Raw genomic sequence first — 131,840 nt, forward strand, 5'->3', positions numbered from 1 at the left:
TGCAGTCCGAGAACGACGTTACAAGCACCATCATAGGCATCTCTGTGCATTCAGCTGTGGGGTTCGGTGCAGCCACTCATCCATGGTAAGCCTTCGCATGCAGTTTCCTACAGATGGATCTGGCGCTAATGGATGTTCCAATAGCCTGTGGGATCTCCTGAGCAATAGTTTTAGCAGTCGATGAGCATGCTGCCTTCACAGCTTATACAAAGCTTCATTGTCCATGTTCTGTCAGTTCATGAGGTCTCCCTGAACGTGGCTGCACCACACACACCAGGTGGTTTCCATTTCCGAATAACATGGCGAACAGTGGAAGGTACAAAAGTTCTGCGATTGCCCCCACTGATTGGTTGCTCAGGTGACATCCCACCACTAGACCTCATTGTCAGCTCTACACCTCGTGGCATCCCACCACCAGACCCCATTGTCAGCTCTACACCTGGTGACATCCCACCACCAGACCCCATTGTCAGCTCTACACCAGGTGACATCTCACCACCAGACCCCCATTGTCAGCTCTACACCTGGTGGTAGTGGTGGTGGTGGTGGTGGGGGTGGGGCATAACCAACTCTTACTGCATGCATCACTCAGTATCCCTCTTGTATGAAATCATTCTATATTTCAGTGTTTCACCTCCTTCGGATATGTGTGCATTACACTGTAATCTGACCTAGGTGTGTCTGGGAAGTCAAACAAAAGTATGCCAAATACTCAATGAATATTCAGTGACTTGGGGCGTGCCGTTGCTTACTGATGCCAGTCCGCTTCTCTACTGCCCATTAAACCTCTTTTCTTTTGATGAGCAAAATTAGTGCCAATTTTAATAAAAAGGAACAAAGAAAGCTCTCTCTGCTACATTAGAGATCAATAAGAGCGACTCTGCAAAGGGGCACAGCGCCAACTCTACATCTAGGCCACCCTTCAAGTTTTGACTTTGCATAACTCCCATGTAATTACATTATTCAGTGTTAGCACTTTTGGCACGGCCCAATGATAGGGCACAAACATTTGTAGGAACATGTGAAGAGGCGGTGTGCTGCTGACAAGTCTATGGAGGGGTGAACAATCTATGAACAGTTATTCACCCTTCGTTCAGCTGGCATGTAAAGACCATTTAAATGAGCATTGATCTTGTGGATTTGTAGTGAACCATAACGGTCATCATGTGAAGGGGGTGCAGCATCACAATGCTGTCCCTCCATTGTTGTTCCTACTATTACCATTTTATTGATTTGTGTATAATGTGGGTTGCTAGTGACCTCTAGTGGTAGCATTGCTACATTACTGCTCACTTCTATATAAGATAAAAACAGTAATGGACTAGTATGGTCACATGGTCTGGAGGAAGGTCATTGGATAATACTTAAATGACATTCGGACTGCAGTAAACCACCATATATTACTATGGTTGATATCACCTGTTCTATGGATACAGTGTAGTATGGGACTTACAAAAAGATTGTCCTATCACTCCATTAACATGAAAGCTATTCTAACTTTTAGTTAGAACCGGTTGTCTAATGCTTCCGTAGTAACCGCCCAACTTTTTACAGGAGACAAAATCTTCTATCGCCATTTCATTCTACATTTGTTATAATCTATATATATAAAGACGAAAGGACTGACTGACTACTAATTCTCCAACTTTCCGCTGTCATAGAAACATGAAATTTAGTACAAGCATAGAGTATATCTGAAATAGGAAAAGTTAATGGGTCCCAACTCGATTATTCAATTCTAGCGCAAAAGAATTAGTGTTCAAATTATACGTACGTAATCTAATTTTCTCACTTCTCGATGTCATAGAAACTTGAAATTTGGTATGAGCATTAATTGTGTCATAAATAGGAAAAGCTAATGGGTCCCAACTCGATTATTCAATTCTAAGCACAAAAGAATTAGCGTCCAAATTTTACGTACGGAATATAATTCTCTCACTTCCTGATGTCGTAGAAACATGAAATTTGGCACAAGCATTGATTATGTCATAAATAGGAAAAGCTAATAGGTCCCAACTCAATTATTCAATTCTAAGCGCAAAAGAATTAGCGTCCAAATTTTACATACGGAATATAATTCTCTCACTTCCTGATGTCGTAGAAACATGAAATTTGGCACGAGCATTGATTATGTCATAAATAGGAAAAGCTAATAGGTCCCAAACTCGATTATTCAATTCTAAGCACAAAAGAATTAGCGTCCAAATTTTACGTATGGAATCTAATTCTCTCACTTCCCGGTGGCATAGAAACTTAAAATTTGGCACGGGCATTGATTATGTCATAAATATGAAAAGCTAATGGGTCCCAACTCGATTATTCAATTCTAAATGCAAAAGAATTAACGTCCAAATTTTATGTACGTAATCTAATTCTCTCACTTCCCGATGTTATCGAAATTTGAAATTTGGCACGGGCATTGGTTACGTCACAAATAGGAAAAGTTACTGGGTCCCAACTCGATTGTTCAATTCTAAGCGCAAAAGAATTAGCGTCCAAATTTTACGTACGGAATCTAATTCTCTCACTTCCTGGTGTCATAGAAACTTGAAATTTGGCACAGGCATTGATTATGTCATAAATAGGAAAAGTTAATGCTTCCCAACTCGATTATTCAATTCTAAGCGCAAAAGAATTAGCATCCAAATTTTACGTACGGAATGTAATTTTCTCGCTTCCCAATGTCATTTTATGTAAAGGAAACGTCGCATGGTTACCTCCACGTGGTGTTTCCTGGGCAACACAAAGAACCATGCAAAATGGTGAACATATTTTTTTCCTCGGTATCTCTAAAGTAACCACGACTTCATAAGATTTTCCGTGTGAACACCAGATAAACAGCAGTACCAAATTAACTTGGGTGAAGCCGGATATATCAGCTAGTAAATATATATTTGTAAGCCCGGTGTCCACATCGTACCCCGGTTCCTGTGTCACCTGCCCCTACCGGGACATCTACATAATGTTAATCTTGTTCTGGGAAAATAGGGAATGTGTACCTTAATTATGTTCTATATTGCAATTCCTAGTACTGTATACCATCATGGTTTCATTTGATCTCGTTATATAGCCTGCAATAATGTCTAGACCTGAAGGTGGTGGTTGGAAGAAGGGAGAGTTTAGTTGAGAGAAATGGAACAACCACAGCGACTCAGTTCTTTTCAAGTCTCCTATCTCTCAGCTAATCAGCTCTAAATTGAGGTATTTCAGCTAGAATACGCCAGACTATTCCAGAAGGGAAGGACCAAAAGTTTTAGAAGTTGCTGCAAAGTTTCGGAAGTTGAAGACGAGAGAGAGCAGGTGTAGTGACAAGTGAGCAGACAAATGATTTAGGGGACAGATCTACCAAACTTATGCTTGGAGAAGAAAGGTGCTTAGTACAGGTTGCATGATTATCTCGGGGCCCCCAGATAAGCAGTAGGGGATCTGATAGAAGGGCAGCAGCACTTCAAGCCACTACCTTCCAATGCGGTTTAAGGGATTACATTGCATGGATGGAGTAGGAGCTACCAGTGATAATTACATTGACATGAGACTGCAAGATCAGCTTTGGCCACAAGGAACTGACATCTATGGCCTGCATTGTTTGTATTAGAGACTGCAGATTCTGTGTAGAAACTTACATAGGAAGTGGGTGGAGCTTCAGCAGCACCACTTTAGGACATTTTTGGCACCCAGAGAGGACTGGAGCTCTTGAGGTGAGCAGTAGAAGTTTCACCCTAGGGTGTTGGATGCTTGAAGGTAGCCTCTGGGGGAAACCACAGGAGAGCATAACTACAGTCTGAGGAAAGCATCAGAGTATTCCCACCAGGATACAAGATACCAGCTGGTGTCGTTTCTTCACCGGACTGATACCAGAGACTAGCGTTAGTGACATCAGTGGGCGCTGCACATGTGGTTATATCAGTCACAAGGGACAGACACCAGGCTGCATCTGGAGTATAGGTTGTGGGTCTGCTTCATCAACCTAAATACAGTCATAGAGACTTATTTATACTGGCTTTAAGTACTACCGTGTTTCCCCAAAAATAAGACCTTGTCTTATGTTAATTTTTGCCCCTAAAGAGGCACAGGGTCTTATTTTCGGGGGATGTCTTATCATACTTACCGAGCAGGCGATCGAGTGGCTGCGATTCATTAATCAAGCAGTGGTTGCTTCTCGTGTGTCGCGGCTCAGCCAATCAGACCAATCACTTGCTGGAGGCGGAGTTTACAAACCTCATTAAAAAATATATTACTTAGCACCTCATTAAAATTAAGAGGCAATGTGAGCACACCAAGACCCAGGGGTGTAGCTGTGTGGCAGAGGGGGGCGCCAACAACTCGGCCTAAGCCACAGTATTTTAGATACAAAGCATTGAAGTGGATCTTTCTCCTAGCTGAAGGTAAGCCTAGCCACCTCTCTGCCAAGTCCTCCAATGGCTCCTCATGCTGTCCAATAGAGTGGGATCATACATGAGAGGATACCCCTTAGTTAGGGATGTGCAGATGCCCAATGGTGTCCTGATGGGTTAGTCAAGAACAGTTTCTTGCTACTTTTTCTTTAATGATAGCGGTTTGGCCTCCATTGGGGCACAGATTACTGACTCACCCGTTTAGCGCTCATTAGCACAGATTTTGACTCTAAGTCGGCTACGGATCCGCAGCCGATTTCAGCCTGGGCAGCGCTCCTCTCACCGCCCGATACTTCAGGCTGCTTGTACAGAGTGCAGCACACGCTGGCAGCGGATACTGAGCGCCACCGCTGCCCATCATGGGATTAAGAAGTGACATTGCATGACGGGCGCATCAAATGAAGGCAAGTGGTGGCGCTCAGTAGCAGTTGCCGGTATGCGGTAAGCCCCTAAAATCCCTGATGCGGTTTATGGGACAGTTCTATGCAAATTGTGACTATTGTCGGGCATTACCTCGCTCCTTACACCAAAACTGAATCATGTAGCTGGTGCTTGCCCATCATACCCATCATTTAGTCTACCCTCCTAAAAATAAGACAGATGTAGGCAACAGGATGTGTTAAAAATATAATAACCTGCTGGACTGGTCGGCTTCATGATATTTACATGTCATTCCATTAAAAGTGATCATGACCATAAAGAATAGTGTTAGTGTCCCTTTAAGCCTCTTCCCGATTCTCAGGAGTCCGGTATTAATGCCTAAATAATAATTACATGAGAAAGGAACAGAATGGAGGGTAAAGATCTGGGAAAATGTCAACTCATTAGCTTAGACTATAAATATGATCTCTACATCATAATCATAAGACATCTTCCAGCGTCTGGCCGGCTGCCTGGACCGTGAAGGTGGCTATGGAAATCTGTCGCTTGACTTCGTCCCATGCTGAACGTTGGTCACTTTTGCTCTCGATGTCGAAGAGGGCATCATAGATCCCAGGGAAGGATTCCCCCACGTACTTATTATGACTGCTCGGAGCAAAGATGATGTGTCTGGGGAGAGAAAAACAGACAGACATTCTGTTAAGGTGCTGTGTCTTTAAGGGGGGCGGCCACCTTATATATAATTAGGACTGTAGATCTTGTGTATCTTGGCATAAATTAGAAAGTCTTCACCACTCTCTTGTTTTATGACGGTCCAACCCATCACTATGGAAGTCTTCTTCCTGCCGGTGCCGCCACTCCATCCTAAAAATGGCTGCTGATGAAGGGACATGTCCTGCAAACTGGTCCTGGCACTTAGAGTTGGCATCCAGCCAGTAAAGCGCCGGCCTGGCTGGTAATTTACTCTAGAGGCTGTGCTGGTATTTATTTTTTACTGGCCATATTAATGGCGATTACAAAATAATTACCTGGCATAAGCACCTCCCGCCGGGCAGCCACCATGTTAGCAAGCGCTTCTCATCAGGACAGCGCTGCAGTGCTCACACAAGATCTTCACTCTCATTACTGGGACCACTAAAGGGAGTTCTATTATTACCGGGGCCACTAAAGGGGGTTCTATTATTACTGGGGCCACTAAAGGGGGTTCTATTATTACTGGGGCCACTAAAGGGAGTTCTATTATTACCGGGGCCACTAAAGGGGGTTCTATCATTACTGGGGCCACTAAAGGGGGTTCTATTATTACTGGGGCCACTAAAGAGGGCACTAATATTAAGGCAACGAAAAGCGGGGGCTAATACTACTAGGATGACTAAAAGCAACACTTAGAATCCCCTTTAATGGCCCCAGTAGTATTAGCACCCCCTTTGGTGGCCTCAATAATAATAGTGTCCTCGTTAGTGGCCACAGTAATAATAGAACCCCCTTTAGTTGCCCCAGTAGTAGTATATTATTACTGTGGCCACTAAAGAGGGCAGTATTATTATTGAGGCCACTAAAAGGGGTGCCAATACTGCTAGGGCCACTAAAATCAGCACTTATACTGCTGGGGCCACTATCAGCATGGGGAATACTGAGAGGGGACATTACGTTTTTACCTCCTTTTCTTCATTAGTGGTACAGTGTGATAAGCCACACTGCTAAACCACGCCCATTTTATTTTTTGGTGACGATGGTGGCAAGCCTAGTGGCAGCCCTGTTGGGCAGACTTCTGTGGCAGGTGGTGTGGCTTTGTAAAACAAGAGAATGGAGGAGACCTACTAAGTACATTATCCTCGTACAGTAAATCTCCAGCATACACAATATCTACGGCCCTGTACAGTACCTTATGTATAACTTGGCCAACCCCTTTAATCATGCGATACCTAATATAGCATTCTTTTGCAGAATGTATACTTAAAGAAGTTGCCCTACCAAAAGAAGTTATCCCCTATCCACAACAAAGGGGATAACCGAATAATGTGAGCCTGACCGCTGGGACCCCCACTGATTATAAGAACAGAGGTCCCCAAGGTCACTGAATGAATGGACTGGTGGTCATGCATGCGCATTACTGCTCCATTCATTTCAATGGGACTGCCGGAGATAGCGTAGTACAATGAATTGAGTGGTTGGGGAATGCATTATCACCCCTTCATTCATTCGCGGGGCCTTCTGGACCCCGATTCTTATGATCATTGCGGTCACAGCAGTCAAACCTCCACTGATCATATAGTTACCGTGATGGAGGATAACTTATTTTAGTGGGACAACTCCAAGGCTACAGATGAACAAACGTTAACTTGGTATTTACCGCGTCATGATAACTCAGCTATGATGTACTACAAGGCTGGAAAGGAAGTTATCATCAGTCATGTTCAGGATTGCTACACTAGACATCTACGATTGTTTTTAGTACCTGAATGCATCAAACAATAAAAAATGAAGCAAGTTTCCAGATAGGTTCGATTAAAAGTCTTCTCCCGTTTTGTGTATACAGCTCCTAGACAAGCTATGTGTCACCATGGTTATAGACCAGAAATTAACCCTGTGGAGTTTGATCATATAGTCATGCACCCTGCCATTTTTTTCTTACTCCTTGCTAATCTACCATGTAGACACACCGTTTAATTCTCTTATTGGCACTTGACTTGACTGGATGGGTGACTAGTAGAGATGAGCGAGTATACTCGCTAAGGCACATTACTCGAGCGAGTAGTGCCTTAGCCGATTATCTCCCCGCTCGTCTCTAAAGATTCGGGGGCCGGCGGGGGAGAGTGGGGAGCGTTGGGGGAGAGCGGGGAGGAACTGAGGGGAGATCTCTCTCTCCCCCTGCTCCCCGCCGCAACTCACCTGTCACCCGTGCTGGCCCCCGAATCTTTAGAGATGAGCGGGGAGATATTCGGCTAAGGCACTACTCGCTGGAGTAATGTGCCTTAGCGAGTATATGCGCTCATCTCTAGTGACTACCATTTGGGTACATGTTGGTTTACACACTCATGGCCGGCCTTAGCTATGTGTGACTCATGTGGTTGTAAAGGGCATCAGTCAGCTGGTAGGGAGGCACCTAGGGGATGTACCCTGGGCGTGATTGCCACCCTCTTAGGTAGTGTTGAGCGATTATTGAAATAATCAGGTCGAGAGTGACCGACCCAATATTAAAAAATAACTGTGAATTGGGACTCCTGATTCCGACTTCTATTAAAGTCCAAAAGGAGTAATTTAACCTCCTTGCACAGTGAGGGTGGCAGTAGCCCAATTGTTAGCACTGCTGTCCTACACTGGTGATGTCCCGGGCGCCAATCCTCATCAAGGTCAGATTCAAACCCAGAACTCCAGCGTTGCAAGGCAGCAGCACCGCCCGAACACACCCGTCCCCTCTGCTCCAAGCAGAGACACAATATTTGGGCAATTTTAGCTAAAATTCCTATCAGTATTTAGCAAAAATCAACCCAATTTTTTTTATCGCCTGTCTGATCAAAACAAGCAACACTACTCTTAGGTTCACTTGGTCGGATGGTCAAAATGCTCCTGGCTGTGTCTACTCCCCATCTGGTGTTCTCAGCTCATTTCTGCCCCCCTCCCCCCCAAAGACAATCATTAAGTCATCTACTCCATGTTATGAACTTTGTTCTGGCATTGTATGCTTATGTACTGAGCTTGGTTCTGGTACAGTATTTATTCGGTGCTGTTCTGGTGCTGTATGTGTTATGAGCTTGGTTCTGGCACAGTATTTATTCAGAGCTGTTCTGGTGCTGTATGTGTTATGAGCTTGGTTCTGGCACAGTATTTATTTAGAGCTGTTCTGGTGCTGTATGTGTTATGAGCTTGGTTCTGGTACAGTATTTATTCTGAGCTGTTCTGGTGCTGTATGTGTTATGAGCTTGGTTCTGGCACAGTATTTATTCAGAGCTGTTCTGGTGCTGTATGTGTAATGAGCTTGGTTCTGGTACAATATTCACTGAGCTGTTCTGGCACAGGTGTGCTGCTATCTTGCTGCTTACTGCACAAGCAGGAATACAGGCACACTGCCCTTCAGTACAAATATATACTATTTTGTCTATGTAAATAATATATGTATACATTTATTTTTTTAAGATGGGGGCACCAAAAAACATTTCGCACGGGGTGCCATCTAAACCAAGGTCAGCTCTGTGCACACTGACCTGGTGATGGGAATCTATATAGACTTTATTTAGGTCCCTCGCATCAAGGGAATATGAGAAGACTGCTTAAGAAATCATGAAGCTTCAGGGTGTGCCATGATGGAAATATAGGAAGAAGAAAGCCTTAGAGCGCCACCTATTGTGGGAGACACATAGTTCTACTAGATGCTTTTGAGTGCCAATATAAAATGTAACCCTGAGCCCTTTATACTAGTGGTATATTATTATACGTCCTGTGGACCCTTCCATATAATAGGGTCTGGGTGTGACTGCATGCTATATAGATACTCCCCTGGGAGGCACCATTATTACTTTCTTACCTGTAGAAGGGACGTCCGGGTAATCCCAAAGGGTCAATGAACGCCCTCTCTAAGTACATAAGCTGATCATTCACGGACCGCACTTCTAGTGGGCTGTAATAATAAAGTAGATGGGATTGGGTTTATAAGAACATCCTGAAACAATCATTCAGCAAGGTCTTCAGAAGACTGCCAAAATTGGCCATCATGGTGGCCATGACAAGACTTTTAGTAAGCTATGGACTATAGAGGATGGACTAGTCGATGGCAGCAAGCGCTATTTAAAGGAGTCATATATTAAAGAGGTTTTCCAGAACCTTAGAAAAAGTTAGACTTAAAATAGTGCAAAATACAGAAAAACGGATCCTCTGCTACTCCAGCAGCTTCCCGTTCAGTATTGGAGCACCTGTTTCGGGCATTCGTAACCCAAAAAAGGTTGGTGGTCAGTCACGTGCCCTTCATTGTGCACATGATCACTCAGTCAGTTACAGGCTTCAGCGGTGATTATGCCATGGTTGCCGAAGCCTGTTATTGGCTAGCAGTCATGTGCACACTGTATGGCACATGACCTCTTCTGGGTTTTGAGGGCTGGGACCGGGGGCCTCAGTACTGGATGGGCAGCCACTGGAGGGGGTATCAAATTTTTCTGCTTTATTTACAACATTTTGCCGACCCAACACTTTTTTTTAAGTGGATGGGGCATGTCATGAGGGGGCACAGCCACCAGGACTGACAACATTATGTATATTTTGGTATATTGTACCAAAAACACTTGCCAGGCCTAACCTGGCATACAATTGTGAGAAGGCATACAGAGCTGGACTTCTATTTAGTCCCTCAGGGGACTGGAACTTGTGATTATATGATCATTCGTACTATATACTGCAATATTTCAGTATTGCAGTATAAAGGGATTTTTTTTAATGTTGCCTATCAAGCCACAGGCAGGGCTTGATGGACATTGATGCATGGCAGCCTTCAGTAGGCTCCGGCCTGTCATGTGGACCTATCAACATCCCCTGATCATGTGCCAATCGAGTGCAGGAAGCGGAGCTCCCCTTGCTCACTGTTTAGATGAGTGGTCAGCTTAACTGCTGAGATTAGACTTAGCTCCAACCCTTTAACACATTTGTCTAAAATAGATGTGAAAAACAGACTTTGTTCAAGGAGGTTTTCTAGGCAAATACTATTGGTGACCTTATCCTGGAGTCCGCCGCTCGGGATCCCAACCGTTCAGCTGAGCAGGCGCCCGCTGTGAGCGCCGCTACACACAGGAGTCAGAGCGGAAGCTACTGCTCCGACCCATCTGTAGTGGTCTGTGCTTCTAACTGCAGGTGCAGTTCCCATTGATTTCAGCGAGAACCTGGCCTGCAGTTACAAGGGCCGACCACTACACAGGGGTCGGGGCAACATACAAAGCGAAAACAGGCAACAAAAATAATGGGCTAGGCACACTGTCCTCTCATAGTAGACGGTAACAACAGTAGGAAGTACTCCAAAAGACAAGGTAAAAGCAAAACAAGGAGCCAAAAATATATTTAGAAATTGCAAAAACTACCCAAACAACAGAAAACACAGGAGGTCATACAAAGTACTGCATACTAAAGGGCAATAGCCATATTATATCAACATAGCAAACAGGTCCGTGGTCAGTAACAGTGATGTAACTATATGCATAACCATGTCTATAGGGAATACCAAATCTGGGCCAAACCGAACATCAGAGCCCCACACCCATAAACAGCATCGCACTACACCCCAAACCGAACATCAGAGCCCCACACCCATAAACAGCATCGCACTACACCCCAAACCGAACATCAGAGCCCCACACCCATACACAGCATCACACTACACCCCAACATAGGTTTTAGGTTTTTCTTCCTCAGTATTCCCCTTGTGTATTGTAACTCTTTTGTAATTAAATATATGTATTTTCATGATGGTATCATGCTCCTCGGTGCATCACCTTTCCTTCCAACCCTTGTGTGTAGTGGCGCTGACAGTGGGTGCCGCTCATCTGATTACCCGAGATCCGGAGTGGTGGACCTGGCCGATCAACTGTTGATGACCTGTCCTGAGGATAGGTCATCAATATGGCCAGAAAACCCCATTATCTCTGACTTTCTTTGAGGCAACATTGGAAAAATGAGTCTATACAGTAAAAGATCCCTCTACGCATCATGTATCAACTCACTGCAGCTGCGCACAATTCACAGCTATAGAGCAGTACAAATATTGGGAACAATCTGTTACTCACTTTTTCACATCAAGGTCTTTCAATCTGGAATGAAAAGATGTAGCAGATTTTGTGAAATTTTCAATAGCAGAATAAAGGGCGTCTGGAAGGAAGAGAAGGAGCAAATTAAAAAAACGTTGAAATCTACAGTACAGCAAATTGGAACAAGACTGTCACGTGCAGTACTACTCTTCCACCACAAAAATCAGTGATTATTGTCATAAGCCACAATGCAACAGCGCCCCCACATAGAAGTAACGTTCTCAATACTCCAGCCTTGCGAAGCACAATAGCTTTGGAATGAAGCATAACTCACAAATGGCAGACCTCGCATTTTAATCAGCACGTCTGCATTGACCTTAAAGGAACATCTAGAAAGTCACATCATACCAAGTAACAGTTACTGTGTATATACTTACAAAAAGAGACATTATAAGTGTCCAGTTGTGATTTGTGTTTCTGTCCCATGTTGTTCACAATGTCGGCGTAATTCTTTAGTTCACTGGCATAGTCTTGGGCATTGAAGGGGATTATCACTTCATTAGCCAGGTCAAAGACAAGCCCACCTCGTACCTTGGCCACCACAAGGTGATTTTTATAAAGTGGGTCGTAGAATTTATCCACAATCTCGGAGGTCTCATAGATGCTGTGGTACACGGGGTAGCCATTGTATCGGTGTTCTTTCTGAGAATTTAGCAAGAAAGATACATTTGTCATTGGGATTCAGTTTACCACAAACAGAAGATAAAACCCTCATGGCAGCACCAGGACTTACCGTATATATACGAGTATTAGCCAACCCGAGTATAAGCCGAGTCAATAGGTTTTACCACAAAAAACTGATAAAATTTATTGACTCGAGTATAAGCCTAGCTATACTTGAGTATATACTAGGTAAAGAAAAAATGCAATACTCACCTCCCAGCCGGGGCCTGTGTCCCCGGCGCAATGGTCTCCCTGGCGGCGCGGCAAGCTGCTTGAGAATTCTCCCCGCTGTCATCTCCCTGCTTGGCTTTGAATTCCCCCTCCGTCAGCGCTGTGTAAGTAAGCGCTGTGATTGGATCGAGCGCCAGCCAATCACAGCCGGCGCTCGATAAACCAATTACAGCCATTCAGTGATGTCTTCCACTGATTGGCTGTGAATGATCGAGTGCCGGCTGGGAGGTGAGTATTGCAGGTTTTTCGTTGTTGTTTTGTTTATTTCACTCGAGTATAAACTAGGCTTATACTCGAGTATATACGGTATATCTAATTTAGAGGGTTACATATAATTCCCTCACATTATATAACAGCAGACGACCAGTTCCAGCACTAACAGAAAGACGAGACCCCAAGGGGCAAAAAAAGCGCAAAAATTGTATCATTGAAGACAGATGGATCCAGATTTCTGTTGCCTCGTGCTGATAGGAGTCAGAATTTGGCACAAGCAGCATGAATTGCTGACCCCTTCCTGTCAGCTGGTCAGGAAAATCACACCTCCATGTAATCTGCAGCAACTACAAGAAGCTTCCTGTCCGCAGGGGACGATATTCCTGCAGAATGATTTTATTACCTAGTGGAATCTACTCATGTGAAAGTCGCATGCTGCAGAGGTGTGATGCACTCGCAGCAGAGATTACAGGATTGCAAGTGCGGTATCTGTCCGAGTTTCACTAGCCCGTGTGAAATAAGCTTCCTGTCCGCAGGGGCCAATATTCCTGCTGAAGAATTTTATCACATAGTGGAATCTACGCTATGGAGAATTGCTGCAGTTCTGAAGGCCAAAAGAAGAAGTCCAACAAGCTACTAGATGGTGTCTCCTTCAGTGTATATGGGGAGAGTTTTTCTGCGATGCCTTCATATATCTCTCGCCAAAGGGGGTACACAGAAGGGGACTATATGAAAACTTAGAAAGGGCCCAATTCCCCATTCAGAGCTCCACTTTTATTAAATACCGTTTAGTTCGATTTTCTTCAGAGTGGAGCGCATTGGTGTCCAGATCCCTCCAGTACAAGTATGACGGTATACCTATTAGGGAATTGTGATTTAATAGAGGAGCCCCCATACACGGCTCTCATCTATTAGCTGGAGCAGGAGGCAGCTAAAAAGAGCATCTTTTATTCAAAAAATCCAGAACCCAGCACATCCATGCATTACACAGAAAGTTGACTAATTTCAATACAAACTGTGTAATGCTTCATTTCTCCTGCGGAGGAGCTGTTGGGAAATTAAACACTTACAGTTTAACACAACTAATCTTCAGGGCATCACATCATCAACCCCTTTGATTTATCTTATGATCAGGTGATCCTTCTAACAAAGTAGACAACCCCTTTAAGCCATTACAAAATTGTACAAGTGTTCGTTTTTTAACCAGTTCTGACGTGAGATGAAACAGGTGATGTTTCGAGCAGCATTTTTTAACTTATTTTTGTTCTTGGACCTGTTTTTATTTTGTCATGTTTGCCAGTTCCAGGCTTATATAATTACAACATTTAAGTCTTCAGTGTGGCATTTCAGTTTGGGAACAGATATTTAACTTGTCACTTGATGGAACCGCGGGATGAATCAATACATTGATACATACGAACCCTTCCTCCCACTTACCAGGTGCTGGGATACAAAGCACTCACCGAGCTTTTAGTGTAGCGAGCTCTTCCAGAAGCGATGCCAAGACGCTGAAAAAATACTTCAAAGTCGTTTCCTGACCCCAGCTTGTTTATCCTTGTGGGGAAAAGGATGAGTTAGAGAGATCCTTAATATGGCAGACATATCGGCACATGTATCAGTGTAGGCTCACGGAATGTCCGCGTTACTGGCGCAATGAATTGATGAAGCTGGACCGAGTTTTCATAAATTGGTACATATTGCTAACATTTGTTAGTGTTCTGTCCTGCCCGATTGTGTTTGCGAATTCGTGAGTTACAATTTTCCCACCACCATTTCTGGAGTGGTCTCCAACTTTGACTAAACACCATCGGGGAGGGGGGGGGGGGGGGGTTCACAAGAGGCAGCACTTTTGACTTCTGTTGCCAAGGTAGGAAGACTGTGTAAGTTAAATGGGCTGTCTAAGACTTTAAAGGGGTATTCCCATCTCAGCTTTTCATAGCCAAGATGGAAAATTGCTGCCATGGCTACTAGTCACCCAGCCGGAGCCTAAACTGTTTCCATAACTCTAATTGAAGTGACTGGGAGCTACGGAAACAGTGCCGATTCCTTAACTTTCCGAGTTATGGAAACATTGTAGCATGTTGCACTACACTGTTTCAGTGCTCACAGTCTACAGAAACAGTGATGCACTAAATTCTCGGCTCTTTCCGACAGGTAGTCAGAACACAGCTTCTGGGCTTTCCCATGTCAGCTATGAAAAGCCGAGATGGGAATATCCCTTTAACTACTGATGACCTATCCTCGGGGTAGGACATCAATAGTTGATCATCAGGGGTCCGCTGCTCAGCATCCTCACCAATCAGCCGATCCTCAGGTCTGCTGTTAGTGTGGACCGCGCTAGAAGCAGACAGCACTGTCCATATTAGTGGTCCAGTTTGGTACTGCAAGTGCAACTCCCATTAAGTTCAATGGGAGCAGTGTCTTTAGTACCAAACTGGGCCACCTCAATGTTGGCAACACGATCTGCTTCCAGTGCTGTCCAAACTGACAGCAGGCCCGTGGATCAGCTGATTGGTGGGAGACTGTGCTAGAGTTGCGCCTGCTCATGGCATATAATCCCTCCTTCTGTGTGCCCCTCGCTATATGTTAGCAGACAGTGATGTTGAAGCCGGAGGCTTTCTGTCAGTGGATAGGAAATCCAGGAAAGGCACTGCTGTGACTACTGGGGAAAGCACAACTCTTTACCAGGGAGTGCGGTAAGTTTCCATTATTATTGGTGGAGGAAGGGGAAGGCAAGACTGTGTATTTAAAGGAATTATACACAACAGACTTATCCTCTATCCATAGGACAGGTGATAGGTCTGTTCAGCAAGGGTCTCATCACCAATCCCAAGGGTGGAGGTCCCATAACCCCCTCTTCTCATCACTGTGGGCTGACTATACAAACCTGCAGTGACGTCAGATAAAATAGAGTCTATCGTGAGGAGGAGAGGGGGACACAGGACCCTCGTTCTAGGGATCAGTAGTGGTCTAAGCACTGAGACTCCCACCATCACCTACCCTATGGATAGGTGATAAAAGTCTTTTGTGATATAACCCCTTTAATTGGGAAAGGGAAGTGAGAACCCTGCTGTGACTACAAGGGAAAGGGGAGGGACTGGGGGGACTCCCCACCTCATACCCCCGCTCCCATTGATAAAAAACACGGGACCACTTCTTATTAATAAAACTTCTTTATTAAAACAACCATATTACTTTATGCTGGCATAACTATGTGGGAAGGCCACAGCTTATTTATTTATTAATATATAACCTTAACTTATTTACTTCTTTCCATGCCTATCGACTATTCTTAACTCCTAACTCTCAAAACCTTTCGAGGCGTGAGAAAGCCTGTTACGGCCTGTACGCACCCTCAATTTTCCAGCTAGCATGGAAATACCGCTATAACCGCCTACTGCTGTGACAACTTAACAACGACACTTCAACTGGGAACCCCTTCCCTTACCCCCCTCAGCTCAGAGGGCGGGCAGGTGGGCGTCTTCACTCTTCTCTTGCTCCACGTGGAATGGCAAACTTCCCCTCTTCCTCTCTCTTCTTCCTGTTCTAACTCCTCCCACCTACTCCGGTCGCTTAACCCTTTCCTGTCCTAACCTCCCGCCCCCCAGTCCCTCGCTCCTACGCTACTTGCTTTGCAGCTATCTAGGACAGATGTAACTACTACCGAAAGAAGGGGTGCTGCTGTAAATACTGGGGAGAAAAGGGGAAGGCATTGCTGTAACATTTGGGGAAAGGGCACTGCTGCGAGCCTGTGATTACTGGGGAAGGAGGGTGTACTACTGCTAATACAGAGACCACTGAAATAACTGTTGGACATGGACAGACACCATGCTGTCCATGGGATAGGAGGTAAGTATCTGATCAGTGGTGGTCCAACTGCTGGGACCCCAACAATCATGAGAATGGCCACTCATGTACTCCCGCTACAACCATTTCAATCGGAATAAGTACTACATATAGGGATCACATGACATCCTTGCAAACTTTACCCCCAATACTGTAAGCCTGTTTAGTTGCAATCCCTATCACTATGATTCACTTTACCTTGGGGCATCCTTATAATCCGTCCAGTTATACTTTTCGTGCCAGCTTTCATAGAGGGATTTACCTTCAAAACCTTCATCTGGGCTCGGGATCTAAGGAAGACGGAAGGAGCAAAATGAGCTTATTGGCCATGAAGGCAATGCTAGAAGATGCGACTGGTCACAGTAGCCCATATGCCTTATAGATGTAAGTTGACAGAAGCTCTTGGTGTGCATGGTGATTTTCATCTCCACTTTTCCAAAGCCATGACTTTTCTATTTTTCATTTGACATGGCCGTATGAGGGCTTGTTTTTTGTGTGGTGAACTGTAGGTTTTATTAGTACATATATTTTATTCATTTTTTTGGAGGGCAGAGGGGCAAAAAACCCCATCAAATACACCATTTAAAAATTTTTTTTACAGGCATAAATGATGTGATACATTTTTTCTTCTAGCTGGTACAGTAATAATACTGTTGTGACATCACCGCCTACGACACTCTTGTTGTCTCCTCCTTTCTTTGTGATGCTGCCTGTTCTTTGGCCAGTGACATCCTGTTTATTGGTTACCTGGTTTATGTGCAGCTCAGTCGCATTCAAGTGAGTGGGACTGAGCCGTAATATGGGGTACTGTCAAAATGTACAGTGCTGTGCCTGAAGGGGCCCAACGTTCATCTGTATGCACAGGTCACTTCAAGCAGTTGATCATTAATTAACTGATGTTAATGACCTATATTCTATTCTGAGGATAGGACATTAATATCTTAGTCTCAGAAAAACACTTTAACCCTTTCCAATCTACTGTCTGATGTCTTCCTACATTCTGATTGAAGCTTGTACAGCTCCAATGTCAGAAGATGTCCGACAGGGTATTCTTACTGGCTATTGCCAGCCACTTCGCTGTCGGAGCCTCTCTGGCGCACACACTGGCTTTAGCCAGCAGATGGCACTGTTGTATAACAGCAAAAAGAGAAAGCCTTTTAGGAAACCATGAATCCAAAATTGGATTGGAAAGGGTTAATAAAACAGAAGTGGGAGTATCAAATAGTAAGACTGCAGGGAGTTCAAATCCCTACCCTTACGCAATCATCAGCAGGGAAGAACCGGCTACACCTGGGCCATCACCTAGGACATCCCAGGTCATCACATATACAATGGCATCACAACATACAGATTTCTATACGTTATCAACCACTTTGAACCCCTTTTTAATAGTTCGTTGAGTGCCTAATAGTTACCTCTTTTGTTAAACTGTAGACCAGCTGATATAGTAAAGGGCTGCAATCAATTCTTAAAGTATAATTCCCTGGAAAATAAAATATTGATTAAAATCATTGAAAAGGTACTTAAAGAAGGGGACTAAAGGATGGGGTTAAAACGGGACAATTGGGTTACATATGTATTCACATCTACCTTCTACTGAGGAATCCGCATTGATGTAAGCGACCGCCCTGTGCTCCAGTAGTTTAACATTCTCCTACAGACAAAAATCAGGACACACATTTAATCGTTCCGTGTAAAAGGGCCTTAAGTGCGACCTCTAGTGGTCTTGTAATGAAACAGTTTTAAGTCTTCCCAAAGACTAACAGTCTGGGCTGTGATTGGCTGCAGCGAGTCACATGGGGGCTTAGGACGTCTCGAGCACAAAGGCACCAATGATAGATGTACTGGCTCTAGGTGTGACGTAGTTCACACCAAAAGTTGTTGCAGCGGGAATGTGGCTTCCAGTTGGGTGCTGAAACATCTGGCATGGCCTATAACTGTTTGGCCTGTAAGGAGAAGAGTAGCCAAACCGTTGGAAATAATGGCGATTCAGCCCCAGATGTCCGTGACTACTCTCAGTCCCTACCGCCCTCATGGTGAGCATGTGTCTCCTAGCTGATACTGAGGACTCGATACAAGGACTGCCAATTGTGACCTCAGTTGCTCACAATAGTTGAGAGTCAAAGTTGTCCACATCGTTACTATAAAACGGTGACCTCAATTCGGAGAATGTTAGGCGGGTTCTGACTACTCACCGGAGTAAGTGGATAACAAAAGACTTGATTCCTCCCTGCTTGTTTGTGAGACTATTTGTTCATGCCCAAGTGCCTCCAATGATTGTTGCAAACGTAAGAGTCTGTCCTCGTGATCGAGGGTGAGTGGAACGACTACACTTGTTGTTAGGTAAAGAACTTTGTATTACCCGTATTTCCCCCGAAAATAAGACCCTGTCTTATATTAAATTTTGCCCCAAAAGAGGCACTGGGTCTTATTTTGGGGGGAGGTCCTATTATACTTATCTAGCAGGCTTTGTCTAGCTCCCCCCGCTGTTCTCCACAGTTCCGATGTGCTTCCTTCAGCAGTCGGCCACTTATACAACATCACTTCCTGATTATGGGATTCATAAATCTCGCCTCCAGGAAGCGATGGCTGTGATTGGTTCTTCCCCAGTTGCTCAGCCAATCAATGCAGCGCTGGATGAACTAATGTGATGGCTGTGATTGGTTTATTCAGCGTTGCATTGGTTGGTTCTTCCACCGCTGCTCAGCCAATCAACAGCCATCGGGAGGCTGGATTTATTAATTGGCTGAGCTGTGGCCAATCATAGCAATCCTATTGGTTCATCCGGCACTAGACTGATTGGTTGAGCAGCGGTCAAAAAACCAATCACAGCCATCTATTTCTGGAGGTGGAATTTATGAATCCCGTAACCAGGAAGTAATGATGTACGAGTGGCTGAGGACTGCGGAAACCACGCCAAACCTCTAGAGAGCAGCGGGAGGAACTGGGACCGAGCCTGTGAGGTAATGTATTCTTTTTTTTTTTTTTTTGTTTAACTGTAATGCAACAAGGCTTATTTTTAGGGTAGGGCTTATATTTCAAGACTCCCCAAAAATTAGGCTAGGGCTTATCTTGGGGTAGGTCGTATTTTGGGGAAACAGTTTTATGTTTGCAACGTTTAAGAGATAACCCACAAAAACTTGGAAGTGGTTTGCCATTTTTGTTGCAATAAAACCTTTAGCAGCATCACAGGCGGCTCATTTGCCATGTCTCGCCATAAGCTACATTCCCTTATGATGCGACAGTGGGACTGTAGAGACTTTAAAATGTACAAGCCCATGGCAGAGCTTTGAGTCCTCATATCCCAGCAGAAGATAGGTCCCTCACTGGCGGTATCCGCGCAGCAGCACAGAGTTTGTTTAGGAATCAGGTGAGCCCCTATCCCTGAATCTACTGGAAGGCCCCAATACCACCCAGGGGCCCCTCCTTTCACATATTGTTAGTATTACTTCCAAATATCTATAATCTGTGCTGATAATGAACAGGAAGCTTCATGCTAAAAATTCTGATTGCTTGTACTCAACACTAGGTGGAGCCTACTGCAGACATCTATACATTTAAAGGGAGATGAGAGGAAATAAACCATCTGTATACCAGAACCACTGGTGTCTGGAAATATGGAAACCGTTTAATTGGCAGTTTTAAGATGGTTCCACAACTTGAGAGTTACTAGGGAACCTGTACCCTGGAAAGTAGGGGGGTAAACCCGGGTAGTGTGGATTTAGCTGGTGGGTTCCTGTTGTCATCTCGGTTACCAACCCGCAGAAGACGTTTGTCATTTCACAGGAGGCAGTGTCAGTTTGCTGAGATGGTTGTCAGGGAGCCCTGCACTGATATTACGAGGGATGTTAGCCGTGAGAGCGTTGTGCCAAGGCCCCTATGAAGAGGAGAATGAAAACGTTCTTCAATGTCAGAATTTTTGCAGTCTGCAATGGAGCGTAGAGTGTGAGGTGTAGTGTATGAGACACAACCTAGCACAAGTGGTCAGGACCCAACCAGTGAGGATGTGTAGGCCTGGGCAGCTGCCATAGAAATGTTACAGTGGGCTGGGGGAAGCAATGGAGCCTCGAGAAGAGAAACACATAATTTAGCTGCCACGTGGAAGAAAAGGCCAGGGCTACAGTATATGAGTTGTGGGCCGGGCAGTTGGTGGGCAGAAACTGTATAAGGTGTGAGATCAAGACATCAAATACGTCCAGAGGGATAAATATTTGCAGAGGTATAACTTGATGCTGGTGGACCCCAATGCAACATCTGTAGTAGGGCCTCCAACTATAAAGCTTCATTCATAATTGGGATCTCCTCATATGGAGAGACTGTATGGGTCTCCTAAGGCCCCAGAGCCTGACTATATCGTCTATACCCATTACAGTTATGACTATGAATACTTAAAGCAGACCAAGCCAACCTAAGGAAAAGAGTGATAAATATCTTTACTGGCCACACGTGGGTTTGGGAACTGCATTCCAAACTTTACATTGGTGGCGTCCCTGGTCCTGCAGAGGCTTGTGCTGCAGTTCTTAGCCCTCTGGTCATCCAGAAGATAAAGCAACATTCCAGTTTCGGGACAAAATTCTGTCCTGGGACAAGAGGGGGCAAGGAGATATATTACCTGCAGTTCTTCTCTTCTGCCACGCCAACTGCTACTTTCAGGCCCCATTTTTGGCTATCCAGGATGGCCTCAGCAATTTTCCAGATACCTACTGCATACTGTGTGTTGCTCTCTGATTGGCAAGTGCTGATCACATGACCAGCTCTGGTCAGTCAGAGAGCAGGTATAGTGTATTGTAGTCGAACACTACCAATGCACTATGGGGATTAGGTAGTTGGAGGATTGTGTCAGCCATCTAGGACAGCTGGAAATGGGGCTTTGAATCAGTGAATCAGAGGGACAGCAGAGAACAGCAGCTGCATGTAATATACTCTTCAACCCCTCCAGTCAAGAGGCAGAAGAGATGTCCCATATTGTCCGTGACATTTTGAATGGGGCCCAAATCACCTACCCCACATCACACAGGCATGTTGTAAACGTGTCATCTCCCTTCTTACGTGACATTTAAAACTAAAGTTTACTTTATGGATTAGATGTTAACATTCCTCAGTTCAATCTAAAGGTCAATACAGTTTTGTACGTAGTCCAAGAGATTATGGACCCATTACCTCTGCCCACTCTGTAGAGCCCATAAGCCCAAACTCTTCTGCATCCCAACTGGCAAAAATCATCGTTCTCCTTGGCCTCCAACCTGAAAGGAATAATATGTACAGAGTGCTGACAGTAAACAGGATGTCCAGTTACCTTCACTCACAGTACTGATATTGTTCTCTACAGTTATCAGTATCTAATATAAATAAGCCTACATGCTTTTTCATGCACCACAGTTTGACCAGTCTGCCTCACCTTAGGAGGATGATTTTGGTGTGATTCAATTCCTTAGATGCTGACCACAGCCATAAAATCAAAAAAATTTGAGGCAGGTACATTCAGTGACCCGTTTGGCCCCGTCAAAGTTCCCCATGGTAAGTATAGCAGCGCTTCAGTCAGCAGCGCCGTTATGCAGATTCAAGTGTTGCTAATCGACGTTCATAGTCTGGCGACGTCTCTCTCTAAGGAGACTATGAATGTTCCTGCTGGCTGGAGCGCTGCTATGAAAGAAGTGACAGACGCACACACGCAGACACAGATACACGCAGACTACCCCGTCTTCTGTACCGGAGCACAGCCCAGAGATGACAGGGCTGTATAATAGTTACTTAGCGACGATCATAGTCGCACAAAGTCTCACTCTTTCACCGTCGCATAACTATGAACATCGTTGCTGGCTGAAATGCCGGAGAGAAAGAAGCCCCGGTGAGACATACAGACACACGCAACACAGGGGTTGGAGAAAGAAGCGGCATGGAGGGATTAGCAGAGAGACAAGTGACAAGTGGCATGAAGAAGTGGGGTGAGAGAGAGAAGCGCCATGAAGAAGTGGGGGAGAGAGAGAAGTAGCATGAAGAAGTGGGGTGAGAGAGAAGCGGCATGAAGAAGTGGGGTGAGAGAGAGAAGCGGCATGAAGAAGTGGGGGAGAGAGAGAAGCGGGATGAAGAAGTGGAGGAGAGAGAGAAGCGGCATGAAGAAGGGGGGGAGAGAGAAAAGGGCCTGAAGAAGGGGGGGAGAGAGATAGAAGTGGCATGAGGAAGGTGGGGGGAGAGAGAGAGTGAAGCGGCATGAAGAAGGGGGCGAGAGAGAGAGAAGTGGCATGAAGAAGGGGGGAGAGAGAGAGAAGTGGCATGAAGAAGGGGGGGAGAGAGAGAGAAGCGGCATGAAGAAGGGTGGAAAGAGAAGTGGCATGAAGAAGGGGGGAAGAGAGAGAGAAGCGGCATAAAAAAGGGGGGAGAGAGAAGTGGCATGAAGAAGGGGGGAAGAGAGAGAGAAGCGGCATGAAGAAGGGGGAGAGAGAGAAGCGGCATTAAGAAGGGGGGGGAGGGAGAAGCGGCAATAAGAAGGGGGGAGAGAGAGAAGCGGCATTAAGAAGGGGGGAGAGAGAGAAGCGGCATGAAGATGGGGGGGAGAGAGAGAAGCGGCATGAAGAAGGGGGGAGAGAGAGAAGCAGCATGAAGAAGGTGTGAAAGAGAGAGAAGCAGCATGAAGAAGGGGGGAGAGAGAGAATCATTATGAATGGGGGGAGAGAGAAGCGGCATGAAGGGGGCGAGAGAGGAAGAGAGGAGCAGCCGGAAGTGAGGGCAGAGAGAAGTGGCATTAAAAGGAGGGCAGAGAGCAAGAGAAGCGGCATTAGGAGGGGGCAGAGATAGAGAGAAGCGGCATGAAAAAGTGGGCAAGAGAGAGAAGCGGCATGAAGAAGTGGAGGAGAGAGAGAGATCGACATGAAGAAGTGGGGGAGAGAGAAAACGGCATTAAGAGGGGGGCAGAGAGAGAGAGAGAGAGAACCGGCATGAAGAGGGGGGAGAGAGAGAGAATCATTATGAATGGGGGGAGAGAGAAGCGGCATGAAGGGGGGAGAGAGGAAGAGAGGAGCAGCACAAAGTGGGGGCAGAGAGAGAAGTGGCATTAAAAGGAGGGCAGAGAGCAAGAGAAGCGGCATTAAGAGAGGGCAGAGAGAGAAGCGGCATGAAGAAGTGGGGTGAGAGAGAGAAGTGGCATGAACAACTGGGGGAGAGAGAGAAGCGGCATAAAGAAGTAGGGGAGAGAGATACGCGGCATGAAGAAGTGGGGGAGAGAGAGAATCGGCATGTAGAAGGGGGGGGGATAGAGAGAAGTGGCATGAAGAAGGGGGAGAGAGAGAGAGAAGTGGCATGAAGAAGGGGGAGAGAGAGAAGTGGCATGAAGAAGGGGGGGAGAGAGAGAGAAGTGGCATGAAGAAGGGGGGGAGAGAGAGAAGCGGCATGAAGAAGGGGGGAGAGAGAGAGAGAAGCGGCATGAAGAAGGGGGGGAGAGAGAGAAGCGGCATGAAGAAGGGGGGGGGAGAGAGAGAAGCGGCATGAAGAAGGGGGGAGAGAGAGAAGCGGCATGAAGAAGGGGGGGAGAGAAGCGGCATGAAGAAGGGGGGAGAGCGAGAAGCGGCATGAAGAAGGGGGGAGAGAGAGAGAAGCGGCATGAAGAAGGGGGGAGAGAGAAAAGCAGCATGAAGATGGTGTGAGAGAGAGAAGCAGCATGAAGAAGGTGTGTGAGAGAGAGAAGCAGCATGAAGAATGGGGGAGAGAGAGAATCGTTATGAATAGGGGGAGAGAGAAACAGCATGAAGGGGGGGAGAGAGGAAGAGAGGAGGAGCATGAAATGGGGGCAGAGAGAGAAGTGGCATTAAAAGGAGGGCAGAGAGCAAGAGAAGCGGCATTAGGAGGGGGCAGAGAGAGAGAGAAGCGGCATGAAAAAGTGGTCGAGAGAGTGAAGCGGCATGAAGAAGTGGGGGAGAGAGAAAAGCGGCATTAAAAGGGGGGCAGAGAGAGAAGCGGCATAAAGAGGGGGGGAGAGAGAGAATCATTATGAATGGGGGGAGAGAGAAGCGGCATGAAGGGGGGAGAGAGGAAGAGAGGAGCAGCATGAAGTGGGGCAGAGAGAGAAGTGGCATTGAAAGGAGGGCAGAGAGCAAGAGAAGCGGCATTAGGAGAGGGCAGAGAGAGTGAGAAGCGGCATGAAGAAGTGGGGAAGAGAAAGAGAAGCGGCATGAAGAAGGGGGGAAGAGAAGCGGCATGAAGAAGGGGGGAAGAGAAAGAGAAGTGGCATGAAGAAGGGGGGGGAGAAGTGGCATGAAGAAGGGGGGGAGAGAGAAGTGGCATGAAGAAGGGGGGGGGGAGAGAGAAGAGGCATGAAGAAGGGGGGAGAGAGAGAAGCGGCATGAAGAAGGGGGGAGAGAGAGAAGCGGCATGAAGAAGGGGGGAGAGAGATAGAAGGCTCATGAAGAAGGGGTGGAGAGAGAGAGAAGCAGCATGAAGAAGGGGTGAGAGAGAAGCAGCATGGAGAAGGGTGAGAGAGAGTAGCAGCATGAAGGAGGGGGGGAAGAGAATCGTTATGAATGGGGGCGAGAGAGTAGCGGTATGAAGGGGGGGAGAGAGGAAGAGAGTAGCAGCATGATGTGGGGGCGGAGAGAGAAGTGGCATTAAAAGGAAGGCAGAGAGCAAGAGAAGCGGCATTAGGAGGGGGCAGAGAGAGAGAGAGAGAGAAGCGGCATGAAAAAGTGGGCAAAAGAAAGAAGCAGCATGAAGAAGTGGGGGAGAGAGAGAGCGACATGAAGAAGTGGGGGAGAGAGAGAAGTGGCATTAAGAGGGGGCAGAGAGAAAGAAGCAGCATGAAGAGGGGGCAGAGAGAGAGAAGCGGCATGAAGAGAGGGCAGAGAGAGAGAAGTGGCATGAAAAGGGGGGCAGAGAGTGAAAGAAGCGGCATGAAAAGGGGGGCAGAGAGAGAAGCGGCATGAAGAAGTGGGGGGAAAGAGGGGGGCAGAGAGAAAGAGAAGTGGCATGAAGAGGGGGTCAGAGAGAGAGAGAGATCCGGCATGAAGAGGGGGCAGAGAGAGAAGCGGCATGAAGAGGGGGGCAGAGAGAGAGAAGCGGCATGAAGAGGGGGGCAGAGAGAGAAAAGCGGCAGGAAGAGGGGGCAGAGAGAGAAGCGGCAGGAACAGAGGGGCAGAGAGAGAGAAGCAGCATGAAGAGGGGGCAGAGAGAGAGAAGCGGCATGAAGAGGGGGGCAGAGAGAGAGAAGCGGCATGAAGAGGGGGGCAGAGAGAGAGAACCGGCATGAAGAGGGGGCAGAGAGAGAGAGAGAGAAGCGGCATGAAAAGGGGGGCAGAGAGAGAGAGAGAAGCAGCAGGAAGAGGGGTGGAGAGAAAAGCGGCATAAAGAGGGGGAGAGAAAAGCGGCATAAAGAGGGGGAGAGAAAAGCAGCATAAAGAGGGGGAGAGAAAAGCGGCATAAAGAGGGGAGAAAAAAGCGGCATAAAGAGGGGGGAGAGAACAGCGGCATAAAGAGGGGGGAGAGAAAAGCGGCATAAAGAGGGGGGAGAGAAAAGCGGGATGAAGAGGGTGGGCGGAAGAGAGAGAGAGGGGTAGCAGAACACAAGCGGCATGGAAAGCGAGAGGGAGAGATTCACAATAACCTCTTTTCCAAACATTTTATGTTCACATAGCGAACATCGGGTAAGTCTATTTATAGTAGTTACAGTACAATACATTCTTGTACATATGGGGCAGTATTATAGTAGTTATATTCTTGTACATAGGGAGCAGTATTATAGCAGTTATATTCTTGTACACAGGGACAGTATTACAGTAGCTATATTCTTGTACATAGGAGCAGTATTATAGTAGTTATATACTTGTACATAGGAGGCAGTATTATAGTAGGTATATTCTTGTACATAAGGGACAGTATTAGGCGTTAGTCAGACGGGCGTTTTTTCGCGTGATTTGCGCATGCGCATGCATCCGGCGATTTTATAAAACCATTGCTTTGCAATGGTATCGGACACATGAGCGCTTTTTATGCACTCGTCTGATAAATTATAGAACAGAAATCGCAGAACGCACCTATCTGCGATCTGTGATTCCTGTTCTCTTCTCTATATGCGCTCAATGGGGCCGGCGGCAGCAGCGCCGACCCCATTGAGAACATATAGAAGACAAATCATTCTTCTCTGCCACAGCTGTAACAGCTGTGGCAGAGAAGAACGATGTTTGCCCATTGAATTCATGAATTCATGAATGGGTGTGAGTCAGACCTGCCTCTGATTGGCTCAGCGCTGAGCCAATCAGGGGGCAGGTCTTACTCACACCCCCTTCACACCCACTGCAGGCCGGCCGCGCTGAACTCCAGCTACCGGGAGCAGGTGAGTATATATATTTTTTTTATTTTAACACTTCTCTGGATGAATTGCAGGGAAGGGCTTATATATTTAAGCCCTTCCTCACAATTCATCCCACACTCGCCCGCAGCGCATTGCTTTCAATGGAGCCGGCTGTATTGCCGGCTCCATTGAATGCAATGCGCTGGACAGCTCCGGCCTGTTTCTAATGAAACGCGGCTAGGAGCAGATTTTCGGGCACCGGTCACGCGATTTGCGGATGCGCATCCGTCATGCGATCTGCAAATCGCGCGAAAAAACGCCCGTCTGACTAAGGTCTTATAGTAGTTTAATACACCCCCTATGTACAAGAATAGAACTACTATAATACTGCCCCTATGTACAAAAATATTAGTAATTATATTCTTGTAAATAGGGGGCAGTATTATAGTAGTTATATTCTTGTACATAGGGAGCAGTATTATAATAGCTATATTCTTGTACATAGGGACAGTATTATAGTAGTTATATTCTTGTATATAGGGGGCAGTATTATAGTAGTTATATTCTTGTACAGAGGAGGCAGTTTTATAGTAGTTATATTCTTGTACATAGGAGCAGTATTATAGTAGTTATATTCTTGTACATAAGAGGCAGTATTATAGTAGTTATATTCTTGTACATAGGGGGCAGTATTATAGTAGTTATATTCTTGTACATAGGGGGCAGTATTATAGTAGTTATATTCTTGTACAATAGGGGGCAATATTATAGTAGTTATATTCTTGTACAATAGGGGGCAGTATTATAGTAGTTATATTCTTGTACAATAGGGGGCAGTATTATAGTAGTTATATTCTTGTACAATAGGGGGCAGTATTATAGTAGTTATATTGTTGTACATAGGGGGCAGTATTATAGTAGTTATATTCTTGTACATAGTGGGCAGTATTATAGTAGTTATATTCTTGTACATAGGAGGCAGTATTATAGTAGTTATATTCTTGTACATAGGAGGCAGTATTATAGTAGATATATTCTTGTACATAGGCGGCAGTATTATAGTAGTTATATTCTTGTACATTGGAGGCAGTATTATAGTAGTTATATTCTTGTACATAGGAGGCAGTATTATAGTAGTTATATTCTTGTACATTGGGAGCAGTATTATAGTAGTTGTATTCTTGTACATAGGGGGCAGTATTATAGTAGTTATATTCTTGTACATAGGAGGCAGTTTTATAGTAGTTATATTCTTGTACATAGGAGCAGTATTATAGTAGTTATATTCTTGTACATAGGGGGCAGTATTATAGTAGTTATATTCTTGTACATAGGGGGCAGCATTATAATAGTTATATTCTTGTACATTGGAAGCAGTATTATAGTAGTCATATTCTTGTACATAGGAGGCAGTCTTATAGTAGTTATATTCTTGTACATTGGAAGCAGTATTATAGTAGTTATATTCTTGTACATAGGGGGCAGTATTATAGTAGCTATATTCTTGTACATAGGGGCAGTATTATAGTAGTTACATTCTTGTACATAGGAGGCAGTATTATAGTAGTTACATTCTTGTACATAGGAGGCAGTATTATAGTAGTTACATTCCTGTACATAGGAGGCAGTATTATAGTAGTTATATTCTTGTACATAGGGGGCAGTATTATAGTAGTTACATTCCAGTACATAGGAGGCAGTATTATAGTAGTTATATTCTTGTATATAGGAGGCAGTATTATAGTAGTTATATTCTTGTACATAGGGGCAGTATTATAGTAGTTACATTCTTGTACATAGGAGGCAGTATTATAGTAGTTATATTCTTGTACATAGGGGGCAGTATTATAGTGGTCATATTCTTGTACATAGGAGGCAGTATTATAGTAGTTACATTTTTGTACATAGGAGGCAGTATTATAGTAGTTACATTCCTGTATATAGGAGGCAGTATTATAGTAGGTATATTCTTGTACATAGGGGCAGTATTATAGTAGTTATATTCTTGTACATAGGGGCAGTATTATAGTAGTTATATTCTTGTACATAGGAGGCAGTATTATAGTAGTTCTATTCTCGTACATAGGGGGCAGTATTATAGTAGTTATATTCTTGTACATAGTTGACAGTATTATAGTAGTTATATTCTTGTACATAGGGGGCAGTATTATAGTAGTTATATTCTTGTACATAGGGGGCAGTATTATAGTAGTTATATTCTTGTACATAGGGGGCAGTATTATAGTAGTTATATTCTTGTACATAGGGGGCAGTATTATAGTAGTTATATTCTTGTACATAGGGGGCAGTATTATAGTAGTTATATTCTTGCAGTTATCACACAAGTTATATTATTGCCCATGGAAGACGGTCAGTGTTAATAGTAAAATTTTAAAACCGGAAAATAAAATCTCTGTGGCACAGCCCTATCCTCTCCAGTGGGCATGATATGAGCATTTAGTTTGATTTTGTTGAATAGAATTTAATGTCTTTCGTCCTTTTGTAGTGAGAACATACCGTATAACTAAAGAATTGGCTGTTGTTTCGGAGAAACAATCAGGATTAGGAAATACTCAAAGTTCTTACCTCGTCCTTTCAGTTTCCCAGCACTTCTGACAATTTCAGTCACCACAGCTGCTCCACTTTGTGGGTCAATCCCTCCAAACACCCAGGAATCCCTGTGACCCCCAAGGATGACATATCTGTCTAAGAAGGACATTGGCTTGTTTAATAACATTGCATGGCACATTGTAGCAGTCCTGCTCCTGTCTGTACAAGATTGCAGAGAAACTACAAGGGGAGTTATAGAAAAGTCCGATTACTATGCATAAGGAAGAATCCGCAACTGCGAGCACGTTTGTGTATATTTGTTATGTGTGTGCAATCGTTTATTCGCACGAGTGAATGCTTTCGCTCTAGAATGAAGCTCCGTCCCTGGAACATGCGATCTAAGGGAGGAGAAGCAAGGACTTTCATGCAAGACTGGGCAGTGACTTGGATCCTGACGCGAGTCGGATGTATGGTACAACTCACTTACGGAGGCCCATCTTCTCACACTCAACACTGGTTCCATACTGAGGGATCGGTAGATTTATTTACACCCCAGCTCCTGCCTTTGTCTAAATTGTGAAGAAATCCAGAAATCAGAGAACGAGAGAGGTTCTAAATACCCGCACAGACTCTCGCCCCATGTCTGGAGTTGAACTTTTTCCAGCTGAGCATTTCATGCTTGTGCCCATGCTGTACCACCTCCTCCTCGGGTGTGAAGTCTGGGTAGAGGTTACCCAATAGTGTCCAGACCCAGGCTTATTCCATCTGGGGCTACTGCCTCAGAGCCCTCATTGCCAACACTTGGCCAAAGTTTGTGGCCGGCTGGGGCTGGTGACAGAGCACCCGCTTCAGATTGAACCACCATGCACCTCGGGTTCACTATGCTGGGAAAAATGTTGCATAACGCTAAACTCTTCCTGGTTAATAGGGCATCCTGGAGGTTATAGACCCGACATCTCCAGATTCTCTACCTTCCCAGGCAAATTGTTTGTAGTGATATTGTACAGACCTATGATAAACCCCTGGCCCCATCCACATCAGCGTCCACATACTAACTGGTTTGAATAGAGATAGTTATACATTGTGGGGGAGATTTATTCTTTTCTTGGCGTAAAACATTTGCTGAAGTACTGCTTGAGGCCTTAGTCAGACGGGCGTTTTTAGCCGCGATTTGCGCATGCGTCCGGCGATTTTATAAAACCATTGCTTTGCAATGGTATCGGACACATGAGCGCTTTTTATGCGCTCGTCCGATAAATTATAGAACAGAAATCGCAGATCGCACCTATGTGCGATCTGCGATTCCTGTTCTCTTCTCTATATGCGCTCAATGGGGCCGGCGGCAGCAGCGCCGACCCCATTGAGAACATATAGAAGACAAATCATTCTTCTCTGCCACAGCTGTAACAGCTGTGACAGAGAAGAACGATGTTTGCCCATTGAATTCAATGGAGCCGGCAATACAGCTGCTCCATTGAAAGCAATGGGCTGCCGGCATGCGCGGGATGAATTGTCGGGAAGGGCTTAAATATATAAGCCCTTCCCTGCAATTCATCCTAAAATGTGTTAAAATAAAAAAAAATTGTATACTCACCTTTCCGCTGCAGCCGGAGTCCAGCCGCGGCCGCTGTCAGTTCTCCTGAACTGCTTCTCGGCACTATTCAGCCAGCGGGGCTTTAAAATCCCCGCCTGCTGAATGATCTGCCTCTGATTGGTCACAGCCCTGACCAATCAGAGGCAGGTTTCACTCACACACCCATTCATGAATTCATGAATGGGTGAGTGACTGCTGCCTCTCAGCGCTGAGCCAATCAGGGGCAGGTCTGACTCACATCCATTCATGAATTCATGAATGGGTGTGAGTGAGGCATGCCTCTGATTGGCTCAGCGCTGAGCCAATCAGGGGGCAGGTCTGACTCACACCCCCTTCACACCCACTGCAGGACGGCCGCACGGAGCTCCGGCTGCCGGGAGAAGGTGAGTACATATATATTTTTTATTTTTACACATTTTAGGATGAATTGCAGGGAAGGGCTTATATATTTAAGCCCTTCCCGACAATTCATCCCGGGCTCGCCCGCAGCGCATTGCTTTAAATGGAGCCGGCTCTATTGCCGTCTCCATTGAATGCAATGCGCTGGACAGCTCCGGCCCGTTTCTAATGAAACGCGGCTAGGAGCAGATTTTCGGGCGATTTGCGCGCGACTTGCGCGCACCGGTCACGCGATTTGCGGATGCGCATCCGTCATGCGATCCGCAAATCGCGTGAAAAAACGCCCGTGTGACTAAGGCCTGAGCAAAAGTCTTGCAATGTTTTAAGAGGTACGCCACTTAAATATTGAAGGCAACACCAGAAACTGACATAAATTATACCAGAAATCGTCGCCCGCTCCTAGCTGGCATAGATTTCTGTGTGGGCACACAGGGCAGTAGAAATGAGCCTAACATATAAAGAGCTGTGTGCCCCATCATACATTAGGCACATTAAGGGAAAATTTAGGAAGACCGGCATTCACAATGATGGTGTTAGTATAATTTCCGCTGTCACATGACTCTTCATATATTAGGCGCATCTTCACTCCTCCATGTGCCAACACAGAGTGCGGATATCATTTATGTCAACTTCTAGTGTAAATTGTACATAAATATATCCATCCAAAATGGCCATGCCCCCTCCCAGCAAGCTTCGACAATTTTTGCAAAAAAGTCAGAAGATTTTTGCACAAGTGGGACTTGTGCCAAATTTTGCCCGTTCCCTTGCCAGAATTCTGGCGTATAGTCTTTAGTAAATGTCCTTGATCATTGATGCGGATGGCGATTTTAGGTTGAATATGGATGAACCCATTGGAGGACAGAATATTAAAGAAATTGTACAGGATTATAGAAATAAGTCTGCTTTCTTCTAGAAATAGTGCCACACCTATTCGTGGTTGTGTTGGGTATTGCAGCTCATTTTCATTTTAGTAAATGAGGCTGAGCTGTAATATTGCAAACCACCTGAGGAGAGTTGTGGCGGTTCTCTTCGGGTAGACCAGTGTCAATGGTTATATACCACAGAAGACGGATGTCTGCAGGTTGCCAGTTCACAGATAAGGGTGCAATCTCTGACAGCTAACTATACCACACAATGTTGTATTCACAAATTTATCGCAATTCTCTACTGTCACCTGGTTCCACTGCGCCTTTGATGGATCCTATAACATTATAGACTCTCCTTATCTCCTTGTAGGAATGGATGTTCATCCTGACCTTCCTGGAAAAAGAAAAAAAATGTGTATCATAAGAAAAAAAAATAGTTCTGTAGCCCCACTGGTGAGTAAAGAGAAATGGATAATCTGCAAGCCCTGAAGATGTTCCTCCCAAACTTTTAGAGGTCTGTCACCCTGCAATATAGTCCCCAACTGAGGCAATACAATATCATGGGCTGTTCCTGTGTATACAATGGAGAACCCCTTTAAATATTGAAGGCATACCCAGTATGGGCTTAACCCCAAACATTATGAAAGCAAAGAAGGTGTGGTGCAGACATAGTGTTGCTCTCGTCTATGGGCCAAATGGTGGTTTTGCAACTCAATCTTGATCACATGTATTGCGCCACTGAGCTATAGAGGGTTAATGTCCCCTCCCCCTTCCCTTCCGAACAGTAAATGGAACTCAGGAGCGGGATTGGTTAAAGTGTCAGAGAGAGGCGGGCAAAAAGTTGGATAAAAGGCCTTGTATTGTTGGCTTCATGTTCTTGATCACATGGGGTTAGCGCCATTTGTTTTTTTCCTTGACAGATGTCAAAGCTGGCGGTATTGGCCACGGAGGGCAATTTAACCTACATGCACGCTGTCCAATGAGCAGCAGGTGATCATAGTAGGTGATCATAGTATTGTGTACAGAACTTTCCAAGACGTTTCTGAATGATCTATGTCTGTCTTGTGCCTAGTTGTTTTCAGTGTCTTCTATGTGAGTGAATATGATGTGTATTGCATAGCTGCAGCACTAAATGGATTACCGTGTGGGTTATGTCTGGAAATGTATCTTTTTGTATGTCAAGTGACCTTGTTTTATATATATGTTTGCAAGGTGCATGAGTAAGGTCTTTTCCATCAGCCATCTGCTTCGGATACTCAAGTCAGGAGCCTGTCTGTACATAGACACCTATAGTCCGTGTGTGGGGAAGAAGGAGGAAGCTGAGATAATGGCATATGTGTGTCTTGGGTCCCTTCTACCCAAACCCTGTCTCTAAAGAGTGAGAGACGAGCCGCAAGTCAGCGAGACCCCACCCTGCAGTGCTGAGTGCATGTTCTCCCACGTGAGTGTGAACCAGTAGAGAGTTGGACAGTGCAAGATGAAGAGTGGCCGGGAACAGAGATCCACAGATAACTGGGCCTGTGAAATCCCTCTTTTCTCCCGTGATTCCTCCCTGTCATACCACGAGTCCTCCTGCACCAGTGTCTTGGCGAGGAATGTAAATTGTATGGACTGTTTTCCAAGTTTATTCAAGTTATTTTGCAAGTAAACGGCTCTACCACCCATTCCCAGTTCTTCCTTTAAGGATCAATTCTGTGTGCGTGGACTCTTTATTACATCATCTGGAATTCACTGCAGAGGAGGGAACGGTGGCGTCACCCGTGACAAGAAACTAAGGTAAACTACAGTTGGGTTAACCTCCCTTTTAATAGCCTGCCCTCGGTCCCTTGGACGTGTCCTTGGTTATCCTCCCGGTGGGAGACGGTAGAGCCATCATGACAAGGCCCAAACTCTACCCCGCTGTTTCCTAGGCTGGGGCCTGCTGCTTTAGACGTTGCAATAGTTTAAGGGCGTTACTCTGGTTGATACCCCCTCAGGGCATGTGTTATCATCATGCTGGTTATTATTGACAGTTTATATGTTGAAGAAAAAGCTGTGGCCACCCTCTTTCTATTCACATATGGTGCCTGGAGTATTTATTTCATTGGATTCTGGTGATTCATCTGCAGAAAAAAACATCAATGGTAGATTGGCGAGGGGGTGCTGTCTGGGATTCCTGCTGATCTGCTGTTTGCCAGTCTGATTCACTAGGCTGATATCTGCAGGAAGCAGACAGCTCTGTTCCCACTGCAGTGGCCAGGGCTGGTATTGCAGGCAAAGTTACCATTGAAGTGAATAGGTACTTGGCGTGCAATACCAAGTCTAATCACTACGTTGGGAATGGAGCTGTCTGTTTTCTCTAGAAATTAGCTTAGTGCACAAACCCATAAGCCCAGCATACTGCTCATCAGATGGAAAGCCAGACGTTGGAACTCTAAAGGCTCATTAAGACACAACGATTATCGCTCAAAATTTGCTTAAAATAATCAATGTGTCTAAACGTGCCCATCTTTCAGTTTTTTGCCGAACGATGATTTTCAGTTCTGCTTGAAAACCATCATTCAGCAGAACAGCTGAGAAGCAGGACCACACGCTGTGCTCTGCCCGCGGAGAGCTGATTACAGCTGATAACATTGTTTCAGCTGTTCTCAGCTGTCAGCCCCGCTGGCAGATCAAGGTGAAAGTAATCAGGAAACAGCAAGAGGTCCGTTTCCTGATTACAACTCCTGGCGGCTCAAAAGCTGCTACTTGGTACTAGTGATCATCTTTGCAGTGTAAATGCACCTTAAGTCTATCCTAAGAATAGGCCATCTATAGTTTACTAACTGGACAACTTTTTTAAAGGGATCTTTGAATCTGTGCAGTCTAGAATAAAACTGAAATATCAGACCCAACCCATTACCAGGCCAGTTGTAAAAGAGTAGAGGTGTGTGAATGTGTCTGGCATTAATAAATGCTGCATATGTCTGTGTGTGTGCGCCCCTTGAAGAGTTTATCCAGGGAAGGGGAAATACTCGACCCAGTCTGGTCCAATGTTGCTGAATCTCCTTTTCAGGCCCAATTCCAACCCTGGGTCACATGGTATAGAGCTCCCTCCACCTTCCCAGGATGACGAGGTTATTGCAGGGGGGTTAGTTTAATTATTGAACTGAGCTAAATAACTTCTCTGTTATGGCTGATGCACAGATCGATAAAGGGGCTGGTTAAGTTATTGAAATGAGCCTAAGAGTCAGTCCCCTGTGGTGACATCACCGACACTTGGACAGTGGAGGAAGCTCTATTCCATGTGATCTGCTGTCAGAATGTAAGAGGGGTGAGCAGTGCACCGCTATCCCTTGTACCATAGTGGCTCACAGCCGCTCCATTAATTGGCTGTTTCAGCCAAACTAAGCTCTGCCCCCCTGTCAGACAAGGTAAGGGAAAGCAAAGAGACAGTGTCGTATACTAGATTCAAATGCGTGGCAGTAGATTTTGGCGCATGGAAGCACCAAACGTGGTCAGTGATAAAGGAATAAAAAGCCTCACCCAGCGATCCCGAAGACTTGGGAACTTTCTCAGTGCACCCTATAAAAAGGACAATTAGTGCTGCGTCACAGATTGAAACAGAGTGACACAGCACAAAGAGCAGAGAGCAGAAATAGTGCAGAGACTTAGTGAAGGAATTACTTGGAGAGAGTAGTGATCACTGTATAGAGATACTGGAGACTGCCTGCTGCAAGATGATGGCGAGAGAGCCAAGCTGAGCTAAGGAAGGAGGATCATATGGCCCTGTCCCAGGTCAGGCTGATAAACAAGGACAAGGAGACTCAGAAAGGAATGGTGAGAAACATTCCTGATAGATCGTAAGTGAGGGTGGCCTCAATAAAATAAGTGTGCACAACAATCAAATGGTATTATTGTATCTTGATGCCACCAAGAAGCTAGGGGTGCGACAGGGCTTGGATGCAGGAATGCCCCTGTCACACCCCTAGCTCCCGATAGGCTGACTTCTCAAAAGGTCCAATGCAGCACAGTTGCATTAATTGTTGCCTGCCGTGGACGGTAAGGGATGTATTTTCTGTTAGCCTTACATTATTACATGTAAAAACTTCCATGTTACTAACATGGAAGTATTTACATGTAATAAAATAAGCCTAACAGGAAAAACATCCCTAACCATCCACGGCAGCTAAAATCAATGCACAGGAAGCAGCAGTGCCGTGGATCTACTGCTGAAACTGCGCAGGACAGAATGGAGAGGGTCAGTGGGGACCAGAAACAGCAGCAACGAAGGGCCGCGGAACACAACGCAGCAGCGGGAAGCACACGTAAGGCCCGAGTAGAGTAGACACTACTGAAGATTTCAAGTGGGCTGACAGTGGAGATCACGAGCAGCAGCGCCGAAGCCACGGTGAGCAAACAGCAGCAGCGGAGAGCACAGGGACGGCCATAAGACACCACGAGCGGGGAACACAGCGGCTGGGATGAAAGAGCAGGAGCGGGGATTACAGGGCTATCGTGGAGCATGGGAGCCGGGACAGGATAATGATACTGGCCTGCCAGGACCTGCAGCCGGGCCTTCTCTCCAGCCAATCAGGTTCAGGGGGTGTCACCAGCCAGTCAGTCTAGTCTCCGCCAGTACTTCTTGGTGGCGTCACGATACAATAATATCCAATCAGACTAGAGGGTAGATAGTCAATAAGCCTACTGTGGGTAATGGAGGGTATCCTAGTGACATTAAACTGCTCATGGACAGACAAAAGTCGCCTGAGGTATCAGGAGAGCTCTAAGGAGAGGTTGCAAAGGTATATAATAAATCTGCCTTCCTGTTAGCCTATATTGAACTGTTAACCTCAAAAAGGGAGGTTGAGCATTCTATTTTGTAAGCTGTATTTCTCTGAGATGGCAGCATTGTTAGTTAAGTGCTATTGATATCTTTCACTAGGTACTACTGCTCATAAAGTGTTATTTTTCATATGTTTTAGCTAACGATTAAATTCAGACCTTTGAAAGTTCAATCGCAAACTCCTTGTTGCATTATTGTTCAATTTTATTGTTGTCTTTTAAATAAATATTGTGAATTTTGGTTACTCCATCTGCTGCATCGTATCCTGAATCCACCTGCGACAAGAAGCAGGCCACAAGTGAGGTTGCCTAAACCAGTGGACCAGACTGCTTTGGGTAATTATTTTGCCTCGTTAGCTTAGTTATTAAACTCGCACATTGTCACCAGAGCTGAGTGGGGCACTTGCCCAATTTGTTTTGTGGAGGGGTTTAATAATCACTTGTTGTATCCCTTATGTAAACTGGTTTACACAAGTGAATGATAAGTTCTCATATCATCAAATAGTAACAATCTGTTTTCTCAAAGCCATGACGGTTTGTTCACACTTTGGTACACCGCCTTACATGTATTAGCAAATTACCCCAACTTCATCTATATTCAGCAACTGGTGGTCAAACACATTGATAACAAGACAGTGAGATAAGTGGTAAAAAAAAACTAACTTACTGAGTCATTTGACTTCCAGAGTAGCCAGGTCCAATGTTATATGACACATTCAGATCTCCTTTCCAAGTGTTGTTCGGGGCTGGAGCGCCCCCCATGTTACTGCAAATTATAACACAGTCATGCTATAACTTCTATCCAGTGGTCCGTTATAAAAAGCAATACAAGCCCAATCCAACAAGGAGGCACCTAGGAGCCAACATGACCTCTCCTAACCCTCCAGCTAACCAAGGTGCAATCACTGACTTATCTATATTTGGCTTCTAATGAAGGCCTTGAAATTAAAGGCTCCGATTGTTGATATGGTCACTACAGGTAGTATACATTTTTGTCGATGAACTCTGGCTAAGAGGAAGATTTAACCCTTTCCGATCCACTGTGACGTCTAGACATTCTGATTGAAGGCTGTACAGCTTCCGATGTCAGAAGACGTCCAGCAGGATATTCTTACTGTATATTACTGGCTGCTCTGTTGTTGGGGGCCTCTCCAACATGTCTAATACCACAGTACTGGCTCTAGCCAGCAGGTGGCGCCATTGTATAATGTCAGAAAGAGAAAACCCCCTAGGAAAACCTGAATTAAAAATTGGATTGTAAAGGGTTAATAAAGATTGACAATCTTTAACCAGCCCTTAGCCACAGAGGATTAAGGAAAGATAAGCCAAATTTATTAAGAGATGCATGCCTTTCAATAAGTTTATGCAAATAAGCTCTTGTGTAGGAGACAAAATCTGCTTTCTAACCACCCTTATGTCAATGCCTGAACCTTTAAGAGGCCTTACAACAGGACTGGGGATATGAGCAAAACCTGAATCTTCTCCATAAGGAAAAGTTGCTTACCAATAGGTGGCACCACAGAGACAGCCTCCTGGATGAAAGTTTATGTGCATACCCTTTTCCCAGGGAGCATCGCCTGACCTATAGGATTCTCTATTCCAAGCTGGCTCCTGTCTCCACTAGGAGAAACGTTATTCCCCTAGACTCTTAAGAGACTTTTACATGGAATGCTAGTCGGGCGCATCAGCATCTCATGGGCTACTATCGCTCCTGTGCTTTATATTTCAATGAATGGCGGCGGACCAGGATCGTTCCGGCCTGCCTGTCTCCATTCACAGTAAATAGGAGTTGCTGAAACATGGAGTGGCTCCTGTTTACACGGCCTGATAGTCACTTGGCTTTTAGTTTTGCTAAAAGCCAAGTGATTTAGGTAGATGAGCGATTTCTTGCATAGTGACCCATTGGTGGGTTCATGTACATGGGATGATCATCGCCCGAATTCGCTGTTTCCAGTAGTTTAGTAAGTTTGTACATTTTTGGCTGTCTGGGAGCCAGAAATGCAAATCTTTGTCAGGTACAGTATGAGAGCGGGTGTAGATTTGCTCTATTGTATACACTAGTTTCAGGTGCAAAGGCATAGATAGGCTAGGCGACTGCCAACAATAAGCCCGAAGACCACAATGGATCTCCGTAGACTCTACGACCATAGTAGACAAAAGGCGGATTCACCACTTGGGCTGCACAAGTGATTGTGCTATTAACGGCTTGTCTCATGGAACTAATAGGGATGGCATTACGGCACTCACCATAGTAGTTAGAGCCACTCACCGTAGTAAAATTTCCGCATCCTTATAGCCAATAGGGTGGACTGGGATTTTTGGAAGCCCTACGCCATCTTTTACATCCAACCTGAAGGTGTATTCTGTCGAAAAATCAACAATATTCTTTAATATTTCAATTCAATGATTTGGAAATCTCAAATAACAATATTTTATTCACAATAGAACATATCAGAAGGTAAAGGGAGACTGTTAGGCCTCATGTCCACGGGGAAAATCAGGCCCGCTACGGATTCTCCATGGAGAATCCGTAGCGGGTCCCTCCTGCCCCGCGGACATGAGCGCTGAAAATCAGAATTAACTCACCTCTCGCCCGCTCCGGATTTTCCCTTAGTCGCGGCTACATCTTCTTTCCGTTGCATCCGGATCTTCTTTCTTCGGCCCGGCGGATGTGCACGGCACGACGGTTGCGTGCCGCGCTTGCGCCGGCCCGAAGAAAAAAGATCCGGCCGCGACAGAGAGAAGATGAAGCCGCGAAGAAGGGAAGATCCGGAGCAGGTGAGTATATTCCGATTTTGGTCTCCCGCGGATCCGGACGGCTTCCATAGGCTTCAATAGAAACCTGCGGGAGCCATCCCCGCGGGAGAGCCGCACCTAAATGGAGCATGGTCCGGATTTTTTCATGCTCCATTTTTTTTAATTTCACTTTTATTGACCATCCGCGGGTATTTATCTACCCACGGGTGGTCAATGCATCCCTATGGGGTGCGGATCTGCATGCGGGTGATCTGCTGCGGATTTTAATTCTTATTTTGCCCGTGGACATGAGGCCTTAGGGAAAAACTCCCGTTAGTATGTCGTTCGGCGTCCAAATTAAAAATAAGTATGTCTGCAGACATGAAAAAGTCAGTATATACTCATATGTCAATTGACAGGGAGAATGAGCACACCTTCAGCCTGTGTGTACAGAAATCATCTCCGAATTGTATTGCGGACAGGAGCCCCATATATTTAAAGTGACGTGGATTCTGAGCCAAACATTACATACTTGTCATCATCATTCAGTAATTTGCCACATATTTGATCAAAGTCCATTCATAATGCCTAATATTTTCCATTCTTCAGCGGTTTTGCTATTTTATCGTAAGTGCCTACACATTTAACATATCCTAATGATTCAGCATAGTTAGTTATCAATACATTGGTCATTATTATTCTATTTAGAGACCATTTAATAGCTCTATCTCCTGACTACCCACAAGGTGCGGTTTATTATCTTGCTAATTAATTCTAAGTTATTGCAATGTCTAAAGGTCATATCTGTTAGTTGTGTATGTGACACAGACTGAATATCTTTAAAGGTAATATCACACAATACTGGGGTCCTGGATAATTTCCCCCACAGAGACATTTGTCCATTTAAAAACATAATTCATTTAGAAATTGATGGAGCCAACTAGAGATGAGCGAATATACTCGTTTCGAGTAATTACTCGATCGAGCACCGCGATTTTCAAGTACTTCCGTACTCGGTTAAAAAGATTTGGGGGGCGGGGGGGAGGCGTGACGGAGCAGGGGGTAGCAGCGGGGAACAGGGGGGAGCTCTCTCTCCCCCCCACTCCCTGCTGCAACCCCCCACTCACCCACGGCGCCCCCCGAATCTTTTCACCCAAGTGCGGAAGTACTCGAAAATCGCGGCGCTCGGGTGAAAAAGGGGCGTGTCCGAGTAGGTTCACTCATCTCTAGAGCCAACACATCTCACAAAAGTAAGGACAGGGGTAAAAAAGGTGATTTTAATGAAAAACAGCTGGATGGCCAATTTTCTACTAAGTAACATGACTGTGTATAAAAAGAGCATGTTAGAGAGGCCGAGTCTCTCAGAAGCAAAGAAGGTCAGAGGCTCGCCAATCTGTAAAAAACTGCATCTAAAAACTGGGGAACAATTTCAGAAATATGTTCAACATAAAAACCCTTTTCCCAGTCGTAGCATCAAAAAAAAATAATAATGATAATATTATTAAATATATTAATATTAAATTGGTATTGCTGAATCTGTAAAGGTCCAAGGTTTGAAAATATTGCATTATTAATACCACATGATAAATTCAAATCAGGAAAAAAAAAAAACAATCCCAGCGCTGCGCTTTTTTTGGTCACCCTGTTTCCAAGTAAAAGTTAAATATAAAGCGATGAAAGTCATATGTACCCCTAAATGCTACCAATAAAAAACTAAAGGTCACAACACAAAAAATGAGCTCTCACACAGCCCTATGGATGGAAAAATAAAGTATTGGGTCAAAAGATGGTGACAGAAAGCAGTTTTTGTTTTTTTAACAAAAAAAACAAAAAAACAACTTTTTTTTTTAAGTACATGAAGAACGGAAAAATGTTATTGCCGTTATCACACTGATCCAGAGAATAAAGGTAGCATGGCATTTTGCAGCACTGTTAGTGTAGTTAAAACACCGCCCTCCTGCAAAAAAAAAAAAAAGATGTAATCATGTTTTTTCACCACTGCGCCTCACTTAGAATAAAAAAAACTTTAAAAAAAGTTTTCTAATACATTATAGGATCCGATAAATGATACTACTTAAAAATAAGCCCTTTTTTGAAAGTGCGAATACCAGAATTGCAGAATGTGACTTGGACACAGGCACATCAATGAACCTAGGTCATGAAAGGGTTAAAGTAATGTAGGGCAATCATATGGGAGCGTTTGTCTAAATGTTCTTATGCCCCTACGATAATAGATGAAGTTGAAAGTCATGTTAAGCCAAGCTCTCAGCAATAAAGGACACCAAGGATCACCAAAGTAAGCACTACTGCATGGATAACGAGCAATGGACATCTTGATATGCCTCAAGTAGAGGTCACTAGATTCTTAACAGTCAAGGACCCAATGAGGGATTCAGAATCTGACAACGCATTATCGATAAATTTAAGATGATGGATCTGGAATACACGAAGGCGACCATGTTCTGTTACAAGGGGATGCCAATGACTAGTTGAGTATGGAGGATCATGCTTCTGGACACCTACCACGTTTTCCTAAAAATAAGACACCGTCCTAAATAATTTTTGCCCCCCAAAAAGGCACGGTGTCTTATTTTTTGGGGTGGGGTGGGGTGGGGACTTATACTCATTTGGTCCGCGGAGTCCCGATGCCTCACACTGCTGGTCTCCGGCGGTGATCCGGAAGTCTGCAGTGTCCTCCGCGTTGAGATATCCTCTTCTTTGTGGTGATGGGGCTTTGAATACCCCGCCTCCAGCAAAGCGAGCGCTGTGATTGGATTGAGCGCCAGCCAAACACAGCCAGCGCTCGATGAGCCAATCATAGCCAGTGATGTCATTCACCGAATGGCTGTGAATGATCGAGCGCTGGGTCTGATTGGCTGGCACTCCATCCAATCACAGGACTCACTTTGCTGGAGGTGAGGTATTCAAGGCCCCATCACCAGAAAGAAGAGGATATCTCAGTGCAGAGGATATGGCAGCTTGCCGCAGTGCCTGGGACCATCGCGAGGAACTCAGACGCCACGGGCCAGGTGAGTATTGATTTATTTATTTTTTTAACGTACTTCAGCTAGGGCTTATTTTCAGGAGAGGGCTTATATTTCAAGCCTCCTCCGAAAACCAGGGTAGGGCTTACTTTCAGCGTAGATCTTACTTTTGGGGAAAAACAGTAGCAGTAGAAGCATCTGTTATTTCCTGGAGGAGCAGCAGAGAAGTACTTGTAGGAAAAATATCTGCCTTAGCAGCTCCATTCAGAGTCTTTGATGTAAATCCATCCAATTCTTGGATGAAATAGCGCTATTTCATTCGGGAATGTGCCAGGCAGCATACTGGAAGCTCAACAGACCCTATTAGAGTCAATGGAGTCCATTCAGAACCATTCAGTCTCATCACAGGACGGATCCATTTCCGTCAGGAAATTCCATTTTCCTGCTCTTACGACGGAACAGGAAAACAGAATCCATAATTGCATGCGTGAGCCTAAATGCGCCACACGCTCTCCAGACATGCTCCTCGGTAAAGAAATAAGAAGTTAACTTATGAAAACATCTACCGAAAGCTTCACAAACGGTACATAGACACAGCTAAGAAAATAAAAAGAGCCATATCTTCAAATTTTGTCTCTCAAGATTCAGAAGTCTTTTAGGACAACCTTGAGTCTATGGGTGCAATAATGGACCTTGACGATGTTATCATAAATGTTCTACCACAGGTTCATTGGTTCATAACCTCCAGTAGACATGACCCAAGCAAAATAAAGAGGATGGATTTATCCAATTGCAAAAAGACTTCACCTAAACTGAAGAACACTTCATAGGACTTAGAATGTACCTTTTGCAGGATAACCAGGTGTCAGGGGATCTCCGGCGCCATTAAGGTTCAGGACATTACCACGTTGGACACCACCAGCTGGCAGGTTCCATCCATCAGGATAGGGCTCCACTCCCGGAGCACAGTAATCAGCCGGATCGGTATACAGGATAATCCCCTTGGCTCCTGCTTGTTCGGCATTGGAAACCTTAAAGACCAAGAATAGATTGAATTGTAGGCGGAATTTTACAGCATCTAAAGAACATGTGTCAAACGAATCTGGCCAGCGATGTCATTTTATGTGGCCCACAACAAGGTCCGGACGCAGAAGGACGGGCTCTCCAATTTACCAAGAGGACACAGCCAGAACTTGGCAGATGGTGCAGCGCCAGCACAGGGAGTGGGTGCCATCTTTCATTCTGGGCTTGGATGCAAACCTCCACACCGCTCCGCAACTCAAAGGTGATAGCACAGCTCGGACAGCCCAATCCGGGCATCCTAGCCACCCTCCAAGGTAGGAAGCTCAGTGCAGGGGGAGAAACCCCATCATAGTGCGTAGAGCTCCAAAGCCATGTTAAGGAGTGCTTACATTTAGGGTTCATACACACCGGTTTTGGTTCATGAATTACGTGGGGTTTTCATGGACCAAAACTGCATGCATTCACTGTGTATTTGGACCTTCTTGCACTTTTTTTGCACGTGTATTCACTGCATTTATATGAAGGTCCTATAGATTTCTCCTGCCTTCATGCATAAATATGCAGGGAGTGCGTATGTATCATGCCATGTATCATGCATATTTACAGCGTATTGACTACTTTTTGAATAAGTGGGAGGGTTAGGTATAAAACTCTGAAAAGTTGCAGTTTTAGTGTTTCTGGCACACAGGAGTATACATGTGCCTGTAAAATACCTCCAATGATATAACAGTGCTCATGAGGGCAGTTATCTCCTTATGGTGCTGCCTCCTTATGACTTGTGTCCAATATCACAGCTGGACTGCATACTAGGAACCCAAGACTTCCCAACTGGACACCTGCTTGGCATCATGGGGTTGGGTACTGAGAAGCCAAACCAAATAGCCTATTCCATTATTGGGGCGTCAAATGTTGGTAAGAATATTGCAAATTGCATCAGCGCTTTAGCCACTTAATGCCACAGGATGTACGTTTATGTCCTGGCAGGGTGGTAGTTAATGCAACATGATGTAAACTCTGGCTCAGGCTCAATTCTGAGTGCCCGCAATCCTACATTGGTAGCCAACTGTGATGAATAGTCGGTCTCCTGCTGCAACAGGGGGGACCGCTCTTTCTGTTACAATGTAAAAGATTACGAATGATAATGCATTGCAGTACTCAAGTTCTGCAATACATTATCATAGGGATTGTAGCTGTTATGGCTCAAGTCCTCACAGGGACATGAAAAATGTGGAAACAAAAAAATAGTCTAAAAACATGTAATAAAAAAGGCTTTTTTGCGCAGTTTTCCATAAGTACACGAAAAATTAAAAAAAAATTCAAAAACTCCTTGTCTGTTATCATCGTATCCGTAACAACCTGTACAATGCATTGAACACGCTATTTAACCTGCATGGCAAAAACTGTAAAACAAAAAAAAAAAGCTTGAACACAGAGGCAAAATGCATATTGTCTAAATTTTGCCTCCTAAAAAAACAAGTGATCCAGAAGTATATGTACATACCCCCGAATGGTACCTATAAAAACTACAGCGCGTCAAGCCAAAAAACAAGCCCTCACAGAGCTCGGTCATAAATAGTTATGTGACTATAAATGCAACAATGCAAAGAAAAAACAAAAAAAATGTAATAAAAGTTTTACAATACATTATATGTACCCAAAAATGGTGCCAAAAAAATAAAATACAGTTTACCACAAAAAAACAAGCCCTCATACGGCCGGGTCAATGGGTAAATAAAAAAAGTTATGGCTTTTGAAAAGTGGAGATGAAAATCTCCCCAAAATTGCTGCATCCTTATGTCTAAAATATGATGTGTCATTAAGGGGTTAAAGGGAGAGGGATTGTAGCGACCTTTTCGGCCCGGTATGTACATGTAGCATAGTGTTAGAGAAAGTGGAAGCCAGACATCCCATAAACGGTTTCACACTCACCTTATTGCCTCTGAAGATTCTTCCATATCTGGCGATTGCAATCTTTCCCTTAACGCTAATATTTAAAACCCGGTCAAGATAGAAAAAGTCTTCGGTGCGGGCGTAATTTACATAAATTAGGTCTCCCTGTAATATAAAACAGAAGTCATGAGACCCAGCAAACGATTGAGATCCTGATAATACCGTCCACCACTCCTGTCGATGATGTAATGGTCCGTTATTTGGTGTATATTGGTACTGTAGTGGCCCAGAGTTAATGGGGTCCCCCCCAGAATGTTCTAGGTTTGTCTCATGTCACTGTCATGTCAGTGTCTTGTTTGTAGAATGCATCAGCTATGTGTGTATTGGATGGTTGCAGGACTGAAAGGGTTAATGCCTGGTATGTCCCGTCTGGTCTGGAAAATGTATCATTTAGTGTGTATCGTTTGTGGTCATGTGATGGTGAGATATATGGGTTTGCAGAATGCAATGAAAAGGAGTAGAGGGTAGAGAGTGGAGAAGAGGTAATAGTAGTAGTGGAATCAGGAGTTGCAGAGAGAAGGAACATGGAGGAGACAGAGAGGTGGTCCGTTGTTCCCGCCTGGGCCTGGCCTTAGTCGCCATCTCCAACGAAGCGAGCGCACCCGGACTAAGAGAGACACGTCAAATCCACATGAGTCTGGAGATGGGGAAAGGTACCGCTAACCAGCGACAAGTGTGAGAGACTGGCAGGAAAGAGTGCTGCAGGGAGAGTTAAATGCCTACAGATAACCGAGACTGTAGAGATCCAAGTACCCCATGAATCCTCCCTGCATCACTATTGTTTGGACTGTGAACCTTAATATGTGTTCAGTTAATGAGCAGAACCGAACGATCCCGGTTCCTGTTCCGAAAAGTGGACTTTGTGCGTGGACTACTTTATTTCCCTGGAATTTACATTTCCTAAGATCCACCGCTGATGATGGAACGCTGGCGTCACGGGTGCCAAATTGGACTTCAGGTGACAATGGTTACTACCCCTGTGATCTCACCCAGCAGTAAAGCTGAGCCCCATAACAAGGTTATCTCTCTACCCCGCTGTCTCCTCAGCTGAGGGCCTGCTCCTCAGACACTGCAGTACCCTATAGGTGGCGCAGTTTTCTCATGGTGTTATGTCATATGGCAGGACAGTTGAGTTCACTCTTAAGACCAGGCTCACATGATTGGGTTTAGATTCTGCACGCAGGAGTCCTGCATTGGCTTTGGCTGTGAGCCCGGCCTGTGACACTGCGCAGTACAGGGTTTTTTGCTTGTTTGTTTGTTTTTTGTTGCAGTCACTTAGCGATGGCGTGGGCTCCCACAGCCCATCCGCGGAATCTGCGGTGAAATAGAACATTCTGCGATTTTTCTTCGACTTACAGAATATGAAATTGATACCCGCAGGAGGGAAGGAAAATTCAAAACTACATGCCTTTCAATGTCCACGGGCCGGTTGGATTCTGCATGCAGGAGCTCGCAGCAGAATCAGACCCTGCCCGAGGCCGAGGACCCCGCTTACCTGTTCGGGTCTTGTTTTTTCTGTACTGTGGATGTGTGCAGAAGCGCCGGCCAGCGCACATGTGCAGTAGAGTTTTTTAGTTTTTCTATATTCAAACGCCTGCTATCTCGCAGAATCTCGTCCGCAGTGGCAATTGCAGATGGGGCGGCGGATCGGACGGCTTCCATTGACTTCAAGGGAAGCTGTCCATGCGAGAACTGCACTGAAATGGAGCATTCTGCACCCAAAGATCCGCAAATCAAATCAGCATGCTTTAATGCAGTTGCGGACGCCCATGTTTCCCTATGGGCAGCTTAAACTGTGGAACATCCGTGTGGATTCCACAATTCAAATGCGCCCGTGGACTTTGCGCCTCAGTAAATCCACAGCATTTCAATTAGCGGCAGCAAATTGGCAGATAGACTCCACCTCTTCCAGCGAGGCGGTGAATCACACACCAAATCCCACAAGGAATGTTGCGGACTCTGACATGGATTTTGTGCTGTGCAGATTTTGACACTCCATAGCAAATTCTGTCCTGTGTGGACATACCCGAAGGTGGTTAGGGTAACAGTATCACCCAGAACCTGTGCCTGAGGAGCCCCAAAAGTCTTCTGCAACATTGGAAGTGTCACATTACCTCTCTGATCAGTCACTTGTCAAAGGAAAGTTCTACTCAGTAAGATTTCATTTTAGATAGTGGCTTACCTCAGGTGTCCCGGGTGCGGAGTATGCATTGTATGGGGGGACAACATCCGTAACATTCTCATATCCTGGTGGAATTGGCTCATATAAAGAGGTGTTGTATATCTAGAAAAGAGTCAAGTAGATACGTTACCACACTTACATGACTTATCCTGTACTGCTCCTGAGTTACATCCTGTATTATACTCCAGAGCTGCACTCACTATACTGCTGGTGGAGTCACTGTGTACATACATTACTTATCCTGTACTGATCCTAAGTTACATCCTGTATTATACTCCAGAGCTGCACTCACTATACTGCTGGTGGAGTCACTGTGTACATACATTACTTATCCTGTACTGATCCTAAGTTACATCCTGTATTATACTCCAGAGCTGCACTCACTATTCTGCTGGTGGAGTCACTGTGTACATACATTACTTATCCTGTACTGATCCTGAGTTATATCCTGTATTATACTCCAGAGCTGCACTCACTATTCTGCTGATGGAGTCACTGTGTACATATATTACTTATCCTGTACTGATCCTGAGTTACATCCTGTAGATCTTTTTATTATAAAAGTGAAAAACATAACAATAAACAGAACATAAATATCGCTCACTTGGCATAAAAGACATAAACATAAAACAAAACCAAATTATCACTTATATTATCCGTACTTTGCCTTACTTCAGGACAAAGGAACAAAAGCAAAAGGTCCATCTGGTCCAAACAATACACACCGCACACTACACCAACCTGCACTCCAAACTACACTCACTCATCCTCACCAATACATATACATTACATATAACAATAAACCGACACGTAAGAAAGCATATCCCTAACTCACAGGATCCAGCCTGAAATCCCAAAAAATTGACTAATAACCGAAGCAATGATATAATAACAATAATGCAAACATTAACAAAAGTAATAATAACAATAATAAGAACAACCCAATACCTTATTTTATTTTTTATTTTTTTTTTGTAATTTTTTTTATTTTTTTAATTTTTTGTTTTTTTTGCCAATTTTTTTTTTTTTTTTTTTATATATTTTTTTTTTTCTTTATTTTTTAATGCCCACCACCTCAAGAATAAAACCTTACATAATCCTAAACTAACCCTATACCCAGACCAAACCACCACACACCCCAAACAACCCCCTACGGTGCAGCCTGGGAGCCACGCCTGCATCCCAAGTCCGTGCTCAATGTCTATGTCCAGGACGAGCCGAGCTGCACCGCATACACACACCCTGCCCGCCGCAGCCTGAGGGCCACGCCCGCACCAACAGTCCGTGCCCAGTGTTCATTGTCCGGGACGTGTCAAGCTACGGCTGAGGCATAAATCCCCCCCCCCCTCCCCCCAATAAACCCCCACCCAACCTATCTATAACCCCTAGCCCTATATACAAAACAAAACATAACATAACATATAACATCTCTTATACTACACAACTACAAACCAACACTACATATTAGTACCCGAAAGCCTAAGGTTCAGTTACCTGCAGCCGTACATACTTTATCTTTGACCGAAAACAAAAACTCTACTAGTGTCACACACAGCCCTCCACCAGGACTGGATATGATAAGCCGGGCACCGACCAAATAGAGAAAAACTATCCCTATAGTTAATCTGTCCCTACAATGTCCCTACTCCTTCCCTAAAACTTACCCTCAGAGAAACTGTCCCTACCTCTCCCTATTCTGTCCCTACAAAGACCCTATCAATAAGAAGACTGTCCCTAACGAAATACAAACCCTCTCCATAGGAGAGAGGCCTTAGTCGTGCCCAACCTCTCATAATCCAGAGAGCGCACCTTCACCAGGTCACCCAGGATGTTCCTATTCACCTCATCCACGGGGAGGATTTTCTCTTCCGTCGAAACTAGACACCGTGCGTTCCAAATGTGAAACCTAACCACTAGGCTGACTAAGAATAAAGTGCACCGGTCCCTGCCACCAAGGTCCCCGAATGCCCCATAGACCCATTCCGCATACGAGAGGCGTGCCAACCTGGGCCAACCAATGGAGGCTCCCACCCGTTTGTACACCTCTGTATTAAAGGGACACTGAAGCAGGAAATGCTCCATGCTTTCCAGTACGTTGCTGCACTCCTGGCGGGGGCAACCCCTATCCACCAGTGGCCTGCTCTTCAAGTTGCCCCTTACATACAGTCTCCCGTGGAAACAGCGCCAAGTCAAGTCCCAAAACTTCAAGGGGATCCTGTCAGAATTCAATAAACGTAACCCTCCCTCCAGGTCCCGACTTGGGCAGTCCTTGAGCGCCAGGGGCTTCTGGAAATGGGTCAACAGAACCCTCTTATCGAGGAGTTTCCTCGACAGAGTTCTGATCTCCCACATCCCCAGACCCCACCGACGTATCATCTTCAGAACCACAGTAGCGTAAGCCGGAAGATGCCCGTGCGGCGTGCGAAGGTCCTTCACTCGCCCTCCTGTCTCCCATTCCTGGAAGAAAGGCCGAAGCCATCCCCGGCAGGAGTAGACCCACGGAGGAGCCCTCTCTTGCCAGAGGTTGCCTATATTGATCTTAACAAAGGTGTTTACGAGAAACACCACGGGGTTGACCATAGATAACCCCCCTAGTCTCCTCGTGCGATATGTGACATCTCTCCTAATTAGGTTCAACCTGTTCCCCCACAACATTAGGAAGAACAGGTTGTAGACCCGGGTCCAGAGAGGTTCTGGCAAAATGCATACGCTGCCCAGGTAGATGAATAAAGGGAGCAGGTATGTTTTGATCAGGTTAACCCTTTCCCGAAGGGTCAAAGACCAACCCTTCCACTGGGCCACCTTCTGAGTGGCACCATCGAGCCTGACCACCCAATTTTGCATGGGGTAATCTCCCCGGCCAAATTTGATGCCGAGAACTTTAGCCGAGTCCTGGGGCACTGGAAGGGTGTCCGGGAGACCAAATGTAGGATCTCCCCTTCCTAACCAGAGACTTTCGCACTTATCCCAGTTGATGCCGGACCCGGATGCTTCCGAGTAGCGATCCACCTCTGCCATCACGTACTCTGCCTCCCCCCTCGAGGACACAAAGACGGTGACGTCATCAGCGTACGCTGCCACCCTGAGGGCGGCTTCCGGCACCGCCCGATCCATCCCGACCCCCGCCATAGGCCCACCATCAATCATCCTAAGGAAAGGATCAATGGCAAACACATACAGCAAGGGGCTCAGAGGACAACCCTGACGGACGCCAGACCCAACCTCAAATGGGTGGCCGACCCAACCGTTCACTAGCGGGAAAGTCTCAGCCCCCACGTACAATGTCTTGAGCCAATTGACAAACCCCACTGGCAGGCCATATCTCAGAAGAACAGACCAGAGGTACTCGTGATTAACCCGATCAAACGCTTTGGCCTGATCCAAGGACAGCAGGTACCCCTCCCAGTGACCAGCCCTACCCTGCTCCACTGCCTCCCGGACACCTAGAACAGCACTAAAGGTGCTACGGCCTGGAACAGAGCAATGCTGGGCGCCTGAGAGGAGCCGGGGTGCAAACTTGACCAGCCGATTAAACAGCACTTTTGCCAGAACCTTCCTGTCCGTATTGAGAAGCGCTATGGGACGCCAGTTCTCAATACGGCTCGAGTCTTTACCCTTTGACAGAAGGATCAAAGCCGACCTCCTCATTGACTTTGGGAGAGTGTCCGAGGAAAGACACTCATTGAAAACCTCAGTCAAGAGGGGACTCAAGAGGTCCTTAAAGGTCTTATAGTACTCAGATGTTAAGCCATCCGGTCCTGGCGATTTTTTGAGCGCAAGCCCATCAATCGCCAGTTTAACTTCCTCTATGTTGATCTCCTCTGTCAAAACATTAAGGGAGATGTCATCCCCTGGCTCAGGAACAGCTTCAGCCAGGAAAGCCGACATCACATCTCGATCTAGATCCCTCTTTCTCAAAAGGTGCGAGTAGAAGGATCTGATGACTTCCAGAATCCCTGATCTGGACCTGTTCAGAGATCCCATACCGTCGATCAGTCCAGTGACAACTTTACGATTCACTGACATCTTGCAGTTTCTGTAAGGGTCAGGTGAGTGGTACTTCCCGAAGTCCCTCTCAAAAACCAAAGATGCGTGCCTATTATACTGGCACCCTTTGAGCAAAGACTTCACTCTGGAGATCTCCTCGCGGCTACCTCCAGTCGAGACGAGATGTTCGAGTTTCCTCCTCAGGCCCTGATAAAGACGATACTTACTCAGGCTCCTGAGGCTAGAGAGCTGGCGGAAGAACCTCGCAGCCCTGATCTTGAACATCTCCCACCACTCTGACTTACTGCTACAAAGATCCAGTAATGGTACCTGGCTCTGCAGAAAATCCTCAAAGGACTGTCTTATCTCTGCTTCCTCCAGGAGTGATGAATTCAGCCTCCATAAGCCTCTACCCATCCGGGGGGTCTCTGCAACATTCAGGGAAAACAAAATCAGACAGTGGTCGGAGAATTCCACCTCAACAACAGAAACTGGTGAAGAGATGGCTTCCTCCTTCAAATAAAACCTATCTATTCTAGACCTGCACTCGCCTCTATAATAGGTGAAACCCGCGTGGCCTGGGGTGTGCCGGATGTGGACATCCACCAGGCGAGCTTCGCTAGCTATGCTATTAAGCGCGACGCTATCATAAGTCAGCTTGCCTAGGGAGCCTCCCCTGTCACGGGTCCTCGTGACTGCGTTAAAGTCACCCCCAAAGATCACCTGCCGACTAGTAAAAAGGTACGGCTTGATCCTCATAAAGAGATCCTTGCGGTCCCGCTTGGTTTGGGGACCATAGATGTTGATTAGCCGAAGCTCTTGTCCCTTCATGAGAACATCCAGGATCAGGCACCTCCCTATTTCTAACTCAATAACCCGTCGGCATTCAACTGCTGCGGTAAAAAGTACCGCCACTCCGCTATATGGCTCGGCCGCAAGAGACCAATAAGATGGACCAGACCTCCATTCCCTCCTTGCCTTGTGCACAGCTGCCAAATTTGGCAGCCTGGTCTCTTGCAAAAACAAAATGTCGGCTTCAACGCGGCCGAGAAAATCAAAGGCCGCAAATCTAGCCATATCAGACTTAATGCTGGCAACATTAATGGATGCCAGCGTCAACGGAGCGGGTGCCGCCATCATTGGTGATTGAGTTAGATGGCTTTCTTCTTCCCACCCCCCTTCTCATCAGGGTCTGAGGATGACCCCTTGCCACGTTTCTTGGACACTGAAAGGTCCATGGCAAGGGGCTCCTCAACCTCGTCCTCCTTGCCACTGGGCTCTGGGCCAGCCCTCCCCCTGGATGTCACCAAACCCCCACAAGAGGAAGGCTCAGCACCCCCTGTAGGCCTCACGCTTGTCCTAGGCACCTCTCCCTCCGAGGACGAGAGAGCTTGGTACCTGTTGGAGAGCCCAACAAGAGGAGAGTTTGGATTGCCTTCCTGCACCTGGCCCGTTGCAGGGGAAGATTTCCCTTCCCTTTTTTTCATTTTCTTGGAGCCCTGCTTGCGCTTTTTCTTTTGCCACTCATCCTTGCCCTCACCCACACTTTCATAGTGGGAAGAATCTGAGTAAGTGGCATCCTCTTCCCTTTGGATCCTCCTGACCTCCTCATCCAGCTCCCTGTCCCCTGGAGCCTCAGCCACATGATTTGCGTCCGGAGCAGGGGCCAGCATTGACCCACCTGCCACCTGGGTTTCTACCAGCTCCCTGCCCCTTCCGCGCTTCTCTTGGCGCCTTAGCTTGGCTGCCCCAGCATGTTTGTTCTTCCTTGGCTCCTGGGCTCCATCGACTCTGCTGGTCCCCTCCCCCGCAGAAGCAACCTCACGGCTCTCCTCCGCTGGGGCCATGACCGCATTGGCGAAAGAGCGCGGACAGCGACTGAATGGGTGACCGAGGTCACCACACAGGTGACACCTAATCTCTGCACAAGATGCCGCAAGATGGCGCACTTGATGACGTTACAGGCTGCACTCAAATGTGTGGGGTCGCCGCACTTGTGACAGAGCTTCGGCTGCCCCTGGTAGAAGGCCAAGATACGATCCCTGCCAAGGAAGGCCGCGGATGGTATGTGGGCCACCGAATTCCCTGAACGCTTAAGTTTTACCATAAACGTCCAGGCTCCGGACCAGATGCCGTGTTCGTCCCGGTTCTTATTGGGCATATCCACCACCTCTCCGTACCGACTTATCCAAGTCATGATATCATAACAAGAGAGGGACTCGTTACGAGTCAAAACGGTCACTCTCTTGACTCCAGTCTGGCGGGTTACCACTTGTGCAGCGAAACCGCGCCAGCCGGGCTCGTCCTTCATCAGCTCATAATTCCCCCAGAAGAGCTCCAGGCCCTCCGGGCGAGCAAAGCTGATGTCGAACTCAGACGTGCCATGAGGATGGATCAGGGCATAGATGTCATTTGCCCTGAAACCCATCTTCAGCAGAAGCTCCACCACCTTACTCCTGGATGGGCACGCGTCATTGCCTCTCCACTGAAGACGAGCCACATTCCTACGGCCAATGTCCTGCCCGGTTGTCGGCAGGGACCAGACAGTCTCCCCCCTTTGTTCTCGGAAGGCACCAAGACCATGTCTCTCCACCCAGAGAGACAAATCCACAACTCTGCCCCCTACATTCATCGAGCTCTCCCCCCTCCTCAAGGCCTCCAGGAGGCGCTGTTGCAAAACGCCGTCCCCAGAGCCCAAAGACAAGGAGGACGCCTCTCCCCTCCCTCCAGCGGCGACACTGGCATAACTTCTACCAGATGTTGTCGCCGCTGGAGGGGCGACTGGATCCTGACCCACGCCCTGACTACCCTCCGAAGCCCCACCCACCCGTACACAAGGTGGCATACTTGCCGGGGAACCGGGGACAGCTGTTCCTGCAGGAACAGGGGCAGCAGGAACAGGGGCAGCAGGGGTACCAACAGCCGCATCCATTACCGCACTCACTTCTCCATTCGCTGCTGGACCAGGACCCATGTAATCTTTACCATTAACTTTCCCTTTATGCCCTGAGGGAAAGTCCATGGCACTTCCGGTGGGTGGCTGAAGATGCACTTCAACATTTCTCTGGACATTGGTGGCTGTAGCTCCGCCCACCTTAGCCACTCTAGGAGTTGTAGTTCCTCCAACTTTCCTTGCAGGATCTTTAGCATGTGTGGGAGGATCGGCAGACCCAGCCACCACCCCCTGCGCACCCTCCGCACCGGAAAGGCGCTTTAGGGACACAGGGGGGACAGCTAAGCCACCACCGGTGGGACCTGGTGCCGGATCACGCCCCCCTCCCACTGGGACGTGACCAACAGCGCCAGCACCTCTGGACTGGCCGCGACTCTTCGCTTTCCCAATGCTCTTCTCCACCTCCTTTACTCCTCCATTCCCACTACTAGCACAAGCGGGCTTGGAGTTTTGGGCCGCATTAACCCTCTCTTCCCCAGTCCCCTGCACCGGACCCACCACAGAGCCCGGGACTAGGAGCTCAGGGTTACCACCCTGGTTTGACTTTGCAGCCAAACCAGAGTGCTTGGTGACATAAACAAACTTTTCTTCAATATACGTTTTTTCCTTTTTCCTCCTCTTTTTGCTTGAGGTCTCCGGGGGTAAATCATTCCCGAAATAGCAAGACTGCAGCCTCTCTGGGGACTCTTGCAGCTGTATCTGCCGCATTATCAGCGCCCCCTCTCCACTACTGCTGCAGCTGTCATCTGTGTCCTCTGAATCTGACTCGCCCGACGTGGAGGGCAGGCTGACCTGTTCAGCTGGGATGCTGGGCCCTGTAGTCCCACCTGGCAGTGCTGATTGCTGCTCTCCAGAGCACCCAGCTCGACCATCCTGAGCAGCATCGGATTCCACCGAGCTGCTGCTGCTGGAGTGCCTGGCAGAGCGCTCTTTAATAGCACCGCTGCTCACAGACGCCATTTTGCTAAACCTCTCATCATTTAGCAGTTTCTCTTTGAAAGGCCCACTTCTTTCCAGGATCCTTTCCCTCTCCTCCGCATAAAACTCAATGGCCTCCTCACAAGCTTCAATCTGCCGTGATATGGCCAGTTTCCTGGTACGGGATCTGGCCCGCTTCGCATCATGTCGGGCAGCGTGCAGCTCCTGCGTATATTTATTCAGCTGCCTCCCGACATGTCCATAGTCCTTCATATATTTGGCGATACGGGTTGCCACATCCGTTACTGACTCGCCCTCCCTGCGATCAGCCCAACTTGCCTGCGTACGTTGTTTTTCAGCATGGTCCTCCACTCTCTTCCTCTGGCTCCGAGTCATCTTGGGCTCCTCCAGGGGAGTCAGGGTGACATTGCTGCCACTCTGACCTGATCTTCTCCCCTCCTGGGGTGCAGTCCTCCCTCCCCCTGACCGAAGCCAGAGGGAGGAGGTCCGGGACTCCATGGCTGGAGCAAGCCCAGCACCTGTAACCTTGGCTGGGTAAGATTCCTCTCACTGGTGACCACACCCTGGATCCTGCAGAGCTCTCACACACCCAACCTTCTCCAGAGATGCACTCACTATTCTGCTGGTGGAGTCACTGAGTACATACATTACTTATCCTGTACTGCTCCTGAGTTACATCCCTATTATATAGTACTCTGCTTGGTGACCTCTATGCTTTGTACAGTTTGTGATTGGTGGGATGGATGCACTCACTCTGCACAAAAGCTCAAATTTCTTGCCCATGTAAGATTGCGCCCCTGGGTCACTTTTGGGGCTCCATCAGGTTTGTGGGATAGGGGCTTGACCTATATCCGTCTTTTAATCAGAGGCTTTGGTGGGCATCACCAAGGAGGTGATGGGTACTACAACCTCCCCCCTGGGCCTGTCGAAGACCAGGAACAATGCTGAAAGCATACTGTAGTCCGGTGTACGGTGCTTAACGCTTCATGAACAAACTTGCATCCACAATTGCCGGGGTCCTTCACTTCTAAACAAAAATTGCAAAACTAAGTCTTGGGCGGCCCTCAGCCCGAAGGCGATGCTAGTAGCACAGGCAAACCTTGTATTACAGGTCGTCCTCCTTTTATTATCAATGACCTCTGTGTGCGAACTACCACTGTCGGCGTTATTTATTCCGTAGTAGCAGGGAGGCAGATGAGGAGCGAGAATACACAGCAGAAGCCTGACCGTTGGCCAACAGCCAGTGGGGATACCCCAATTACTCCAGTGTCTTGTAGTCACAAGTATAGCCGAGCCAAGGTACACTCAAGATGGAAGAGCCGGAGGTGCGTGTGCACCGAGCATCCCAACGCCTTTTAGGTCACCCCGGTATTAAACAATTACCCAATATCAGATATACCTGGCCATTACTGACATCACACAGCAAGAGAAGGTCGTTGCCTCATGCGACCTGTTGCACCCATAAAGTCACTTTAAGACTCTAGACCAGTGTTTCTCAACTCCAGTCCTCAGGGACCCCCAACAGGTCATGTTTTCAGGATATCCTATAGTAAGAACACCTGTGGCAATGTCTGAGGCACCGACCATAATAACATCACCTGTGCAACACTGAGGAAATCCTGAAAACATGACCTGTTGGGGGTCCTGAGGACTGGAGTTGAGAACCACTGCTCTAGACAGTCTTGTGCATTTCTTCAAAGCCCAGGACCAATTTGCCTGCACGCTGGTTGCAATGAGAGGCGTTTGTGCAGCGTTGTATACCGCTCCTCTATAACAGGAATCTTAATAAGACACAAAGCCGCTGTCTGCATTTGTATAACAGAATCGGTTGGGGGGGGGGGGGGGGGGGTTATAAAGTGTTTTAGATCATGGCCAGACACAATTTATCACCACGACTGAACGTATCTGCTGCTCTCATCTCCTAAGTGATTAATTGCAAAAGTCACATTTAAGAAGGTCAAGAGAGAAAAAAATGACATCAGTTGAAGAAATTAACATAGAAAGGTTAACCATTTACATCCCAGTGCTGAGCGGCTGCAACATGCAATGATCTCAACGCCTCGGGTTGAGGAACAAGTACAAGGCCCTACTGAGCCGGAAAAGGATGACGACACCTGCTCGGAGTACCACAAATGGAGGCTCCATAAACCCTGGGATTCCACTCAACCTAACGAGATATCCAGAAGCAGTGGCATATGTAAGAGGGGTGAGCAGTGCCTTGCTCCCCTTTTATGGAATACAGCGACTCTGTTGCCCTTTACTGTGCTCTGATGTGAAGACATGGCTGAATGAAGGACCGTCTGGATTACCGGGGTGAACGGTGCTGCAGACCATGTGAGGAGAGGGAGTCTGCCTCTCCTTGAAGTTCAGGAGTGACCGGACTGTGAGATGCCGGTACTCACAAAAAGGTGTTTCTAATGTAGATGTGGCATGAAGACATATATATGTGATATGTAAAGACGCAGCAAGGCTCGTGTTATAGAGGGCCATAAGCGATGTTAGAACCGGATGTTACACGGAAGTAAAGCCAGTTGTAATGTGACAGAGGCCTGCGGGTGTAGATGGCGCCAACGACCCCTGGCGTATCGCATGTAGATGAGCAGCTCCAACAGGGCTGGTAAAACTAACATCATTTTCTAATCTGGATCAGCACAATTGCCAAGTTTATAGAGATTTTATATTTTTTACTACTTTTGCACAATAAAAACTTGTTTTTAAAGAATCAATTGAGGCCTCATGTCTGCGGGCACGCATGGTTTCCCAGTGCAGATCCCGCAGCAGATTCCAGCCGTGTCCGCAGCCATAAGGCAAAAAAAATGGCATTTACTCTGCTCCGTCGCGGCCGGATCTTCTTTCTTCTGCACGGCGGATGCGCTCAGGACGCCGGCGACATGCTTCCTTTTATTTTTTTAAACTCCCGCTTTCCCGCAGGACAGCCACAGTATCATCCGCCGCTGTGTCACCGATCGGAAGCAGTCTGTGCGGGAAAACCGCAGAAAATGGAGCATGCAGTGGTTGTTTCCCGCAAGCGCAATCTGCATGCCGTGGAAAAATGACATCCGCAGGTATTTAACTACTTGCAGGTGCCCACTGACTCCCTATGGGCGCGGGAGACCCGCACAGATTTTTTATACCCATTTTGCCCATGGACAAGATGCCTGAATCTGCATCATCGTATTTTAAGATCCATAACACTTTTATTATTGCGGCAACAGAGCTGGGGGAGAAGGTTTTTTGTAGTTCTTATTGGTACCATTTTGGGGTACATATGACTTTTGTATTTTTTTTTTTAGGAGGCAAACAAAAGAATTAGCAATTCTTGCATTAGGCCTCCTTCCCACGGACGGATTTCCGCTGCGTTGCCCGCAGCTATTAGGTTCTATTAAACCTAATAGCTCAATGCTCACGGTGCGGAATTCCATTGCGGAATTCCGCATCGTGAAATCTCCCGTCCTCACCCGCGGCATGCTCTATTTGCTGCGGGTGTATGACATTTCTGGAGGGGACCAGGATGATGGGCTGGGCCACTTCAACATGAGAGCAGGTCACTGGTTCTGACAAGAACAGCACACTCCTCTCCTGCTGCTGCTGTCATTATGCCCATCTTATAATTTTCTATACCTTGATCTATCCTCGTTCACTGAATCGGACTGCTCCTATTACACGTAGACTTGTCATAACTTAATCACATACATGGACAGGTTACTGCCTCTAACAAGATCATCACACTCCTCTCTTGCTGCTGTCATTATTCCCATCTTACAATGGTCTATACATTCTTTTAGCCTTGCTCACTGAACCAGTCTGCCTGTGTAGTGGCCCAGAGTTAATGGGGCCCCTCCATAATGTTTAGGGTTTGTCTTGTGTAATTGTATTGTCGGTGTCTTCTATATTGTATGCATTTGATGTGTATTGCACCTCTGCAGCACTGAATGGGTTAAAGTCTGGGTTATGTCTGAGAAATGTATCATGTTGTGTGTCATGTGACCTTGTGATATAAATGTGTTTGCAAGATGGATGTAAGAGAGAATGAGAATGGGAATAGAGTCAGCAAGAGTAGTTAGCAAAATTCAGTCTGTTTCTAGTCAGTGAGTAAGCCGCACAGACACCCATCGGTCTGTGTGTGTGCGTGAAGAATGGAGGAAGCTGAGCGATTTTCTACTACTTGGCCTGGGACTATGCTAACAGGGATGTGCCACATCTACCACTAAGAACTGAGTGAGGAAGGAGTCGTTGCTTGGTGAAGGAAGGTACAGGAAGCGAGTGTGGACTGGTTGAGAGTTGGTGAGAGTGAAGGAGAGTCAGTCACGGGGAGCGGGATCACACAAATAATTGTGACTGCGGATCATCCAGATTGCCACGAGTATCCTCCCTGTCACACCAACTTCTCTTCTTGTATCTGTGCCAAAATCTACTGTTCAACCATTATCAAGTAACAGCAAACAGACATTACTGACTATTCCCGGTTTTTCCTGTGTGTGGACCAAGTTATTTCCTACAGCGAGTTTCACTGCAGAGGAAGGAATAGTGGCGTCACGAGTGACAAGAAGATTCTAGGTAACCGCTAGTTACCCTTTCCCTCCCCCAGCAGTGACTTGGATGGGTCCCGAGCTACCCTCAGGGAAGGATGTGGTGGCTCCATGACAGAAATCCCTTATCTACCCTGCTATCTCCTCGGCCATGGGCCCGCTCCTCGGACGCTGCATCTGGATTACATATAGGCCTGTCATTACGTGAATGGACAAGTCCCTCTCTTCCACAAGATCAGCACACCCTTCTTCTGCTGCTATCATTGTTCCCATCATACAATGGTCTATACATTCTATCCTCAATCACGGAATCGGACTGCCTCCATCGTGTGTAGACTGGTCACAACTTACCTAATCGCATGAATGGACAAGACACTGTCTTCCACTAAATCAGCACACTCTTCTCCTGCTGTCATCATTCCTATGATCTCACTGGGTAAATGGTGTTTAAAAAAACAGTGCCACCATTCAGCCTATATGACCATTATATGTAGGATCATCTCTGGCTTGCTTCTCGAGTGTCAGAACACTAAAGCTTTGTAATGGCCCAGCTGGATACAGTCGTCTAGTATGTGTAACCCAGTAGTAGTGTAAATGGGGCCTTCAGTTTCTGATACATAGAGTATAATTAATATGGTGCTCAAATATTAACGCCTTCCCATCGCTAACACTTATGGTGGTTTGTTTTTCACCCCCACCGGGCTTGTTTTTTTGCCGGACAAGTTGTATTTTTTGAATGGCACTAGTTAATGTAAAATGTATTGTATTAAAATATTTTTCCATGAACCCTTCTGTACAGTCAGGTGCACTTTGTTCCTCCTGTGGCTAAATGGTGGTCACATTTAAAAGACATTTAGCCCTAAGGGTTCCCATACACCTTCAATACCTTTGTTGGGCCGCCATACACATGAATGTTCAGTTTGGATGAGCGTTTGTGTTTTACATGGAGAGAGGGAGGTAAGCCACCATTGGACAGCTCCGGTGGCAGCTTATCTCCTGAGGCACAGACAGATTTAACATGGATATTCAACATTCCTGATCGTCCTTTGCCTCATCATCTCTCAGGGGAAAGGAGAGAGACCCCATACATATTCAGCAGTTTGGTCTCACCAAGATTGGCAGGTTCGGATGACTATGTGTCTATGGGGGCCTTAGGTCAGACTGAGGACCATCATAGGCAGTGGTGCACAACCGATCCTGGTGAGAAGGCCACATTGTCATATTGTACCTCTCCCATGGGCTGCAAAAATATTTAAAGTGCTATTACTATCTGAAACATTTATGGCATTTAGCAAAAGTATATCCCATAAATGTTTGATAGGTAAAGTTTTAACTTCCAGGACTCCTGCTTATCAGGAACATGGGGGTTCCCTTCTTCTCTAATCAGCACTCCAGGGAAACTGTGGATTAGGGGTATTATGGTCCCATAAATTTACAGCCAGCCCTGGACTCAAAGATGGCTACATATGCACCATTCAGGCAACAGGAGGGACACTCTTGCTATAGATTGCCTCAAGACTGTCCCAATATCCTTGAAGAGAAGCATTATGGTGGTGGTGGAGTCATGGTTTGGAGGGGCATAAGCTTTCTTCACTGCTCTAGCCCTGTGTCTATAAGCCCTTGACTTGTTGACACCCTCTGGTACCCAGGACATGTACCCTGCCAAGCGGAGGCCATATTTCTTATTCATGGATGATAACATACACCACCATAGAACTACCGTAGAGTATGAAAACATAGAAACGGAGGATATCAGGTGCAGAACATCAGCCACCTCCTAGGGCACATCAGGAAAACTGAACGGCAAAAAGGAGAGCTCTGTACTTCAAGCACCCCTAGACAGTCTTGTGCCTACCGTAGTATGCCAACCAACTGCACTTCATATGCCACTGCAATTTTTGAGCACTGATGTATTTTTGCGCCATTCATAGGGCATTACAGTTGAAATTACTACAAGTTCAAGATTCTTTAAAGTGACCCTCCGGCCCAGACGAACAAAGATGCATCGTGTAGGCATTTATTGTATTTCAGCCGCACTTCAGTAGCGGTGAGCGATTCCAGAACCTCATTGGTTGTTGGGTACACCCCCCCTTTGGACCCTCCTACGGGACTGCTAGCGGTTAGGTCACGGGTCATGGGGCTCGTTAGGTAGCACTCGTGCACTGCCCACGGGTCTCGTGAACTAGCACGCATGCACATCTCCAAAGTGGGGGGGGGGGTCCCCAACAACCAATGAGGTTGCTGGAATCGCTCACCGCTACTGAAGTGCGGCTGAAATACAATATATTCATCAGGTAGTCATAGAAGTGGTTCGGCCATCTTTGTTTGTCCAGTAGCGGAGGGTCGCTTTAAGTCATTTTTTTGCCATGTAACAAGTTATAATCCTGAATGTTCGGTATTCCCCGGTTTACCTCTTGTCCTTTCTCGTCTACAATGGAGATGTAGTTGGGATGTGACTGATTGGGGTAGGACAGCAGAATGTCATAGTGAGTGAGCTCCACTTGGTCCAATCCGTATTCCTTCCACTGGGTTTGGATTTGTTTGGCAAGAAGAAAATTCTCCTCTGTTCCGGCTAAATGAGGAACCCGACTAAAATTGCTGAAATAAAAAAACAAAAAAAGAATACATGTTACCCTGCTGAGCGCTGCAAACCGCTAACCCGATTAACCGGAGCTTAAAGCACTAGGAGTACAGAATTAGAAAAAAACATGGCTGCTTTATTCCAAAATCGGCGCCTTACTTGTCCACAGGTTGTGTGTGGTATTGCTGTTCAGCTCCACTGAAGTGAAAGGGACTGAGCTGCAATACCACACACGAGCCGTGGACAGGTGTGGCGCTGATTGTCGAGGAAAGCAGCCATGTTTTTCTAATCCTGTAAAACCTCACATCATTTTCCTCCAATGCAAAGGGGTTATTAAGAGTTTAGGAAAAAGGGTCTGCCTTTTTTCCCCACTCCCTGGTCTCTAGGTTGTGTCTGCCTTATTCTTTTGGCTGACCAATGATATTTGATGGCATGTTGAATTAGACTTCCTCTGATCCCACAAAGGGGTATGGGAATGAGGCTGAGCAGTTGTATTAGGCACTGCATCATGGCACCCCCTAGTACCCAGCACACATATCCTGCCAACCAGAGACCATATATATCATGGCACCCGGCACAGCATCGTATACAGACATGCCACTGTGTCTAGAAGACCATTGAAGTGGCCTCATTCCCCTGTGAGTGCCATAGCATCTTCTTTCTGTGATTCGGATATCCAAAATCACAAATTGGTACTAAAAAACTGTCTGGTTTAAAGGATTTGTCCAGTTGTAAATTATGATCAGTGCACTGAGCCGATTCTACACAAAGCAGGCGGCTCCATTCCCACTGGTGCCGCCTATTTTGTCCCGCGTGAAAGGTCTCTTGGAGGGTTAAGGAAAGCAGGCATGTTTTGTGTTTTTTAATCGTGGACATCTCATTGGCGGACAATGGACACGTCACCTGAATATTCGGACAAGTCAGGCAGTTCTTTGGTTAACGATGATGACAATATTCAGCCGCCAATTCTCATCGGTTTTATTGTCAAACCTAATAAACAAATGTTCTTTGTCCAAAGAAACAAACAATACGCACAAAATGTTCCTTGTTCTGGGTCTTCAATACACAGTAATTACACACTACTTCTAATTATAGACAAAATGACCCTCTGAAGCGGTGATCACACCATTAACCCTTTAATACCCACAATATTTTCGGCTTTAAATCTAAGAATTTCCACAACATTGTGCCTGTGCTGGTTAGATGGCTTTTTTTTCCACTTCTTGATTTTCCTATCAATTGTTTTTTCTTTTTTTTTACTTGTTATGCATAAAATGTATCCACTGAATTAAAAAAATAAAAATAAAAATGTTATTTTTCACTTACAACTACAACTTTGTAAAAAAAAAAAGTGCCCCTAGAAGAAGTTGTCATTTTGCTGTCCTGCAGTCCCATCTCAGGCAGATGTACAAATGATGAGAGTTGTGGTAATTAGATGGATCTTCTGGTCACCAGAGGCCCTAGAAGTGGTTCCCCCTTGGCCTATAAAAGGCTCTCGGAGGCTCCTTGTGTGTAGTGACCTCTTCTTCCGCTTGTGTGGAGCTTGTTAGCAGAGTCTGAGAGGGGGCGCATTATTGGGATGTGAGAAGCTGGATGGTCATATCGAAGAATTGTCCCCCACTGGCCGTTCTGACCAGACTGTTAGGGGGTGTTGGGACCAGTGGATATGTGAGGGCACACAAGGTGACCGGGCTCGGGACCCCCGACAGACCACCAGTAGAGAGGAGCGTCTGACCAGACTGTTTGGAGGTGTTGGGACCAGTGGATGTGTGTTGGCACACAAGGTGACCGGGCACGGGACCCCCGAAAGACCACCAATAGAGAGGAGCATCTGACCAGACTGTTAGGAGGTGTTGGGACCAGTGGATGTGTGAGGGCACACAAGGTGATCAGGCTCAGGATGCCCCCTACAGACCACCAGTAGAGAGGAGCGTCTGACCAGACTGTTAGGAGGTGTTGGGACCAGTGGATGTGTGTTGGCAAACAAGGTGACCGGGCACGGGACCCCCAAAAGACCACCAATAGAGAGGAGCATCAGACCAGACTGTTAGGAGGTGTTGGGACCAGTGGATGTGTGAGGGCACACAAGGTGATCAGGCTCAGGATGCCCCCTACAGACCACCAGTAGAGAGGAGCATCTGACCAGACTGTTAGGACCAGTGGATGTGTGAGGACACACAAGGTGACTGGGCTTAGGACCCCCAACAGACCACCACTAGAGAGGAGCATCTGTTCGTCCAACAAGCACAAGCCGCTCCAACCGTTTCATTGTCCACTATCCAGAGACAGGTGGCACTATTGTTACACCACTGTGTCTGTCAGAACCATTTCCATGTGCTTGGCTGAAGGACATTTGGTCTCGCAGCCCCCATTACATGTATGGCCTCTTACACCCACCATTGCCTCTGTTTGCAGTGATGTCCTGAACAGCGAAACTGGACGCTACGGAGTGGAACTGGGTTGTCTTCAGCGACCAATCGATATTTACTTTGGGCATTGACCATGTTCATGTCTGGAGACCTCAATCCTGCCTTTGCTGTGGAGCGGCACACTGCCCGCTGCTGGTGATATGGTCTGGGGGGGCCATCCAATATGACAGTCGGTCACCCCTAGTAGTGGTACGAGGGACAATGACAGCTCAGCGATATGTTTAGGACATCCTGCAGCCACATGTGTTCCTGTCATGGCAACTCCAGGTAGGATAATGCTCGAAACGCACACACAGGGGGGTCACAGGAGCCCCCACAACATTGTCACACTTCTGTGGCTGCCCGAATGCCAGATTCAATCACCAATAGAACATGTATGGGACCATCTGGGGCGCTAATGAGTTTTTACGATCTAGAAGCTCACTTACAGCAAATCTGGAGCCAGGGGCATAAGTATAGGGGGTTTGGTCACACCTGGACCCAGGAGCTTTAGGGGGCCCATAAAGTCTCTCTTCCCCATATTGCAAACCAATACTATCATTGTAACTTTATAGTTGGGGGCCCAGTTCCAGATTTTGCATTGGGGCCCAGCAGCTTCAAGTTATGCCTCTGTCTGGAGTGATATTCTGCAGGATACCATATGAAATCTGTATGCCTACATGCCTGCCCGCATCACATCTTGTATCAAAGGTAGAGGGGGTGCAACGGCATGCTAGAGCCTCCGTGGCTTCCCCCGTATCACATCTTGTATCCAAGCTAAAGGCGGTACAACAGGGTACTAGAGCCTCCATACCCCCCACCCCCGTTTTCTTGTATCCAAGCCAAAGGCGGTACAACAAAGTAATAGAGCCTCCATACCCCCCCGTATCACATCTTGTACCCAAGCTAGTGGTGGAATCATAAGGGGTGTATTCGCTGACAGTTTTCTGCAGCAGAAACTCAGCAATAACTATGCAGCAGCCAAATCCACAGTTTTTAGTGCAGAATTATCCCGTCTTTCAAGCTTTCCATTACAAAGGTTGCATTCCACTGTCAAAATCCGCAGCATAAACTGATAAAGGTGTCAGGGTCCCCGTGGGTAGATTAACCTCCCAGCACAGGTAGCCACTTCATTATGCTTAATCTATTGGGGCTCGGAACGTTCCTTGGATTTTCTAATGTGAAGTTTGTTGGAATTTCAAAAAAGTATTGTAATTGTGTACTAATGCAACAAAGTACAGCATGAGGGTCTGCATGTGTGACGTAGGCATGGCTGGTGTACCTTGTGGAGTGCCTTAAAGAAGGGTTTTCCTGTGCAGTTATTGGGTTCCGGATGTGGAAGAACTGCTGATCTGTACTCCCATGACAACACTTGTAGTCGCTTCAGAGCGCTTGTGACAATATAGCTGTTGGCTTCATCCCTGCAGAGCACCAAGCCCTCCACCTGTGTTCAAGGCCGAGTACAAGAGGTCTGTTTCAGTCACGTAGACCGATTTGTTAAGCAAATCAGCAGCACCAGACAACAGTGGTCGAAGCGGAAACCGCTGCTCCAACCCCTTGTGTTATGGCCGCAATCAAAATTGCAGACTGGGGTCCCATGAGAGCTGCACCTGCAATTACTAGCACCAACCACTAGCTTGCCAAGTCTGGTGGAATAATCCAGCCATCAATGATTGCCTGCTGAATTACGGAAGTAATACTGGAGTTATGTAGCGGAAAAAGCTTCCACTTAGTAGAATGGTGCAAATAAGGGAGCTGGAACAATACCTCTGCAGCGCCACCTATTGGAAGGCAGCATTCCTGGAAATCAATGTCTGACCCTTTATACAGGTCTTTATAACAATGACTGGGAATTGAAAACCAAGCCAGAAAACCATACACAGATAGCTGTTTCAGGGTTTTTGCTCCTCACACACTTTCTAGGTGCTTTCCTTTAGGAGTGAGGATACCCCTTTCCAACTCATGTCTATAGGCCTCTTACTAGCCAAGCCAGAAACCTACTGCATACTGATGAGGGGCAAAACTCCCGAAACAGCTGTCTGTACATGGATTCTGGCTTTTGTTTTTCAATTCCCAATCATGGTTATAAAGACATGTATAAAGAGTCTGACGTTGATTTGGACATTGGGTGGCACATCTGATATTTCTGCAACAATGTGCTTAAGGGGACCAACTGACTCAGCAGTCCAACAGCAGGGTTGTTAGACACATTTCCACAATGATCATGGGGTGGGGTCCCATAACTAAAGACTGACAAGGTTGTCCCTGATGACCTTACGTCGTGGCCAATAATGCTTCGCTTGGCCCCAGGAATGATGTCACTGAACCTTGGACACATGGCAGAAGGTTGTCTGGAGTAAAGAGTCCTATTTCCTGTTGAACCGTATGGAAGTCCCGGTCTGCATCCGGCATAAACATCTTGAAGTCTTATCCCATGGGTACACCATTGGGTTTCAGCAGGCTGGTGGTGGCGGTGTCATGATCTGGGGGGCATCTTCCTGGCATGGTCTAGGACAGTTGGTCATCATACAACAATCGTTGCATGTTTAACCCTACAGGGACCTATTAGCTGACCATCTGCACTTATCCTTAGGTTCCTACGTCTTCCCTGACCCCAGCGCCGAAAAAACAAACCCCAATTCATATGCAATTATGCTCCATAGTGGTGAGCATAGCTGCGCTCAATCCCATCTGTTTAAGCTCTGAAAGTCAGCGATAATGAACTGCTAATTAAAGGAGATGTCCCGAGGCAGCAAGTGGGGTTATACACTTCTGTATGGCCATAATAATGCACTTTGTAATGTACATTGTGCATTAATTATGAGCCATACAGAAGTTATAAAAAGTTTTTTACTTACCTGCTCCGTTGCTAGCGTCCTGGTCTCCATGGTGCCGACTAATTTTTGGCCTCCGATGGCCAAATTAGCCGCGCTTGCGCAGTCCGGGTCTTCTGCTGTTCTCTATGGGGCTCCGTGTAGCTCCGTGTAGCTCCGCCCCGTCACGTGCCGATTCCAGCCAATCAGGAGGCTGGAATCGGCAGTGGACCGCACAGAAGAGCTGCGGTCCACGGAGGAAGAGGCCATCTTCAGCGGTGAGTAGAGAAGTCACCGGAGCGCCGGGATTCAGGTAAGCGCTGTGCGGGTGGTTTTTTTAACCCCTGCATCGGGGTTGTCTCGCGCCGAACGGGGGGGGGGTTTAAAAAAAAAAAAACCCGTTTCGGCGCGGGACATCTCCTTTAATAGTGAGCGTTTTTTTGCATTCACACTGCCCAATTATCTCTTAAATTCGTTAGTTTGAATGAATTTTGAGCGATAATTTGGGCAGTTTGGGTTGCAGTTTGGGCACTCGGTCTCTAAAAGCTTCCCCATGCCTGTACTATATGGTGCATTCGGCACGGCGGTACTCGGTGCTGCCTAATTTACAGCATAGGAACAGCTGATTGCAGCGGCTGCCTCAGTGATTCTGTCACCTGTCCTCCTTTATTCCTTACAGTACATGTAATTTCCAGAAGGTAGGAGGTAAAATCCAGTCATTAGAACAAAAGACAAGAAGTTCCCAGAATGCATCATGTGACATTTCATTTAGCAGCGTTATCTGAATGTATTATACGTATTCTGACCTCAGATAACCGCACTGATAAAAAAAAAATGCCTTCACTTAACTCGCCAGAATTAATTGCAAGCTCGGTGCAGTTAGTCATCAACAATCTGGAGGTTAATAATTACAAACAGGGCGGCTTGACACAAGTTAAATGGGATCGTTACTGTTCAGCGCTAAATCCTTGTTATTACTCCACACCACAGATGCTCGCGGGCTAAAAGGTCACAAAAACACTAAAAAAATTAAAAAGCCTAAAAAGACAAATATTGTTAATTACAGGTAGACGGCCTGCAGGAACAGTGGTTTTCTTTTAACACTCTGTGGTACAGACTGGACTAAGGGTCCTTGACCACAGGGTGATTCTCGGCCCGCTGTAGCGAATAACTGGTTATCAGTTCCTTTTTACGCAATTCGAGATCCACTGCTCTAAAGCTGATTGATCGTCAGTATGACCGTAGACTGGCGGTATATTTCCATGGTCACACGGGGAGATGTACAACCAATGAGAGAGCATTTGCTGGAAGTCAATGGCTGATCGTTGTCCCTTATAGGGACCCTTCACAATAATTCTGCACCATAATCTGCGTGTATTTGGGTTATGCAACGTTAATCCCCAGATTGTGGAGATATTCCGCTCATGTGAAAGGCCCCTCACATTGCCTGATACTTGGATAGACAAGTGTTTGGGTGAATCTTCATGAACGATAATTGACCCGAGTAAAAGGGCCTCAAGAACGGCTCCGTCCACATTGTTGTCCATCTCCAATTCCATCATGAATGCCAGAACAAATAATGCTATGTTTTATGGTAGAACGACCGACACCATTATGGAAACCAACGGACTCAATGGAGTCCATCGGATGACGTGGGTCTCTATTATCTGACAGATCTGTCTCTGACTTGAACTCCGCTTTTCTGTTTCAGTGTAGGAAGAGGAAAACAGGGATCCTAACGAAGCTGTGAATCCAGTCTAAAGTAAATCAAATGATTCCCAAACTTTATCTGCATGAAATAGATTTCCATGGACAAACGTCCCAAGGTCTCCACCAACATTTAGGAGCCTCCACTGGGCACGGTTATTAGACTCCACAAGGTTCTCTTGTTTGTGGCAATTTTTGAAAGACCTAAAGACCTTTTTCTGTTTGGCGACAGTTGGTAGTATTGTAATATATTGTAGCTGTGAGTTTATATCGGTCATAAAGGCTTTTACATGGAATGGTTTGTGTCTCCTGTTTATAGATGCAGATAAAACGCTCACTAGCTAAATTGTTCACATTCACTGTAGCAGAGACTGAAAACGACTGAATGATTGGTAATAGAGATGAGCGAACGTAGTCGTCTGAGCTTGATACTCGTTCGAGTATTAGCGTGTTCGAGATGCTCGTTACTCGTGACGAGTACCACGCGATGTTCGGGTTACTTTCACTTTCATTTTCTTCCCTGAGAAATTTGCGCGCTTTTCTGGCCAATAGAAAGACAGGGAAGGCATTACAACTTCCCCCTGCAACGTTCAAGCCCTATACCACCCCCCTGCAGTGAGTGGCTGGGGAGATCAGGTGTCACCCGAGTATTAAAATCTGCCCTTCTCTATATGCGCTCAATGGGGCCGGCGGCAGCAGCGCCGACCCCATTGAGAACATATAGAAGACAAATCATTCTTCTCTGCCACAGCTGTAACAGCTGTGGCAGAGAAGAACGATGTTTGCCCATTGAATTCAATGGAGCCGGCAATACAGCAGGTTCCACTGAAAGCAATGGGCTGCCGGCGATCGCAGGATGAATTGTCGGGAAGGGCTTAAATATATATGCTGACAGTGCGGGGGGGGGGGGGGGGGGCAGTCTTGCCGCTATTGTGGCTTAATAGTGGGACCTGGGAACTTGAGATGCAGCCCAACATGTAGCCCCTCGCCTGCCCTATCCGTTGCTGTGTCGTTCCCATCACTTTCTTGAATTGCCCCGATTTTCACAAACGAAAACCTTAGCGAGCATCGGCGATATACAGAAATGCTCGGGTCGCCCATTGACTTCAATGGGGTTCGTTACTCGAAATGAACCCTCGAGCATCGCGAAAAGGTCGTCCCGAGTAACGAGCACCCGAGCATTTTGGTGCTCGCTCATCTCTAATTGGTAATAAAACCGAACGATTAGCGAACGAGACGATGACCATTTTCACGCCTGCACGCAATGAACGAGAAGCAAACAAACTATCGTTCGCTCGTTGGCTGCGTTTACACTGAATGATTATGGTTTACATTCAAACGATAATCATTCCGCCTAAACGCACCTTTACGCTTTCTTCTGCACACACTTTTTTGTGGCATTTTTTGGCTTTGTAGAAATTGCCATAATTTGATGCGCTTTCTAGATGTTGATTTTGTTCAGTTTTTGTCATTTGGTTTTCTCTTCCTATGGAGAAGCCTATGGGAAAAGACTTAAAGAAGTAACACTGTAAGCAGAGCGCGCTGCATTTGGAAAAAAATACAAATGCCTAAAACTACTGACCATGTGACAAAAAAAAACGCAACAAAAAAAGGTGTCGGAAAACGTCAAGATCAACGCTATAAGCTGCACGTGGAAAGCCACCTTTATGGCCCACTTTCACAGGATGATTATCGTTTAGATTTATAATCGTCCCGTGTAAACGCGTGCAGCGAATGTACGTGAATCGTTCCGTTTTCTGCATGCAGTAACTGAACGGCGCCTCACTTTTGAACGACTGTCTGCTTACTGTGAATGGAGGCGGCTGGGGAAAGAGAACACTCTGCGGACCGCTCCGCCTTTACTCCAGCAGCGCTGTGAGCTGTGGCAGTTAAACTCGCTCCTGTGTAACAACACCAGAGCGAGCATCACTGGGAGGCGCTGTTGAGCTGATCCGGCCTTACTCAAAGTCTAACAATCAGAATATATAGAAAACATTAAAAGGTTTTTCTGTGACCACATCTCAGGATAGGTTATCGATAGTTGATTGGGTCCACTATCCAGGAGCCCCATGATCAGCTGATTAACCCTTAACCCCTTGGATGGTGGACCCTGTCTGATTGGGTCCACCATCCAAGATCCCCACTGATCAGCTGATTGAAGAGGCTGCGGTGCTCTGTGGGCTCTTTTCAGGCTTGTGATGTCACATACACCAGTCACATGGCCTGAGAGTATCCTAGTTCTGTTCAAGTGAATGGGACAGAGCTGCCATACCAGGCACTGCTACTATACAGTGTACAGCAGTGTGCCCAGTACTGTCATTCCAATCAGCTCATCGGCAGGGATCCCAATGGGTAGACCCCCAATGATCAACTATTGATAACCTATTCTGAGGGTAGAATAGTACAATGCTGGAAAACCTATTTAAAGGGGTATTCCTATTACATAGTGTTATGGTAAATGGCTAGGATATGCTACAACTTTAAGATCAGTGGTGGACCCCGACCAAAGTCAAGTAGCCCCTTTAAAAACTTTTTTTCCCTGTGAAATGGTGCTCTCAGCTACACACTGTGTAGACACCCCAAACACCGCTCCGTTCGAGTGCTTCAATTCCCTGCATAGTGGGTATCTGCTGTACAGGGTACCGGTAAGGTTTCTGGCATTTGGATCCCAATAATCAAGAAGTGAGGGCATATCCCATTCATATGCCATCATTTGCATTTTTGAAAACCCCTTTAAAGTCTGTTTTGAGGGGCGCCAGGTTCTGTAAGTCAGGACAACTTCCATATGAAGCAATGATCAACCAGAAGGAACAGTAAAGGTCCATATATGCATTAGAGCTTAGTCGTCCAAAGCTGCCGTTAATGCCAGAGTTGGGCAACTTTCTAATGTGTATCAGGTTGGCTCAACTTTCCACCAACAGATGATTTTGGGGGCAAGATGGATCAAGGACCTCAAATTGCAATGCCTGATCCTTTTGTCTGCTGGGAGATAAGCTGGCGCCAGACTTGTCTGGTTTAACTCTGTAAACACATGGAGGTTCACTTAAGCTAAAAGATCATGTCCATGGGGAAGCCAGGGGGAATAGTTGTCGGACGAACAGTGATTTGTCTGACAATTGTTGAAGGTGTATGGGAGCCTTAAGAGAAATATGCTTGGGGCAAAATTATCATGAGTGAATCCACCATTACACATTTGGCAGAAGATCTACAATTCCTAGGCATGTTCTCACCATATTGTGGTTTCTTCACTTACTAGAGGTAATGTTTGATATTTTCAGCCTTCAGTTCATCCCAAAATTCTTTTCTCATACTTTGAGACACTTGAGAAGGATTTGAGCTTCCACTGGATTTTGCAAACCATCCTAGAAGGAAACACATTATGTAATATAGCAGGAATAGGAATTTACAAAAAAAAAATACTGTTGTGGCCGCTGGTCATAACTGGTGGTGTCCCCTATCTTCTGCTGCCATGTGCCCTGTGTTGTCTATAACAGCCGTCACATCTCCTGTCATTTTTCTGTTCCTTTTGGGTGTGCATACCCATTCCACCTCTTAAATTACCTTGTGAGCACCCAGCATTTCAGTCCCCAACCATTCCTGACAAGTCCTGAGCTATTTGGAGCTACTCCATCCATCAGCAGGGGCCACAGCAATCAGTCTGCGTACTGTGGGAAGGTGCAAATGTATTTCCATTATTTGATTCCTGCCTAAACTACCCAGCTTTCCAGACCTCTTCAATCCTGACCTCTGATCGTTATTCGACTACGCTTTTCTTGTTTGCTGCCTTGACCTGATCTACCTTGTGAAAGTATTCCATCTGCCCTGACTCTGTTCCAAGTGTAAATTCATATCCCATTGGGCTTAGACTTCCTACCATATTATGATTCCATCTGCCTACTAAGAGGTTGAATAGTCTCTCATTGAGTTCAACTCAAATGGCACGAGGATGGGATCTCCACAGCTGCTACAGTAAGGAAGTGGAAAGTGTAATGTACTTGGAAAGAGGACGGGGCACCCAATGTCCTGTCATAGGCAGTTAGGAATGTGGTGGTGTCAAGCTGGACCTAAAAGTCAAAGCTCCAGGGCCTCCCTCCTATATGCAAGCCACTGATAGGCAACTAACCAACCAGTGGACACTTTGGACAAGGACACCGTTTATACTGGCCAATAATGACTAGGATTTTCTAGTTTCATGTCTTGAGGCCAGTTAGACACAATAATTATCGCTCAAAAGTCATCTTTTGAGTGATAAACGTTACGTCTAAACTCGTAGCCATCGTGCACTATTCATTCATCGGTGATTTCTAGCAAGCTAGAAGGAAATCACCCATGACTCTTATCAGTGCCCGACACTGATAGCATTCTTTTAGCTGGTTTCCCGCTGGCACTTCTCAGCGGGACACTAGCTGAAAGCTTTGAGAACAATGCAGCTGTTTGCATATACAAAATAGCTGCTTTGTTCTCGGAGCTATCGTGGCTGTATCCCTCTCCGTCTGCATAAACTCTTAAGTAGCTAATTAGCTACTTAGAGCTTTGCAAAGATGATCGCTCAAAACTGTCACTCAAACTGCCATTTGAGCGATTATCTTTCAGTGTAATTGGGCCTTTACAGTTTGTCCTGATGGGAATGTCCACCAGATCTCGCAATCTTTCCATGCATATTGCGCATGCAATAGACTAGGCAGTAAAACCACTAGATAAACACGTGGGAAATTGTCTCACATGGTGTGGAAGGAGTCAGTTTGAGGCTTAGCTTTGGGCTCCATAAGACTTTGTTCCATACTTGATGAAAAGATTGGGTGGGATCATCATTTGATCAACCTACATTATAAACCTTTGACCTCAAATGTGTGGATCTCCAGCTGTGGCAAAACCACTACTAGCACATAACTTACAACGATCCCATTTTCTAAGGTATGGTTGCATGAAATGGGTCATATAGTAGGCGGAGCTTATGGAAATTTTCGTTCTCCTTCTGGTTCTGTCTCCTTCTCTCTAGTGTTCCAAGGCACCACTGTCAGCACATTTGTGCCTCCGCAACACAATCACTTAGTATTGCTACTGTATTTATGTTATAAGTTTGGTTCTGGTGTTGTATTTACGTTGCAAGCTTGATTCTAGTAATGTATTTATGTAGTGAGATTGGTCCTGGTGCTGTATTTATGTACTGAAGTTGGTTTGTACTGCATTTATGTACAGAGCTTGGTTCTGGTTTCCCATCTATGCTATGAGCTTGGTCCTGGTGCTGTATTATGCACTGATCTCGGTTCTGTTCCAAGACCCAGATCCCACTGGCCCATCCAAAGAACAGACTTAGGCCTCAGTTACATGGGCGCATTGGAACCCGTACACCAGCGCCGATGCGCCCGTGTGACTGACAGTTAGACGGCCGTACCTGAAGACGGCCGTCTCTCTCCAGCGCTGATCATAGAGCACATGACCGGCAATGAAGCCGATCACATTTTCTTCCTCCCGGCGCTGCAGAGAGACGGCCGTCTTCGGGTACGTCCGTCTGCTGGTGTCAGTCACACAGGCACATCGGCGCCGGTGTCCGGGTGCCGATGCACCCATGTGACTGAGGCCTAAGGCAATTTCATATGCTCAACTCGACTGAAAGTACATTGGAGTCAGGAAGGAATTTTTTCCCCTAAATTAAAAAAATTAGCTTCTAACTCAGTAAGGTTTTTTCCTTCCTCTGGATCAACATCATCTATATATACAGGATTTAGCTGAGTGCCCTAGCCCTTTGGGCAAATGCCCTAGCCAAGTCAGGATGGTTTGTTAGCACCCCCTCCCTGATACCCTGCACCTGTGACACAAGAAGCCTCCTGCCACCCCAAGTCTTGCTCCGTCCTAGACAGTCTCATGAATGCAGTTTTATAGTACTGATACAGAAAACAGCCCACTGAAGGCGTACGTGACCTAATGGTCCCCCCCCCCCCCCCCCCCGCCTGAATATCAGCACAATGTTATTCTTTCCACTCTAATTAATGCAGGTCTGTTTTAACTCTCTCATTCTCAGATGCCCAGAGGGCTGGGAAACGTGTCCAAAGCTCCGTACCACTTGGGCCCGGGAGTCCGAGATCGTAAAACAGAAGGGTGTGAACACTTCTGCAACCAGTTTTTTATTGTTTCAAGTTGTTCCCTGACCACAGTTTTATGATCAATGGGGGTCTTACCCCCACCGATCTCTAAAACAGGGTCCTGAAGCTGCAGTTTTACATGTGCACTGCCGCTCCAATCATTTTAATGGGAGTGCCAGAAATTGCCAAGTATAAGCGCTCGGTAGTTTTTGGCATTGTAATTGAAATTAATGGAGCCATGCGTGACCACTACTTTTTTCAGGCAGGGACTTTCAGGACCCCTGTCCTCAGGATCAGTGATCGGACGCCCTCTAGTCATAAAGTTGTTCCCTATTGTGTGGCCAGGGAATAACATTATGGCTAGACAAAACCCTTTAACTCCTCCATGCCCCGAGACATACAGTTACGTCCTGGGTGCATGGGTTTTGTATGGAACAGGACTGTAAGACGATCCCACGCCATACACGGTCTGGGGCCATCTGAAAGCACTTAGGGCTGCAGTGACTGATTGACCATCAAGACATGCCTATGGTATTGTATTATACTGTATGAGCGATCAAACGATCACAAGTTCTAGTCCCCTATGGGACAAAAAGAAAAAGTTTTCTATTTGAAAAAATAAGAAGGTAATAAATGTTAAAAAAAACCCAAACATTTTTATATATTTCTAATAAAAAAATCAAAACAAAAACATGTTTGGCATCACTGCGTCCGTAAAAGTCCGATTTATCAAAGTAACGCATTATTTATCCCGCATTGTGAACGTCATCACAAAATAAAATACAGAATAACAGAATTGCACTTTTTTGATCACTCTGCCCCCATAAAAATTAACATAAAGTGATCAAAAGGTCATTTGAACTTCCAAATGGTACCACTAGAAACTACAGGGTGTCCTGCAAGAAATGACCATACTACCGTTTTGTGTATGCAGCTCTCATGCAGACCTATGGCTTTACGGTAACAGATTACAAGTATTCTAATCTAGCAGTCATGAGTTACTCCACTTTTTCGCCAACTCTTTTTGCTACATACTTGATAAACTATTGGTCCAATACCGCTGCCCCCTACTTGCGGCTCTATAGCTATTGCAAAACTACAACTCTCATCCTGCAGTGTGAGAGCATATTGGGAGCTTTAGCCTTGTAGGAGCTGGACAGCTACTCTGTGAAGGTCACTGCTGTAATACAAGACCATACTGGCATCTATTTGCATACACAGAGGTGGTTCCTGACTTTTTACTTCTGCACCTACAGATGTAGCAAATGTTAATTTGACATTTAAAGGGGTGGTAGAGCTATTGCCAGTTATCTCCCATCCACAGCATTGGGGATAACTTGCTGATCAGTGGGGGTCTCCCGCTGATATCCCCGCCAATCTCGAGGGTCTTGTTCGTTTGTCACTGTGGGATCGCTTCACCCCTGCAGTGATGTCACAGTAAATGGAGCCGAGCACATACAGTTGGTGCTCCATTAATTTCAATGGGGCTGATGGAAATAGCTGAGTGTCATCCGCTCAGGTATCTCAGCAGTCCCACTGAAAGTGAATGAACCGACCACCGCGACCGGCTCTCCATCCAGGCTCCTCCTCCCTGGCGAGGGGTGCAGTAACCCTGCAGTGAGGAAAACGGGGAACACAGAAACCCCGTTCTTGAGACCCCCACAGTCAACAAGTTATCCCCTATCCTGTAGATCTCCTGTGGAAAGGCGATAACTTTTACAACCCCTTTAACGTGTTATGGTAACTCAACTACAATGTATTACAATGCTGTAAGTTAAGTTATGACAATGAGCAGTCATGTTAATGATTGCTACGTCTGTACATCTGACAAACTCAGCTCTTCTACATGTGAATGCATACACATCACAGTCACTGTTTGAGTAGTTAGTGCGACAGTAAGCTCTACTTTACCTATGATGAAGCCTAAGAGAAGAAATCCGACCGCACCCAAGGCGAGGGTTAAGATGGCACGGGCGGTGATGCCTTTGATCCTGGTGCCCACCTCATAGTCGTCAGTGCCCAGCAGTCTTAGCATTTTGTGGGATGGTGTGGAGGTTGTTGACACATAGAGGCCAGGAGTCGGGAGTCACTGGAACTCCTGCCCAGAAGACTGAACTCCTGCCAGAACTTGTGAAGTTAACAGCTTCCAGAGGAACGTCATCTAATTCATGCTGGACCCTCCCTTCTCCAATGTCCGCCCGGCTGCCTACCAGGACAAAGTTCCCAGCTCATTCCTATACGCAGCGGGGGAAGTACAAGTATAGGATCCAACTTAGTAACTAACTATTAACGAGGATTCCAGATGCTACCAGTCACTGGGATCAGGAAGAATCCCCCTCACTCTGGGGACTAGGGGTGATCAGGATTTTGCCGTGAGAAAATCATGGCAAAATCGCATCTTTGTTCGCGCAGTTTTTAAGCATCTTGAGAATAATCTCATATATCGCATCGCTGCCGCCCGCGATATAATCACGCGTTTCTCCGCGGTCCTCTGCGGTCAGCCTATCTATTAGATAAGGGTGACAGTGGAGATCCATCTGCCGGCTCCTGCTCCCGTGGTATACCGCAACGCCCGTGGACAGGCAGCCTAACATGTTTGACCTCCTTTGGCCTTCAGAATTCCAGCAGTTCATTGTAGTGTAGATTCCACTGCTGGAACATCGGCCCCTGCGGACAGGAGTCTTCTTGTAGTTGTCACATATTAGATGGAGGTGCTGACATGTTCTGACCAGCTGACAGGAAGGGGTCATCAATTCATGTATATTCTACCCATTACTGTACGAGAAAACCCTCGCGGTTGGCAGCGAGACCCCCGCTAGTCCAGCACCCATGAGCCGGCCTCGTTGGAAGTCACTCAGATCACTGGATTTCTCCATCTAATGGGGATTCAGACTGAAACTGATCCACGAAAAACTTGTCATGTGACTTTATGCCGCACTCCGGGGTCACGGAGAGAATTACCATACAGGGAAGCCCCAATCATGAGAGGACCCGGGGGTCTAATAAAGTGGCCATTCAGTTAGCTTTATGTATTAATTCATCACCTGTTTTTCCAAGAAAAACGCAAATCGCATCTGTAGAGAACATGGCATGATTTCGTATTCCCGCAATGTAGCAGCCTACAAACATCGCTCATGTGGAAGAACCATAGGAAAGCACGAGCTCTACCTACATGTGATTTGTCACACTGTTAACAGCTGTATGTACATGGGGTCTGGCTTTGCTTTTAATTCCCGGTCATTGTTACAAGGCTTGTATAAAAAGTCTGACTTTGGCTTGAAGGAATGCTGCCTTTCAATAGGTGGCGCTGTGGAGGATTTATTCCATCTCCCTTATTTGCATTTGTCACACTCTCACACTCTCACAAGCGCCCCTGTGGAAGCGGCCTAAATGCTTCTTTTCAGAGGCTCAAGCCTTGCACAGACCTAATACTTTCACAGCTGAGCGTTTGCTACAATTGTATCCAGTCTAGACAAGCCTTACACGCTAAATAAAGCAGCACAAATCTCCCCATTCCAGTAGCTTGTTACAATGTATCAGTCTGCAGTTGGCACAAAGGATTGACTAGACTGAACACAATTGTATCAGCTGTGAGCAGGATAGAAACACTGAAGAGACTTATTTCAGGCAGTGCTTCATGGGAAAAAAGTATGTAAATTAGCGCAGAAAACTATCTCAAAGCATTGAAAACCTGAGACTCCTCCACAAGGAAGAGACGTTCATCTGTAGAGCGGCATTGTGTCCGCACCCTACAATAACCCCAAACCACTGTCTGCGGACGGGGAGCCCTTCCTCAGGGAGGAGTCTCTGGTTTAGTTGGTAACTTTGATGCAACTTTCTTCTTGTTTGCAAAAAAGCTAGTGGATGCATACATTCATTTACAGCAAGCAGTGATCTTAAACAATCAGGCATTGAACCCCAGAGCATATTAGAGAATTGTAGAATTTTCCATTTTACAATGATAAAAGTGAAACTTTGGATGGCTTTGGACCAGATTAATTAGTAACATGGAGCTACTCGGGGCAGTAACATACCAGGGCCGTTAACCCCTTAAGGACACCACCTAGTTTGGTATTACAGACACAACAGTCTCTTGGGATTCTCAACTTCACTTTTCAAAAACCATTATTTATTTATTTAAATCTTCTTGTCGCCACGGCCGTATGAGGCTCGTTAGTTGTGTGATGAGCTTTAGTTTTTATTGGTACCATTTTTGGATACATATAATGTATTGTATGCATTTTAATCTTTCTGGCGGGTGGGGGCAGGGTGAAAGAACACATCAATCCATTGTTTTCTGAGGTGTCTTTTAGGTGCTTACTATGTGGCATTAATGATATGACATTTTCTCTGCCTCCTCTCCACCCCCCTGCACTATTTTCAATGAGGAGAGGCGGGGCGGGGGTGGGGCTAATTTCTGGAACTTAGCCCCGCCCCCATTCCGCCTCCTCTCAATGCATATTCACACAAGCGTATATCGGCCACAATTTTCACGGCCGGCCGATCTACGCTACCATCTGATGCATTGGATTCCCATGCATCAGACCACACAGGTGTACTCCTGTGGTGTAAAAGATAGCCCTGGAACTATCTTCCTGGCCAGACTATGGCCGCTGCCATAGACTCCTATGGGAGACAATGACAGCAGTTGGAGAAGGGAGGTGGGAGGGAGTTTAGCAGCGTGACTGCTAAACTCCCTCCTCCTTCTTTCCTCCTCCCCTCCGGCTGTTTGCAATGGGAGTGGGCAGGACAGTGGGCAGAACTAAGCTCCGCCCCATCGTGCCCCTTCTCATTGCTGGCTGTGGGGAGGGGTCAGGATTTTTAATGTTATAAATGGGATAAAGGTTTTGTAAAATTATTTAAAATCTTTAATTTTAGTCCTCTTGGGGTACTTGACTAATGGTGATTTGATCACTTATACAATATACTGTAAGACTTCAGTATTGCAGTATATTGTACTTTTGCAGATGTGCCACAGGCAAGGCTTAATAGACAGGAATTCATGGCAGCCCTGGGGGGCTTCACCCAAACGGCACCCAGCAATCTAATTGTGGAGAACTCACCACCTCCCGTGGTAACCTGATCCACTCATTGATCACCCTTACTAATATCTAATCTGTGTCTCTTCCCTTTCAGTTTAATTGCTTCTAGTCTTTCCTTGTACTTCTTCTGCCATGGATTGTGAAGCATATGACAGCCAATAGAGAGACACCTCAAAAAGAAAGAGTGACTCATCTGCAGACAGATCTGTTTTAGGGTTCTTATCCCTCATCAGTGCAGAGCTGAATATTGATTGGTTGAATTAAATGCCTTAAAAGCAGAGGTGTAACTTGAAGCTCCCGGGCCCCGATGCAAAACCTGTAACAGGGCCCAGGAGTAATGCTTATTCATAGTACTGGGCTCCCTATATGGAGAAGAGAGGCCTTATGGGCCCCCTAAGGCTCCTGGGCTTGGGTGCAACCGCATCCCCTGCACCCTCTATAGTTACACCCCTGCCTAAAAGTGCTGACCGGGACTGTAGAGGGCATCTGAGTGATTCGTCAGTTTCAGGCTCAGTTTTCAAGTGTCCAAGATGGCCACTACAGTTTTCTAGCTAGCTAATTCACACTGCTGTCCAAGATGTCTGATTGGCAAGTGCTAATCACACCAGCAGCTCTGGCCAATCAAGGAGCATGGATTAGGTAGTCTGAAGACTGTGTTGGCCATCTTGGACGGACAAAATCTGTACCTGAAGCCGCTGGATTGGTTGGATGGCAGAGAAGAACAACTGCAGGTAATATGATTATTGCCCCCTCCAGTCCCCGACAGACATTTTTTTCCCCAAAACTAGCGGGTTGCTTTAAATGCAGTTGAGCAGGGCACTGGTTCTCATTGAAGAGACTCAACAGGTGCATGGAGACTGAGGTAGGATAGAGCATAACGCAATATTATATGCAAATAGGGAAGATGGAACAATACTTCTGCAGCGCCACCTATTGAGGGGCAGCATTCCTGCAGGTCAGTGTCAGAATCTTTAGGCAAGCCTTATATCAATGATTGCAAATTGAAAACCAAGCTAGAATACCAAGGTAGAATACCTTACACAAACAGCTGTTTGGGTTTTTTTTTTCCCTCTTGTCAATATATACAGTAGGTTTTTAGCTTGGCTAGTGAGTGGCCTATAGATGTGGGTCAGGAAGAGTATTGTTTCTCCTTAAGGAGAGCACCGAGAAGGTTAGTGAGGAGATTTAAAAGGCCATTTATGCTACAAGCTTTGTTCAAAGAGTCTGACATTGATTTGTAGGAATGCTGCCTTCCAATAGGTGGTGCTGTAGAGATATTGTTCCATCTTCCCTATTTGCATATTTCCCAGAGGAGTGTGCATGGCCTTATAAGTCTCCTCAATAACCTTCTAGATGCTCTCCTTAAGGAGAAATGATACCCTTTCTGATCTAAAATATTATATGTGAGCGTAGGCAATTAGTCGCGACTCAGGATCGCCATCTTTTCCACTCAAGATGGTGGCGACACTTGCAGGAAAACACTTTACAACTTGAACTTCTATAAAATCTGGCAGTTTTGTTGCATCGATTCATAGGACGTCCCGCTGTACATTAACCTGTAAGGACAAATCCTTGCTGTCTGGCCATTAGGGCTTATTCACACGTCCGTATATCAGCCGGTTTTTCACGCATTTTGGCCGCACACAAAAAAAATGCAGCGTGCTCCATTTTCCTGTGGTCCCCATAAAAGTCAATGGGGGTGCGCAAATGTGCAAGAAATACGCAAGAAGATGCACAATTCCACGGGAAAAGGAACACATCTGAAACTCATTGGACTAATTAGGCATTTCAATCCGTACAGCTTTGTTTGCCGTGCGCAAATGAACATGCCTCGCGGGCGCAAAGCGTACAGTAAAATACGTCAATAAGGTCTTACTCAGACGGGCGTATATCAGTTGGGTTTTCACGCCGATATACGCTGCCCTCTCTGCAAGGCGGGACAGGATGGGAACTAGTGTGCTGAGCTCCTGCCCCATCTCCGCCCCTCACCACTGTTTGCAATGGGAAGGAATGAAGGGGGGGGGGGGGATAGCTCCGCTTCTGTCCCTCCCATTGCAAAAAGTGGCGAGGGGGCGGGGGATCAGTGCACTAGTTCCTGTCCGGTGCCGCCTCCTTCCCTTGCAGAGAGGGGCAGCGTATATCGGCGTGAAAACCCAACTGCTATACAACCCGTCTGAATAAGCCCTAAATTTGGTATTGCTATAATCGTACTACCCCACAGAATAACAATAACACATCATTTACACTGCATCATGAATGCCGTAAAAACAACCCCCCCCCGCCCATAAGATGGCACAGTTTTGTTCAGAAACGTCTTTCAGTTTTGCAATACATTTCATGGTACGTTAGATGGTAATACAACTCGTCCCGCAACAAACAAGTCCGACTGTAGCCGGAAAAATAAAATAAAAAAAATCAGATTTTTTTGAAAGTAGGGGAAAAAAACTGAAAGTGACAAAAACAAAAAGGGCAGCAGCAGGAAGGGGTTAAATCATGTAATAGCAAGAAGCATTCATCGTCCAAAGCAGAAAGCGGCAGTGGGAACTGCAGACCTCATTGGCATGTAACTCTCATTTACCTCCCTCCTCCGAAAGTTAATAGAATTCTGTTTTATATTCAACCAGGGCAAAGGACAATCATTTATCAGCGAGTCAGGATAATAAAGATGGCCGAGTGGTGACACAGCAGACGCGGCGGGCTCAGAGGACGTCAGCTGCGGAAAGTGCAGTGCTGTTATATAAGAGCAATGTCACTGCATGCAATACTCTGAGCCAGCAGAATACGGTCAGCAGCGATGCGCCCTACAGCCTAAAGTCACCGGCGATCCATGAGTCGTCCTCTTCTGTCAGGGTGTTACAAGTTCTGAGCAGCTTCCCTCTTACACCTACTCCTGGGTGACAACCAATATGGCTGCCATTAGGGCTTCCACATGGGTTTGTCAGCTCACGATGGGCATGTTGCTGGATTATACACTCAGTGGGCACTTTATTAGAGCCCTCTTACGATTGGGGCTTCCCAGTATGGACATTCTCCCCTTGACCCCAGAGTGCGGCATAAAATCATGTGACCATTTCTCAGTGGATCAGTTTTTACTGTGAATCCACATTAAATGAGAAAATCCAGCAATCTGAGTGACTTCCAACGAGGTCGGGTCATCGGTAGTAGACTTGCCCAGGGGCCGGGATGTCACTGCCAATCTTGTATGGTTTCCTCATGCAGCGGTGTGAAGAGTATACAGAGAATGGTGTGATCGAGGTAAACATCCAGCAAAAGGGGATCTTGTAGATAGAAACAACTTATCGCCGAAAGGGGTCAGAGGAGGATGTCAGGAATTGTTCTCATGAAGAGACGCTGCACAGTCAAGGAAACTCCAGCTGAATATAACACTGGAGCTCCAATGAGTGTATCTGAACACACAACTCGTCGTTCATTAGAACAGTTGGGTTATAAGAGCAGACAACCAGTTAGGCAAACAAAAAAAACAGACTCCAGGGGACAAAAGAGCGCAAAAATTGTATCACTGAGCAGCGGAAAAACATCTCCTGGTCAGATGGATCCAGATTTCTGTTGCTGATGGGAGTCAGAATTTGGCACAAGCAGCATGAACCGATGACCCCTTCCTATTAGGTGATCAGAACATGTCAGAAACTGCATCTAATTTGCTGCAACTACAAGAAGCTTCCTGTCCACAGGGGCCGATATTCCTGCAGAATGATTTTCTCACCTAATGGAATCCATGCATGTGAAAAGCACATGTTGCAGAGATGTGATGCAATGCATTTTTTTCTTGCAAACCGCATAACATTTGCAGCAGAAATGACAAGATTGCAAGTGTGATATCAGTCCGAGTTTCTCAGACCAATATCACACTCAGCGGCATGAATACACACTGAAGAAACCCATGTGAATACACCGAGACGAACCAATGGCTGCTGTGCCTTTCTGAGTTTCAGACCGCTTTTTCAGACAAAAAAAAAAACGTGTGCATGTAGCCTTAAATTGTTTTCCTCTGTGCTGCCGTCCGTCTGTTAGCGCCCCTCCTTCTATTTGTTGTAGTGTCATAAAATGTACAAATATCCGCACTACACACGCAAGAATCCGCTCTTTTCTCACTGTAGACACGCTAAAACGCTTACTGTTGCCCTCATCCACTCCCGACTTGACTACTGCAATTCCCTGCTCATCGGTCTCCCCTGCACCAGACTCTACCCTCTCCAATCCATCCTGAATGCGGCAGCCCGGCTCATCTTCCAGGTCCAGCCGCTACTCGGACGCCTCTGCCCTGTGCCGGTCACTGCACTGGCTGCCCGTTAAATACAGAATTCAATTTAAACGCACTACCTTCATCCGCAAAGCCCTCCACAGTGCAGCGCCCCCCTACATCGCCTCCCTCATCTCTGTCCACTACCCAGCCCGGACTCTCCGCTAATGAAATCAGATTAAGTGCCCCTTTTAATTCAAACCTCTCATTCCCGCCTCTAAGACTTCTCCAGAGCAGCACCGGTCCTCTAAAATGTGCTATCCAGGCAATCCCCGACACACTATACTTTAGGCACGCCCTAAAAACGCACCTCTTCAGGGAGGCATACCGCATGCCCTAAACAAACCCCTCTGTACTCCGCCTGATAACATGCTCCCTGACCTACTGACTGCAATCCCTGCTAGCCGTTATCAACCACCCCCGGCAGTCACACTGATTCGGCCATCACTTGGCTTATGTCTGACCATTGTCTATGAGTATATCACCCCTCACTCTCCACCTCGCCATACCGTGCACATGTCCAGCCCCTTTACCTTCTGCATCACCCCATTACTTGTAGTATGTAAGCTCGTTGGAGCAGGACCCGCACCCCTATTGTTTCCATCAGCTGATTACTATGTAACCCTGGTTCTGTCATGTTTGTCCTTTTGTCTTTCTGTATTCCTCCTGTCTATGTAAGCGCTGCGGAATATGTTGGCGCTATACAAATAAAGATTATTATTATGCACATGTATGATCCCAATACAGTACAATGACAAGAAAAAGTGGAGCTTTCCTTCAAGTAAGTGTCATTTCTCTGCTGGCCACTAGATGGCAGAGTTTATCAGTCCCCTAACTGTCATCAATACTGGTAGATTCCTGCGAGGACAATACGGCGCAATGTTCTCAATGGCAGTCAGAGCTCTATTGTCGGCGCATACAATACGGCTTCTGTTCTAGGAATATTAACATAACTGTCGTACAATAACATAAGAAAAGCCGTGCTTAGTAAACAAGAGAATTCTGCAATTTACTGTCAAAATTAATAAAAAATCCACAAAATGGAACAAAACGGAGTCTCATCAGGTGATAATTAACTGACAGCTAAATAATATCTTAAAAACACAGAGAGAAAAAAAAGTCTAATGATAAGTAAAGTCAGCGCTGGTAGTAGCAGCACCCCAGAAGACACCCCCGAATCGGAAACAATCGCCCTCAGATGTCATGCCCTCTGACCTTTTTAGTATGCTTGAAACCAAAGCAATTCCTTCAGACATATATAGTATATGAATCCCTTATTGTTTTGTTGATCTCTGCTTGCTGTCAATGAATGAAAAGTTGTCAATGACTTCTGTTGCGCCGGCAAATGTTACAGGGGTTTTACAGTACTATAAAAGCAAGTTGCACATGCGGATCACTACAGGCGGCCATGCTTAGTGATATACTGATAGTGATACAAGCTGCACATGTGCACCATCACTCCATTCATTCTATGGGACCGCCAGATATACCCCAGTTCAAGTGCATGGCACCCCCACTCCATTCATTCAGTGATGAGTTGGACCTCCATATTTGGGGGTCCCATTGGCTAGGCCCTCCAATGATTTGCAAGTTTAGGCTTATCTTGTGGATTGGAGATAACTTGTTTTCCTGGGACAGCCCCTTCAGACTATTCAGAATCCTAAATTGCAACTTGACTCCTGAATACCATAACTAGTGATGAGTGAAGTTTTGAAAAGTTCAGCCAATTCGAACTCATTCAGCAAAAAGTTTGGTTCGGTTAGAATGAGTTTGAACTGAACTGGAATTTCACCAAAATCCCTAAAACTGGTGTATAACACTGTCTAGGCGCCATGAAAGCCCCGTGTAACACTCTTAGGACTGTTTGTAAGGCATTATGGGCTATTCTGAAGTCGTGTGTGTTACGTGTGCTGCTGAGATATGTTATTCTATTGTGTTTCCAGCAGCACAGCACTCTCAGGGTTAATGATTGAGCTGGCTGGGTGTGGTACTTTCTGCTAGCCAATCCCCTGGATCTGTGCTCACATATAAACCCAGCTCCTGGTCAGTCACTGCATGGCCCCTCAGGTGAGTAGTCATGAATGCTTGTCTGGTGAGGTTTGCAGTGTGACTTGGTTCCTGTCCGTTTGTACGTTTATATTCTGTCAGTTTTGTGTTAGTTTGCTGTGTGACCTGCTATCTGTGTCCTGTCCTGTTGCAGTGTGCGGTGTGAACGGTGTTCTGCTGGACTCCTGGTTAGTGTAGGGACTAGCAGTATAACCAGGAGCCGTGAAGTGGCCTGCTAGCTTTCAACATCTTGTACAACATGTCAACTAATACCTGGTATTTATATTCAGCTTCCAATCTGTTACTAGTGGTTGCATGTTGTATGCAGTGTATTCTGGGTCTGTCATGTGGCATGTGAATGCATCCTGTTCTGGTGCGTGGCTCCTAGGATCAGGTAGGGCCCAGATCCGAGGACCGCTGGGCTGCCCTTATTGGGGCAATGTCCCCGCTTAGGTAGAGCCATCTCATTCCTCCTTGTAGCACAGGGTCAGTTGCTTGAATCCCGTGTGTGTCCCCCTTTGGTCACGATCGTGTGGGTTCCGTGCTTTGCCTGCCCACACGATCGTAACATAATGCACCTCCTTTTTGTAAGTGGGGTTCATGTGCTATGTTCAGGTGTGGAGTATGTTGTATGTTATATGTTGCGTGTGAACAGTGACTAGTCCAGTGTCTGTGCAGGTGGCCAGACATCAGGTGTGGATAGTCATGTTCTGAGGATGTTGGTATTCATATGTATGGTAGACACAGTGTTGTAGTGTCTGTTGCATGCGGTTGTTGGAGCAAGTTTCCCCGTACTTCCCCGCAGATGGTTTGGACACCTGCTGTTCCTTCCCCTCCTGGCGTTCTGGGGTGGTGCACTCAGTAGGTGCGGTACGGTGACCGCGCAAGTGTAGCCACTCGCAGGTTTCTCCTTTCCCTTGGCAGGTGCGGCCTCCGAACATCTGATTTTGTGTGCGTGGTGCAAGCTGGTGACGCCGGCCATGATTTTCCTTATAGGTCAGATAGGTGTTCTGGCGGTCCTTCCCCTTGTATGGTGGGTGTAGTGGCTCCATACAATTTTGGAGGCATGCATGTTGTGTCTGAGTTCCATCTCAGTCTGTATTCCTGTTCCGGTGTCCGTTTTGTGGCGAGGTGCGCCCTGCGGACGTAATTTGTTGTAGACCCCTGTGCAGGAGGTACCAGGGTGTACTTCCTTCTCCTGTGACAGGCTGGTGTCCGCATCAGGCCCGTAGTGATAAGTCCTGTTCACGCTATGTCAGTAGGGAGGGTAGCCATCTTTCCCTCTGGATTGTGCATATTCTATGCAGGCTACTGTTCGGTGGCCTTTTCGTATAAGGCGCAGTGGTCCTGCTTAGTTATTCCCTTACTCTCTCCCATTTTGTCATCTTTGCCTTGGTGTCAGGTTCTTTTTAGATAAATCCTGTACACGTACGCGGTTTGGAGGAGTTGCATAATTTTTTTTTTGGTTATGCTTAAAGGGTCCAGAGGCCCCTTTTTTAAAGGGGAGGTACTGTTACATGTGCTGCTGAGATATGTTGTTCTATTGTGTTTCCAGCAGCACAGCACTCTCAGGGTTAATGATTGAGCTGGCTGGGTGTGGTACTTTCTGCTGGCCAATCCCCTGGATCTGTGCTCACATATAAACCCAGCTCCTGGTCAGTCACTGCATGGCCCCTCAGGTGAGTAGTCATGAATGCTTGTCTGGTGGAGTTTGCAGTGTGACTTGGTTCATGTCCGTTTGTATGTTTATATTCTGTCAGTTTTGTGTTAGTTTGCTGTGTGTCCTGCAATCTGTGTTGTGTCTTGTTGCAGTGTGCGGTGTGAACGGTGTCCGGTTCTGCTGGACTCCTGGTAAGTGTAGGGACTAGCAGTATTACAATGAGCCGTGAAGTGGCCTGCTAGCTTTCAACATCTTGTACAACATGTCAACTAATACCTGGTATTTATATTCAGCTTCCAATCTGTTACTAGTGGTTGCATGTTGTATGCAGTGTATTCTGGGTCTGTCATGTGGCATGTGAATGCATCCTGTTCTGGTGCGTGGCTCCTAGGATCAGCTAGGGCCCAGATCCGAAGACCGCTGGGCTGCCCTTATTGGGGCAATGTCCCCGCTTAGGTAGGGCCATGTCTACCTCCTGTTAGCACAGGGACAGTTGCATGAAACCCGTGTGTGTGTCCCTTTGGTCACAATCGTGTGGGCCCCTTGCTTTGCCTGCCCACACGATTGTAACAGTGTGATTCTTCCACATTCTCCTTTCTGCCATGTCTCAGGTGCCATATTAGTGGGTTCAGCAGAAACAAACTACCCACGGTGTGAGCTCATGTGGAACTGAGCTTTTAGCAAAGTTTAACACAAAACAGGGTTTGACTGTTTCAATTCGCTCAACACTAACTAAAACAAAGCTTTGACCCTATAAAAATAAATAGTACAGTTTTGGTGTGGATGCTACTTAAAGGGGATCTCTGCTATGGACAATCCCTACTTACTATTGCAGTGTCCGAGCAGCGCGCCCACAGCCGAGGAGACAGCGAGGTAGAGAAAGGCCTTGTCACAGTGGCTCTACCATCTCGAACAAGTTACTGCCGGGAGAGATCACAGGAGTTTTAACCAAGGGTTACCTTAAGTCTGATTGTCACACGTGTGCTACCGTTCCGACCTCTGTGGTGGATCTTCCAGATGAAATAGAGTAGTCCACACATATGGCAACTTTCTAAAGGAGAACCAGGAACAGTTGGCTATGTCCGTTTACTGAAAACTTCTCAAAGTAATTCCAAACAAGTAGTCTTAGCACAAGGGCAACAAACCAGAGTTGTGCAACAGGGAGGATTCTCGGGGTAATTGTATAAGCCACAGTCCCAGTTATCTGTGTGATCCCGTTCCCGGTGACTCTCTCTCTCTCTACTGGTCAACACTCACTCACATTGTCCTCTCCTTGCTGTAAAGCAGCTTGTCCTACACGGTATTAGTGTACCTTGACATCACCAGGAAGCTAGGGGTTTGACAGAAGAAACGCCCCTCTCACACCTGTAGCTCCCCATTGGGTGACGTCACAAAGGTCCTAGCAGCACACTGTGTATTGACTGCTGCCCTACTTGTGTACAGTTAGGGATGATTTTCCTTTGAGCCTTACATAATTAGTTGTACATACCTCCATGTTGTAACATGGAAGTATTAACAACTAGTAATGCAAGGCTAAAAGAAAAATCATCCCTAACCCTAACTGTACACGGCAGGCAGCAGTCAATACACAGGAAGCATCAATAGCTGTTGCAGTGCCGTGGATCTCCTTCCCCCGCCGCCAGGCAGGGGAGGAGAGAGCCTGAGTGCTGATGTGAAGTAGCAGCAGCGAACGTCCGGCGACAAGGCAGCTGAAGTGGCAAGCAGATGTAAGGGGTGGGAGATGTCATGTGGCTAGTCAGTGTTGATCACCACCATCACAGCCGCAGAGGACAGAACGGAGAAGCAACAGCATCGGGGAACACACCGCTGCGGAGCAAAGTGCTGGAGCCACCCGGCTGGTGAGATAAGCAGCTTCTGCATGGAACCCAGGCCTGGCAAACTAACTGCAGCATCAGGGATTACAGGGCCGGGGAAGAATATGCAGGAGTGTAAATCACTAAAGAAGATGGCATAATTATAGTTATCTGCCAGGACCTACTGCCGAGCCTTCTCTGCAGCCAATGACCTTGAAGGGGCATCACCAGGCAGTCAGTCTTGTCTCCACCAGTACTTCCTGGTGGCATCAAGATACACTAATACCGTCCTACTCCCGGTTCTCGGTGGCAGCACTGAGGTCTCTTGAGTAGAATGGGCCCAGGCTGAGCTTAAGGAAGTCGCTCGGCTTCCTCCATTCCCTCCACACATAGACCAATGTCCGGTGTCTGTGTGGCTCGCTCACTTGACTCCCTCACTGTCAGACCTCTCTTCTCTTCTGACTAACAGGCTTCTCCTTCTGACCTGACTACTCCTCATTGCATTCTTGCAAACACATATATCTCCGGCATAATCACACGACCACAGACGATACACAAAACATTACATTTTCCAGACAGGACTAGACATACCGGACATTAACCCATTCAGTCCTGAAAATGTGTAATACACATAAATCTGATGCATGCCAGAATTAAGACGCTGACAAGACATTGACATGAGACAGACATATAACATTTATGGAGGGGCCCCATTAACTCTGGGCCACTACACTAGAAGGGTCTCTTGACAATAAGCAGATCACAAAGTGCCAATCTGTTGAAACCCCCAGCTGTAATTTCAAAGGGAAACTTGGCAATAAATGTTCAGTTTCCCTACAGCTCCCCCATAGGAGAAATTAAGTATTACACAGTGCACAGTATACAATCCTCCTCACTGTAGGGTTACTGCACCTCTTTCAGTGAGAAGGAGACTGGAGAGAGTGCTGATCATGCTCCATTTACTTTCAATGGGACTGTGGAGATACCTGAGCAGCACCTGCTTAAGTATTTCCCTCAGCCTCTTAATGCTAACACTCCTTAATGCTCCATTAATGCAAAGGGAGAAGCAACCCCTACAGTGACTGGCAGAATGGGACAGAGAAGTCCTGTTCTCCGGATCGGAGACCACCAATGAACAGCAAGTTATCCCCTATCCTGTGGATTAGGGATACTTGTAATCTTGGTGCAACCCCTTTTACTGAGAATTCCCTAATAAGGTGTATGAGAATGGCTTTTCTAAACTAGAGGCAAACCCAAATGTCATGCATCCCTCTGACCACTAGATGGCGGCCATGTGTTGGATTCTTCCATACAGCTAATGGTGATAATTTGGAATTAGCTAAATTAGTTTTTCTAAGCAGAAAAGTGTCTCTGTGAACTTTTGACTTGTGTATACATTACTTTGAGGAAAGCAGATCTTTGACATTTGGCAAATATGAAAATAAAACCCCTCTGTGTGTATTTTACTTACTGCTAATGTTCAACCAATTACCGACTCCGTTTCTAAAGAGCAATGACTGATATAAAGAAATAAAATGTAGAGATGCAGCAAAATTTTCTGCAACAAAGTATCTTAACAGAAGAAATGTCATTGAAAAGGCTGGAAAGCGTTCTGTGCCGCAGTTTATTTAACACATTAGGTGCCAAGTTGATGTTTGCTAAATCTGTGCAATCTATAAGCAAGTAACATGCAGAGATGCGGGTAAGCCAATTTCTGAAATAAAATGCTACATTGCCAGGAACCAATTAACATTAGCATTGCTAAAGCAAGTGGAGAGTAGTGATTAAGGGGCAGGAGTGATGGAATGGGCTGAGGGTTGGGGTAGTGATGAGTGAACTTTTGAAAAGTTCCGTTCTGCTAGTTCACCAGATTTTGGCAAAAAATACAGTTTAGTCCAAATTAGCCCAAACTGAACTAAAACTTTACCAATACCCCTACAACTGGTGTATAACATTGTCACGGAGCCATAAAGCCCTGCATAACACTCATAGATACCCTCCAAGGTAACCTAAGTATGTTTGAGCTATTCTTAAAGCTAGGTCAATGAAGAAGAATAAAAAGAAGAGGAAGAAGTAGGAGAAGAGAAAAAAGAAGAAGTGGTAGAGGAAGAAAAATACAAAACACAAGAAAAAGAGAAAGGAGAAGAAAGGGAAAAGAGAGGAAGAAAAGACAAAGAAATAAGAAGAGGAAGAAGACGAAAAAGAAAAGGCAGAGGAAGAAAAAGACAAAAAAAGAAGAAAAAGAAGTAGAAGAGGAGAAAAAAGGAGAAGAGTTGGAGGAAGAAAAAGATAAAACTGAAGAAGAGCAATTAGAATTGGAAGAGGAGGAAGAAAAATAATAAGAGGAGGAAGAACAACGTGTGATCCTTCTTCCTCCTTTCTGCCATGTGGCAAACACCATTTTAGTGGGTTTGGCCAAGTCAAACGGCTTGAAGTTTTGGTTTCCGCCAAACTTTTAGCAAAGTTCAACCCGAAAAGCGGCCAACTATTTTGATTCCATCAACACTAATTTGGGCGGCAGTGTCACATCCAGACTAGGGGGTACAGACGTCTATGGTATACCATGCTCCTCTCAGGCTATAGTAGGTACTAACATATTGTGCTGATATCGCCACTGTGTTTTCCTCTTACCTCAGCAAGATATGGAGTTTCTCTCCCTCCACAATGGAGCTGAAGTCCGGGCTGAGGTCAGAGAGTCTCCTGATGTGAGCGTCTCTCACCGCTTAGTATCTGGGGCATCGCAGCAAGAAGTGCACCTCATCTTCCATGGCCTCCTGGTGGCGCTGCTGACACAGTCTGCTCTCTATGGGCTTATAGTTCTTTCTTTGCCGTCATGATTCAATGGCCATGCTGTGGGTACTTAATCTGTAGCTGCTCAGAACCAGTCGCGCTCTGGTGTCTTATAGTATTTCCAGATATAGTGCCAGTTGGTAGTCCTTCTGTAGCCCCTGGTACATCATCAGATTCCAGGATGCTCGTTCCTGCAGTCACAGCTATACTCCCCATGACTCTTGTGTGTTCTCTTGATTTCAGCTTTTGTGGGATGATGTTAGCTGCTGGGTTGGCCGGGCTGGGTTTGGGTGGATTGTCCTGTGGATTGGCCCTTGGGAATAGCATGGCTTTGAGATGGTAAGAGCTTGGACTGGTAAGTGTTAATTGGGCCTGAAATGATAGCGCCCTCTTCTGGATTGTAAGGTGTAGAAGCTCAGTTTACAGCCGCAGTCTAAGGTGTTCCAATGGGCTTGGAGAAGCTGCTTGAAGAATTCTAGGTGGAATACTTTAGTCTAGCTGACATCTCACCTTGACCAGTCTAGGAGTCTGGGTATGTGTGCGGACCGTAGACTTCACTGCCGTACAGGATGGTTGGGGCGATGACACTATGATCGATCTATCTATCTATCTATCTATCTATCTATCCCATATCTATCTATCTATCTATCTATCTCATATCTATCTATCTATCTATCCATCTTTTCTTCTCTCTTCCAATATTATTTCTTGAACCTCTCATCTAGGTGGCCTTTAGGCTCTTATTAAACTGAATGATGAATTCACAGTCCAGTGCAAGCCGGGCCGGGGTGTGTAGCTGATGGGAGGGTAGCGGTGCTGGTTGCCAGGGGGCAACAACAAGTCACTTTGCATGGATCAGCATATTCAGAACATCATTTTGACAGGTTAGGAAAATGTCATAGTTACAGTAGCCAATTATATTTATACATTACATATATTTATATAGTCTCTGTGTTGCAGGACATCGATATTGTAAACATTAATTGAAATGCTTTTTGGGGATTTCCTTCGTAATAAAAATTTTTAACAGAAGACACGGCGGGAATGTTCCTTGGTTACCAAGACAACCAATACTGTTCTGGCTCTAAATGCAATATTGATCACATTCTATATACTAGGAACTCGCCTCACACAGCTGCACAAACACACAGTATTAACGTATACCAACATGTTCAACCATCTCACTGTACAACCTAATAATTTTATCATGATATTACACATCAATCTAGAAATTAAATTTAATCACATGTTTTGTAATTTCCTACTGACCTAGTAATAAAATTTCGGATGTGTTATTTGATTTATGCGCTTCTGCTTTCATTTTGTTAGAGTTTTATATCTTAACAAAATATAACTACTATAATACTGCCCTCTATGTACAAGAATATAACTACTATAATACTGCCCCCTATGTACAAGAATATAACTACTATAATACTGCCCCCTATGTACAAGAAAATAACTACTATAATACTGCCCCCTATGTACAAGAAAATAACTACTATAATACTGCCCCCTATGTACAAGAATATAACTACTATAATACTGCCCCCTATGTACAAGAAAATAACTACTATAATACTGTCCTCTATGTACAAAAATATAACTACTATAATACTGCCCCCTATGTACGAGAATATTACTACTATAATACTGCCCCCTATGTACAAGAAAATAACTTCTATAATACTGCCCCCTATGTACAAGAATATAACTACTATAATACTGCCCCCTATGTACAAGAATATAACTACTATAATACTGCCCCCCTATGTACAAGAATATAACTACTGTAATACTGTCCCATATGTACAAGAATATAAGTACTATAATACTGCCTCCTATGTACAAGAATAAAACTACTATAATACTGTCCTTATGTACAAGAATATAACTACTATAATACTGCCCCCTATGTACAAGAATATAACTACTATAATACTACCTCCGATGTACAAGAATATAACTACTATAATACTGCTCCCAATGTACAAGAAAATAACTACTATAATACTGCCCCCTATGTACAAGAATATTACTACTATAATACTGCCCCCTGTGTACTAGAATATAACTACTATAATACTGCCCCTATGTACAAGAAAATAACTATTATAATACTGCCCCCTATGCACAAGAATATAACTAATGTAATACTGCTCCTATGTACAAGAATATAACTACTATAATACTGCCTGCTATGTACAAGAATATTACTACTATAATACTGTCCCTATGTACAAGAATATAACTACTATAATACTGCTCTCTATGTACAAGAATATAACTAATATAATACTGCTCCCAATGTACAAGAATACAACTACTATAATACTGCCCCCTATGTACAAGAATATACCTACTATAATACAACCCCCTATGTACAAGGATATAACTACTATAATACTGTTCCTATGTACAAGAATATTACTACTTTAATACTGCCTCCTATGTACAAGAATATAACTACTATAATACTGCCTCCTATGTACAAGAATATATCTACTATAATACTGCCCCCTATGTACAAGAATATAACTACTATAATACTACCTCCTATGTACAAGAATATAACTACTATAATATTACTCCCCTATGTACAAGAATATAACTACTATAATACTACTCCCCTATGTACAAGAATATATCTACTAAAATACTGCTCCCCTACGTACAAGAATATAACTGCTATAATACTGCCCCCTGTGTACAAGAATATAACTACTATAATACTGCCCCATATGTATAAGAATATAACTACTATAATACTGCCCCATATGTACAAGAATATAACTACTATCATACTGCCTCCTATGTACAAGAATATACTATAATACTGCCTCCTAACTACTATAATACTGCCCCCTATGTACAAGAATATAACTACTATAATACTACTCCCCTACGTACAAGAATATAACTGCTATAATACTGCCCCATATGTACAAGAATATAACTGCTATAATACTGCCTCATATGTACAAGAATATAACTGCTATCATTCTTGCTCCTATGTACAAGAATATAACTACTATAATACTGCCCCTTATGTACAAGAATATGACTACTATAATACTGCCCCTTATGAACAAGAATATAACTACTATAATACTACCTCCTATGTACAAGAAAATAACTCCTATAATACTGACCCCTATGTACAAGAAAATAACTACTATAATACTGCCCCCTATGTACAAGAATATAACTACTATAATACTACTCCCCTATGTACAAGAATATAACTACTATAATACTGCCCCCTATGTACAAGAATATAACTACTATAATACTACTCCCCTATGTACAAGAATGTAACTACTATAATACTGCCTCCTATGTACAAGAATATTACTACTATAATACTGCCCCCTATGTAGAAGAATATAACTACTATAATACTACCTCCTATGTACAAGAATATAGCTACTATAATACTGCCCCTATATACAAGAATATAACTACTATAATACTGCCCCCTATGTACAAGAATATAACTACTATAATACTACTCCCCTATGTACAAGAATATATCTACTACAATACTGCTCCCCTACGTACAAGAATATAACTGCTATAATACTGCCCCCTGTGTACAAGAATATAACTACTATAATACTGCCCCATATGTATAAGAATATAACTACTATAATACTGCCTCATATGTACAAGAATATAACTACTATCATACTGCCTCCTATGTACAAGAATATACTATAATACTGCCTCCTAACTACTATAATACTGCCCCCTATGTACAAGAATATAACTACTATAATACTACGTCCTATGTACAAGAGTATAACTGCTATAATACTGCTCCTATGTACAAGAATATAACTACGATAATACTGCCCCCTATATACAAGAATATAACTACTATAATACTGTCCCTATTTACGAGAATATAACTACTATAATACAGCCCCCTATGTACAAGAATATATCTACTATAATGCTGGCCCCTATGTACAAGAATAAAACTACTATAATACTACTCCCCATGTACAAGAATATAAGTACTATAATACTGCTCCTATGTACAAGAATATAACTACTATAATACTTCTTTCTCTACAAGAATATAACAACTATAGTACTGCCTCCTATGTGCAAGAATATAACTACTATAATACTGCCTCCTATATACAAGAATATAACTACTATAATACTGCTCCCTATGTACGAGAATATACCTACTATAATACTGCTCCCAATGTACAAGAATATAACTACTATAATACTGCCACCTATGTACAAGAATGAAACTACTATAATACTACTCCCCATGTACAAGAATATAAGTACTATAATACTGCTCCTATGTACAGGAATATAACTACTATAATACTTCTCCTCTATGTACAAGAATATAACTACTTGAATACTGCCCACTATGTACAAGACTATAACTACTATAATACTGCCTCCTATGTACAGGAATATAACTACTATAATACTGCTCCTATGTACAAGAATATAACTACTATAATACTGCCTCCTATGTGCAAGAATATAACTACTATAATACCGCCTCCTTTGTACTAGAATATAACTACTGTAATACATCTCCCTATGTACAAGAATAACTAATATAATACTGCCTCATATGTACAAGAATATAACTAGTGTAATATTGCCTCCTATGTACAAGAATATAACTACTATAATACTGCCCCCTATGTACAATAACATAACTACTATAATACTGCCTCCTATGTACAAGAATATAACTAGTGTAATATTGCCTCCAATGTACAAGAATATAACTACTATAATACTGCTCCTATGTACAAGAATATAACTACTATAATACTGCCCCCTATGTGCAAGATTATAACTACTATAATACTGCCCCCTATGTACAAGAACATAACTACTATGATACTGTCCCCTATGTACAAGAATATAACTACTATAATACTGCCTCCAATGTACAAGAATATAACTACTACAATACTGCTCCCTATGTACAAAAGTATAACTACTATAATACTGCCTCCTATGTACAAGTACATAACTGCTATAATACTGCCTCCTATGTACAAGAATATAACTACTATAATACTGCCTCCTATGTACAAGACTATAACTACTATAATACTGCCTCCAATGTACAAGATTATAACTACTATAATACTGCTCCCTATGTACAAGAATATAACTACTATAATACTGCTCCCTATGTACAAGAATATAACTACTATAATACTGCCTCTTATGTACAAGAATATAACTACTGTAATATTGCCTCCTAAGTACAAGAATATAACTACTATAATACTGCTCCTATGTACAAGAATATAACTACTATAATACTGCCTCCTATGTACAAGAATATAACTACTATAATACTGCCCCCTATGCACAAGAGTATAACTACTATAATACTGCCCCCTATGTACAAGAATATAAGTATTATAACACTGCCACCTTTGTACAAGAATATAACTACTATAATACTGCTTCCTATGTACAAGAATGTAACTACTATAATACTGCCTCCTATGTACAAGAATATAACTACTATAATACTGCCCCCTATGTACAAGAATATAACTACTATAATACTGCCTCCTATGTACAAGAATATACCTACTATAATACTGCCCCTATGTACAAGAATATAACTACTATAATACTGCCTCCTATGTACAAGAATATAACTGCTATAATACAGCCCCCTATGTACAAGAATATAACTACTACAATACTGCCCCCATCAGGCTGGTGAAGTAATGTTGTAGGATGATTTCTTGCAAATAAGGGAATAATACCTCCACAGCGCCACCTATTGGAAGGTAGCATTCCTTCAAGCCAAAGTCAGATTTTTTCTACAAGCCTTGTAACAATGACTGGGAATTAAAAGCCAAGCCAGAGTCCATGTACAGACCACTGTTTCTGGGTATTTACCCTTCAACAGTGTACAGCTGGGTGCGTGAGCATGAATGGGCTTTTGAGTCTCCTCACTCACCGTCTTGGTGCTCTCTCTAAGGAGAAAAGATAGGCTAGACCTACCCAGGCCTCTTACTAGTAAAGCCAAACACCTACTGTACACTGATGAGGGGCCAACATCCCATAACAGCTGTCTGTACATCGAGTCTGGCTTTGCTTTTAATTCCAAGTCATTGTTACAAGGCTTGTATAAAGAGTCTAACTTTGACTTGAAGGAATGCTGCCTTTCAATAGGTGGCACTGTGGAGGTATTATTCCAGATCCCTTATTTGCATATTACCTGCATGCATGGCCATTTGTGTCTCCTCACTCACCGTCTAGGTGTTCTCCCTAAGAAGAAAAGAGCGTTTCTGACCCCAGGATGATTTCTTGATACATCCTGCATCCTCTGTGACTTGTGAATGGACATTATATCAAATTGCTTCAGTTCTGAAGGCTAAAGGAGGTTCAATACTATTAGACAGGGGTCTGTAATAAAGTGGCCATTCAGTGTACACCAGTATATTAAATAAAGAGATAATAACACCTGTCCACTTGTCTTCACACATAAACACAACTTCCATGTGATAACTGCCCTGACCCAGATAATTAATACTTATTAACACGCAGTATAACCATCAATATTCCTCTCAGTCAATAATTCTGTAAGTTTCTGCTAATTGCCTTACACAACGTGTAATTACTTCATATTTCGCCAAATATTTACCTGGTAAATCCTCTATAATTGTACATATTTGTGCTTCAGGAATGGTTTCCATAGAGATCCGGAAGTACGAGTGCTGTAATATTCCACTTCAGTAGTTCACCGGCTCAATTCACACACGTTTGGTGTTAAATACATGCAAAACATAAATGTGACATAGGATGACCCGCTGCATGTGGAGCATAAAGACCATTTTGCATACTTATGTGAGGGTGGTTTCATGTCTGCGTTGGAACCTCCGTTGGACATTCCGCTGCAGATCCAGCTTATCATACCAGAAGGAAAAAGGCTGCATCTAACAGCCGTTGAGCAGAAACCGAATAGACCCCAATATAGTCAATGAGGGGTCCGTTCAGCCCCGTGTGGTTCCGTCCTGAGACAGAGCTGTTCAGCCATGGGGATTTCCCGAACAGAGCAGGAAAGCGGAACCCCAGGGCGCAGGTGTGAAGCCACACAGATCTACACATGCTTTCATGGCCGGTTGGTCTAGTCATCTACATTTAGAGATGGTCCGTGCCTATGGACATGATGGTGACCACCTGACCACTAAGACTCGCACCAATCAGCAGAATGACCCGCTGAATGTGGAGCATTAGGACCATTTTATATACTTATGTGTGGATGGTTTCACGTCTGCATTGGAACCTCCGTTGGACATTCCGCTGCAGATCCAGCTTATCATACCGGAAGGAAAAAGGCTGCAACTAAAAGCCGTTGAGCAAAAACCGAATAGACCCCAATATAGTCAATGAGAGGTCCGTTCAGCGCTGTTTGGTTCCATCCTGAGACAGAGCCATTCAGCCATGGGGATTCCCCGAACAGAGCAGGAAAGCAGAACCCCTGGGCGCAGGTGTGAAGCCACACAGATCTATCTACACATGCTTTCATGGCCGGTTGGTCTAGTCCTCTACATTTAGAGATGGTCCGTTCCTATGGACATGATGGTGACCACCTGGCCACCAAGACTCGCACCAATCAGCAGCGTTGACTGGAGCCCTGCGGCTGCTTCATTACAGTAGCAGGAACATTCCTTGCCTTCGATGAGACTGGGCTGCAATACCAAAGACAGCCCACAGACAATAGTGGCGCCATTTGTCTGTTTATTGATTTATTGGCTATTGGGTCTGTTTCTCAGAAAATGCTTTTTATTGGCTTTGCAACCCCACAAAATAGGAGTAGCAATAACAAATTTGTAAAATATTTAATGGCCAAGATGGCAATACCCCTCTGTAGGCAGCGGCCGAGGTGGACGGTGCTGTGCTGTAGTAATAGGAGGTGTGCAGTTTGTTTTTTCATGTTTTTATTACATGATACTCTAACCCCATTTGTGAAAGACATACGGCTATATACATGCTTACTGCACCTATCCCACATAGCTAGCACATATATAGCTGTCCACTGCACATGTTGTGTGTAGAGTGGCATTGGAATTGCTGCATATGTAAAGGTCCATTTAAAAAAAATATATATATTTATATTACATTATTAATTCCGCATGAGTAAATGCATCAGAAAGAAAATACACAATGGCATACAACCAGAAAAAAATGGAAGAAAAAGCTATCAAGAAGTCAAATGTTCCCCGAAATGGTACCAATAAAAACTACAGATCGCCCTGCATAAAATGAGCTCCTGCACAGCGCTAGGGACGGAAAACTAAAAAGTATGGTGACAGAAAGCAATTTTTTTACATTTTTTTTTTAAGTTTTAGTATGAAAGAAACTCTATAAATTTGGCATTGCTGTACTCGTACTGACCCACACAATAAAGATGATATGCCACTTTCACTGCACCTTGAATGCCATATAAATAAAAAACACCAAATTTGGTTACATTTTGGGGGTTTTCCCACTTCACCCCACTTAGAAATGTTTTTACACTAAATGGTTCCATTAAGAAACACAAGTCTTCCTGCAAAAAACAAATCTTCCTGTAGATATGACACCTGAAAAATCAAAAAGTTATGATTTTTTGAAAGTTAGGATACCAGACTGGTGGAATGAGAGCTGGCCGCAGGCGCATCAATGACCCTTGGTCAAGAACGGGTTAATGTTAGTATGCTGCCAACACCTAATGGCCGGTTAATAAAAAGTTTGAAGCATCTCTATGGTGATGGCGTCTTCTGCTTCCCGGTGACCAGTCCTCAGCATGAATAGGAAGAATCCATGTGGGCAGGCTTATTATGCCAATCACCCTATTACAGCTGTGACATTTATGGACTCCTCTAGAACCCTTGTGCTTCACAGTGTAGACCCTGCCCGGTGCCCAGAATTTCACCCGAGGAGCCCCTGTAGCACTGTTTCCAAAACTGAAATTTACTTTTATGTAAATTTCAGGAACAGCATAAGACAGCGTGCTCGGTGGTCCTCCCAACCACCCCCAGCCGCAAACAGCGGAAAAGGTAACTTTATGGGTGCCTTAAAGCTCTAGAACCCAGGTGCAACTGCATCTTCTGCACCCATTATAGTTAGACACCTACCACCCGACACCGGTGCTCAGGAAAGATGTTGCAGTGCTTGAGGGGGTTCTAAGAAGGGCGACTAAACTAATAAACGGAATGGGAGGACTAGAATATCCACAGAGGCATCAAAATTGGGATTATTCACCCTAGAAAAAAGACGGTTATGGGGCGACCAAATAACTATGTATAAATACATGAGGGGACAATACAAGCATCTCTCCCAGGATATGTTTATACCCAGAACTGCGACAGTAACAAGAGGGCATCCGCTACGTCTAGAGGAAAGCAGGTTTCATCACCAACACAGAAAAGGGTTCTTTACTGTAAGAGCGGTGAGACTGTGGAACTCTCTGCCTGAGGATGTGGTGATGGCAAAATCCATAGAGGAGTTTAAGAGATGTCTTTCTAGAGGGCTATGATATTACAGGATATAGACATTAGGTGACCAGCGGGGTTGTTGATCCAGGTCTTGGAGTCAGGCAGGAACTTTCAAACACTGATCCAGGGATTATTCTGACTGCCATTATGGAGTCGGGAAGGAATTTTTTACCCATAAATGGGCTTATTGGCTTCTGTCTCCTGGGGTTTTTTCCCCTTCCTCTGGAGCTCCCATTCACATTTACTTCTTATGAAATCCCAGTGTTTACTCGGAAGGCCACTGAACAAATCCTATCCCTTCCAGAGAGAACATATGTGCTCAGTACTTGGCATCTATTCACCAGCTAAAGCGGGCATCACATTTTCCTTTCAACCTCCATTCATGTGCAATGTCTACAATTTCTGTCTTATCTTGTACAACCAAAGTGCGGGATCTTAGGGGAACGTCTTGATAGATCCGTATGAATGGAGTGCGGCGCCGGCTCGCTAAGCTGTCTTCAAGTTGAAATTTGAATTGTTGAATTAATAATTTTTTCAGGATCTGAGACGCCCAGTCTGGGACTTGTGAATAATTAAACCGCAGATACGCTATAATCTCCCATGTGCAGCGATGTGATTAGAATCTTATATGTTACTTACTGTGGAATGATCTCTTCTACTTAATAGATCCAAGGGGAGCGTACGCAGGCCTCCCGCAGAGCCCTGCATTGACATTATTAGGGCTGATCATTTGCATTGTATCATAGAGAGAATCGCATTGCAAAAATATGTATAGTGTAAGCGATATTACGGATCGATCACTTCTCTGTTTTTGCCATTGGCTACACCCTCCGTACGCCACCATAGTGTAATGAAGGTCTGGTCAGAGGCGTAGATAGAACTGATGGGGTCCCAGAGCAAAACTTAGAAATGCATCCTCCACCCTCATAAACATAAATATATAATGACAGGCGTATTACAATGGTTCAGCCTAATTATGCTGGTGACGTCTGTTTCACTTTTCATTTCGTAATAGTAACCCCTCTGTAGTCCCATTTAATAATAATGTTCCCTCTGTGGCCCCATTTAATTATAGAACTTTTTCTGTGGCTCTATGTAGTAATAGCATCCCCTCTGTGGCCCCATTTAATAATAATGTTTCCTCTGTGGACTCCATTATAGTGTTCCCTCTAAGGCCCAATTTAGTAAGTGTGCCCTCTCTGTGGCCCCATTTAGTCATAGTATTCCCTCTGTGGACGCACTTAGTAATAGTGTTCCCTCTGTGGCTCCATTTAGTAACAGTGCTTCCTCTGTGGCTCCTTTTAGTAATAAGGCCCCTTCTGTGACCCCATTTAGTACCCATGCTCCCTCTGTGACCCTTATTACTTATTGGTACTCTTCGTAATAATTCTCCCTGTGACTCTTAAAGGGGTTGTCCCGCAAAAGAAAGTGGGGTTCAGCACTTCTGTATGGCCATATTAATGCACTTTGTAATGTACATTGTGCATTAAAGGGGTTGTCCCGCGGCAGCAAGTGGGTCTATACACTTCTGTATGGCCATATTAATGCACTTTGTAATGTACATTGTGCATTAATTATGAGCCATACAGAAGTTATAAAAAGTTTTATACTTACCTGCTCCGTTGCTAGCGTCCTCGTCTCCATGGTGCCGACTAATTTTCGGCCTCCGATGGCCAAATTAGCCGCGCTTGCGCAGTCCGGGTCTTCTCCTGTCTTCTATGGGGCCGCTCGTGTAGAATGCCGGCTCCGTGTAGCTCCGCCCCGTCACGTGCCGATTCCAGCCAATCAGGAGGCTGGAATCGGCAATGGACCGCACAGAAGCCCTGCGGTCCACGGAGACAGAGGATCCCGGCGGCCATCTTCAGCAGGTAAGTATGAAGACGCCGGACCGCCGGGATTCAGGTAAGCGCTGTGCCGGTTGTTTTTTTAACCCCTGCATCGGGGTTGTCTTGCGCCGAACGGGGGGGGGGGTTAAAAAAAAAAAAAACCCGTTTCGGCGCGGGACAACCCCTTTAATTATGAGCCATACAGAAGTTATTCACTTACCTGTTCCGTTGCTAGCGTCCCCGTCGCCATGGTGCCGTCTAATTTCAGCGTCTAATCGCCTGATTAGACGGGCTTGCCCAGTCCGGTCTTCTCCCTGGTGAATGGGGCCGCTCGTGCCGGAGAGCTGGTCCTCGTAGCTCCGCCCCGTCACATGTGCCATTTCCAGCCAATCAGGAGGCTGGAATCGGCAATGGACCGCACAGAGCCCACGGTGCACCATGGGAGAAGACCCGCGGTGCATCGTGGGTGAAGATCCCGGCGGCCATCTTGCTAAGGTAAGAAAGAAGTCGCCGCAGAGCGGGGATTCGGGTAAGTACTAAACTGTTTTTTTTTTTAACCCATCCCTTGTGTTTGTCTCACGCCGAACGGGGGGCCTATTGAAAAAAAAAAAAACGTTTCGGCGCGGGACAACCCCTTTAATAGTAATAGTGCCACCTTTGGCCCTTAGTAGTAACAGTACCCCTTATTAGTAATAGCACCCCCTATCAACCTCATTGGCAGAGGGCGTTGCAAGCATACTCCCAAACAACTACAATGAGCCTAGCATCCACTGTGATACAATCTCATTGCAACACACGGGTCTAGTATACAAGGATACCATTTCTTACATGTCCTGGGCTATGGTGGTGGCACTCTCTCATAGACCTTTACTCTGGCTTGGTCTGCAGCATTTCATAGTGCATGTGGCTTTTCACCCCCCAAACATGCACCATCTTGCCTGAGCTGCAGTTAACGGCATTTAGAGGTATGTTTTACAGCAGCTTCATGGGCCGTAAGCAAAATAGACAACAGGAGGCACACTAACTCCCTTCTGAGCATGTTCTGTGACCTGTGCAAGAACGGGGAGGAGGTGAGCTGTGACCATCACCAATTGTGAATGGTGGATCCTGTGTTATCTATATAGAGGTGTGTCCTTTCATTGTAATCCTGTATGTGTTGACAATGAAATTACTGCTGAAAGGTGTAAAATAGGAAGGATCAGACTATTATAAGTGATTGATTATATTTTCGTTTAAATTGGGACAAAATAAAAAAGAAACCCCAAAAAGTCTTTAAAAATGTAACATAAAACGTGATTTCTACAAAAGATCGTTTTCTTTAAAGGGGTTGTCTCGCGAAAGCAAGGGGGGTTAAGTACTTCTGTATGGCCATATTAATGCACTTTGTAATACACATCGTGCATTAAATATGAGCCATACAGAAGTTATTCACTTACCTTCCCTGCGCTGGCATCCCGGTCTCCATGGCTCCGTCTAACTTCAGCGTCTAATCGCCCGATTAGACGCGCTTGCGCAGAAGGGTCTTCTGCCTTCGGGTCTGTTCGGCAGCAGCTGCGTTCTGGCTCCGCCCCCTTCTACGCGTCATCGCGTAGCTCCGCCCCGTCACGTGTGCCGATTCCAGCCAACCAGGAAGGGGGCGGAGCCAGAACACCGCTGCTGCTGAACAGACCCGAAGGCAGAAGACCCTTCTGCGCAAGCTCGTCTAATCGGGCGATTAGACGCTGAAGTTAGACGGAGCCATGGAGACTGGGACGCCAGCGCAGGGAAGGTAAGTGAATAACTTCTGTATGGCTCATATTTAATGCACGATGTATATTACAAAGTGCATTAATATGGCCATAGAGAAGTGTATAACCCCACTTGCTTTCGCGAGACAACCCCTTTAAGGTCCATATACTGTATAGTTTACACCCTCTCCTCTCCACGTATCTCCTATATTTCCTATGGCGTATTGTGTTTTACTGTAAGAGTAAAAGTCATTTAAGTTTGTTTAATGGGCCAAATATATGGATAATAAAATTTTTAACGAAACACTTCCAAAGGAATATATGTAATTAAAATGTTTTGATCAGTTTCGGCTGCTTGCTAGCAGGACATTAATAGGCTTGAATAATTCAATTGGTTATTAAATAAATATGCCAGTATGCCAGTATGAGCTCCGGCCCATTTACAGTAATTGTTTGATAATTTTATATTCTTGGTTGTTATAAATTATTTCCCAACTCCTTCTATAGCGAGAAGTACAGATACCTTATAATAATCACTGAGCTTGGAATACCCAGAGTTATGCACAGAGATGATGGGAATCCCATGAAGTCTATTGGTATGGCACTGGGTGACATAAGGTGGGGTCTAAGGGATCCTCCAACTTCTCCTAACCTCTTAATGCAGAGGCGTAACTTGAGCTTCTGGGCTCCAACGCCAAACCTGTAACAGGGCCCCCAACTATAATGCTTTATTCATAGTACTGGGCTCCCTATATGGAGAAGAGAGGCCTTCTGGGCCCCCTAAGGCTCCTGGGCCCGGGTGCAACTGCATCCCCTGCATCCCCTATAATTACACCGTTGGGTTCCATTAATGAACAGAGAAGAGTCACCCGCTCAAGAAGAATCATTTTGATTTTTGAGCTGCTGAGTTAACCATGCCCTATTTTTTTGACAGACAGCTCCTTCCATCCCCTATTATACAGAAAGCCCCTATATCAAGAGAAAAGGGGTGTGGTCAACTCAGCAGCTCATGAATCAGCAGGACTCTTTTCAGCCAGATGACTCTTCTCTGCTAATTTGCATACAGTCTGGGATAACTTAATTGCAGGAGTACATGGGGTCATTAGAAAAGGAGAAAGCTTTAAAAGTGACTGGTTTTTCATCTTCCTGCTAGTGGCTCTTCTCTAGCCACTTAATGAGTAAAATGTTGCCTTAACTGCTGTTAACCTTTTGTTAGGTTGTGCTTCTGGGACCTGTAGTACTATGGGTTTCCAGGACATATTCCCACAGGTGTGGAATGATTGAGCTGGCTAGGTGGGGTGTTCTTCAGCCAGCCAATCTTCACCGGTCTGTTGCATATAAATATCAGCCGATTGTTGGTTGGTTTCCTGATTCTGCTTATGTTTACATTCATGCCTGTTGTTCTGTGGGTATGAGCTCCAATGTGTTCTGTGTATCTGAGCTTATTGTCAGACATGTGGTATGAACAGTCCTGTTCAGTTGTGTATGCATTTCATACTGTGTTAGTGGGAACTGTGTCCTGTGCTGTTTGGATCATTTACCATCTAGGACCAGTTACGTCTTCAGGTTCCAGTGCGGGGCCGTCCCTGTCAGGATGATCACCCTGCTTGCAGGCAGGTATCCTGAGGTTAGTGGTCTCGTTAGAGTAGGGACTTGCAAGACGATGAGGACCCTGGACCCTTCACTTTTTGAGATGCAGGGCAACCCGCCGAACTATTATGGCGTCATTAATAGGTTGCTGGTCTGCATGGTGCACTACATGTATCAGAAGGTCTGCCACTTTCTATCCATTCTGTGTGGGAGTATACACCAAACAGCTACCTCTATATTAAGAGGTTGTGTGAGTGGCTGTTTCATCGGTGTCCCTCAAGGGTGTAATTAGCTCCCTCATTTGATAGTCTGCTACCTGCATGTTGAGGGGATGCAGGTATCTGCCCTCCTTAGTCAGTAAGTATATGGCCATTTTCTGTGATTGTTTTCTTGTTAGAGTAGGGACCTGCGAGACAATGAGGACCCTGGACCCTTGATGTGGGCTTGTGTGCTTAAGTGACTTGTCTAATTCGCAAACCAATACCTTGTACCTAAGTTATTCCATCTGGGTATGTTTGGTGAGTGTTATGCGTTGTTTTGTCAGCCTGGTTTATGTCTGTATTCCATCCTATATCTGTTCCACCTGTCCACTGGTTGTTGAACTCCGGTTCATGTTTGTTTGTCCTACCCTTCCGTTGGTGGGCAGACACCCAAACCTTATCCTGTCCCATTTGTCCGTTGGTAGGCGGATGTTAGGGTCTTGTTTGTCTGTCTGTTCCCGCGTCTAGCCACCTGTAATGCACGCTGACACATCCATTCTGACTGCATTTGTACCAAGTGACTTCAGGTTTCTGTTGGCAGTCAAGGGCGATCATAACACCTTTTTTCTAATCCTGAACAACCGTTTTACATAAAGACTTTTGGTAAGTGCCGACCCACCTTGTATACCTTCTAAAGGTGAAGTAAAGCCCTGATATTTATCATCCAGCTGGCATCATTGCATTGATTCGCCACTACACCAAACTCAAAGTAAATTTGCAAATAAAATGACATCTTTATTTAATTTTGAGCAGATATGCATACAATAAAGCCGACGTTTCGGCCCTAAAGTGGCTCTTCTCCAGCCACTTTATGAGTAAAATGTTGCCTTAGCTGCTGTATCCATGTCTGCTGGGAATGAAATGAAGACATCATTTGATTTGCGGATCTACTTTGTGTTCTTTACTCGATGACACCGTTATTCTGATCTTGATCCACCCCTTTACATAAACACCCTTGGTAAGAGCCGACTCGCCATGTATACCCGTAAATTAAATACAATAGAAAAATACATACAATGAATGTCTTAATGGTTATTTAACAGATAGCATTTGTTTGGTTTGTATTCATACACAGTCACCTTGACTCGCATTGTGTCACCGGCGTGCTGTAGTTACTCAGAGGCTTTTTCTAGACATATAGTCTATATCTCAAGTAATGTACTGAAGCAAAGAAAAATAAGGTGTTTTAGACAACAGTCATTTATCCTGGAGGCTTCAGCCCCCTCATCACTTAACCTTGTAGACATTCAGATCTGCAATATGTATTATCTGATGTAGCTTTGCAGCAGCTGCTGATGAAATGAGCTGATCTCAATGTATACTTTAGCAAAATAAATGGGATTTTAGGATATGTAGGATGGGATGTTATCTCGAGGTTTTGTAAGATTTTCATCACTGCCGCTATTGTACGGTTTAAGAAAGTAATGCTGAGGGCTTGTCCACACGGGCGAGAATCCCACGTGAGTTTTGTTATTGTCCTTAACTAAGCTTTTATTTTGCTTGAAGTAATGTTTAACCCTTTGCAATCCAATTTTGGATTCAGGGTTTCCTAGGGGGTTTTCTCTTTCTGCTATTATACAATGGCACCATCTGCTGGCTAGAGCCAGTACTGCGGTATGTGACATGCTGGAGAGGCCCCCTGACAACAGAGCAGCCAGTAATATACAGGAAGAATGCCCTGCCGGACGTCTTCCGACATCGGAGCTGTACAGCCTTCAATCAGAATGTCTTCAGACGTCAGTGGATTGGAAAGGGTTAAAGGGGTTGTCCTGTAAAATGGGAGAGCGATACTTTGCTCCCCTCTGACTACTGAAGCAGTGCGCAGCCACCGTGACAAATGGCCTCTAGCACTGTCAGATTGAGCTACATAGCACTGTATTGAAGCTCATAAAGTGCCATGAAGGTCAGCACTGTAATCGCTATGTTAAGCACCGCCCCCTGCATCCGAAAGTTCTAGGCGCAGGCAATGCCATATAAAAGGACTGAATTCTTGCTGCACCACAGAAGAAGAGCAGCAGGGCCTGTGAGATATAACTGAGGTGTTTCTGGGAGCTTTATAGTCTGCATAGAGCATGAGAAGTGAATGAGAAGTTCTGCCTGAGTGCTGCAGAGTGTCTGCAAGAGAGGCTGTTCAAGGGACCGCTGCTGGACTAGGGGAGCTTTTGGACTTAGACATTGGAGCTACATGGAGGCAAGAGAGCAGAGTGCACTGTGGAGCAACAGATCAAGACCAAGTAGGACCTTGTGGAGTTTGTTGGCTATAACTCGTAAGTGAGGCTAACCTCGGTAGAATCCACTATAGAGATTGAGTAACCGACAAGCCTTTTGTGTACACCAAATGACTTGGACTGTTTAAAAAGGTGCTTTGCTCACAGTTAAAGGACAGAGAAAGTGCCACAGGGACATGAGTTTATACAATAAAGAGATATTAGTTAAGGTTCAAACACTGCATTTCAAGTTGTAAAGCATTAATAAAGGGATTTTTTTGCACAACTTAAACTTACTTCACAACCCCTCTGTTCTTTCTGGGTGCTACTGACCAGGGCATGTGACTCCTGCAGTCAATCACTAGCCACAGCAGTAACCTTTTATAGCTAGTGATTGGCTGCAGCAGTCACAGGTCCTGGTCAGCAGCAACCAGGAAGAACAAAGTGATTGTTGTCGCGAATGGGAGAGAGGAAGATGGGGAGACCCCAATCAAATCCACCTCTATCACCAATTTGTGACGGATCGACTATTCCGAATGCTCTCACAGCTGCGAACACTTGTCACGGCAGAACCTCGATTGATCACTCTAGCGGGATTGCAAGCACGGAGTCGTTAGAATACAGGTAGATTTGTGCTTAGCTTTCCCAAGTTTCTGCACGCATGCAAAACAAAAGCTCAAATCATCACCTGATCCAGTCTAACGGCTCCTGCACTCTACAATACTCCCACACAATCGCTGTTTTTGTTTCCTCGGGTAAATTATTAGCATAATCTTCGGAGTTATGGTTTGTTTTAAAACGGACATGGTTTGACTAATAAATTGCAGATTTATTCTAAAAAAGACTAGCAGTGCTAGATATTCATATATATACAGGTTTTCAGGTATATATGACAGAAAGTACTTAAAATAAAACAAGGAGAAAAAAGGATAAAGATTTCAAATTTGGGATGTTTGGCCCAAGGTTCTGATTGTACGGAGTCACTGGAAGCTAATAGGTAAGTCCTTACACTGTGGCATATCTCTAAAGGTCTGGTAACTTCTCCAGAACACGCCTCCCCCCGCCCCCTCTGAGGTCATTCAGTGAAGGGTGGGGTAAATGCATACGTACCTGTGAGAAAACATAATTCCCCATTTCATGCATATCTTATCAGGAAATTCTCCAATCGGGAATACATGCCTAGCAAATTTCCAGTAATGATTTTATTTACTTAGCGATATCACACGTGACATGTAAATTATTACCAGGTCTGCGGATACACCGCTTGGGGGTGTTCTGGGTCTCTCACCCCAATGAGTTTAGATGCATTTTGTTCTGTTGGCCCATCCAATTCTGAAAATATAATTCATATCAGCTAGGACCTTCATGCAGCCAATAATCCTTATTAAAAGTGTCAGCGAGAATGCAGCTCCTAGGTAAATAATTTCCCTAGACCCTACCAACAAGCAAACGGCCAAACAATTTGGTATCCTCATGCCAATTCCAAACCAGACAGACAAGCAGAGCTAGAATAATGGAAGGGGCTTATTCACTCTGGTCCAGGGTAAGATCAGACAATTGCCTTTCTAATTGTGAACATTCAAAAGGCCACAGACCTGATTGCGGCCACACATCAGACACCAAACAGAAGCTGAGACAGGTCCAAGGCCTGATACACACAACAAAACGGCCGACGGACTACCAGTCTCTACATCACAGTTGTAAGCAATTTAGTCCCCTAGTGACAAAGCCAAATTTTGGAAATCTGACGTGTCACTTTAACATAGAATAACTCCATAAAGGTTTTGCATATCCAAGGGATTCTGACATTGTTTTTTCACCTCATATTGCACTTCATTTAGGTGGTAAAAATAGTGTCATTTTAAAAACAGGTTTTTTTGTACAGCACACACATGAATGAAGACTTTCACCCCAAAATGGATCCCCCCGTTTGTCCGGTGTTTCGAAACATACCTATTGTGGCTCTAATATTATGTCTCTATGCACAACGGAATCCAAACCGAAAGGAGCAGCCGGTGGCTTTCAGAACAGACATTTTGATTGAAGGTGATTTGGGCCTCATTGCCCACTTGTAGAGCCCTTGAGCGGCCAAAACGATGGAGAACACCTACAAATGACCCCATTTTGAAAACTAGACCCCTTAATGAATTCATATAGAGGTGGACTGCATATTTTGACAGCACATTTTTTGAATAATTCTAAGCAAAGCAGTAGGAAAAAATTATGATTTTCATTTTTGGCAATTATGTCATTTTAAAAACAGTTCATACTCCTTGTGGCCCCAATCTGCTTACAGGACACATTGCTGGGTCTATAATGGAGGGAACACCCACTGGATTTCAGGGCATAACTGAATACATTTCAGGCCCCATTGCTCACTTTTTGGCGTTCCCTAAATCTTAGATAAAAGTAATAATGTGAATTGTGTGGTATTTCCAAAGACAGGAGTAATTATGGAGGCCTGGTTGGGATGGGCACATGCGGCAATAAAGCCAGGTATCCCTCCTCCTCCCATGCTTTTTTGGGGGGTATTTCTGAACGTCAGCGGTGGGGATGGGGAGCAAAAAGTGGCTGTCACACAGAAGTCGCTCAACAAGCTGCTCCTGGAACTGCAAGAAGGCGAGTGTTCCCAGGGACTTCTTGTAAATTACGTATTACAGCTAGCGGTCTAATTGATGCCAGGCTCACATGGCCGGATGCAGGATCCGCTTGTGGAGGCCTGCAGTGGATCCCAGCTGTGAGCTCTTCTGTGGCCCTGCACACGGTCGCGTAATGTACTGTGCATAACTGCGTACACATGCAGGCGGTTTTTGCACAGTACACGTTTTTTTTGTATTGTCCACACCGTCGCTTAGTGATGACGCGGGTACCTGCAGCCTGTACACAATGTAGTTATATCCAGGTATATGCAGGTATATCCACGACCATGGAGCACAATGGGCTCTATGTTGCGTATATCCACGGTAAAGTAGAACCTGCTGCATTCTGTTTTCTACGAGTGATTACGTAATTCCAACCTGCTAATGTGAGCAGAATTGTGTAATCCAATGCATTTGATTGATCTGCATATTACACCTGTAGAAGCCCAGTTTTCACCCTTACAAATATTTACATAACGATCTCCATACTACATTCTCAGAGTTCTGTGGCATGCAGATTCAAAGCACAATAGATGCCGGGTATATCTCCTTCGCACGCATCGGGCGACAAGGCACCTCAAACTCTCTGCTAGTTAACCATCTCATAGTAATACTCCATTCTCATAATCATACTCACTGCAAAATGCACCATAGGTGCCGACATCTACATATAATACAGACTGTCTCGCTCATCTTCCTGTAATTTCGAAGACTCGCAGCACTATAGGTGCAAAAGGTACATCAAAATAGCCGAACTGAATGCGGTACAATAATTTGGTACTATTGTGTCTTGTCTCCACCACAAGTATGGGTGGAGACAAGGGTAAGGCTGCTTGACAGCCAGGTGATGCCCCCAGTCCACGATTGGCTGCACGGCTCGCTCCCGTGCTCGGCCTCTTGGGTCCTGCCCCTCACTTCCCCCCTGGTCTTCCTTCTCCACTCACGGCTCGCTCGTCCTGCACTGCTGATAGCTGCTCCTGTCCTCCTACTGTGCCCATGAAGCGAGGAACGCTCTCTCCGTGACTGGATGGAGGGGCGCGGCCCTGGTAACAGCTTGGGTGGGGGGAAGCTGGACAGGAGATGATGTTAGATGCGTGGCAAGCTCCTAGCAGCGTGGGGAATCAGTTTTGCCTGGGATGGAGGATTAGGTTAGTTTCAGTGTAAGGCTTACATTATTAACTGTAAATGCTTCCATGTTAATGTGGCCCCGTTCTCTAATGGAAACATTTACAGCTAATAATGTAAGCCTAACACTGAAACTAACTCTAACCCTCCATCCCAGGAAAAACTGATTCTCCACAATGCTAGGACCTTGCTCAATGCAGCCAATCAGTAGCTTGTGGGTGTACAGTGGGCGGATACAGCCCATCACTAGATCTCCACCCATACTTGTGGTGGAGACAAGATACAATAGTACCCAATAATTTAATCTCCATAACTTCTCCATGGGGCATAGCAACTCTGTAAAGTGCCCTGCCTTCCCATTACACCACATATTCCAAATAAGGACAATGGAACAAGATGGAACATTGATTTACAGCTGCTATCCAAAAGGTGGCACTGCAGAGGTATTGTTCTATATTCCTTACTTGCATATATTTCCAGAGGAGCTTGCATTGCATTGCCTTATAAGTCTCCTTACTCACCTCCTAGGTGTTTCCTCACGCGCCTTTTAGGTGCTCTCCTTAAGAAAAGATAATACCCTTAACGAACCACATCTTCCAGTAACATCTTTCCTTACAAACTCATAAGCAGTTACGCATATTGCCATTATCTAACTCAGTTATCTCTACACATTGCTTCATTTGCTAACACATTAACTATAAACATAGCATCACTTTCCCTGTATAACTACAGTCCTCTTTGGGGAGGAGCTCCCTCAGTCTCGATTAATCAAACCATCATTTTCCTTATAGCGTGCACACAATTAGTCCGGAAGACCGGCCTCACATGTCTGGCAGTTTTTCTCTTTATCTCAACTTGGATCCATGGGGCCGCCCTCATCCGGAGTGGGAAGGAAGATTCTTCTTCCTTCTTATTTTGTTTCAGGTCATCAGGGCCCTTTTGTCGTCTGATCATCACGGCTTTTCTATATGATGGGGGAGCAGCGCTCAGACAAACACGCCGCAGTGTCCACCACCAAGTCTCTGCAGACTCCTTTCTGCCCTTCCTCCTATCTATGTCAGCATGAAACAATGTTATGTCATTGTTATTTCCGTCGAGAAATCAGAGTCTATTATGTGAACCAGCACCATTTCGCTCTAAGTTCCTCTTTCTTTTGAGTAGGTTACCCCCATGCATAAAATTTAGATTGATCTAATTCACTTAAGAACAATGTCGATCTCCTCGCTTACTTTAGGTGAGTGGGTAGACACTTATGTGGCATTACATTTCTTATTAGTAAACCTATAATCAGGAAGTATTTTATCACAGTATAAGATAGTAATTGTATAATAATAATACCTACAAATTTGAAGTTCTTTCTGCATGAATGCTTCTTATATTAAAAAAAGAGAATTTACGGACAAAGCCATCAAACACCTCCATAAAGAGTACTTACAGAGATTGTACAACTGGGACATAAAAATGTAATGCGAACATTAAATCCAAAGGTAGTTATTTCTGCTCCTGAAAACCATAAATGACATTATAAAGTATAATTAACTGTATAGATATAGTCTTTATGTTGGTTCTTGTTTCATACTGTTACCATTAACAGAGTATTTCCATCTCAGCCGATCTATGGAAGCTCAACCGCTGGGATCCTCTTTGATATAGAAATATCGCCCCCGAAGCATCCTTGAGTTTTGACAGTTGTGGCCACTTATGCAACCACCGCACCATTCTCTTGGCTTTCTGTGTCAGTCACTTCCATGTTACCCCCAGAGAATGTGGACCGTCATTAAAAAATGTAACTCGTCCTGCAAAAAACAAACCCTCACAGGATGAAAATATTGGCGAAAAAAAAAAGTGATGATGAAAAGGCTAAAAAATTGCCTGGTCATTAAGGCACAAAATAGGAGAACCAACACAGAACTTCAAGAGTTGGGGGTCTTCGTGGGTTACTGTCACCGAATAGCAAAGGGGATGGGTTTAGAGATGAGCGAACGTACTCGGTTCGGGTGTTTTTGGACTCGAGCACCGCTTTTTCCGAGTAACTGACTACTCAGACGAAAAGATTCGGGGGGCGCCGGGGGGCGGCGTGGTGGGGCCGGGGGTAGCAGTGGGGAACAGGGGGGAGCTCTCTCTCTCTCTTCCCCACCCACTCCCCTCTGCAACCCCCGGCGCACCCCCGGCGCCCCTTGAATCTTTTCGTCCGAGTAGTCAGTTACTCAGAAAAAGCGGTGCTCGAGTGCAAAAACACCCGAACCGAGTACGTTCGCTCATCTCTAGATGGGATCCATCATAGCTGGTCCCGTGCTCTAGGGCTGCATGGGTTGCCTCTATGGTATTTATGCTCTTAAAATTTAGCGTTTCAAGACCTGAAAGGGGCATTTCTGGCCTTTTTTTTATTAAATTGGGGATTAGGAGGAAGTATTTTTTAATATTAATTTGTGGGATAAAGTGATTTTCTTGTCTGGACGTATTATTAACCCATTTGTCATAGAATATAATACTACGCTCTTACATTGATGGGAAAGTAATACATTTTCCTCCTTGCCTCCGATGCCCGTGGATACGCTCAGTACTCCTTCAGTTCAAGCCATCTTGCTATGTGGATGACAAGATAATTGGTTTTATTTTTATATAACTGTCAAACTAACACTTAAAACAGAGTTGAGTCATCAAAGTATCACGCAATGTATTCATGATGGATGGCGTTCTAATATCCCCTTTTTGATGCCTAAATCATGGACACTTTAATAGTATCTCTATAATGGCTTCCATCCTATTATTCCCTGTATATATGAATGAATGTAAGTATAGAATGGGGTTTCTTTACGGGGGATAGACTATATCCCTGAGGCAATCACTCCCTTATTCTATTTCTGTACTCATGGTAACAAGAACGCCATTACGATATTAATACGCAGTTTTCAGAACGTCTTAGAAATAAAACAAGATTGATGAGAAAAATAGACTAAATGGCCCATATTTATGCAGGCCCCGCCCTCAAACATATCCAACCTAATTCCATTAACCCTTTCCAATCCACTGTCTGATGTTAAAAGACATTCTGATTGAAGGCTGTACAGCTCCGATGTCGGAAGACGCCCGGCAGGGTATTCTTACTGTAGATTACTGGCTGCTCTCTTGTCTGGGGGCCTCTCCAGCATGTCCAATACCGCAGTACTGTCTCTAGCCAGCAGATGGCGCCATTGTATAATGGCAGAAGGAGAAAGCACCCTAAGAAACCCTGAATCCAAAGTTGGAATGCAAAGGGTTAAATCACAAAAAGTGCATACAACCCTTTCATTAAAGAAGTTGCATTTGTCTGTCCAATTAGATATACAATAATATTGTGACGAGTTTACCATTGATGTTTGTGTTGCACGCCAAGATAGGTGGTGCAGGAGGGAGGTAGTCATATTGTGGGAAATCATGACGACCCTCCCAAGGCTATATATATATGTATATACGTAGGGGCGTTCAGTGCCATTTTGTGTGTCGTATTGTATTACTGAGAAGCAAGTAAAACAAGGTAATTGAAAGGTCGTCTCCGCTCATCTGGTAAGTCCTGGAGACTTCAGCTTGTAGCTCTTGCTTCTGTTCAGCGTCGGCATCCATCTGAATTCTTGGCCTATGGACTGGCTGGTGTATTCTGTCATTATTCGGGTGTCCTGGGGCCCAGGAGACTCCCAACACAACCGATCCTGGTAGCAGCAATTATGTCCATCTGGTGGAGTGAGTAGTTATATCATCAAGCACCACATTGGCCACTACTAATAACCCCCTAATGACCAAGACTGTTTGTGCCCTTGGTGACGGAGCCAAATTTTGGAAATCTGACATGTGTCACTTTGACATAGAATAACTCCATAAAGGTTTTGCATATCCAAGTCATTCTAACATTGTTTTTTCGACACATATTGTACTTCATTTAGGTGTAGAAACAAAATGTCTGGTGACAGCAGCACCTACGCAAACCCCAGGTCTGAGGGGAGGCTTCTTGTTTCAGGCAAATGATGCTGGCTCATACAAATGGATCTGGATCCGTGATCCATATAATAACGCACAATCTTTATAAGAGGAGTGTTACGGCACTCGGACCCCCGAGCGCCAGATGGGGTGCCCTGAACTTCCCGCACCCGCACTGTCCCTGCCCACTTGCCTCGGCCCTGGCTAACCCCAGGCGGACAACTGGACGGCGGTCCCTACCCTAGGCTAGGGACCTGGCGACTACAAAGAGGAATCTAACTAGCGGGGGACAGAGTGCCCACAGAAAAGGCAGATGGAATGACCAAACAGGAATTACAGAGCAAGGCAAAGCTTGGGAAAGGAAACTGACAAGCAAGCTAGGGAGCTGACTGAGCAGAACTGCAGACAGGACTGACTAGTGGCTGACAGAACCAATAACTGGCAGTGAGCTCAGATCACTGCCAGTCTTTTAACTACAAGGCTCTGCCCAGGGGTGGAGAGTGGGAGGAGGCAACTCCTCCCACTGCTGCATAAGGATGGAGGCGTGCGGGCGGCACCCTACGGGTGGACACGCCCACGCCGCCGCCCACCGGCCGCCCCAAGCCGCCGGGAGAGCCCCGACACCAGAGCTCCAGGACGCCGGCGCCGATGCCGGAGCGACGCGCGCTGACCACGGGAGCCTGTGCCACGCTGCATGGTAACATTACCCCCCCTCTGACGGGGGACCTCCGGGCCCCCGGAAACCTTACCAGGCTTCTCTGGAAAACTACGGTGAAAACGCCGTACCAACACAGGAGCGTGAACTTCCCGTGCAGCCACCCAGGAATGGTCTTCAGGACCAAAACCGTTCCTAACCACCCGATACTGCAAGGTCCCCCGTCGCAGACAAGAATCGAGGATTTCCTGCACTTTATACTCAACCTCGCCCCGGACCAGGGTGGGAGGCGAGGAACCGGAGGTGGGCCTCACCGAAGGGACAAAGGGTTTCAACAAGGACTTGTGGAACACCCTATGCACTTTCCACGTGGCTGGCAACTCAAGTTCGTAAGCGAGCGGGTTAATTACACGCGTAATAGTAAAAGGCGCTACAAAGCGCGGCGCAAGCTTTAAAGACAGGACCTTCAGTCTTAGGTTCCTGGAGGACAGATGCACCTTCTGACCCACCTTGTAGGGTTCAGAAACTGAGAGGCTTAATGATTCTGGCACAAACCATCTGCCCTCGGGAACCCCTGGTGGAGAGTCCTGCTGAGCCCTCTGAAGGCGGGGAATGAGACCAGAGTCCACCGCCGCAACCACAACAACAGGCTTCTCTGGAAAACTACGGTGAAAACGCCGTACCAACACAGGAGCGTGAACTTCCCGTGCAGCCACCCAGGAATGGTCTTCAGGACCAAAACCGTTCCAAGCCACCCGATACTGCAAGGTCCCCCGTCGCAGACAAGAATCGAGGATTTCCTGCACCTTATACTCAACCTCGCCCCGGACCAGGGTGGGAGGCGAAAAACCGGAGGTGGGCCTCACCGAAGGGACAAAGGGTTTCAACAAGGACTTGTGGAACACCCTATGCACTTTCCACGTGGCTGGCAACTCAAGTTCGTAAGCGAGCGGGTTAATTACACGCGTAATAGTAAAAGGCCCTACAAAGCGCGGCGCAAGCTTTAAAGACAGGACCTTCAGTCTTAGGTTCCTGGAGGACAGATGCACCTTCTGACCCACCTTGTAGGGTTCAGAAACTGAGAGGCTTAATGATTCTGGCACAAACCATCTGCCCTCGGGAACCCCTGGTGGAGAGTCCTGCTGAGCCCTCTGAAGGCGGGGAATGAGACCAGAGTCCACCGCCGCAACCACAACCCCAGGTTGCAGGGTATTTTCGGGGGGCAGTGAATCACATTCTGGCACCCCAAAACTCCGCGAGAGGGCATCAGCCTTGACATTCCCCTTAGGAATGGGCTTGTTTGGAATAAGGTCTATCCCACAATCCCACTTTCTGTGAGGAGGCAGGGTCTCTGACAGGCTTTTGGACAACACATCCCGGGAGTCAGACAAGTATTCCGGAATGAGCGCGGTATCTACTGAGCAGAGAGGAAGGGGGGCAAGATGGCTTTGGCAGGATGGTCCCCAATGAGTCAGTTCCCAGGTGGTCCAATTGAATTGGGGGTTGTGCAACGCCAACCACGGTATCCCTAGTGCCATGTCTACTGACATTTTCTCCATCACCAGGAATGATAGTTCTTCCGAGTGGGAACTCCCCACCGTGAACTGTAAGACTGGGGTCCTCCATCGTACCAAGCCTGTAGCAAGAGGGGTAGCATCAATGCTAGTAAAACGAATTGGCGTCTTCAGCGCCACAAATTCAGCCATCAGGGGTCTAACGAAACACATGCTTATCAGGTTAGTGGCTGCTCCGGAATCAATAAACGCCTGCCCGGGGCGGGAAAAGTTCCGGAAGCTAACCTGACAAGGTACCAGAAGTTTAGGAAGTACCTGTAGTCCTAGGCGATTCTCCCTGCAATCGCCTAGGACTTGGAGTTCTTCCGCCGGTTCAGACTGTGGGCGCTGAGGCTTCAGGGGGCAGGTTATCACCCGATGTCCAGCTTTCCCGCAGTAGAGGCAGAGATGATGCAATAAACGAATCCGGCGTCACTCTTTGGGGTCCAGCGGGTCCACCTCCATTGGCTCGGGAACAGAGACTGGTACGGGAGAGGAGGGAACAGGACAAATGACCTCCCTGACTCTACGGGCCTGTCTATCTTGTTTCCCAGCCCTGAGCCTCCTATCTGTCTTCACCGCTAGCTCCATAGCCTCCTTTAAGGACCCGGGAACGGGATGAGAAATCAACAGTTCTTTAACCGCGTCCGAGAGGCCCTGCAGAAAAACGTCTTTCAGGGCGCTATCATTCCATGCAGTATCACCCGCATAGCGTCTGAAATTGGAGCAATAATCCTCCACACAAAGCGACCCCTGATGCAGCGCCAACAGGCGCGAAACCGCCAACCCCACTCGGTCCGGTTCATTGAAGATACCCCCGAGTTCCTGAAAAAAGGAGTCCACCGACTGCAGGCAGGGAGAACCCTCGGGAATGGAAAAAGCCCAGGCCTGGGCAGAGCCCCGCAGCAGGGACATTATAAGCCCGACCCTCTGGGCCTCCGACCCGGAAGAACGGGGACGCATCCGAAAAAACAGGCAACACGCCTGTTGGAAAACAAAAAACTTGTTACTCTCCCTGGAGAACACCTCGGGAAGAGGGCACTTGGGTTCGGGACTGGTTGAGGCGGCCGGCCCCTGCGACAACGCCCACTGCTCCTGGGCCACCATGCAAGCTGATAAATCCTGGATCACCGGCACCAGGGCTTGCAGCTGGTTTGCGAGGGAGCTGGTCGCCTCCATGGAAAAACAGTTTTAAGGGCCAGTTATTATGTTACGGCACTCTGACCCCCGAGCACCAGATGGGGTGCCCTGAACTTCCCGCACCCCCACTGTCCCTGCCTACTTGCCTCGGCCCTGGCTAACGCCAGGCGGACAACTGGACGGCGGTCCCTACCCTAGGCTAGGGACCTGGCGACTACAAAGAGGAATCTAACTAGCGGGGGACAGAGTGCCGACAGAAAAGGCAGATGGAATGACCAAACAGGAATTACAGAGCAAGGCAAAGCTTTGGAAAGGAAACTGACAAGCAAGCTAGGGAATTGACTGAGCAGAACTGCAGACAGGACTGACTAGTGGCTGACAGAACCAATAACTGGCAGTGAGCTCAGATCACTGCCAGTCTTTTAACTACAAGGCTCTGCCCAGGGGCGGAGAGTGGGAGGAGGCAACGCCTCCCACTGCTGCATAAGAAGGATGGCGGCGTGCGGGCGGCACCCTATGGGTGGACACGCCCACGCCGCCGCCCACCGGCCGCCCGGAGAGCCCCGAACCAGAGCTCCAGGACGCCGGAGCGATGCGCGCCGACCGCGGGACCCTGTGCCGCGCTGCATGGTAACAAGGAGCCGCATCAGGGGGGTCATGAAGGAATATTCACGTCCTAATTAACTACCTTACCTAGTAGGCTCACTCATCTCTATTTACATCCTAAAAGGACTTCATCTTTTATTGTGTCCCATAAGCTGACAACGTTTCGACTGCAGCAGGCAGTCTTTATCAAGTAAATGACTTGACTTCTCGAGTAACTGCTTAGTGATCCGAGCAGGCTCGGGTGGGCTGCGGGGGGTGGGGGAGGAGCAGAGTGGGGGGGAAGAGAGAGAGATCTCTCTCACTCTTCCTCTCGCTCCCCCCGCCTCACGCAGTCCATCCAAGCCTGCTTGGATCACTAAGCAGTTACTCGAGAAGAGCGATGCTCGCTCGAGTTACTGCCTTACCGAGTAGGCTCGCTCAACTCTAGATGTGAATATTCCTTCATGACACCCCTGATGCGGCTCCTCTTATAAAGATTGTACTTCATTTATTTGGTAAAAATAGACTGATAGAACTAAATATAGAACTATATTTACTAAAAGCGACAAAATTTTGAATTTTTTTTTTTAATTTTCACATTTTTAAATGCAATATCTCAAATATGTGCAAACATACGGTACAAATTTTTGATGAGATATATATTTCCATCTGTTTACTCTATTCTGGATGCAGATTGAAAAAACTTCAGCTTTTTTTTTTACCATTTAGAAGATGTACAAATATTACATTGATTAATAACATTTTGAGGAACATTTTGTTTTCCTGGACCAAGCCAAGATTGCAAAGGCTCATGGGTGTCAGAATAATAGATACCCCCCCCCAAATGACCTCATTGTAAAAATACACGTTAATGTATCCACTGAGGGGGGTCAGGAGTATTTTGACCCCCACGTTTTCTTTTCAGGAATTAATACAATTTAGAGGAGAAAAAAATAAAACGTCATATTTTTGCAAATATGTCAATTAAAAGACAGGATTTTTTTCTGTAATGCACATAAAAATGAGGATTTGCACCCAAAATGGATCCCCCTGTTTGTTCTGTGTTCAGACACATACCCATTGTGGCCCTAATATTGTGCACAATGGGACGCAAACCGAAAGGAGTAGCCAATGGCTTTCAGAACAGAAATTTTGCTTGAAGGCGTTTTAGGCCCCATAGCACACTTATAGAGCCCTTGAGTGGCCAAAACAATAGAGAACCCCCACAAATGGCCCCATTTGGTAAACTAGGCTCCTTAACGAATTCATCTAGGGGTGTACTGCATATTTTGACCCCATAGTTCTTGAATGAATCTAAGCAAAGCAGAAGGAAAAAATTGTGATTTTCATTTTTTGGCAATTATGTCTTTTTAAAAACAGGCTTTTTTGTACAGCACACATATGAATGAAGGCTTCCACCCCAAAATGGATCCCCCTGTTTGCCCTGTGTTCAGAAACATACCCATTGTGGCCCTAATATTATGTCTGTATACACAACGGGGCCCAAACTGAAAGAAGCAGCCGGTGGCTTTCAGAACAGACATTTTGCTTGAAGGTGTTTCAGGCCCCATAGCCTGAAACTCTGTAGAGCCCTTAAACAGACAAAACGATGGAGAACCCCCACAGATGACCCCCATTTTGAAAACTAGACCCCTTAACGCATTCTTCTAGGGGTCTACTGCATATTTTTACTCCGCCGTTTTTGAATGAATCTAAGCAAAGCAGAAGGAAAAATTACGATTTTCATTTTTTTGGCAATTGTGTCATTTTTAAAACAGTTTCTTTTGTACATCACACTTATGAATGAAGACTTTCACTCCAAAATGAATACCTCAATTTGTCCCATGCTCAGAGATATACCTAATGTGGCCCTAATATTATGTCCCTATGCACAACAGGGCTCAAACCGAAAGGAGCATTACATTTCAACCGTTTTTTAAACTTTTACGTAATCACCATTATCCATTGGATAACGGCGTTCATGTGACCAGTGACCGCGGCCCTCGGTCACTGCTCCAGGCTCTTGGCTACCTTTAGTAGCCAGGTGCAAGGAGACTTTAAATTTCCTGGGCCCACCCAATTTTCTGCGCTTGAGTCCACCATATGGCCAATGGGCGCATGTGCCGAAGTTGGGGAAAGGTCCTTGGAACTTCTCTCCCCACCAGGGAACACCCCTTACATCATCCCATCCCAAAATGAATTCAGACTCCCTAAAATGATTACAGACCCTACATTCCGACAATAAAATTAGTAGAGACACATGACACAGATTTCAAAGTGAATACAAGCCTAACTTAAATCTCAAAATACATAACATGACGTTATCTTCATCTGGTTAGTAAGTAGTGTTTACCCCAGGTGAGCTTGAAGGTTTTCAGGTGATGAGTCAAACAACTTGAATAACAACAACAAAGAAGAAAAGCCGCCTCCTTAAAAACACTACTTATGGCTATTTTGGAATAAAAGAACTGGCTTTTCTTCTTTGTTGTTAAACATAAATCCCAGCAAAGACGTACTCCCAAATTCCAAGCCATTCATTCCAAATCAATTCACCTCAAAATACAGTTCAATCCTAAACTACATTCCAAGGTACACTAAGACTCTGGACCAGACCCTAGAATACATTTTTAAGGCTTATTCAGACGTCCATATATCAGCCGACTTTTCACGCCAGGCCGATATACGCTGTCCCTCTCTGCAGGGGGAGGAGGCAGGCCAGGCCAGGAGCAGTGCACTGAGCTCCCGCCCCCTCTCCACCTCTTCTCCGCTCCTCGCGGAGAATGGGAGGGGCAGGACGGAGCTAAGTTTCGTCCACTGTCCAGCCCCCTCCAATTGCAAATAGTAGCAAGGGGCAGAGAGGGGGTTCTGCTTCAGGCCCACCCCGCCTCCTCCCCCTACAGAGAGGGGCAGCATATATCGGCCGGGCGTGAAAACCCGACCGATATACACAAGCCTGAATAAGCCCTTACTCGGTATTACTTCTTACCACTACAGGCCACTGTTTTTTCCCCCTTAACTTCTCCTTAGCAAGATGGCCAATGTTGCCTCTCTTTGGATCCTTCTCGTTTCCTCTTTGAGCCTACTTAAGCTTTCACAGTATGCCTAAGCCTTGCTTGAGCATTACGTCACTAAGCTGTTGAGCCTAGTTCCTTTCTCATACTCCAGGGAATGCTCTTTACCAATAGTTTGCTTACCCCCCGTAGATTACCTAACATGTTGTGTTCCTTGGAAGTAGCTCATCTGTATTCTAAATTGCATTCCAGCCATGACCCACCAGTATTGTAACAGTCCCCCATTTAGGATCAGTATTGTAACCGTCCCCCATATAAGGCCCTCAACTAAAAGCCAGTCGGGGCGGAGAGTGTAGCCATAAAGAGTAGTGGTGTTGTAGGGAAATTAAACACTTGCTTCGGTCTTCCATCTCAGATTGCAGCTAGTTACTGGGGATATCAACAGCAAGACAGTCAGTGATCCACTTATTGACCCAGAACCCTACTAACAAGAAACAATTGTCTAATATATACAACCCCTCTAACCTCTTCAGAGCCGAGCCTGCTCCATATAGGGGGGTGTTGGCCACCTTTGACAGCTGGCATCCTCAAACAACAGTCACGATTGGCGATAACAACTTGCGATTGGCCATCAATTCTGACAACAGCATTTAAACGCCCTGATCAAAGTTGAGTTTGCAGGGAGCCGTCTGCATACTTCATGGCAGGCCAGAGACTTCTGAAGGTCCCCGGAGCTGCCATGAATGATTGCCTATCAAGACATGTCTGTGGCACATCTTGATAGATCGATATTCTGAATACCGCCAAATGCAATACAACAGTATTGCATTATACAGTATGAGTGTTCAAACAATCGCAAGTTCAAGTTCCCTGTGAGGACTAAAGAAAAATGTGAAACAATGTAAAATAAAGTTTTTCCTTGATCATAATAAAATATAAAAAATATTAAAACTTAAAAAAGAAAAACCTTTCCCCAGTCATCACATTAACCCTTTCAGGGCCAAGGCTCACTGATGCTCCTGTGTCCAGGTCACATTCTGCAGTCCTTCTATTCCCTCTTTCAAAAAATCCTGCCTTTTTTATTTTTGGGTGGCGCATCTACATGAGGGCTTGTTTTTTTTTCCAGGATGATTTGTATTTTTCAGTAGTTCGGTGGTACCATTTAACATACCATATAATGTAGTGGAAATGGTTAATTTTAACATTATTAATTTTATTAAAAAATTAAAGGATATTTATTTTACTTATTTTTACTTTTCTCTTAGTCTTCATAAGGGACTTAAACTTGCAATTGTTTGGTCGCTAATACTATATAATGCAGTACTATGGTATTGTAATATACTGTATTTTAACAAGCTGCCTATTAAAGACATGCTACAGGCATGCCAGGTAGCTTTCAGAAGATCCAAGGCTGCCATGACACTCAGACGGCATCCAGGCAGTTTTATCGCGGAGGGGGGGGTGGCAGCGTTTGGGACATTTAAACGTTGCTGTCTGAACTGACAGAAGCATTAATAGTGTAAACAGCAGCAATAAGAATTCGCTCTGATCTCCGCTATTGCTGGCAGGTGCTGGCTGTCAGAGGCAGTCAATACTTGCCGGGTATGAAGCAGGTTCGGCTCCTGAGCTCGCTCCATATACAGCATAGGCTGTGGATGGCTATAATGTGCTAACTGCATAGGGTATGTGTAACTAGGATGTATATAGTCGTATATGAGATGCAAAGGGGTTAAAACTTTTTTTTTCATTAAACGTTGGTAGTGCTGCATCCCTAAATGTCCAAAGGATTAAATATTACATTATTAATACTGCATGGTGAACGCTGCCAGAAAAAATACACACAATGCCAGAATTGTGCTTTTTTGGTCTCACAATCTCCAAGAAAAAAAGTGAATAAAAAAACAATCAAAAAGTAATATGTACCGTATATACCGGCGTATAAGGCGACGGGGCGTATAAGACGACCCCCCAACTGTCACCTTATACGCCGGTATTCAGTGGAGAAAAAAAAAAATAATTTATTACTCACCTCCCCCGGCGTCCTGTCGCGCTCCGGCAGGATGTCGCTCGCTCCGGCAGGCTGTCGCTCGCTCCTCGTCCCCGCCGCAGCATAGCTTTCTGAATGTGGGGCTTGAAATCCCCGCTTCCAGAAAGCTAATACACACGCCGGCAGCCATGACATCATTGAATGGCTGTGATTGGCTAAAGCACACGTGGCTTCAGCCAATCACACTATTCAATGACATCATTGAATGGGTGTGATTGCTAACACGTGCGCCTTCAGCCAATCACAGCCATTCAATGATGTCATTGAATAGTGTGATTGGCTGAAGCCACGTGTGCTTTAGCCAATCACAGCCATTCAATGCTGTCATGGCTGCCGGCGTGTGTATTAGCTTTCTGGAAGCGGGGATTTCAAGCCCCGCATTCAGAAAGCTATGCTGCGGCGGGGACGAGGAGCGAGCGACAGCCTGCCGGAGCGAGCGACATCCTGCCGGAGCGCGACAGGACGCCGTGGGAGGTGAGTAATAAATTTTTTTTTTTTTACACTTTTTTTTTTTGTATTACCGGCGCATAAGACGACCCCCGACTGCAGAGCAGATTTTTCGGGGTTCAAAAGTCGTCTTATACGCCGGTATATACGGTATCCCAAATTGGTATCAATAAAACTGCAGGTCATTCCAAAAAAAAAAGAAAAAGTTATAGGGTGAAAAGATAGCAATATCTTTTATTTTAGGCCTTATTCACACGAGCGTATATCGGCCGGCCAATATACGCTGCCATCTGTTGCAATGGCTTCCAATGCATCAGATCACACCGGCGATTTTTCGCCACTTTTACTCCAGCCAGGATAGATCGTCCTGGAACTCTCTTCCTGGCCGGAATACGGCGGCTGCTGCCATAGACTCCTATGAGAGCCTATGACAGCTGCCAGAAAAGGGAGGTGGGAGGGAGTGTGACTCCTCTTTTCCGCCCCTTGACGACTGTTTGCAATGGGAGGGGGCGGGGCGGGAGCTAGTTGCTTAGCACACTAGCTCCGCCCCATCTACCTTTCTCCTCCTCCCGAGAGCCGGTGAAGGAGTGGTAAGGGGGAGACAATTTAGCAGAGCTAAACTATCTGCTCCCACCCGACGGCATTGTGGGCTCGGCGTATATGCACCGGGCTTGGGCTGTCTGAACGGACGCACAAATGTAAAAACGCCCGTGTGAATAAAAAGCTAAATATATTTGGTATAGCTGTAATTGTACTGACTTACAGAAAAAATATAACATCATTTTTACTGCGCCTTAAAAACAACTCCTTCCCCCTCCCAAAATTAAGCAATTGCATTTTTTACCATTCTGCTCAACTTTTTGCAAGTTTTCATCTACATTATATGGTCCCATTGAAAAATACAACTTGTCCTGCAGAAAACAAGACGTTTTGTAGCTATGTTGCCGGAAAAATAAAAAAGTTTAGATTTTTTGAAAGTGAGGAGTCAAAAATTAAAATAACAAACATGAAAAAGGGCTGCAGCGGGAAGGGGTTAAAAAAACCTGAATAATAGCAAAGTGGAACCTATGAGTTTTTAAAGGGGCACAGTGGAGCCTATAAATTACTAAAGGGACACATTGAGGTCTATAAATTACTGATGGGGTAGACCAGGCCTATAAATTATTAAGGTAGACCAGGCCTATAAAATATTAAGGTAGGGCAGGCCTATAAATTACTAAGGGGGTACACTGTGACTCTGTTGCCCAAGGGCCCAAGTAAACCAGGTGCTGGCCCCTGCCATTGGTCATAACTACTATAAACTTCTGTTCTTGCCCCCTGCACACAGCTTGGACTATAGGCAGGGCACCATATTTGTCCAGGAACTGTTTACTCTTTCTGTGGTGTCTGATGGATTGATGCAGCAACTACTGGAGACCGGGGAAGACAGATCTGTAATTACATCCCTGTATGGAGAAATGAAAAGTGCCATGAGTTATTGTTAGGGCATTATTTTTTATGGTGCGGACAGTTTAAGATTACGGCTTGTGTGCCTTATTACATTGGTCGCTGCTTAGCATGCTAACAATTTAATGGGCTGTTGAAATCCGGGTGATAAATGGTGGCATTTCTCTCCATGTGAAGTTTCTGTAGTCATCACTGGTGAAATACGAAGTTAGGTTATTAGTCATCTCGTCCTTCACTGACGCCAAAAAACATACTTTAATTATACATAGTAATAACTGAGAAAGAAACAGAGTTTTTGTAATTAATCAAAAATATTTGTATATTAAAGAGGCAGCACAAAGAAAAACTTTTGATAGCATAGTTGGGCCCATTAAAGGGGTATTTACATTGACTATTATCACACATACGGAAAATGGGCTCCTCCGGACCAAGGACAGGCTATGAATGCATAATCAGGAACCCAGTTGTTTACAGCTGTGCAGTTTGGGTACTACTGTTAGCGTTTACTATTACCTGCTACTTTAAGAGGGGGACGCTGGAGGACCTCGGGCCGTGGTCACTCCTCTTCATGCTACAACAGACCGGTTTCGGGGACAGTGGTAGTAGTTGGCGGGCTTCTGAAGTGCAAACACACAAAACAGTGCAGCTACATGAAGTCATCTGGCCCCTACAGGTAGCCAGTAATTACCGCCAAGTGGGCCGACGGGTCAGCGCACCACCTATCTCTGCATAGCAGGAACAGAGTGACCATCACCGAGCATCCTGTAGTAATCCTGCTCTGCTGTTACCGGTCAAAGCGTAGACACTGTGAGTAGACTGGCATCTTGGAACTGTTGAGTGGAAGCGGCTGTGGACAATGTTATAGGTGAACCCAAATATGGGAGTTTATGACCGTAATGGACTCGTGAGTTAGAGCCTGCGGCCAATGATGGCCCTGTTAGCATTTACTAATTTACACCAGTTCATGGGAATCCTGAAAGACATTTTTCAGCTGAATGGGCCTTGTTGATTTTGTTAAAAACATTCATTGGCAGCAAAATATCCGGCAACAAGAGTTTTCCCTAGGAGCCACCGTAAAAAGGTGAGTCATTGGTCTTCCCCAACCTTAGTGTGGCTGTAATGGAGGATAAAAGTACTATGACCCCCTCTCTGGTAAACAAAGACTCACTCACAGACCAATGATGGTCTCCTGGCACTGTTACCCACACCGGCCGAATCGGCCCAAGTAATCACAGGGGAGAGGAAGAGGCCCCAGCCAGCACCCTGGCCACCATCACAAATATTCAAATGTTGAGTATCTAATCCCCAGGACCGTTAACAGAATAATGAAGTGGCCGTGGTGCTTCTAGAAGGCACATAGTTCCTGGTTGCCTCCCTAGTGATGCCAACTCTAGTTATCATGTCAACAGGGCTGGTGGTCACTAGTAAGGATTGGATTGTGGCACTGAAGGGCTTAACCACTTGGATCAAAGGCTTCTTCCAATCCCAGTAAATGTGGAGTTAGTGAAGCTGTGCCCATCTGATCAGCATAAGGTAATTTGGCAAGGTGCCCACTCTACGATTATCTTAGATCATTAATGGCAGAGTGAAGAAAGGTGTTTAAAAGGATATTCTCATTTTAAACACTTGCGGCAAATACACAGAATTTGATAGGTATATTTCCTACCTGTAGGACCTGTACGTACTGGAAAAATGGAATCCCCATGATAATTGTTCTCTGTTTCACCATAGAAGTCAATGGGGAAATGGCCATGCAAAGGCTTTTTTTCCCGGGCTTCTGAGAATTGGAGTTTCCCTGTATGGAAATCCTCCCCGTGACCCCGGAGTGTGGCATATAATCACATGACAAGTTTTCCGTGGATCAGTTTCAGTGTGAATCCACATTAGATGGGAAAATCCAGCGATCTGATGACTTCCAATGAATCCCAGTCATTGGTGCTAGACTAGCCGGGGCCTCACTGCCTTCCTTGTGAGTTTTTCTCATGTAACGGTGTGGGAGAATGGTGTGATTGAGGAAAAACATCTAGTAAAAAGGGATCCTGTGGACGGAAACAGCTTGTCACTGAAAAGGGGTCAGAGGAGGATGTCAAGAATCCTTCTGATTAACAGGCGCTGCACAGTCATGAGAAACTGAATACAGCACTTGTGCTCCAACTAATGTGTCCGGCATCATGACTTGTCATTCCTTAGCACAGATGAGCTATAAAAACAGATGACCAGTCTCAGGGCCGTTGCTGTCAAAAAGAAAAACAGAAAGGCGAGACTCGAATGAGCAAAACAGCAAAACCATTCTAGCATTGAGCAGTGGAAAAACTTTACCTGTCCAGATGTCTCCAGATTTGTGTTGCACCATGCTGAAGCGAGGGTCAAAAATTTGGCGCAATTAGCATGAACTGATGACCCCTTCCCGTCAACTATACAGAACACGAAAGGACCTCCATCTAATCTGCGGCAACTATGCAAGTGGCCCCATTAAGGGTTAAATGATTTCTATGACAACACACTGATAGCAATTGCACCAAAAAGAGTATTCCTTTATTAACAGACTGTGTGCGGGAATCCGCGGTTCAATGTTCCACTAAACTGCATAAGAATTAGGGCCTATCCACATGACCGTATATATGGCACTATTTAGTGGCGTA

The 131,840-nt window shown here is 45.6% G+C and overlaps 1 protein-coding gene across 1 annotated transcript; it reads right to left on the reverse strand.

The window, feature by feature from the left end:
- Nucleotides 1-5,008: 5,008 nt before the first annotated feature.
- LOC136588101 (putative N-acetylated-alpha-linked acidic dipeptidase) lies at nucleotides 5,009-78,011 on the reverse strand. The gene is made up of 19 exons (XM_066587064.1): nucleotides 77,788-78,011; nucleotides 73,047-73,155; nucleotides 62,696-62,882; nucleotides 47,877-47,978; nucleotides 45,674-45,799; nucleotides 43,566-43,752; nucleotides 39,271-39,364; nucleotides 37,669-37,767; nucleotides 32,507-32,592; nucleotides 29,376-29,495; nucleotides 21,674-21,756; nucleotides 18,104-18,167; nucleotides 17,929-17,996; nucleotides 16,712-16,803; nucleotides 14,131-14,221; nucleotides 11,938-12,202; nucleotides 11,540-11,621; nucleotides 9,301-9,393; nucleotides 5,009-5,444 (listed from the first exon to the last, which is right to left on the reverse strand). Exons 1-19 carry the CDS (start codon nucleotides 77,909-77,911, stop codon nucleotides 5,255-5,257), a joined length of 2,262 nt encoding a protein of 753 aa, XP_066443161.1. The 5' UTR covers nucleotides 77,912-78,011; the 3' UTR covers nucleotides 5,009-5,254.
- Nucleotides 78,012-131,840: the final 53,829 nt, after the last annotated feature.

Source organism: Eleutherodactylus coqui, chromosome 1 (assembly GCF_035609145.1).
Source record: "Eleutherodactylus coqui strain aEleCoq1 chromosome 1, aEleCoq1.hap1, whole genome shotgun sequence".
Lineage (NCBI taxonomy): Eukaryota > Metazoa > Chordata > Amphibia > Anura > Eleutherodactylidae > Eleutherodactylus > Eleutherodactylus coqui.

Excerpts from the sequence above, each read along its gene's own strand:
- LOC136588101 (XM_066587064.1), bottom strand. The coding sequence starts at position 77,911 with ATGCTAAGACTGCTGGGCACTGACGACTATGAGGTGGGCACCAGGATC. Across the intron at positions 37,768-39,270 it reads GATGCGGAAATTTTACTACG|TAACATGGGGGGCGCTCCAG; the intron begins GTGAGTGGCTCT and ends TATAATTTGCAG. Across the intron at positions 16,804-17,928 it reads TCTACAGTTTAACAAAAGAG|ATCCCGAGCCCAGATGAAGG; the intron begins GTAACTATTAGG and ends CGTCTTCCTTAG.